This window comes from Equus caballus, chromosome 28 (assembly GCF_041296265.1).
Source record: "Equus caballus isolate H_3958 breed thoroughbred chromosome 28, TB-T2T, whole genome shotgun sequence".
Lineage (NCBI taxonomy): Eukaryota > Metazoa > Chordata > Mammalia > Perissodactyla > Equidae > Equus > Equus caballus.
The window spans coordinates 50,998,585-51,120,480 of NC_091711.1; the positions used below are offsets into that span (position 1 = coordinate 50,998,585).

Here is a 121,896-nt window from a genome sequence, read left to right on the forward strand (position 1 = left end):
TTGCACTACTGTGAAATGGTACTGTTACTTGCAAGTGGAGTTGGATTCATTGTAAATGTATATTGCAAACTGTAGGGCAACCACTAAATACATACAAACATATATATATATATAAAATACATAAAGAAGTATAACTGCTATGCTAAGAAAGGGGAGAAAGTAAAACCATATATAATGCTCAGTTAAAACCACAAGAGGCAGAAAAAGAGTGGAAGGAAAAATAGGAACAGCGAACAAGAGCAATGAATAGAAAACAGTAACATATATGGTGGATGTTAATCCAACTATGTCAATAATCACTTTAAACATCAATGATCTAAATACACCAACTAAAAGAGAGATTGTAAAGTGGATCAAACAGTAAGACCCAACTGTATATTTTCTACAACAAAGCCACTTAAAATATAAAGACACATATAGATTAAAGGTAAAGGGATGGAGAAGTTATGCCAGGCTGACACCAAGCAGAAGAAAGCAAGGTGGCTGCATTAGTTTCAGAAGGTGCAGACTCCAGAGCAAGGAAAACGATCAGGTATAGAAAGAACGTTACAACATGAAAAAGAGATCGGTTTTCCAAAAACCTAATAATCCTCTATATGTATGTGTGTAACAACAGAGCATCCAAAATACATGAAGCAAAAACTGATAGAACTGCAAGGAGAAAGAGATGAACCAAGTATTATAGTTGGAGATTTCAAAACGCCTCTGTCAGTGACTGACAGATCCAGCAGGCAGAAAATCAGTAAGAACATCACTGAACTCAACAACACAATCAACTGGATACAAGGGAAATCTACAGACTACTTCATCCACAAAAGCAGGATGCACATTCTCCTCAAGCTCGAGTGGAACATTTACCAAGATATGCCCCATTCTGGGCCAAAGAACACACTTTAACAAATTTAAAAGAGTAGAAATCATACAATACATGCTCTCAGACCACAGTGGAATTATACTACAAATCGCAAGAGAAAGATAGCTGGAAAATCCCCAAATACTTGGAGATTAAACAATACACATCTAAATAACATATGGCTCAAAGAAGAAAACTCAAGAAAAAATTTTAAATACTTTGAACTGAATGAAAATGAAAATATAACTTATCAAAATTGTGGGATTTAATGAAAGCAGTGCTTAGAGGGGAATTTATAGAATTGAATGCATATATTAGAAAAGAAGAAAGATCTAAAATCAATTATCTAAGCTTCCACTTTAGGAAATTAGAAAAAGAAGAGAAAATCAAATCCAAAGTAAGCAGCAGAAAAAAATAATAAAAATTATAGCAGAAACCCAGTGACAATGAAAACAGAAAATTAATAGAAAAAAATCAATGAAACCTGGAGCTGATTGTTTGAAAAGATCAATAAAATCAGTAACTACTCTAGCCAGGGTAACTAAGAAGAAGAGATAGAGGACACAAATTATTAATATCATAAATGAAAAAGGAGACATCACAACAGATCTCATGGACATTAAAGGGATAACAAAGGAATATTGTGAACAACTTTATGCCCACAAATTTGATAACCTAGGTGAAATGGACCAATTTCCTAAGACACAAGCTGTCAAAACTCACACAAGAAGAAACAGACAATCTGAATAGGCCCATTTCACTTACTAGTGATAGTAAATGACCTTGAATAGTTCTAGCTATTAAAGAAATTGAATCAACAATTAATAACCTCCCAAAACAGAAAGCACCAGGCTCAGATGGTGAATTCTACCAAACACTTAGGGAGAAATGATACCAATTCTCTACAATCTCTTTCAGAAGATAGGAGCAGAGGGAATACTGTCTAACTTATTCCATGAAACCAGCATTACCTTATATGAAATCCAGAAAAAGACATTACACGGGACCAAAATCTCTCATGAACATAAATGCAAAATCCTCAACAAAATATTTGCAAATTGAATGCAACAATGTATAAACTATGACCAAGTAGGATTTACCTCAGGTATACAAGGCTGGTTCAACATTCAAGAATCAATTAATGTAACAGGTCACATCAATAAGCTAAAGAACAAAAATCACATGATCATATCAATAGATGCAGAAAAAGCATTTGACAAAATTAACACCTATTCACAATAAAAAATCCCAGCAAACTAGGAATAGAGGGGACCTGCCTCAACTTGATAAAGAATATCTACCAAAAACCTACAGCTAACATTATACTTAATGGTGAGAAACTAGAAGTTTTCCCACTAAGATCAGGAGCAAGGCAAAGACGTCCCCTCTCACCACTGCTTTTCAACATCATACGGGAAGTCCCACTAATGCAATAAGACAAGACAAGAAAAGGTATACAAATTGGGAAGGAAGAAGTAAAACTGTCAAGGATGACATGATTATCTATGTAGAAAATCTGAAAGAATTGACAAAAAAACCCTCCTGGGACTAGTAAGTGATATAGTCAACGGCTTTCCTATATACAAGCAATGAATAAGTGGAATTTAAAATAAAAAATGTAATACCGTTTATATTAGCTCCCCCAAAATGAAATAAATACACAAATAAATCTAACAAATATGTACAAGATCTATATGAGGAAAACTACAAACTCTGATGAATGAAATCAAAGCAGAACTAAATAAATGGATAGATATTCCATGTTCATGACTCACTGTCAAGACGTCAGTTCTTCCCAATTTGACCTATAGATTCAATGCAATCCCAATAAAAAATCCAGCAATTTATTTTATGGACATTGGCAAGCAGATTCTAAAGTTTATACGGAGAGGTAAAAGATTCAGTATAGTTAATACAATATTGAAGGAAAAGAACGAAATTGGAGATTGACACTATCTGGCTTCAAGACTTACTATAAATCCACAATAATTAAGATAGTGTGGTATTGGTGAAAGAATAGACAAATAGATCAATGGAACAGACTAGAGAGTCCAGAAATAGACCCACATAAATATGGTCAACTGATCTTTGAAAAAGAAGGAAAGGCAATACAGTGGGAAAATGTATGTTCAGCCTCAACAAATGGGGCTGAAACAACTGAATATTCACACACAAAAACATGAATCTCAACACAGACCTTACACCCTTCACAAAGATGAACTCAAAAATTGATCATAGACCTAAGTGTGAAACACAAAACTATAACATGCCTAGAAGATAACATAGGAGAAAAACAAGATGAATTTGAGTATGGCAATGACTTTTTAGACAACACCAAAGGCACAATCCATGAAAGAAATAATGGATAAGCTGGACTCCAGTGGAATAAAGCTGGACTTCTATTCTGTAAAAGACATTGTCAAGAGAATGAGAAGACAAGCCATAGACTTGGAGAAAACATTTGCAAAAGACACATCTGAAAAAACACTGTTATCCAGATTATACAAAGAATTCTTAAAATTGAACAATAAGAAAACAATTAACCCAATTAAAAATTGAGCAGGGATCTGAACAGACACCTCATCAAAGAAGATATTCAGATGGCAAATAAGTATATTAAAACATGCTCCACATCATATGTCGTCAGGGAAATGCAAATAAAAACAACAATGAGATGCTATTACACATCTATTAGAATGGCCAAAATCTGGAACGCTGACAACACCAAATGCTGGCAAAGATGTGGAGCAACAGGAACTCTCTCATTGCTGGTGGGAATGCAAAATGGTGCAGCCACTTTGGAAGGCAGTTTGATGGTTTCTTACTGAACTAAACATTCTCTCACCGTATGATCCAGCAATCAGAGTCCTTGGTATTTACCCCAAAGAGTTGAAACTTAATTCCACACAAAAACCTGCATATGGATGTTTATAGCAGCTCTATTCACAATTGCTAAAACTTGAAGCAAGCAAGACATCATTTAGTAGGAGAATGGATAAATAAACTGTAGTTCATTTGGACAATGGAATATTATTCAGAGCTAAAAAAAATGATCTATTAAGCCATGAAAAAACATGGAGGGATCTTGAATATACATTACTAAGTGAAAGAAGCCAGTCTGAAAAGGCTATATGCTGTATGATTCCAACTATGTGACATTCTGGAAAAGGCAAAACTATGGAGACAGTAGAAGGATCCATGGTTGCCTAGGGGTGGGGGGAGGGATGAATGGGGGAGCAGAGAGGACTTTTAGGGCAGTGAAACTACTCTGTATGATATCATAAATGTGGACACGTGTCATTATACATTTGACCAAACCCACAGAATGTACAAAACCAAGAGTGACCCCTAATGTAAACTATGGTTCTGCATGATAATGACGTGTCAGTGTAGGTTTATCAGTTGTAACAAATGTCCCAAGCTAGTGGAGATGTTGATAGCAGGGGATGCAGTAGGGGGAGGGGGTATACGGGAAATTCCTGTACCTTCCACTCAATTTTGCTGTGAATCTAAAACTGCTCTATTAAAGGGAACAACAACCATGAGAAAAACTTCTGTGGTTTTGTAGGCCTAAACTACACCGTGCAGGAGCTGGTTCCCCGGCGTCCTCTTCCGTGGGATTCTTTGGAAGAGACGGGGTGGGGACAGGGTTCCATCCTAGACATGCTGCCCCCTGCCCCTCCTGTCACTGTTCTCCCAAAGCGGCGCAGCCTTGGCCCCCACACACCTTTCCTGTTGCTGGGGTCACTGTCACCGGACTCCTCCCTCCTGCTCTTGGGTTTGCTCCTGTCGCAGGTCTGGTGGCTGACTACCCACTTGAGGATGCTGGAGGCCACTGTGCGCCGGAAGTCGTCTGAAAGGACACCAAGGCCTCAGCCCCTCTGCCTGCACTGGGGACCTCGGACCTTGGCCACCGCCAGCCATTCTCAGCCCAGGCATCCCACAGGCTGCAGGGGCCTCACAGCCCTCTGAGGGGCCAGGACTCCTCCAGCTGCCCACCTCTGCCCCCAGACTCCACCTACAACCCCGCCTTTCTGCCTCCCACTCCTCTGCAGATGTGAGTCCAATTACATCCAAGACATCCACCTTGGCTGCTCACCCACCCTGGCAACAGGCCCAGAGGCAGGACTCAGACACCCTTCCCTGCCCCTCTTCTGCCCCCCAGGGCCACAGTCCATGGGCACCCATACCACCTCTCCCTGCTCCTGTGTCCTCAGCCCTGCACCACAGGGAACCTTCTAGAAGCTCCCCTGCTGACAGCACCAAGACCCTCCCCCTCACGAGAGCCTCTCTGGACCTCCCCTCTCTGCGGATGGCCGGGAGTGTGCCTGTGCCCACCCAGCACAGAGGCAGCTGTAGGTCCTGCAGACCTGGGCTTGGGGCCCGGCTGGGCTCTGACCACTCGTCGTGTGCCAGGGGAGGTGGCCAGCACCTCTGTGATGGAGCCCATGCCATGAGGCCTCTCCCCACCCCAGGTCCAGGCTGAGCATGCCCTCCTGGGGCTCTGCAGGAGCTGCCTGTACCTTCTCACCCAAACCTGCTCCTTCCTCCTCCAAGTTCGGGCCACCACACCCAACACTGGCCTACCCAGCAGTTGCTGTCACCCCGGAAACCCAGAACCTGAGCTCCCCTCACTGGCCCCTCACCCCAGCCTCTTCCCTCCATCAGAACAGATGCCCCTGAGCTAGGCCCCCAACCCCTAGTCTCTCTGCCCTGTGGACGCGCAGGCACACTGCCCTTGCCGGGCTGGCCTGTCTGCTCCCTGCCTGGTCCCCAGGGTTCCTCTCCTCTGGGTCTCTGTCTGGTGACCCCTCTGTGAGCCCTTTCGTCCTTTGCACTTCTCACACCAGCCCCCATGGACCACCTCCTCCTGCCTATACTGTGTGCTCCTGCGAGCCCCGTGGTGGGGTCAGGGCATGGGGCAGGGTCCTGGGCAGACACCACATCTTTACAGCCCCCAGATCAGGTGCTCAGGAACACGGTCACCCCCTAACAGACACCTCCCCACCTGCCCTGCCCTTCAGCCTCTCGGCAGGTGGACTCCGCAATCCCCCCTCTGTCCCTCGTTCAGAGCCTGTGGTCCAGAGTGTGGCCCAGATGGTATATGTCAGCACCATCCCCATGCCAGCCTCTCCCAGACGCCCCATCAGAACGGAGCTGCTGACACCTGGCTCCGCAGCCTCTGTAAGTTCCAGTGCCTCCCCTCCCGCAGATGCTGGCCATGGAAGTTTCTGGACTAGCCCTCAGCATGTGAAACAGAGCTGAGCCCCCAGGTCTTAGGATGGGACCAGACCCTCCACCATCACCCGCCCCCAAGTCCCCAGCCCTGTGGCTGCAGCCATCCCAGCCCCCTTCCCAAGGCTCCTGCAGCCGCCTCTGCAGAAGGTGGACCAGAGAAGGTGCTGCCCACGTTCCCAGCCCCAGGTGGGCTCTGCCAGCCTCCAGCCACTTACCCAGGAATTCTTGCTTCTCACTCTCGGTGCAGAGGCCGTAACAGCGTGGGAAGAAGGAGTCAGGGTTGGCCTGGGCGTACCACGGCAGGCTCCGCATGTTCAAGCATAGCCCGATCTCCAGAGACAGTGGCACATCAGGCCCCACAGGCCAGCTGGTCCATCTCAGACCAGCCTGAACGCCCGCAGGCCTGGCCGGGCGGCACCAGCTCCAGCGGGCTCCCCTCCTGGAGTGAGCCCCTCCCCAGCCTCCCAGACCCTCCTGCCCCTGGCCAGCTGGTCCGAGCAGCCAGACGACCCGACCTGCAGGCCAGGGCCCTGGCTCATCCTCTGGTCAGTGGCGGGTGCAGCAGGCCCAAAGGGGTGCGGGGGACTGTCTGAGGGTGCCCAGCGTGGTAGGCTTTGTGTTCACCTCCAGGTCCCAAATGGTGCTGGGCTCGGGCCCAGGAGAGGCGAGAGCAAGCAGGAGGGTCTACAGCATGGCTGTGCCCACCACTCTGGCCCCATGGACGTGATATGAGTTGTTAAAGAGGCCTGGTGGGGAGTCCTGGACCCCAGGGTCCAGCTCATCGCCCCAACTGGAACAAAAGGACCAAGAGCAGGGGAAAGAAAGCACCTGCTGGCCGCCGGGTACACGGGTGACCATTCCACACGGGGGCTTTGTGGGGAGCCTGGCCTGACTGGGCCGCCCACAGGTACCAACCACACTTGGAAGGATGCCAGTAGCCCAAGCCTGGTGAGGATGTGTGGAGGCCAGACCCCCACAGGGAGCCCTGGGGCAGCTGCAAGCCCCGGCCCTGACCCCCCGTCAGCTGTGCCTCTTGAGGGGATGGCCCCTGTTGCCAGGGAAGTAGCTCTCTCCAACCTCTCCTAAGCCAGTGCACACAGGCCCCACCATCCTGAGCTAGACACACCCCTGAACCCCAGCCCTCCGGGTAGACGGGGATGGCCGCCTCCAGGAGGGGCTGTGCGGCCAAAAGGAGGTGTGAGTGGCAAGCGCTCGGTGTGGTGGATGCTATGTCAACGGCTCTCAGCAAAGCCCCTGCAGCTGGAAGGCCCAGTGCAGCCAAGGGTGGCCTGCCCCCTGGGACCTGGAGCCCTCCCCGGCCAGAGCCTGGTCAGGTTGTGGTGGCCGCCCCACTTGGCCTGTGTGCCCAGAGAGGGTACTTCTGTCCTCAGAGCCACCTGGGGATGCAGCGAGAGGCACATGGGGCTCCAGGGGGCAGTGGGTGGTGCAGGTGCTGAGCGACTCTGGGCACTGATGCTGGGTAGTGGCCACGGCCTCTGGCTGGGCCAGGAGGAGGCTCAAGTCCTGGGGAGGAGCCCCGAGGTGACCAGTCCACGTGTGACTCTCCCAGCCACAGGGTGCTGGCTTTCAGGAGGTGAGGGGCTGCCGCACCTGCTCCCGCCAGCCTCTCCAAGCCCTCCCACTCACCTTGGTGGTAAAGGAGCCCGTCTTCCAGTAGTGATTCAGCATCTGGTCACCGTTCAAGCTGTGATAGTCAATGACGTCCCTTTTGATGGTCCAGAGGAAGTACGGCATTTCATTCTTTACCAACCTGGACTGGCAAGAAAACACCTTTATCTATACCCAGCATTCGAGGTTCGTATCCTTTGACGGTTAAGTTTTAACTAAGATTGAAGGAACCAGATTTTAAATGATACGCAGATTCTAACTGTGGACCTGCGGTCTGCACTGCGCCCAACGCATCTCCCTCGAGGGCCTATGTGTCCTGGGCGTGGGAGCAGCTGTGACCGCACAGGGTCTCTGCTCTCAGGAAGCAAGCACCGGATGTGGGGCTGCGAGTGGGGTCCGACATGCCTGCCCCGTGGGTGCCTCCGTCCAGCTCAGGAATACACCATGTGTGGACACAAAGTGGATGCGTTGCTTCATGACCTGGACCCCCGGGAGACGGGCTCCTCCTTCAGAGCAGGGGGGCAAGGCCCACCAGAACGTAGGGGCCTCGGAGCAAGGCTGAAGCTAGACTGGGGTGTCTTTGGTGATTGTGTTTACAAACAATGGAACATGTTTGGTCAAAATTCTAACCAAAGAGAAACAAGGAAAGGAAAACATTCTCCAAAATTCTACCCCCCAGAGATGACCCCTGATCCAAGACCTTGGAGACCCTACAGGTTCATTCTCTGCAGACTGGCGTGCGTGGACACACCTGTGTCCTGCCACGTGGACCCCCAGCTCATGCAGGACTGGGCTCCCCCCACGAGGGAGCTGGGCCCCAATGGCCAGGGCACCTCCTGAGGCTCGTCCTCGCGGCTCACTGTGTGCGGCCCAGCCTTCCTTTCTTCCAACTCTGAGCGTGACATCTGTAGCGTGTTGCCGCTGTCCCATGTGTCTCGCTTGTTAAAGTGTGTGATGAGCTCTCTTAGATGGGAGTACGAAGAGCAGCAGTTGGCTGCCCAGGCACCGCGGATGAGAAACAGCATCGGGACAGAGCTGCTGCCTGCCTGCCCCCAGGGATGGCTGCCTGGCCCCGGCCCCCCACACTCCCTCCCACCTCCCTGCATGCGGCGCTGCCCAGTGTCACATGCACCAACTTTTATAGAAACAAATCAACTTCAGGCGCTTAAAATAACGTGAGCATCAGCCTGTTCAGGTTTTGCCTGTTTTTCTATTTGACTGTCATTTGTTACTGATGTGTGAGTGCCTTCATAGTCTGGATATTAGATCTTTTAGATTATGAACACTGCAAATACCTCCCCTACTCTGGCTTGTCTTTCTGCCTTTTTCTTTGAAGGTTTTGTGCATGGCTGTGCATCTGCTTGTTAGTTTAGTTCTCTGCATGAGCCGCCGCCACACTATGATGACTGACGGATGGTGGTGTTGTTCCACGACCGGAGACAGTCCCCGGCCGAGGCGGTGAGAGCGCCAGGTCTCCACCACTAGACCAGCAGGGCGGGCTCTCTTTCCACTTCCTTAATGGTGTCCTTTGAGGAACAGGCACTCTTATTTTTAACGTAGTGGAATGTGTCAGATTTTCTCCACGGTGAATGCTTTTTGGTCTTGTTCTAAATTTCCTCCCTCCCGTTAAATCACAAGTGACCCGGTGCCATCTTCTGGAGGCTTCACGGTGTCACCTGCGTGTGTCACGAGGAGGGCCCACCTCTGCCCTGTGTGGACGCCTCCTGTCTCAGCACATCTCTGGCAAGTCCACCTCTGCCAGCTGATCTGCCCCTCAGCTGACGTCAAGGTCACAGGAGCTGGTCCCGTCTGGGCTCTCTTCCCCGCACAGTCGGAGCGTGCGGCCTTCACCACCGCAGCCTCACAGAGGGTGGGCTCACTCTCCCGTCTGTGCTCTCTTCCCTGCGCAGTTGGGACGTGCGGCCGTCACCACCGCAACCACGCAGAGGGTGGGCTCACTCTCCTGGCTGCTCTTCGAGGGCCTTGGGCTGTTCCGATCCCCCCACAGAACCTCCACAGAGCTACAGACACAGCTTGTCATCTTACACACGGGGTGGACACAGGGACACACACACATGCACAGTATGTCCTGCAGCCTGTTGCCAGGGCTGTCCTACTCCCCAGCCCAGCTCGGGAGGCTGGCATGCCTCTGGCTTTCTCAGCCCTCCCCCAGGACAGGGCTGCGGGCACTGAGGCAGGGAACCCTGAGAAGAAGTGCAGTGAGGTCGCGGCTCAGCCACGGGCCCCTGGGGGAGCTCACAAGTGGGGACCTACCATCACATCATGGATGTCGTCTGTTTTCTCCAAAGCCATGTTTTCATTTTCTTTGCCTTCGGCACGTTTATTTTCTGCAAACACAACACGCAGGAGGGACATCAGGCCTCCCAGCTCAAAAGCCCAGGCACAGGCACACTCACCATGATGGCCCCTGCCACTGCCAAGGCCAGCACAGCACTGGCTGGTTTCTGAGCAACCTTGTCTTCAGGTGCCTCTGTGGGTCCTGAGATGGAGCAGGGCCAAGTCAGGCTCAGGTCACATCCACCCATCTGCCAGGTGCTATGCCAGGGATGAGGGACCCTGGGTGTGGGGTGTGAAGATGGCCAGGGGGTGAGCATGTGGAGAGGCACAGGGATGCAGGACCATGGGGGTTGCTGTGGGTCTCAAGGACCATGTGGGAGCTGGCCCCGTGCATACTCCAGGGCCAAGAGGACAGACACTTGGTGCAGAGCAGGAGGCCAGGCCACGGGCAGTGGGTCTGGGAGGACAAGACAAGGGGCCAGGGTGCAGTTGCACTGCAGGAGGCTGAGGAGTGACCCGTGGGAAGCTGAGGTCAGAAAAGGGACCATCAGGGTGTGGAGAGTGGGGACACCAAGGAGTGACGAGTACCAGGGTTTGAGAGTGCTTGCCCAGGATGTGGACACCCAGGGTCAGGGAGGCTGGGAGGGTGACCTCTGGGGCAGGCAATAGGGTCTTCTGCCCCCCAAGGGAGACCCCAACACATGCTGGGGGAGGCCTAAGGCACAGGACCTGCAGGACCATCCCAGCATCCCTCCCGGGCAGTGACAACTCGCAGCTGGGTCCTCGTGACAGAAACAGGCAAGCGTCTGACAATAGAAGACAATGGCCTTAAACACCTTACCCGTTGTCCCTGCACTGTCATCTCCCACGTTCAGAGTGACCTTGGGCAGAAAGTGGAACTTCTTCTCCACCCAGCCCTTCCTCCGCAGGATGGCCCGGATCACTGGGTAGTGTCCGTAGATGGAGAAAATCTTCTTTTCCTCAAATTAAAGAGCATGTTTTGAATTAAAGAATTGAAAGACAAGCTAATTCTTTCTCTGTAAGAGGGGTTTTCAAAGCAGAATGGACTGCACCAGCAGGAGGACACCCACATCATGCTCCCAGAACACACAGAGATGGTGTGCAGGGCTGGGGCAGCCACTGGGCAGGGCCCACTCTGTGGTGTGTGTGTCTGCTTCCTTGTGCAGCCTTGCACACAGATATCCTGGGTGGGTGTGACCAAATCAGGTGAGCCCCTCAAAAGAGGGTCCAGGGCTTCCCTGAGGTTAAAGATTCAGAGCAGCAGAGACTCTCTCCCCACCGCTGGCTTTGAAGAAGCAAGGTGCTGCAAATCCTACAGCCACAATTCTACCATCAATTCTACCACCAAGCTGAGGGAGCTTGGAAGCGGACCATTCCCCAGTCGAGCCTCTGGATGAGACCCCAGCCCAGCCAACACTTCATTCCAGCCTTGAGAGACCCTGAGCAGGGGACCTGGCAGGGCTGTGCCTGGACTCCTGACCCACAGAAACTGAGATAATCAATGGGTGTGCTTAGGCAGCCAAGTTCAAGGTGATTTGTTACACAGCATTGATAGCTCACAGGTCCCAATGGGAGGGCGTGCCCACATCAAGAATCTGGAAACACGTCAAGATGCTGGTGCCTGTGGCTGGAAGCTGTGAGTCCAAGTTCCAGCACCCAGGCAAGACCTGGCAGGGAAGAGGACCTCCCTGAGCCTCCTCCTACTTGGAAAATTGGTCCAAAGCCTGCCCTTGACACCCAACAGGGCCACGCACAGGGACAAGAGGGATGTGAACGAGCCTGATTCATAGCAGGGGCAGCTCCTGCAAAGCCATCTGGCCATCCCCAAGACTCTGCTTAATTGTAGTCGAGTTGAACAACTTCAGAAAAATTGATTAATTTCAATAAGTTAGCAGAAAACAGTTCCTAAGGGAACTATAAAAAGAATAAAAAGAGTATAAGACTTCTAACATTTAAGAGAGGGGGAAAATGGAATTTAAAAAAGTAATCGGTCAACAGGAGGCAGGAGAGGAAAACAGAGCAGATAGGACAAACCGAGTGACTGAAATGAGAGGGCACACTCAGGAATGTCTGTGAACGCCAGTAGGTTAATTATAGACACAGACACAAATGCTTCAGCAAAAGGGGAAGTGTACAGATCAGAGTTTTTTCAACCTAACTCTATGCTGTTGACAAGAGAAAACCAAAAGCACATGCCTGCAGATGGGGAGGAAATAAAAGAGTCTAAATGGGGACAAAACAGCCTTTAGGAAAAATAGATATCACTGAAGTAAAAAAAATCATTGCATAATTTTTACAAAAGGTTCAATTCACCAGAAAGATACACTAAGAGGACAATAAATTATATAAAGCAAAAATTGACAGAACTACAAAGTAGACAAATCCACAGTTTTAACAGGATATTTTGACATGTTTCTCTCAGTGAAGGACAGAACACACAGACAAAAATTCAATAAGACTAGAAGATTTGAACCACTCAAAAAACAAACTCTACCTTGATGACCAGGAATAGGGCATCTACATCTACTTTTATATAAATTAACAAAATGCGACGTGGAAAGCAAGTCTGTACACATTTCAGTGGAATAACATCATACAGGTTACATTTTCAACCACAATGCAATCAGGCTAGCAATAAATAACAAAAAAACTAGACAAAAATCCACAGGTATAGAAATTAAGGACTATGCTTTTGGGGCCGGCCTGGTGGTGCAGCAGTTAAGTGCACATGTTCCGCTTCAGCAGCCTGGGGCTCACCGGTTCAGCCATGCTGTGGTAGGCGTCCCACATATAAAGTAGAGGAAGATGGGCATGGATGTTAGCTCAGCGCCAGTCTTCCTCAGCAAAAAGAAGAGGATTGGCAGCAGATGTTAGCTCAGGGCTGATCTTCCTCAAAAAGAAAAAAGAACTATGCTTTTAAGTAACACATGATCAACGAAAAATAATGACATGAATTAGAAAATACCTTGAACCACATCTCAACAAAAATATTTGAAATGAAAGCTTGTGAAATGCAGCTAAAGCAGTATTCAGAGGGACGCTAGTAGCCCTAAATGTTTACATGTTTTAAGGTTTCAGAAGAAAATCTGAAAATTAATGAGCTGGTATAGTTCTATTTACATGAAATCCCAGAAAGGACAGTGATAGGAAGCTTAAAAAGCACCGGGATTTGGGGTGGGGGAGGGGAATGACTAAGGGCCAGAAGCAACTCTGAGATGATGGAGTGTTCCTGTCATGACCGACCACATCATCTGCATGCGCTGTGCTTCTCTCTGCAGGTGCATCTGGCCGGCACAGCCGAGTTCTGCATGGGGATTGGTGGACCTTGTGTGTGTGTATTGTGCTTCAGAAGAAAGTGAAGGGAATGAGCACGTTCTCATGCACTAATATCTGTTGGACCTCTTAGTGCTCCCACACGGGCCTGGGCTTCTGAGCAGCCAAGCATGATAAAGATACGAGAATGCAGCCTCCTCCCCAGAAAAGGCTCTTCGTATTCTCAGGGCAGCAGACGTGGAGCCATCTGCTCCCATTTAACAAATACAAGCACCTTCCTTATTTCCCCCAGACCCCAGTGTTCATACCCATCCCTGAGGAGGGGTGACTGTGCCAGCTGCCCCAAGTGAGCCCCGAGGGTCATAACTTCCCAGCTCCTCTCCTGAGGTGCAAACCCCGTCTGCACACACAGGCGACATCTGTCCCCACTGTGTCACCCAAGGGGCCTGGGGCGTGAGGAACTGATACAAGGGGTTCTGTGAGTCACTGAGTCTGTCCCAGACCTCGTCTGGGATGTGCATCACCCTGGGGCCACACACCCACCTCATGGCTGGGGGAGAGATTTTCACCGTTCACGTGTCTGCACTTTTCCAATTTTGAAAGTACTACCTATTTCAAAAGTACAGCTAAAATAGAAAGTAAGTCTGGCCTGAGCCTCCACTGGGGCCAGGCCCAGGCCCAGGGCAGGAGCGAAGGTGTCCACAGCCAGGCACCTCGGCCGAGGAGTGTCAGAGGCAACAGATTCACTCTACAAATTCCAAAATAAATTTTCATTGTTAAAAAGTACCCCTCCCTACGGAGTCCGGGAGAGCATTTACCTTGATTGCTTTTTCCGTTAATTGTTTTGCTATTTTGTATCTGTCTAACTTGGGGGAAGAAGTCGAGTCAAGGGAAATTCCTCGTTTTAACTCTGCAAAAGAGAAACAAACATCAAGGCACAGGAAAGAGACCCAGGAGTGCTCTAAACAGCGACATTCGGATGGGGAGACCCCAGGCCTAATCACAAGGGTCCCATCAACTTTTCACCATCCCCCGCCACCGCCCACCTGCCCACACACCTGTCACCTGCTCTGTCCTGAGCAGACCTGGGGCTGACCCAGGCCCACAGCCGGGAGCAGCTGGTGCAGCCCTCCTCCCCGCCACCTGCCACACACCTGTCACCTGCTCTGTTCTGAGCAGACCTGGGGGCTGACCCAGGCCCACAGCTGGGAGCAGCCGGTGCAGCCAGCCCTCCTCCCCGCCCTCCTCCGGCCTCCGCTCGCCCCCAGACCCTCCTCCTGCACCTCTTCAACACCCTCCCCAGCCTGCAAGCCCCTGGCCTCACCCTTTCTGTGCCCCCCGCCCGCGCTCCGGCAGCTCTGGCCTTGGGGCACCCTCGTTCCTTGCTGGGGTCCCCACCCGCTATGCTGCCACACCATGACCCCATCTGCTTCCACCTGGGCCAGCCTCCCCGCCACCAGCCCCTGCTCAGTTCCTTTCTCTGACCCTGGCCACCAGTCTCCCATCAGCATACACCAGGCATTGTAGCATCCACCCTAAAAAATAAAAGTGAAAACCCTCCTCCCTCGACTTGGCACCCTCCACACCCCCACCTGCTGGGTCCACCACAGACGTGGCTCGTGCTAAGGCTGTATACAGGCGCAGACCACTCCTGCAGCCACTCCCCTGGCTCCTGGCCTCTGGCAGCAGTGGACGTGCAGCCAGCAGACCCTCCCCCCCCGGGCTCCTGCTCACCCCTCCTCACTGCAGCCGCTTCTCTCTCCTCACGCCCTAACCGCGGAGGAGCCCAGGCCTGGACCTCAGAGCTCCCTGCTTCGCCTTCCATGACCACTTCCTGGGCCATCTCATCCTGTCTGGTGGCTTTTAATTCCACCGCGCCGATGCCCTGGAATCTACGTATTCTGCCCAGACCACCCAACCTCCCCACACCTCCTGGACCCACGGTCTCCGGATGTCCAAGGAGCCCTGCAGGTGGGGCAGGCTGGCAGCAGACCCCCATCTACCTACCACCTGCTCCTCCTGCAGCCCCTCCACCCCGTGGGCTCCGGTTATCCCATGTCCACAGGGCCAACGGATTGAGACTAAAGCACCAAACCAATTCAAGGCGGGTGGTGCCATGACAGCTACGTGTCCACACAGGGAAAGCGAATGACAACCCCACCTGAGAAGACACACAGTTAATGTGAAGCGGACCACAGGCCTAATGCGAAAGCTAAACACACGAGGACTCTACAACCTCGGGTCAGGAAAGTCCCAAGACCGCACACGAGGACTGACCACACAGGCTAAAGTGGGTGGATCGACTCATCAAAATCAAAACGCTGCGTCTACTATGAGAAGAAGAGATGGGCCACAGACTGGAGGAAACGCTCACCGTGCAGACGTCCGACGGAGCCAGGCACAGGGAGCGCGCACTGAGTGACCCACGTCATTGAAGTTCTGGAGCCCACGAGGTTACCTCTGGAGACAGAAGCCAGAGCAGAGACTGGACGGTACAAATGGCCTAACAGCATTGCCTCAAAACAGACAAAGCAGGGCCAGCAGAGCGACCAGGAGAGCAAATCAGAGCCACAGCCACACCAAGTGACGAGACTGCTCTCAGGAACTGGCGACGCAGGTCGCTGAGGACAAAGATACAAACGTGACTGTCAGAACTGCACGCCACGAGCACACGGACCACCTCACTCCTCAGCCGCTGGGCACGGGAATCCCAGGTCCCAAGGGACATTCAGTAAAACTGACTGCCGAGACGCTCGCAGAAAATTTCAAACGGGGTTGTAATCACACCGATTTGTCCCCGATCACAGAGCCGTGAAGTCAGGAATCAGGAATCAGTAACAGAACAAACTACCAAACATACTTCTAAACAACGCTTGTGCCGGAGAAGAAACCAAGATGGAAAGTACTGCATATTTCTTAACTAAATGACAATTAAAAACCAATTATCTGGGCTGGCCTGTGGCGTAGTGGTTGGGTTTGGCACACTCCTCTTTGGTGGCCCTGGGTTCGTGGGTTCAGATCCCAGGCGTGGACCTATACCACTCATCAGCCATGCTGTAGACGCAACCCACATACAAAGTAGAGGAAGACTGGCACAGATGTTAGCTCAGGAGTAATCTTCCTCAGCAAAACAAACAAACAAACAAAAAATACCAATTATTAAATCTTGTGAGCCACAGCTAAGCATGTTTACAAAGAGGCTTTTAGCTGCATATACTAGAAAATAATAAAAGCTAAAAACAGTGAGTTAAGGGGCTGGCCCAGAGGCGTAGTGGTTAAGTTTGGATGCTCTGCTTCAGCGGCCGGCGGTTTGCAGGTTCAGATCCCGGGCGCAGACCTAGCACTGCTCATCAAGCCATGCTGTGGCAGCATCTCACATAAAATAGAGGGAGATTGGCACAGACGTTAACTCAGGGCCAGTCTTCCTCACACACACACACACACACACACACAAACAGTGAGTTAAGCATCCATCTCAAGACTGAGAAAGGACACAGTAAATTTAAACCCAAAGAAATTACATGAAAATTATTAAAGAGGAGACATTAGTGACATTATTAAAAATTCAATAAAAAGGACCAACCAAGCCAGGGTTTCAGCCTGATAAATTAATGAATGACTGGTGAGAGCGACAAGTGAAAAAGAGAAAAGGCATAAAAAGTACTAACAGGACAGGGAAACTCTTTATGTATTTAAAATCTAAGAGGATATCATGAATTTTATGGCAACAAATTAGAAATTTACGTGAAACGGAAAAATTCCTGGAGAAATACACATTACCAAAACAGATGCAAGAAGAACTAGAAGATATATATAATACAGAAACTAAATCTGAATTTTAACTCCTTCCCGTACAGGAAACTCCAAGTTAACGGCTTCATGGGTGAATGCCACCAGCATCTAATCCTGTACAACTTATTCTGGGAGCAGAAAGTGCGTGTCTGCTCCTAACACCTCACAAGAAAGTAAGATCACAACCCGATGGGACTCAACACGGATGACAAAATCAGACAGAAATAATGAGCAAAGTACACCGGCGACACACAGAAAGGGCACCACATCCCGGTGACCTCGGGTTACCACATGAAGAGAAGAAACAAAAATCATAAAACCTACCCCAATAGACACAGAAATATCTTAATAAACCTTAATTTCCATTCTGGCTGAAAACTTTTGGGGGGTGCCAGCCCTGTGGCTGAGTGGTTAAGTCCGCACACTCCGCTTCGGCAGCCAGGTGTTTCGGCGGTTCAGATCCTGGGTGTGGACATGGCACCGCTCATCAGGCCATGCTGAGGCGGCATCCCATATAGCACAACCAGAGGCACTCACAACTAGAATATACAACTATGTACTGGGAGGTTTTGGGGGGGATTAAAAAAAAGATTGGCAACAGTTGTTAGCTCAGGTGCCAATCTTTAAAAAAAAAAAATTTGGGGGGGCTAGGAAGCACATAAACAGGCTGGCAGAGATCCCCCCAGCACCCAGATTTGGTTTCTAAACCCCACTCTTGCACCCGACTGGAGGGACCAGAGCTCTCAGGACTGTGATTCCTGATCTGGGACATGGGAGCCCACGATGGTGACTGACTGGACACAGTCCAGATGTCAGAAAGATTCTCAAAAGTTAGAAAGCCTCACAGACAGAAATCTCACCCAAGGCCGTGGGAAAAGCCGGATATGCCAACACATTCCCTGGAAATGGGTAACTGATGGCAGAAACAAGCACTTAAGCAGAACTTCCGGAAGGATCTGAACTCCACTGAGGCCACAGAGCCCTGTGGGAAAGGAGGGCAGCCAGTCAGTGCCTCATGTGGGAGAGACGGCCCACACCAAAGGGCCAGGAGGCTGCCGAGCCTGGGAGGGGGTGGGGCACCACAGGAGCTGTGGTGGCCATGCCGTGGGCAGGGTTGTGATCACATCATAGTTCCCACCTCCCTTGGCCAGGCCCAGGTTCTTCATGACCCCAGCACTGACTCGGAAGTATTCTCCAAGCAACCTCCTGCATCTCATCCCATCTCAGAAGGATTCTCCAGGGAACCTCCCACAGCAGGGGACTCAGACAGGTGCCAGGGGCCAAAGCACCACCCTTCAGAGTGGCCACGGGAAATACAGGGCTGGCCAGCACTGTCCCAGTGACCAGTCATGGCACCGATGATGGGATGGACAGACACTGTGGGCAAAATTAGATGAGAGCCCCACCTCTGAAGGAGTCCTGGCAAGACTTAACCCGAAGCCATGGAGCTCTACATCCCACCTCCAGGTCACAAGGTGCATAGAGGGACAGAGGAACAGGCTAAATGCCACCATGATGCAGTGCTGAGACAAATCCCCAAGGTGGGACCCTCTACAGAACAAGAGGCTGTCTGCACCAAGGAGTCTATGTCTTAAAAACCCCAGTCAAGAGGACTGGTTATTCTAGATTAAAAGAGACAACCTAATGCAATGTGTGGCCCTTGATCAGATTCTGATTGGAACAAACCAACAGTAAAGTTATTTGGGGGAAAACTGGGGGAATATGAACATATTTTGGGCATCGGGTTTTATTAAGGAATTACTGTTCATTTTATTGAGTGTGAAAAAGAGTTTGGTTATGTAATAAACGTCATTTTTAGAGATATACAGTAAGTATCTAGACACATACTAATATTTCTTTAGAAAATATTAATAAAATTTTAATAAAATCATTATTAAAGATAAAAGAGAGATAGTCCGTAATATTAAAAAGATGAGTTTCAAGCCGGCCCCATGGTCGAGTGGTTAAGTTTGTGCGCTCCACTTCAGCAGCCCAGGGTTTCGCTGGTTTGGATCCTGAGCAGGGACAGGGCACCACTCATCAAGCCATGCTGAGGCAGCGTGCCACGTGCCACAACTAGAGGGACTCATAACTAAAAATATACAACTATGTACTGGGGGGCTTTGGGGAGAAAAAGGAAAAATAAAATCTTACAAAAAAAAGACTTTAAAAAGATGAGTTTGTCAGGAAAACAAAAAAAAATTCCAAATGTGTGCATACTGTGGAAATAAATAAAAGAAACCTTAACTAAACTGGATGGGGAAGGCCTGCAGGGGGAGCTCTCAGCCCCATCACACATCAGTTACTCCAAACACGAAAAGACAGACGCTTGCATCTTCCACCCCAAGTAACACCACTCTGGTACCAAAGGGAGATTTTTCTCCCAGCCCGGTAACAGCCCAGCCAATGAGAAGCACCACAGCCCAGCCAATGAGAAACGCCACAGCCCAGCCAATGAGAAACGCCACAGCTCAGCCAATGAGAAACGCCACAGCTCAGCCAATGAGAAACGCCACAGCCCAGCCAATGAGAAACGCCACAGCCCAGCCAATGAGAAACGCTACAGCCCAGCCAATGAGAAGCGCCACAGCTCAGCCAATGAGAAACGCCACAGCTCAGCCAATGAGAAGCGCCACAGCACAGCCAATGAGAAACGCCACAGCACAGCCAATGAGAAGCCATTGCTCCCCGAACTGTTACTTTTCCCCAATGGACTTTCTTTTAGGACAGCCCCACCCTACTCCCCTTTTTTCTCTATAAAAGCAGCTCCCTCCTTTGTTCTCTGGATTTGTCTGTGGTTTGCCATAGTATGCATACTGAATTGCAATTCTTTGAGCTATTCTGGAATAAACTCATTTTGAGGCTAAAATAACAGGTGAATTTGCTTTTTAAGTTGACTATAATAATAGAGCTTCAAGGCATAGAAATACACGAGCTGACAGAACAACAAAAACAAAGACAGAAAATTCTCAATCATATTGGGATATTTTAGTCTGCTTCTCTCAGTAAATTAAAGATAAAACAAAGAATCAGTAGAATGTAGCAGATTTGACCATTAGGATTAACGAATTGGACCTAAATGACATGCGTGGACACCATGTCCCACAACTTGAGACACACATTTTTTTCACATACACATCTTCCAACACAGATCACATGCTAGGCTACAGACAGTGTCAACAAATTTCAAAGGATTGAAATGATACAGATTAAATCTCTGACAACAGTTGAATCAAACTAGAAATTCATAACAATGAGGTAACTAGAAATTCTTCTAACTGCTAAAAAATTAAGCAGCACACTTTTAAAATAATACATGGATCAAAGGAGAAAGCAAATGGAAATTTTAAAATTATTTGAATTGAATGATAATGAAAATATGACATATCAAAGCATTACAATGCAGCTAACATAGTGACTAGAGGGAAATTTATAGATTTGAATGCATATATTAGAAAAGAAAACTAATTGAAAATTCATTATCTAAGCCACTATCCCAAGAGGCTAGAAAGAGAACAACAATCAAACAAAAAGAAGTAGAAGACAGGAAATAATAAAGACAAGAACAGAATTCAACTAAGTAAAAACACGTGTACTAAAGAAAACTAACAAAACCAAAAGTTGGATCTTTGAAACAATTTTTTAAATTTATAAACCTCTAAATAGATAAAGAGAAAACATGAATTACCAATATCAAGAATGAAAAAGACATCATCGATTTTATACATATTAAAATGATAAGATATTATGAACATCCACACGCCAATAATTTGACAGTTCATATGAAATGAACATTTTCCTTGAAAAACATAGCTTATCAAAACTGACATACAAGAAACAGAAAATCCAGATAGTCTTATTTCTGTTAAAGAAATTAATCCCACAATTAAAAGGTTCCCCACAATGAAAACTCCAGGTCTAGATGGCTTCACACATCAATCTTTCCAAACATTTAAGGGGAAGAAAATACCTATATAAACTCTTTCATTGAATAAGGAAATAGGAAACTCTTTTCAACTCTTTTTAGGAGGCCGTACATTTAATATCAAAATCTAACAAGGACATCATAGGAAAGGAACAATACAGGTCAATCTCACTCATAAAAATAGACATAAAATCTTAAAACATTTGTAAATCAAATCCGGTGACGCACAAAACAACACAACATGACCAGATTAGGTTTATTCCAGGAATACAAAATTGGCTTAATATTTGAAAATCCATCAATATAATCTACCACATTAATAGACTAAAGGAAAAAAATACATATTATCATCTCAATAGATGTGGAAGAAAGCATGTGATAAAATGTAATAACTTCATTTAAAACTCTCAGTAAACCAGGAACAAAAGGGGTTTCCCTTAAAGCTTATAGCAACATCATACTTCATGGTGAACTATTGAGCACTTTCTCCCTCAGTTTGGGAACAAATAAAGATGTCCACTGCACCACTTCTATTCAACATTACACTGAGAGTACTAGCCAATGCAATTATGCAAGAAAAGGAAATAAAAGGTATAAAGATTGAAAAGATTTGCAGGTGCTGATTGTGTATGTAACAAATCTAAATGAAGCTACGAGCCATTGGAATCAGTAAGAGTATTTAACAAGGGCACCAAATACCAAGTCGGCATAGTAGAATCAATTGTATTCCTATATACTAGAAACACAGAAAATGAAACTCAAAAATGTCATCTACAGCAGCATTAAAAACATTAAATATCTAGGAGTAAATCTAACAAAAGAAGTCTTGCATAGCAACACGCTGAAAGCTACAAACATTCCTGACAAGAATTAAAGAACTAAGTGTTCATGGGTTGGAAGACAATATTGCTAAGATGCTAATTCTCACCCAAATTGATCTATAGATTGATTATAATAAAAATTAAAATCCCAGCAGGATGGGGGGAGGGGATGAGGGGGTTAAATTAACAATTCGATTCTAACATTTATATGGCAACGCAAAAGTCCAAGAAAACCTAAACAAATCTTGAAGAAGAGTCAGAAGACTTACACTAGGAACCATTAAGACTTGTTATATGGCTACTAGAATTAAAACAGGGTAGTACAGGAGAGAATGGAGAACCCAAGAATAGACCTCTGCCTGATTTTCACATGAGCACCCTGGACGGGCCAGCCGCCGTCTCCGACCGATTCGGCCACCCCATCCGCTTGATAAACCGAGGGCATCTAGGGGGCAGCCCTGACGCTGGGTCTCCACCTGGCCCGGAGGACAATACTCACTATTTTCTTCTCTCCGGTCTCCTTCCGACGAGGCAGACGGGAGCTTCTTCCTCTCCCCCGGCTCCATTCCGGCCGCCGGCAGCTTGCCTTTCCTCCCTCTGGCCGCGGGGGCCCCTGCAGGGAGGGGTACCAGTGATGGAACAAGCGGGAGCTGCCCTGTGGGGCGGGGCAGGTCTGGGGATCCCAGGGTGGGCCAGGGCTGCGTCCGGGTTCTGAAGCCAGGTCAGGGCAGGTCTGGGGTCGGGGCAGATCTGGAATGGGGGGCAGGTCTAGGGTGGGAGGGGAGTGGGGCAGGTCTGGGGTTGGGGGAGAGCGGGTGGAAAGTCTGGGGTAGGCGGGAGGCCTGGGGTTGGGGAGTCAGGTCTGGGATTGGGGGGCAGGTCTGGGGTTCCAAAAGGGAGGAGATCTCGGGTTCCAAGGACAGAAAGGAGGTGGGCAAGCCTGGAGCCCCAAGGGGAGTGGGAGGGCGGGTCAGGGGTGGAGGGGTGGAGGAGTGGGCAGGTCTGGCGTTGGGTGAAGGTCTGGAGTTCCGAAGGGGGTGGACTAGAATCCCGCGGCGGGCGGGGCGGGGCGGGGCGGGGTCCCGTCTGGGATGCGCAGGGAGCAGAGGCCGGTTCCGAGGGGAGGTGGGACCCGTGCTCACCCGGGACCGGCCCCGAGGCGCGCGCTGCGCCTCTGCCCCTCGCCGCACCGCCCTGCGTCCCGCGGTTGCCCGGAGCAACGGGCCGGGGCCGCTGGGGGCGCAAGCGGCCGGCGCGGGGCGTGGGGCTGCGCGGGCGCGCTGGCGGCTGGGGGCGGCGGGCGCGGCTCCGGCGGCGGCGGCGTTGCGCGCGGGGCGCGGGCTGCGACGGGCCGCAGTCGGCAGCGCTCTGGCTGGGGCTGGGGCCGGGTTCGGGGCGGGGGCCGGGGCGTGGGACCGCGCGGGCCATGGTGTCCGCGGAGAGCAGTGGCCGCCCCGGCCCCGCCCGGGGAACCGCAGTCCCGCCCCGCGCCCGGCTGTCGAGGTTACACGGACCCGCCCGGTATTCGGAGCCCCCAAGTCATAAAGACCCGAGGGTCACAACCGGCCCCCAGTGACCAGCCCGGCCGCCGAGCAGGCTCCGCCCGCCACCCTCCCGGCCCGCCTCTTTACCCCCACCCCGGGCCTCCCCCCAGCGCCCCCATCCCGCGCCGGCCTCGGGTCGGAGACGGCGCGCACAGTCCGCGCGGGGGGATGCGGGGCCGAGGGCTGCGGGCGGTCCGGGCGGCCGGGGCAGCTCCCTGTCCCGTGGAGCGACTCGGGGCGGCCTCGCGTCTCCAGGGTCACTCATGGGGCCCACGCCACCGCCAGGGTGTCCCAAGCGCACCCAGGTACCCCGCCCCCCAGCTGCCCCCGACTCCTCCTGCACTCGGTTTCCTTCTTGGTCGCTGCCTCTCAACCGGCATCTTTGTGGAGGGAAGACCCACCCAGCTCATGAGTCACTTTCTGAAACCTAGATGTCATCTCTATTTTGCATTTAACTTCCCAAGATAGCCCAAAAGTGTGGTTCTGCTCCCACTTTGAAGCAGCCGTGGAGACTCTGCGGGTGGGCGGTTCTCCTGGGTGGGGATGGGTCCCTCATGCCCCCTTCCCGTGTTCACCCAAGGAAAGCCACTGGCTCTCACCAGATGCCACCTCCAGGCTGGCCTCAGGGCATACATAAATCGTAAATAAATTAAAAGGTGGCCCTCTCCTCCACCCGGCCTCCTGTGCTCTCCCTCATAGCTTCTTCAGAACCCAGGCAAGGAGACACCTGAGACACAATTAAACAGGCCTCGGCCACGTTTACATGTTAGCATTTATTGTTCAGGGAGCGTTAAACTGTGTCAAACAAAAATGTCAATTGACAGAGACAGAATTATAAGTTTTTTAAATGCCATTTGTCTGGAGTTTTCAAGCTCTCTCTAACATAAGAAAGTGCGAGCCAGTATTAAGCCCTGGGCACCTAATTCTGGCTCTAAGACTCAGGCTTTCCGGACCCCAAGAAGATGCAGTGTTGCCCGCGCTGCCCCTGGGGCTCCCATCGCAGGCCCCGGAGCAGCTGCCACCTGCTGGGAGCCACGGGAAGGGATGTGGCCCTGCTGCCGTGGGGTCTGCAGGAGAGACGCCTCCTGCGTGCACATTGCTGGGGACATGGCGAAGGCATTTGCAGCCCAGCCCCTCACGCTGTCCTTGCTTTCTGCAGCTGCCGAGGACAGCAGAGGGGCTGGTCTGGCCCCTCACAGAGCAACGTCAGAGTACCCGCCGTTCAAGTGTCTCACCTGCGCTCCTGCTGACTGAAAATGATGACCCACTTGTCACAAGTGCTGTGAGGATACCCTGGAGCCAGTCACTCCTGCTCAAAAGTGAGAAACCAGGGAGGCTCCTCGAATTCCCTCGCCAGGTCTAGACGGCCAGCCCAAGGCTGCGTGAATGTCCCTCAACTTAGTAAAGAGCAAAGTTAGCGTCTCCCAGCACGGTGCTGCTCACCTCCTGCTACAGAAGGAAAAAAACAACCCCTGCGATGTAAGTGCTGCCCGAAAGCAACTCCTACAGCCGTGGACACTGCGCTCTTACAAGGGCGCCCGACTCCTGGAGTTACTAGCCCTTCTCAGCTAACAGTTCTTCTAGAAGATTCCAGGTGAACTCAGGGACAGGAAGATGGCACACAAACTAATTCTTGGCTATAACTTTAACCAAAACAAATGTTATTCTCACACCCAAACCGTCCCTGCTGTCTGGCAGGGGGCAGGGGCAGACAGAGGGGACGCCTAGTCTGGGATAGATCTCCGGTGAGTAAGGATCAGGTACCTACTTGCTAGGAGACAGAGGGCTGGAAAAGGCCCCGGGACGCCCGTGAGGATTCCTGCACTCTAGCCAAGTACTGGGAGTGGGAGCAGAGCCACCACGGCAGGAGAGAGGGCCCAGCCTTGCCCAGGTCCCCAAGGCCATCGAGACACTGAGAAGTGGTCCAGCTGGTTTTCAAAGCCTTAGACACAGCCCCACCCAAAGAACACTGCACTGTCACAGCAGACAGGGGTCCATCTGCGTGTGGGTGTTGACAACGGGCTCAGGAGCTGGGGACCCAGGGACATGTGCAGACTGAGCAGCTGCTGAGCTGGGTCTCCACACGCCATGCAGGACACATGGACACAGACCAGTGCCACTGAGCAGATGGGGTCCTTCCCAAATAACTCGGCTTGAGTAAGAAGGGAGGGCAGGCTGGGACCATGGATTCACGTAGGCAGAGCCCTGTGCAGGGGGTGGGGCTGCTGGTCAAGGAGACAGTGCCCAGCAGGCTTGGCTCCTCCATCTGAGCACCTCTCGGAAGAGAAACGCCAAAATGGGTGCATCCACACAGGGCTGAGCACAGAATGTCTACTGGCTGGATACAATATGTGCTCACCAAAGTGGGCAGGGCAGCCGGCCACAAAATGGAAACCCAGAGATCCAAGTCTCCCTGAACAGCAGCTCCTGGATGGTCCAGCTCCACCCTGAGCCCCTTCCCACCTGGGGGCTGGGGCCACTGCCCCTGTGGTCGGGCCACGTTGGGAGCACTGAACTCACCATCCAATAAGCACAAATGGTCAACATTTGCCTATTTCAAAATTAAACTAATAACAAGTGAAAACCACCTGAAGCCCGGCCCACCCTCACAAGGGGAAGGGCGAGTTGGAAAGGAGGGGCTTGGGGACACCAGTCTGCAACTCAGGGTGCTGGGGCCAGGCCGGCCCACGCTCAGGCTCCCCTCCCGCGTCACTGGGCCATTTGCACCACGACAGCTCTCCAGGCTTTCTCCTTGTCAAACTCCTTCAGGGGGCTTCTGGACACCTGTGATCAAGACAGGCAAAGCGTTATTTCTCCACGGCCAGCCATGTGCAGGACGGTAGGGAGGAAAGCTCTATCAATTTGAGAGCTTTTCTCAGCCGTGAAAGAAGGGACCTGGGGGAGGAAAGAGAGAGGGAGATGGAGGCCTCTGCGCCTCCACTCTCTCACAGGTGCGGGTGCCTCTGCCCACGTCCACACTTTGTCTCTGCCGTCCTCCACAGGAATGGAGGCTGGGCTGGGGTGGGGGCTGCCATGGGTGGGCACTTGCCTCAGTCGAGGAGGACCTCGGTGGAATCCCCACCTGCTCCTCCTGCCGGTTCCCCGTGGGCAGGGCTGCTTCCCAGCAGTGGCAGAGCAAGTGTCTGCATCCAGCAGGTACTCAATAAGTAAATACTCACTGACTGTGGGAATGATACACTCCACAATGTGAGAATAAATGGGCAGGGGGGCAGGGGCAGGGTGAGGACCTCCAAGCTCTTCCTGGGGGCAGGGGACGGATACCCTACCGAGAAGGGGTCTGACCTGGCCCAGAAGGTGTGAAGGCAGCAGCCAAGGGCCTGACCCCTAGGGAAGGAGGACACTAAGGCAGCTGTTGGGCCCGGCCCCGAGCCCCTGGAAGTGGCAGTTCTGGAACCTGGTGGGAGGGCTCATTCACCTGACTCTGCATCTTGGTGTCCCCACACAGAACCAGGTCCATCTCACATAGGGCTGGGGACAAAGCCACCCCCACAGGAGACTGACCACAGCTGGATGAAAATGACAATGTGTGAGAAGAGCGACGAAGGAACAGTGCTGGGAAGGATGGGGAACATCCAGGTCACTGAGGAAGGGTTGGTGGCAGGAGCACACCCCTAGGAAGAGCGGGGATCAGCCCAGGCAGTGGCCCGGCGAGTACGAAGGCCCAGAGGCCAGCAGCGCCAGGTGTGTTCCAGGATGCCAGCCGGTGTTGTGCAGAACCCAGGGGAGCAGGACATGAGGCCATCAGGGGTGGGAGGAGCATCCCGTCCACCCCAGTGGCCCTGGAGGGCCCTGCAGCAGCCTCCCGGGCACAGGGCACCGTGCACCTGATGGCAACGCTGACCCCCCAGGCTTTCAGTTGTGGGGGGATGAGAGGCAGGCCCTGGGGAGAGTACCATCCAAGTGGCCTGGAGCCTGGCAGAGGGGCTGGTGCAACTCCTTCCAGAGCCTGCCGCCAGAGGTCATTAATGCCACATCTGTAGGCAGCTGGATGGGAGCCCTGTTCCCAGGAGAGCCGTGTCCCCAAGAGGGCCCAGAAAAGGACCCTCTGTGACCTGTTCAAACCTTTGCAAAGTTTTCTTCTACATTTTTAAGAGTAAAACTAAAAGCATTCAGGCCTTAATATTTTTTCAGAAATGAATTTGTGTTTCCCTAGCTAGCTTTAAAAAAGGTATTGTATGTTTTACTTCTTCAAGATTTTTCCGGAGTGTTTCAAAAAATACAAAGTGACACACGGTCTTGAAAGAAGTCAGCAATAGTAGGTTGTCATTTTGCATGGGGCCCTGGTGGCCGCCCCCCCAGGACAGGGAGGTTGCCCTCTCCAAGACCACTCACCTCTCCCGACGGGCACTCCTGCTGGCCAGGCTGCGTCGCGTCCCAGGATGCGCCCACCTTGAAGCTCACGCATTGGAGGACGGTGCCTGTGTTGAGGCTTGCCTGTAGCAGCAGCTCCAGCATCAGAAGCAGCAAGAGCACGTCGTAGGATTGCTGGCAACGAAAACAAGGTGCATCAGCGCAGCGCCCTAACCCCCCATCCTGGCTCTCCGCTGCCCCAGGCCCCACTCCAACCAAGGAAACAATGCAAAAGCTTCTCTGTGCCCGTGGCCTGTGGACATCCCGCTTCCAAAGAGTGGAATTCGAGTCCTTGAGTGAGTCTCTGTCTAACAGTTTCAGGTACATTCACTCCCGGGCCCTTCCAGCCCAGCTGTGTCCTATCATTTCACAACCGAGTAGCCATCACTCGGTCAGCGAACGAGAATGAGGACGTCAATTCTGCTATAAGTTCTCTTGTCCCGGGTTTCACAGATAGGCACAAAAACGACCCGCAGGCGGCCAAGCCCTGCGGATACTGCTGGCTGCTCACGGTCAAGTCTTCCACACCCCCAACAGCCTCGGGTCAACGAGGGAGCCAGGAAAAACACTGGTGGCCACGCCAAGGGTGTCCGTATGGGACAGAAGCGACCGGTTATGTATAAGCAGGAAACATGCTCTCGAGATTGGCAGTCTGCTCTGGTGGGCCCTGAGCCGGAGGAAGAAGACTGACCCCATGCCGGGGCCCCAGGACACAGGCGCCATCAATGGATAAGCCTCAGCTCAGGCTGGAGGTTGCTGGAGAGGAGCGGGTCTGAGGAGCGCCCTAGACCAGAGCGAGCGACGGCGGGCGGGGGGGGGGGCCCGCAGACTCCTGCAGGCCAGAGACGCGCCCGCTCCTCACTGACCACAGAGGAAGCCCCAGCAGCCACAGAGACACCGGCAAAACACCGCGCCCTCCCACGCGCACCCCACCCCGCCCCGCCCCATGCCACGCTTCATGTGCACCCCACCCCACACGCACCCCGCTCCGCCTCACTCCCCTCCCCACGCGCACCCCACCCCACCCCCTGCTTCTCCCCACGCGCACCCCACCCGGCCCCACTCCCCTCCCCACACGCACCCGCCCAGCCCCACGCACACCCCACGCGCACTCCGCCCCGCGCCACGCCGGTGGCCGTCCCAGCCTCCAAAATACAAAGCAACTGAATGGTAACACAAAAAAGAACCCAACACCCATACAGTATCACCGCTACAAAAAAGAAACAATAACAGCTCTCCTCAAGTTAATGTATAAAGTTAATGGCGAGTCCAATAATAAAAAACTGCAACGTTGGGCTTTCTGGAGCCAGGCAAGTGGATTCTCGAATTAACACCGAAAAGCAAACAAGGAACAAAGGCCAGGTGCCCACCCCTGCCGAGCAGAGCATGAGTGTGGGCACCAACCGCCGGGTGGTGAAGCCTGTCGTGGACGCGCCACAATCCGACGCATGTCGCACGTGCACGACCCGCTGATGGCGGGGAAGGCTGAGGGCAGGAGCAGGCCCACAGCCAGACAGGCTGAGCACGCGGCGAAGGCGGCGCCTCGAACGACTGAGGAAAACAGGGGCTTTCTAATAAAGGGTGTTTGAACCACTGAAGAGCCATCTGAGAAAAGATGAAGTTGGGTTCATTCTCTATGCTGAGCTCCAGGATAAACTCCAGCTGGAAACGCAAGTACTAGCCTTTCTAATTACAACTTAAACCCAGAAGCAACAAAGGAGAATACTGATAAATTTAACTACATAAAAACAAAAAAAACTTCCACATGACAAAAATCACAACAAGCAGAATGAACAACTGCCAAGCTGAGGCCATTATTTGCATTTTTGTTAAGAGGACTGGTCTCCCTAATTTAGCAGAGTTCTCAAAGCCTACCAGAAAATGGGAAAAAGACACTCACAGGATTTCCTGGAGAAGACACCCAAACACCATCATACTAGGCGCTTGTCACCACCACTCACATTCAAAGAGATGCACAGTACAGATGCACCCGTGTTACAAAACTCAGTGTGACAACCCTGTGTGGGGCCACGGAAAAACAAGGAAATGGGACCCCCGCAAGGGGGATTTGTTGAGATCTAACAAACCCTAGAAGCATCTACCCTGGGACCCAGCAACCCCTCTCCTAGCTAACTGTCCTAAAGATGCACCACACAGACTCGAAACCAAGAGTCGTCATTCCTGACAGCAGACGGCTGGGAGTAACCCTGTCTCCATCACCAGGGACTGGTCGGGCGGGCTGGGCCACATTGGAGTGTGCATTCGTGATTAAAGGACACAGCTCTGACGCCTCTGGGTCCTGGGGAAACACCAGGACAGATTAGTAAGTCTAAAAAAAGAAAGAAAAAGCAAGATGCAGAGAGGTGTTTAGAGTGTGGGGGCTGCTCTGTAAGAAGGAAGGAAAATGAAAATAAGCCGGCACCTGCAAGAGGAGCAGGGAGCCAGTGACGGGCCACACTCCTCTGAGAATGGAGGGCAACAGTTTGACTTTTGAACCATGTGAAAGTTTTATACACTCAAAAATGCTATTAAAAAGCAAAAAAGCATCAAACCCTGCAACTGAATGCAAACCAAAACCATTAAACTTGACTGTGTATCAAATCAACAGCACAGGCACACACAGAGGGGACTGTCCACATAGCGAGGGACCAGCCTCCCCAGTGGGATAGGGAGCTGCCACCTCACTCAGCAGGTGTGCCCCTGGTAGTGATACTGGTCTCGTAACTGTGAAAATTATGTGTGTCTTGTATGGTAAAGTAGTAACTATATTCAATATCATCAGGAAACAAGATTTTTGGAGTAAGAAAAAAGGATGCAGATATAAAATAATGGAAGTTAAGAAAAAAACATAAAATGTGACATTTGAATTGGAAATACCAATATAAATTCAGGTTTTTGAATATATATATATATATATATATATATATATATATATATATATTTCTCTGTTCTTCCACTGAAAGGGCTTAGAAGCCATGACACCGCAGAAGGAATGAACACATGAGCCCCCAGATCTGGATTTCCACGTGTCGTCCCTCCAAAGGGCCGGGGTGTGGCTGAGGTGGGGCACAACGCAGTGAGCCAGGGCCGTCTCCAGTGTCTGCATGGAGAGGCTGACCGGGTTGCACAGGGGGCACAGGGATGCAAAGTGCTCCCTCCGGCCACGCCCGTGTCAACGTAAGCATCAGAGGACAACGGCTTCAGCAAATCATGACTGACCTGTGAGTCCCTGTGGGGCGCTGAGGAAAAGGAGTGCTGTTGTCACATGAGCGGGCCAGCTCACACAGGAGCAGGAGTGAGCCCTGGATCACTTCATTTCACTCCTCAACGTAAAAACGACTCAGGCAAGGACTAGCCGTCAGTGCTAGGCCACAGGTGACAGGTGCTGGGACATCTGCATGGTGCCCAGGCCGACCCCACTGCGAGAGGGAACGCGAGTGCACCTTTCTGGGGCACTCTGCAGCAGCCGCAGAACCATAGGCCATAACACCACGTGCTCCTGAACTCGTGCTCCTGAGGACGCCACAGGAAACAGAGCCACAGGTGGGACCATCGCCCAGACAACTGGCCTGGACTCCAAAAAGGCAGAGTCACAGGGAAAGGTGGGGACTGTCCTGATTGGAAGAGGCCAGAGGGCAAGTGTGGCCCCAGCCGCCTCCTGCTCCGAAAACTTCAGCCCACAAGCATCTTCTTGGGATGATCCCTGGAAACTGGATGAGATACCACGGGATAATTTTAGCCATCTTAGGTGTGACAGTGGGATTACGGGTGTGTGGGAGACTCTCTTTACTCTTAGAAGTGCCAGGGTATTTGAGGGTAAAGGCTCATGTGGTCAAACACTTGCCACTCATTTTCAGATGCTTCTGAAAATGACGTGTGTGTGCACTCTGCCCACCTGTGAGTGTAAACACACACCTGTAGAAGCAACGCCCTCACCACTGGAGAACCTCAGGTTTACTGCACTATTCTTTTAACTTCTTTTATTTTTTTTAAGATTGGCACCTGAGCTAACATCTGTCGCCAATCTTTCTTTTCTTTCTTTCTTCTTCTTCTCCCCAAAGCCCCCCAACACATAGTTGTATATTCTAGTTGTGAGTGCCTCTGGCTGTGCTACGTGGGACGCCGCCTCAGCGTGGCCTGATGAGCGGTGCCAGGCCTGCGCCCGGGATCCGAACCTGCGAAACCTTGGGCCACCAAAGAAGAGCAAGCACGTGAACTTAACCACTCGGCCATGGGGCCAGCCCCATCAACTTCTCTGTTTGAAATGTCTCATGATAAATATTTAGGGGAAATACCACCTATACTGGAAAAAACGCAAGGAATCTAAGAAATAAACCAGCCACTTGTGCCTGAGTGTGTGAGAGAAGATGAAGTGTCACTGAAAGACCGTCCTGGTTAAAGGTGCATGCGCCCAGAAAGGCTCTCGATTCTCCCCAAACTGACCCATAAACCTATGGATTTTCAATGGAAATTCCGACAGGGTCTCATGAAACTTGACAAATGACAGATCCTAAAACGTGACCGAAAGAAGAGAGGGCAAGAGAACTCAGGGTCAGTGTGAAGAAGGGGTGTCTGGCTGAGCTCAGGGCCACAGTGAGATGGGGCAGGATGGCCCAAAGCTACAAAGACAGACACAGCCCAAGTGGAACAGGGCTGGGGCAGAGCTGGCCTCGCCAGCCAGCGAGATAAATGGGTGTCAGAGAGTGGGGTGCAGACACCTGGCTGTCCACAGAGAAAAGCCTCGTGCTCCACACAGAACCAGCTCCACGCAGGCAGGCTGTCTGCAAAGCCAGCCCTGGCCTCTTCTCACACGAGCGCCGCATCACACGAGCACAGCAGCCCCATGTCTGTAGAGCTTTAAAAGAAAGCAGGAGAGCACACACCTTGATGGCCGGTGGGTAGTCTCTAAAGATCTCCAGGATCCTCATCACGCTGAACGACAGGTATCCAGAGGCCGTGAACAGCAGCGGGGACGTGAGGCTGCAGATGGCAATCAGCACCTCCACCTGACGGAGAGCAGACAAGAGCGCGCTGTGGTGTCCCCACAGGTCTGGGAGCTGCCGTGGGGACAGGGACTGCTGGTCAGCTACCTGATGTGCGCCTGTGAGTGCATGTGCCTGGGTTCAGCACAGAGCTCGGTTTGCCCATTAATTCAAAGCATGCTGCTGTGTCATGTGGGTTTTCCCAATTTATGCAAAATTCTCCACTCCATGTTGAAAAAAATAACACTTAGGAATTGATGGCCTCCTCCCGCTGCCCAAAAGCCCGTTGTTTTAGCCTTCTAAGACTCTTCTCACATCATGGAGTGAGGCCCAGATTGTCTCAGAGGCCACACAGCCAGTGTCCGGGCCGCACTTCACAGGAGCATGGACGCTCACACTGCAGGGCATTCCGGCCAGGCTGAGTGGCGGCCACTGTCAAACAGCCGGCCACCTGACAAGACGCAAGACGAAGCTAGAGCCTGGGCTCCTCCTCCCCTCTTTGCTGAGTCACAGGAGTTTCTCCCAACTTCCACGCCAAGCATGCTCATTTCCGGTTGTTTCCACAGACTGTCCAGCCCTGGGAACAGTCGCGAGGCTTCCCCAGGCCTGCCCCCATCCCTGGACACTCCAACTGCCTTGCCCAGCCCGGCAGCCCTGCAGCCCGGTTCCCGTGGCTGCCACCACGGTGGGCGCCTCATCACACAGCAGCCATGGAAGGGACAAGCCAGGCCCTGGCACCACTCAGTGGGTGGGATGGGGATGGGGCTTCATTTACCAGACACTTGCTGGGACACTCCGCTGTCACATGGCTCGCAATGGCGCTTGGAAAACACTGAGAGAAAAGAAAAAAGAAATACTTCAGAGGTGACAGTTCAAGAGTCAAATTTCACACGTGTGCTCTTCTGGGTCGATGGGAGCCATGCTCCTCCCAACAGAGTGGGGCTGCCTGCAGGGCATCAGGGCCGGCCAGACAGGTGATGGAAGGCAGGGTGCCTCTCTGAGGTTTGTACACTGTGTTCCTCGACTGCAACTCATCTCAACTCTGAAAAGACGCTGCCAGAGCCAGTCGCTGGTTGTGGGCATTTTACCACATCCATTCTCGGACAGTGGGAGCCGCCCTAAACACCATGTGTGTGGAGATGAGGGCACGCTCCTCTGCCATCTCAATTCAGTCCCACGTGGGGAAAGTTAATGCAGATTCAACAGCATTATCCGACGTGGAATCTGTGTCCTCCCACTTGTGCAGTAATGTCCTGGTCATAACCAAGTCCTGTTCTCAGCTCAGGATCCCATCAGCTGTGACACTCTGTGTTTCGTTGTCGTGTTTGCTGATTTCTGGTCGGGAGGCAGCTGCTGACCCTCACGTTTCTGGAGAGCACCAGCCACTGCAGACTGGCCTCAGTGTGGCTTAGTCTGGTGTTTTCTCGTGGTCAGACTCAGCAGACACCCCCACCCACCACGCTGACTGACCACTGGGTTAGGGGGGCTCTGCAGTGACTGGCCCACCCCGCATCCTTTCCCCTCCTCCCAGCTGTGGGAGTGGCGGGTGGATTTAGGGAGGGCCAGGAGGACAGGGTAGCACCTGGTTGGTAGGGTATTGGGTGGGGAGCGAGGGAGAGCAAGAGGCCAAGGCTGGCCGGGAGGGATGGAGGGGCCTGGGAGGAGGATGGATCTGGGGAAGAAGGTTGCACAGACGTACAGGAAACACCGAGGTCACTGAGCATGTCAACAGGCTGCTGCGGGACGAGTATCTTTCGTTAAGAACCTGCAGGTAGCATTTGGTCTCCATCCTCAACAACGAGGAATGCCATTCCGGGTGCTTCCATGTTACCTCCAAGGTTGGACGTGTAGATGCGCCGCCTCCTCTCTCAGTCACGCTTGGGCAGGCACAGAGGATGGCTCTGTACATCCCAGTGTGCACTGGCAGCTGCCCTGACCAGGTGAGTGCTCCACCGCATGCCCTACCCTGCCTGGCTCTCTCCCTGGGCTGCTGTCCTCAGGAGCCCCTCGAGCCATCCGGTCAGGGGCTCAGTGAGTTCCAACATGGGCATCCAGGACGCGGCTCTGTATCCCAGGACGCAGCAGGAGTCCAGTCCCAGCGTCCACCCTGGGCTGCTCCAGCCCAGAATCAGTCCCTTGGTCTCCCCATGGCTGAATGTGCAGTTAAAAGGCAAGTGGTGAGAGCTGAGGCCATGCCCTTGAGGCAGCTTCAGGTAGAGGAGCACGCGAACAGAGCCAAGGATGCCTGTTCACTTGTACAAGGTGACAGGAGAAAAATGCAAACCTCACGCAGCTGGACACAGTGTGGATGAACCAGGCCCCTCTGTGGGGGTCACCACGTGACACAGTGATACTGCTAAGTAGCTGTATGGTGACGACGTCCAGAAGCACAAGCACAGGTAGACTGTGGTTTCTCGGTGTGTCATGTGACCTGCAAAAATTCGGGTGTGCAGGGGTCTATCTGAACTATTCCACGCACACATAAGGGGCCCCACCAGTGGAGGCTACGGACCTGAACGGGAGGCACCAGGCTGCTGTCGGGCCCGAGCGTTTCACAGGCTGCTTTTCAGTCACACGTTAAACATTAAATTATGTAAGTAATTAACCATAAATTTAGTATCACTTATAAAATGATGAAAAGACCATAAGTAAAACAGCAACTGTGTACTAAGCACTCACCTGACCTTGATTCTGTGCTAAGCATTTACTATAGTAGCTTTTAAAGGAAAATAATATAAACATACCACATTTCATAAAATATATTATATTATAAAACAATATAAATATCATATATTATAAAATTACATAAAGTAATAAAAATAAGTATTTTTTAGGAAAAAATAATACAAAAAATATAAAATAACAATAGCAGTTAATATATAGCAGTTAACCCACTGACTCGTTTAATCCTCGATTACCAATTCCTCCTCAAGGGGCCAGCAAGGATCCTGCCTGCAGGCGCTCACTCTGCCACTCTCTTCTCTCCTAGCTGCTTTCTTGCCCAAAATCCACCAAAACTGAGCTTAAAGACCAGTGACGACTGGCTTAATGAGAGTAGCCTGGGGCTGCAGCTGGTAACCACGAAGCCTGACCAGCCACAACGACAAGGGCCACCCAGGATGTACTCACGGCCACTAAGATCCAAAAGAAGGTCACTGAGAGGTGCGGGCCCGACAAAGTGTCATCCACGTTCAGGGCGATGACCCCTCCCAGGACTGCGGAGATGCCAGCAATCACCTCAATGACCTGGAGGGGCAGACCGCGGAGCCACATCACTCAGGGGAAGTGGGACAGGCTTCCCAGCATCCCCATCACGCAGGTGTCAGTGAATGCTGCAGGCAAGAGGGAGGGTGCAGGGTGCATCCCAGGGGCTCATGCTGAAACGTTGAGGATAACCTCGGACAGAATATCGACAAATGCATAATCTCTGACTCAAAATTAGCAGGTAAAGGAAGGAAGCTTCCACCAATTCAAAGGAAGGCACGAAGGGCATGAAAACACATAGAAAATAGAAACGAATGACGGCAAAAATAAACCCAAACACATCAGGAATCAGTGATCAGTCAAAAGGCCACAGACAGAATGATGGATGAGATAAAAAGTGAAATAGAATTGTAGGATGTTTATAGAAACACACCAAAATGTAAGGGCAAGAAAAGCTGAAAGTAAGAGGGAGAAAGGTACATCAGGCAAATATTGACCAAAAGATAACTAATGTACTTAAATTAAACCAATCAATATAGATTTTATGGCAAAAACTATTATTAAAGATAGAGAATTGCTATGTGATGAAAAAAAGAGAAAGAGATTCACTGGGAAACAATTCTAAACTTGTGTGTAACTAAAAACAGAGGCTCCAAAAATCTGCAAAGAGAACTCTCACACTCAGAGAGGCTTTCCACAGATCTTTCAGTAACAGAATAAGTACACTTAAAAAAAATTGGACAAGGTGTAAAAGAATTAAAAAAGAGTTAACAAGAGAACGTGCCCAAATAATTTATCCTTCAAACCAGGATACTTTTGAGAGCAAAAGGGGATGCGCTGAAGAATTCCTTGGGGACAGCAGGTGTCAGTATGGACAGAGTGTGTTACCATGTGTACACCCATACCATATATACCACATACCTCCCCCAAATAAAACAAAATAAGGAGAAAGAAAAGGAAAGATTTTCTTACTGAATAGGATTTCAGAACCCGAGCAGGAAATGTCACTTCATACAAAATGCTGGTGCTGTCAGAGATGGAACCCTAAAAAAAGAAGTCATGAGCAACACAGTGACACAGCGACTTCAAATATGCTGCTGGGGTGGGGCATGCGCACCGCCCAGCTCCCAGGCACAGGTTGGCTGTGTCCCAGCTGTTGTCAGGTGATGCTCTGAAATATGAGCATCTGGAAGTTGCTGGTGATCTTCAGGCTTAAGAGCAGAAGTTCAAACACAGACATTTTCCCTGCATATAAAAATATGTTTAATGCCGCAATCCCAGTTTACTAGGTGGTATTTTTAGGAGACTTGGTCTCTCTGTGTGATTCTGCTGGGGGCGGAGGGGTTACTTGATAAGAATCACACCTTGGAGCAGGTGGTGGTGCATCTTCATCTCAGCCTCTGTGAGACCGCAGAGCTGGGGCTGCCTGGACGGCCTGCTGCAGCCCAACCCACCCGGACGGGTGAGTGTCCTGGGCGCCTGCCCTGCTGTGGGGGGAGTGAGCCACTCAGCACTGCGACATCTGCTGTTTTGGCTGTGCTGCACAGAGCTAGACCTACCTTCTGCTTCCACTGCGCCTCGCTGGACCGTGCAGAGATGATCACTGTGGCCGCCATCAGAAGCTCCAGCAGAAGGAGCAGAATCAGATTGAAATTTATCTGCCAAAGGAGAGCACACATGTCTGTGAAACCGCATTCTCCACCTTTATCCCGTAAACGTGGAAAAGCCCAGTGACAGGCTCACACGCCTTTTCAAAGCTCTAGGCAACATCTCTGTCCTAGGCCAGATGCCAGGCGTGTGGGCCACACACCACCCTGGCTCACGTGTGTCTTTTTTCTGTTTGTTTGAACCAATCTTAGCTCGAGGGCTGCATTTGGCCTTTGGGGCTGCCATCTGCTGCCTCTGATCTAAACCTTCCTTGGTGGTTTGCCCTCCCTGGGTATCTACTCTAAAGAGATTCACACCAAAATCTGTGCACATTTCTAGGAGCTCTATGTGTAACTGCCCAAAACTGAATACACCGGAGGTGTGGGGTGATGGAACTCTTCCACATCCCGATGTGTTGGCAGTTAAGTGAGCCTGTACCTATGTCAACAGTCATAGAGCTATACACTAAAAAAGTCCATCTAACTGTTTGATACACAACCAGCCAGTCCAGAGCCCAGCCCACCCCTCCTCTGTGGGGCTTCTGCACCAGGGCCCCGTCCCAGCCCTCAGCACCTTGGGTCAGGTGCCCAACAGGTAAGGAAAGCCCTCTGCCCTGAGTCCTGAAACCATCAGAGGAGCCAATCCTAAGCCTGCTCACCCTGCCTTGCGGGTTCCTTCCTGTGGAAACGCCAGTAAAGGCTCCTGCCCTCGTGCCCCTCCCCTCTGCCCCCTGGCTGGCCTGGTGCTTCCTCGTGTGCCCCCCCCCGCTGCCTCCCACCATGGTATCCCCCTCTTGGTAACTGTGAGTCACAAACTATCTTTTCAATGGCAGTCATCTCCTGCTCTGTTGGCCTCACTAAACCTGAATAATAATATCTACATTTAAAAACAAATGTAATTAATAAGCTTGATCTACAGAACCCTATATGCAAAATAAAACAGAAAATGTTCATTCTTTTATTACGTTTGTGGAACATTAACAAAAATTGACCATCTATTAGGCTACAAAACAAACCTCGGCAAATTCCAAACAATCAGTACATTATAGATTGTGCATTCTGCCTGTAACATAATATTAGAAATCAATAATAAATGGATGACTTTTAGAAATAATCCCACATGTCTGTGTCATCAAGGTCTTGGCAAGAAGCAGATGGACATCCGAGAGGAGGGACTGGAGAAAGTGCAATGGGAGGGTGACTCACAAAAGTCTGGTAGGGGTGAAGGGACACCGACAAGGGACGCAGCGTCCACTGTGGCCAGAGTGGGGAGGGAGTAGTCACGGAGCCCACTCCGGCAGCTGCGGGAGGCCTGGGAGCAGGGCTATGGCCTCGGTGGAGGAGTAGCCCCTGTCCAACCACACCCCACAGGGCTCAGAGCCAGCGGAACCAATGCCCCAACCTCTCTCAAATGTTCAGCCCGTATCTCCCACAGAGGCCAGAGGGTGAGGCGCCCAGTTGACCAGCCCACACAGCCACCTCCAGACATAGACAGGAGGCAGTGGGTGGGAAGGGGTTGTGGAGGGGCAAGGGGAAATCTTCAAACCCAATGAAAACGTGTCAGATCTGGGACACACTAACCCAGCGCCAAGAGGGAACTATGTAGCCAGACGCCTATCAGGACATGGGCGGCTGAGGTCAAGAAACTGGGCCTCCAACTCATGAAGTCACACAGTGACCAAAAGGCAACCCCAAAGACACAAGGACGAAGAAAATAACAGACACCAATAAAATGGAGAATGACAACCCAAAAACTGAAGGAGGTTAAAGCAAAAGCTGGTCCTTTGAAAACACTGATAAGACAGACACAGTGAAGATAAAATTAAATTTTAGAATGAAGAGGAGAAATAACTATATGGCATGAATTAAAAATAGTGAGCAATATTATGAACAACTATATGATAATAATTTTGAATACCCAGATGCTATGGACAAGATTTTGATAAAAATATAAAAGCCAGGGGCCAGCCCTGTGACCAAGTGGTTGAAGTTCTGTGCACTCTGCTTCAGAAGCCCAGGTTTGCAGATTCAGATCCCAGGCACAGACCTCTTCAATCATCAGCCATGCTGTGGTGGCATCCCATATACAAAGTAGAGGAAGACTAGCACAGATGTTAGCTCGGGGCAAATCTTCCTCAGCAAAAAAAAAAAAAAAAAAAGTGTGTGTGTGTAAAAGCCAAAACTTGCAAGAAGAAACAGAAAACTTTAATACTAATAATGACTATCTCCCCTCACCACCAGCCCCAGATGGAGATGATTTTACAGGTGAGACTGACCCGTTAAAAACTTTCAAGAAACAGTGCATTCTTATCACATCAGGTTGTTCCTAAAAACAGAAAAGAGCTACCTAGTTCATTTCATGAGGCCAATATAACCTTGATTCCAAAACCAGATGAGGAAACACAGGTCCAATTCAGTCAGGAACCCTGGTGCAGAATCGTAAACACAATACCAGCTAGCAGGCCCATCAGAACATTGAAATAATACCACTGTGACCAGGTAAGGTTTATCCCAGGACAGAAAGATTCAACATCAGAAAAATCTATCAATTTAACAAGCTAAATGAGGAAAGATAATCTCAATATATGCAAAAACAAATAACTATTAAAGTTCAACACATCTTTATATTTTTAAAATGAAAAACTCATAGCAAAGCAGGTCTTGAAGAGAACATTTTAACTTGGTGAAAGTTACACAATAACGTAATGGGAGCTCTTTAGATCCAATCCATATAAATCGTGAGTAAGACAGAGCTTCTCACTAACACCACTGTTTGCCACATTTGCTGGAGATCCTGGCCAAAGCTATAAAGAAAGAAAAAGAAGTCAGAGGCAACGACTGAGAGGGGAATGCTGCAAATAATGCATTATTTGCAGACGACGTGGTCACCTACATAGAAAAACTAATATAACCCACAGAAAAACTATTAGAATAAGAGAGTTCAGCAAAGTTTCCAGACACAAAATCGACTTATAGAAATCTATTTTTAAAAATTGACACATTTGAATAAGGGCTTTCCCCGAGTTGATAGGTAGCTCCAGGGTTGATTTCCTGTTTTGACGATGACTCTGACTATGTAAGACACTGCCACCGGGGGATGAGGGTACACAGGAACTCTGCGTACTATTCGTGCAAACTCTTTTCAACTTTAAAATATTTCAAAATAAAGGAAAAATTTAAATCAATAGCCTCTCTCTGCACCAGCAATAATCAATCTGAAAATAGAATTTGAAAAATAAGACACCATTCATACTAGCAATGAAATCTGTAAATTACCTGGGGATGACTCAGCCAAGAACACACCAAACACTGGTGCTCTGAGAAAGGAATGGAGGGACAGTCTGAGTTCTCAGAGGGGACGACTTAACATAAGAAAGATGTCCATTCTCACAAATTAATCCATAAACTTAAAATAATCATAATGAAATTCCAGCTGCATTTTTTGAGGTGCTCAATAAACTCATCCTAAAATATGCTTGAAGTAAGAGAGGCCAACCTTGAAGAAGGAGGGTGAAGCAGAGCAGGTGCCCCCACAAGCCATCAAGGCTCACTACACACCACCGCCCCACCGTGCAGTGTTGCCTCGTCCCAGATAAAACAACAAGCAGCAGTGAGTCCTGCAACTCAACCAGCAAGAGACAGCCCGGTTTACATAGGACCAGGGGACCTGGACTGATGGAAGGCGGCAGGGAAGGAAGCCCAGGAAGGAGAGCGCAGAAGAGGTGCTCAGAAGTGCCAGTGATTAGAGAAGGGGAACTAAAAGAACAAGTAGCCACTGCCATGTCATCTGACCGGAAAACGGTAGGAAGTTGATGGTGCCAGATGCAGGGAAGGCTGCGGGCCGGAGAAGCTGTGAGCTGGTAGTGAGGGTGTGGACTGAGCCATGTTCTCTGTTAAACTGAATCTGAGGAGGATTCATGAAACGCGTCCCAAGGAAACATGTCTGTATTGCACTGTTTGTGGGAGTGGAACGTGGGAGCCACCTGGTCTGCCTCCATCCCTCAAGGACACTGGGGAGACGGCGGTGTCCACCGTGGGCCCCGAGCTGTGTTAGCGGTGGCAGTGGCACAGACTCAGCAGGATGGCAGATCCTCAAGCACAGAGGAAAAGGAGAAGACGGAGGAGCTCTACCACCAACACCGTCTGGGAAGTCAGAACATGGCACTGCTGACGTGGGGCGGCTGCCCGAGAGGCCTCGGAGGACTGGATCCCAGGCCTGGCGAGGAGGAGAGGTAGGGTGGAGTCCGTCTCCCACCCGCTCACACGGCCTTTCCTGAGTACGGCTCGCACATCATGTTGTGTGTGTGTCCTCAGACAAGACACTGTTCTTGACACCGGTGGTCCCAACGTAATGGGCCTGAGTTTCCTCCACAGGGTTCAGGAGTCAGGGCCGCGCACCCTCAACGCAGGAAACAGCACTTTCATGCAGCATGGCTCACTTCCACATGGCAGGAGCCACATGAGGATCTGGGTGACCACGGATTCTGGTGCAGAGGCCTGGGTGGGGTAGAGACTCAGGTACAAGCTGCAGCGGAGGCCACGCCGCTGGCCCACAGGCGACCCTTTGGTAGAAAGCTGTGCAGCACACAGTGTCACAATCTTTCACAATTTACTCATCCATTCTGTGTATGCTGGGGGCACCGTCCTACGGAATGGATGTTGGGTGATCTGCTTTGGTTTGGGGTTTTTGCTATGATAAGGAGTGCTGCGGGGACCCACACTTCCTGATCACCCATGCAAGGTTTCTCCTGAGTCTGTACCAATGCTCGGGCTAACCTGGGCCAGAGGCAGCTGCCCAGCCTACTGGGATGGCTGTATAACTCCTGGTGGTAGGGGGTGAGTCCCCCAATCTGTTCTTCAAGGGGATCCCTGCCCTGGCCCTTCCTTGGTCACTCCCTAAACCTGCTGATCCTGCCCACAGGCCCATCTACTCTGGACTCATTGGAGAGGTGCTCCCACCTCCACTGGGCAGGATTTCCTGAGCGTCATTCTCAGTGAGGCTTCATGACTTTCCATAAAACAGCCTTGCAGACCTTGCATTACATTTATTCCCAGGGACTTTATATATTTATTTCCATAAAATCATATCTCGATTTAAATTACATTTTCAAAACTTGCTCTTGCTGGCACAAACAACTGTTCTACATTAATGTTCACATCCAGCAACCCTGCTACATGTGCTTAGAAATTCTAGCGTCAAGTGAGTAGAAACCATCCCTTCTGCAGACAGTGGTGGGCTGCTGTTCCTTTCAGATCTGTGTGTGTCTGCTCACTGTTCGTGCCTTGTAAGCCTGCCTAAGACTTCCTCAGGGCCACCTCAACCTTTTCCTGATCTTAGAGAAAGTGTGTTCAACACCTTACATGAAGCAGGAGATTGTTTTGAGGTTTCTCTGTGAGTTTCTTCTCTTTTGGCATCTCGATTTAGACGACAAGCCTCTTCTGTTTTTCTTAGTGCTACATAAGGCAGGTGTGCTTACGATCAACGGCATCACAGATTTGATGAAATACATTATGTTACTGCTGACTTTTTAAGAACTGTTGTGAAAGAGATGTTAAAAATATTACCAACAAAGCTGTCCACTGGAATCAATGAAAGAGTTAAAGACAATTCTTTTCTTCAGAGGCATAAATATAATTCTCAAAATTTTCCAAACTCCAGAGCCATAATACACATTTACTGTAACGACTGCACATTCCAACCCAACAGACGGTGCTCGCTGATGCAGACCACATGTCCACACAGCGGGCAGAGCCTCAGCAGACCAGCGCCTGGCACCTGCGTCAGCAGGAAAACACATCCAGGAGACAACAAGGTAGCATGTGGGACCCGCCTCGCGTTGCACTGACTCACGTCTATTGCTGATGGGTTCAGGACAAGTTTGCATCCAAACCAGATTAAACACGTCGTGGTGACAGCAAACGTGGAAACAAATAATATCTGAAAGTTGGGAATCTGGAAGATAAGACAGGAGGGGTTTTATTCTCCTTCACATAACTAAAAAAATAAAGCTAACATTAAACCAAATTCCAGGTCACTAATTAAAAAATCCTAGAGATTGTGACATATAAGAATTAGCTAGGGGGTGCCCTACCAGCTCAGGCCTCTCCCGCCCCTCATGGGGACAGAGGGAGGGAGGGCACAGGAGGCTCCACAGTGGGGAGCACAGAGCTGCTGCGGATGGTGGAAGCGCCTCCCATCCATGCACGTGTGTGTGTGTGCACATGTAAACACGCACACATGCACACATGTGCCCGTCAGCCCCGCAGGGGGCCTGAGCCTGCCTCCCCGCCCACCCACCGGCCCTCTGCATCCTTCCATCAGGGTTTCTTCCACAGCCTGTGAGCCATGCTGCTGCCCCCACGTCTACAGAGATGGGACAGAAAGCTGGACTCACCACGTTGATGGTTTTCCTCGAAACAGCAAAGCTCACAATTGCAGACGGAATGCACTGAAAAGAAACCAGAGCTCAGTGAGCCAATGGTCCATCACCTGAGTGTCCCCACTGGTCACAACTGTACCCTGAAAATAACACACTGTAATGCTTAATCTTCCAGAAGGACCAAGACAAGTCAGCAAAACAGGTGCTGCCTGTCCAGTGAATGCAGGGGTTTTGCTGGACGTTGAAAGGTCTCCAGGTCTTTCAAAACAATCTACTTTGGAAAAAGTTTTAATTTTTGATGAGATGAAAAAGACATTCAATAATGAAAACTATTCTAGCTGATGCATTTGGAAGCCAGAATGTCACTTCCTATCCCATGAGACCAGGGTTTGTCTTAGCTTGAGAATGACCCAAAAAGGGAAAAGCATCTATGTGTGAAGAAAGTGGAAATGTTCAGGGGTCAAGAGCCCCTGGGGGTTCTTGTCAGAGGCCCCCCATTGCAACCCCCAGGAGCAGGGATGAGGCAGAGAGCCAGCATGGGGGTCAGGGTTGGGGGGAGGTGGACGGAGCGGGGCTGGCTCAGGCCTCAACGGGCATGCCCACATTGCTCCTGCAGGCAATGGGACCCCTGCAGACCCTGCTTGCAGCGGGAGCAGCATGAGCTGGGGGGCAGAGCCTGCAGGATGCAGGGCAGTGGTTGGAGGGAGTCCCAGGGTCTTTGCCACGAGGGCCGATGGGAAGCTGGTAGGACACGTGTCTTATCTCCCCAGCCCGTCACCTGAGGGTGAAGAGCTCTGCCAAGGATTTTGCTGGGATATCCAGCCTAGGTCGGTGTTTCCCTGGAGCCAGCTGGGTCAGAGGCCACTGTGATCCCCCAATGAGGGCTGCTCCAGTGGTGAGGACAAAGGGCCACCTAGAAGTTTCCGGAAAGAAGGGCAGGGAGTGGGTCAAGTTCTGTGAAGGAATTTTGTTCTAAGGGAGCACAGGCCAGCAATGTCGGGGTGGGGGCACCAGGCAGGGAGGCTGGAGCCAGAGAGCAGGTGGGCAAGAGGCCCCACGAGACCCCAGGGGCACCCTGCACTCAGCCTGGCTGGTCACTGGTGGTCTCTCCCGGGAAGACCGAGGCCTTGGCACTCTATGAGTCCAGAAGGTGAGGAGTGCAGTCCCCAAACCACAGGGGCGGGTTCCCTCCCAGCTCACAGAATGGCCTGCGGCTGGCGGTAGGGATCAAAGTGCTGTTTCTGGCCCAGGAGTCTGTGGGGTAAGACTCAGACTTGCTTCATCGATTGTTGTCAAAAGTAATGAATCCTCTTTGAAGCTAAAGTGATACAAAGAGATTCTGAATGAGGAGCAAGCGGCAGCAATGGGAAAAGCAAAAAGTTCAAATGCTCGACAGTGAACTCGGTCCTGAAGGAGGGGCAGTGCTTACCGAGCCTGCAGCACAACGTAAGTAATCCATCTCAGAGGGAAACACATTTCCCAGGTAGAGGGAAAACCCCGAGGTCACAAGCAGGCAACTCTGTGGAACAGCAGCACAAGTCAGGTGACAACGCAGCCGTGTCTGTGTGTCAGAGGGTGGAACAACCAGCCCTCTGACCACAACAAGCTCTGTTTGGACAACACCGACATCCTCACCTGGATCCCATCAGACCTGAATCCTCCCTGAAGGATGGCCATGGCCCACCCTTGCCCCAGTGTCAGACTATGGACCTCAACAATTATTTAGGGGAGAGCAAGGGGTTCTGTCAAAATTTAAAGCAAGAAATGGCACCCCTCCCCAGACAAACCCTCACCCCAACATGTGCAATTTCAGGAGCCCCAGGATCCTCATCCCCAGGTCCAGGCACAGAGCTCAGCAAACAGCCCCTGCTACTCCCTCTGTAAAAGCTAAGGCAAGCGGACAGCTGGAAAATGACTGCTTGAGTCAGGGGCTGCAGCACAAGGGCTTCCTGGCAGTGAGAGGCGCCCAGGCCTCAGGCAGGTCCCAAAGATGGAAACTTATGGCAGAGGGTGAGGCTTGGGGAGGGGCTGGGTCAATGTTCAAAAGTCACTTGGACCCTGGGTCCAGGCAGGGTGCTGTGCACGGGCTGCTGTGATGGGAGCACTGAGGGCCTGGGGGTAGAAGAGACCACAGTACACACCTAAGGGAGGATTGGGCGCTGCAGCTGCAGGCTACTAGGGGCAGGGCACAGACTCCAGCGCCCAGGGATGGAGAGGGGGCTGACCGCCCACCCCAGGAACAGGAGGGAGGGCAGAGGTTCCAGCCTCCATGGCATAGGGCCACAGCTGGGGAGGAAGGCAGACAGGACCAATGGGGGTGCTGCGGGGGTGGCCTCGGAGGCCAGGCCTCCAGAAAGGGTGAGGTCTCAGCCTGGATCCTGGTTCTCAGCCCAGACCACATGGAGCCCTGGGGTCCCACATGCAGAGAGGGACGTCCAAAGGCCCATCCCCAGGCAACCACGCACATTCAGGACCCCAGGAAAGTCCCCTCATGTTTGGTCCCCCCATGCCTGTGCCCCAGCTCCCTGCTGGCCCCGTCCCTCCAGCCTCTCGGCCTGCTCTTCTCCCTAGACCCCGCCTCCCACCTCAGGAGCCTGTCCCACTGTTTCCTCTGCCAGACATCTGCCCTGAGAGCGCAGCCCTCCTCCCCTCTCTGCAGGCCGACTCCAGACACCCCGAGGAGTCGAGGGTCCTGGAAGCCGCCCTGGAGTGATGCATGACCCAGCAGACGGTCAGCGCAGGCCCTGGGTTGTCCCAACCCTGCTGGGACACAGGGCAGCCACAGCCTGGAGGCCATGGCACTAGTGCAATAGATGCCCGTGAATTCAGGAAAATAATTCAGAGAACACAAGCAAAATAAGCACATGGGCGCCCACAAGGCTCTCCAGAAGCAGGAGTAACCGGGAGCTGCTCTTTCCCATGCCACCTAGGAAGGACACCCAGGTCCGGGGACACCTCATAGAGGATGGGGTGGGGGAGGGGGGCGAAGCCTCCACGGTCCTGGCGTGGAGCCACTCACCCCCATCAACGCAGAGAAGACCCATGTTCTGTGGCTGAAGCAAGAGGGCAGCCTTGATGACAGCGGCAGGGCACCGGGCTTGGTGTCTGGGGTGCGGCTTCCCACGTCTGGCCTTCCCCGATCCAGGGTGGGCAGCCGGTCGTAGCTGAGCTCCTCCCTGCACTGTTCCTCCCGCGTCATGGTGCTAGGGACAGACACTGATAGTGCCCACCCGACAGCTGTGCTTGGAGCCCGCAGTCTCCTCTGCTTTCCTCTGTTGTCTGTAATAAAATCATCATTTATTTTTGATCATTCTGAAAAAACTCTAATTAAAATGAGTTGTTTTCAATAAACACTTGTTTTTAACTTGTTTTCAATAAAAGAAATATTGTTCATACAGAAGTGCTGTAAATTGGAAGAAGAAAATAAGCACTTAATTCTACAAGTGCGTACAATCACTCTCTCAGTGACCTGAGGAGTCTGGATTCAGGGCGGGATCTGAGGCTTTAAGTGTCTCGTTGATCCAGGTCCTCCAGTACATTCCAGCTCTCCCTTCCATTAGCAGCTCCATTTATGAGTCCCGGGACGTGCTGGTTACTCAGAGCGTGTTAAATTGCTCAAGGTGGAAACTAAACAAGAGATGGTAAAATACGCACCCACTTAATGGTTTAACGTCTGTGTGCTTACCTTCTGGTTGTTTCTGCGATGGGAGCACCGTCTCTGGGTGAGGGGCTCCCCGCTACTGAGTCATCCTGCCGTGGGCTTCCAGCAAGAACTATTCACAGACGAACAAAAGCCCAGCAAAACTGCATTTACGCCAGGGGAGGAGAACCACTGCCTGAATTTCAATGAGGAGATGAAGCTGGGGGCCCTGGAAAGTTCTGTGGTGGTTGTGTAACTGCTGGCTCAGAGCATTGCTCAGTCTTAACTCCACTAGGGACGAAGGGGCCTCCTCAGTTCCACTCCTGGCAGTGAGGTCATGGGCACTAGGGCGGGCATCACGGAAGAAAGAAGTGTACCTAAGAGAATTCTACCAAGCACAGAATCCCAGTGGGCCAGAGCACCACGTGCTCTGTTTAGGAGACAAATAACTGCACTCAAAGGCCTCATTATACATCCTTTCAAGCAGCCTGTCTCCATCCCCCGCGATCATACGAGGAAGACCTCCTTCACGAGGTCACATACACACTTGCGCCCCAACTTGGCTGGCATGGCCCTCGAACGGCTTGGCATTCTGACCCAGCGATTCCTGCAGGCCCCTGTGTCCCACTGCACCCTTTATTTCTGCTCACTGAGCAAAGAAAAAGGACGGGAATGTTCTTCACCCAGAGACACTGGCGCCACAACGGTTACAGTGACAGATTCTTTGTGCAAACGAGAACTGTAAAATGGCTCAAAACAAAACATTCTGAAAAACCAGCTCCTGAGACCATGAACCCACATAAAACTTGAGAAGAGCACTGGTTTTGAATCATGGGATGCTCTGTCGTCTTAGTGTTTCAACCAAGCAAGAAGGATCAGAATTAATTTTCACAAACTATACCCTGTGAAGTGAAAAGGGGATTTTGAACAGATTGAAAAACCTCCCAAACTTCTTTATTGACTATCTTTTAAAGTGACAAACAGAAATAGTAGGAACTGGTCCAACAGGATTGGACACTTCGTGTTTCTTTTTGTTTGAAGAAAAATGTTAAGTAGACTTCATGATTCTGTGCCTTTCAGAAGTTGTTCTTTTCTAAGGAATACAAACAAGCTGCCTTGAGTCAGACTGTGCACAAACTCCTCGAGTCCCCAGAGTCCTACATAGTCGCTGAGATGTGCTTCCTGGTTTCTGTTGGCAACACTAGTTTCCAGAACAAGTCCTGTTCTTTCAGACCACCTTCAAACAAACCCTTGTTCCCAAAATGCCTTACTCCCTTTCCCGCCTGCCAAGGCCCCACCCACGCTTCAACATAACTCGCCATTGAGCAGACGTTTACAGAGTGAACTGCGCCAGCCACGGTCCTTCCCACATGGAGTTTACATTCTAATGGGGGCACAGGAGCCCATACGATAAATACACTAGTGTGCTCTATGATGACGCACTTGACTTTCTCTACGATGGAAAATAGGGAGGGAAATGGGGCTGCTGCTGGGGGGTCATGGCAGGCCTCACTGAGAAGGAAGCGTCTGGGTAAATACGTGCACAAGGTGAGGAGGGGGGTCTCACAGAGAGCTGGATCAGAGGTGCTGCAGGTGCAAAGAGCTCGAGATGGCCAGGCTGGAGGGTGAGGGGCATGGGGTTAAGGAGCAGGTGAGGCATCCAGATATGGGGCACCTGTGGGTGTTAAGACAACCTCAGCTTTGACTCTGAGATGGACCCGCTGGAGGCTTCTGGGCAGAGAAGCAACTGGCCGCTGGGTGGACAGGCTGAGGGGCAGCAGGTGAGAGCAGGTGCTGGCTGGGAATGAGGTGGGACCGTGAAGCCAGTGAGAAGTGGCTGGATTCTGGATAGATTTGGAAGAACCACCATGATCTGCAGTCAGAGTGAGGTGAGAGGGCCAGCACTTCAGGTGACAAGAAGGGTGGACCACCTCTCAGAGATGGAGAGGACTGGGGTGACGCGGTGCAGAGGGAGCGCCGGGAGGCCCACCTCAATGATGGTGTGAAGATGCCTTCAGGATGTCCAAGTAGATCTGTGAAAAGCTGAGTTGAAGAGTCCAGAAGCCAGGGGAGAGGTTCAGGCTGACGGATATAGGGATGGTCCTATGAGTGGAAACTCCCGCGGCAAATCCCTCCCGCCCCAGGCGCCTTTCCTCTGCGCCCCTGACAGGACGCCTGGCCGAGGCTCCCAGCCGCTGCGTCACATGCTCTTGTTTCTGAGGACCTCTCTTCCCACCTACCCAACAAATCCCTGGGACCGTTCCCATTCCCAACAATGAGCGCCAGATGAGGAAGTGATGAATATTTAGGGAATGAGTGTCTCCCCTAACTCTCAAGAAGGAATGATAGATATCCTGTGCATCTAGGGACAGGTGAGGTACAGGCTGTCAATTAGACTGACAGACCCAACCCATCGAAACAAAAGCACACTGGTCAAAATCGCATTCGGCCCCAGCCAACAACAGTAGGATACCCATTGTTTCCAGCCACATGGGGACCATCCATGAAAAGAGACCATATGTAGGGAGGAAAATCTAAATAAATTTTAACAGACTGAACTCATCCAGATTTTATTCTCTGACCACAACAAAATTAAATTGGAATTCATTAACAGAAAAATATCCAGATAATCCCCAAATATGTGGAAATTAAACAGTAGACCTCTTTAAAAAAAATGGCGTGAGTCAAAGAAGAAATCACAAAAGGAATCAGAAATCAAATGAAATGAAAATACAAGTCAAATTTTATAGGATGTAGCTAAATCAGAGCTTTGAGAAATCTATAGCTTTAAATATTTATATTAAACATAATGAAAGTTCTAAAATTCATCATCCAACTTCCTGTCTTAGAAAGTTAGAAAAGCACAAATCAAACCCAAAAAAGGGTACAAGAAAATAATGAATAGAGAAAACTCAATGAAACCAAGAGGTGGTTTTTTGAAAACATCAATAAAATTGATAAATCTTTAGCTAGACTGATGAAGAAAAACAAAAGGGAAGGCATAAATTATCAATATCAGGAGTGAAAGACGATTCATCGCTATGGATCACACAGACATTAAAAGGATAGTAAGGAAATACTATGAACAATTTTATGCCAACAATATGACACCTGGGGTGAAATGGACAAATCCCTTAAAAGACAGAAATTACCGAAGTTTACTCAGTGCTACATTGGTAACTTGCAAAGCCCCAAACCTGATGCAGAAGTGGACCTTGTAATTTAAAATCTTGCCACAAAGAAAACTCCAGGCCCAAGTGAGTTCACTGGTGAATTTGACCAAACATATAAAGAACAAGTCACGTCGATCCTACAGTCTTTCTGACAGAGGAGGAAGGAACGTTCTCATTTCAGGAGGCCAGGTTTAGACTGATACCTAAACCAGACAATCCAAAAAAGGAGAGAAAATTACAAGGACCAAATATCCCTCAGGAGCAACGATCCCGACCCTTGTCCAAACGTCACCAAGTTGGATCAAGCGAGACACAAAAAGGATAACAAATCTAGACCAAGTGAGTTTCCCAGGAAAGCAAGGGTGGTTTGCCATAAAAAGCGATCAACACAATGCACCCCTATTATCAGGCTTAAAGAGAAAAACCACGCGATCGTTTCAATAGATGCAGAAAAGCCTTCGAGAAAATTCCACACCCATGCCTGATAACTGCGAAAAACAGGACAAGCGGGAACTTCCTCAACTTGATCAAGAACATCCACCAAAGCCACCTGACAGCCCCGAGTCCTCGCCCTACGACGGGGACTACGAGAGGCTGTCCGTCCCCACCGAGCTCCGCCCACCACCACGAGGCCACGCGCGCCAGGCATGACTTTGCCTCGCTTGCTGGTGCGCTAACGGTCGCCAACTGCCAACCACTGACTGCTAACGGTCCCTGGCGACTTCCACCGGGCGCGGACGCGACGACCGCGACGACCCATTGGCTGAGCTGACGGGGAGCAAGCACGGGCGCAGGCGCGGGCGCGGCGACCTCATTGGCCGAGATCGACGGGGCGCAGCAACCCCATTGGCCGGGCTCGACGGCGCGCGGGCGCAGGCGGGGGCGCGACGACCCATTGGCCGAGGGCGGCGGGAGCGGCGCGGCGGTGCTTAGTACGCGGCGGCCGCCATGCTGCGCCTCGCGGCCAACTTGGTGGCCTTCTTTTGGAGGAAGGCGGACGGCCCGAGGGAGGAGGCGGGGCCGCCGGGGCCCGACCTCGCGGAAGGTGCCTCGTGGGGCGGGCGGGTCCCCGCGCGCTGCTGCGGGACTTGCGGGGAGCTGGGGCCGTGCTGCCGGGAGGCCGGGGGGCGGGACGGCCGGGCCGTCCGTGGAGGCGGGGCAGGCGCCGGCGCCGTCGTGGGCTTGGTCTCCGGCCCCAGACGGGAGCCGCGGCCCTGCGACCCCCGCGGCCGCTGGGCCTCCCTGTCCGCGCGGGCTGGCTGCGGGTGGGGGCGTCTGCGCGCGGCGCTCTCGTCTGCCTCGGCCGCGGACGCAGTGGGGACTTGGGCGACGGGAGAAGCGCAGCCCTCCGGCTCCGACGGCCCCTCGAGCCAGGTGGAGCGCGCCCTCCGTCCCGGCACGTCTGCGGCCGCGCTCCGCGGTCCGTGCTTTCCGGCCACGCGGTCGCCTTCCCCGATTCCCCTGTCGCGCGAGCGTGGGCCGCAGCCCTGACCGTCGCCTCAGAAGAGGGGAGCTCCGCGCGGGAAGCCGGGGCGTGGGCAGCGGGGCTCCCCGTGGAGGGCCGTCCGTGTGCGCAGGCGGCGATGCCCGCGTAGCCCACTTTGTAGGGAGCGCGTCCCTTCCCCTGTCCCGTGTAAAGCACGGCCCGAGCTCCAGCCGCGCGGAGTGCGCTCCGGGCTGCGCCGGGACCTGGCAGCCCCGTTTCCCGCAGCGGACGAGGTGCGGAGAGCGCCCAGAGAATCTGGCTGGAGCAGGGGTCCCGGCCGGGAGCGCGGAGCGTCGCGGAGGGCTGAGGACGCGCCCTGTGCCCCGCCCGGAATCTGCTCCAGTGCCTCGTCTGGGGAGATGACGCGGAACTTGCTGACAGCGCTGCCGTGCGTCGAAGATGAGAGAGGACAGTGTGGAACGCCGCGCCGGTCTGCGAGGGCGCGTGTTCCGTCCCGGAGCCCTGGGACAGCTCCCTCCTCGGGCTGTAACGTCCCCGTTTCACAGACGAGAACAGGCGCAGGGGTTGGGACCTGGCTCAGGGTTACACCCGCGGCAGTCCAGGAGCTGGAATTCACACCAGGCAGTCTGGCTTTGGAGTCAGAGGGCCCCCCACCGAGCCCACCACCGCTGCGCCTTACGGGAGCCTGGGCGGTCTGCCTCACAAGCCCTGCCTCCTGAGTGCTCCACTCCCCTGCGGGTTCTCCAGCCCGCAGGGCTCCTAGCCGCGTGGCTGCTCCTGTGGTCGACTTCTCTCTGGTGGGGCTTAGTTGTGGCGTGGGCTTGCTTTAGTGCTCAGTATCGCCTTTGTTTACCCACCAGGTGACAGCAAGTTGAAAACCGTCCAGGGCGTTGTCACAAGGTACTGCAGCGATTATGGGATGATCGATGATCTGATCTACTTCTCCAGTGAGGCTGTGACTAGCAACGTGCTTCTGAATGTTGGACAGGAAGTTATTGCAGTTGTGGAAGAAAATCACGTGTCGAATGGACTGAAAGCCATCAGGGTAAGGCCCGAACTCGTTTGGGAAGTCTCTTCACCTCGGGCATCCCACTGCTGTGGTCCTATTTAGTTAATCTCTCAAGGATAACCTGGGGAGAGAGAGTGGAATGTTCCTCCACAGGGGTACTTTTGTTCTTTTAAAGGTTCCTGGTTTAAAACATCTGTGGTGGTCCTTGTAAACCATTCAAACAACATAGAAATTTATAATTCATGAAGTAAAGCTTGCCTGTAATTTTATGCCATGGAAAAGAACACGGTTGTCATTTCTGTATCTGTTCTTCTAATCTTTAAAAAAATAGTTAAAAATGATTATTATTGGACCCTTTTTGATCCAATTAACAATTACTGGACTCTCTTATTTATAAATTCTTGAAAGTAGAATTATTAGTCAAAGTGTATGCACATTAACATTTTAATGGTTATCATCAAATTATTCTCCAGCAGTATTGTACTGGTTCATACTCCTAGGAGCAGGATGAGACTGCCTGTTACCCAGTGTTGGCAAGGACATGGCTATTATCAATCTTTGAAATCTTTTCAGTCTAATAAGTGAAAAGTGATGTCATAATTTTAATTTGCACGTAAGCCTTAAAGTAGATTAATTTTTCACATTTCTTCTATGAATTATTTTTGTTTCCTTCATTTTTTGTTGTTTTGGTTCAATTTTTAAAATTAAGCTTTCTCTGTTGGAGAAATTACAGCTTTTTAAGGAACGTTATTATTTGGAAGTGTTACAGATATTTCCCCAAGATTATCTTTTGACTTTTTTTTATGAAGTTTTATTTTATGTGGTTAAATGTGTCTGTCTTTTCCATGTGGCTTTTGGGTTCCATAAGAATCCTTGGAGAGGTTTTATTCTACTTGTTATTACAAATATGCACTCAGGTTTTCCTCTGAAAATTGCTTATTGAGATTTAAGTCGTTAATCTGCCTGGAATTTATTTGGTATACAGACTCAAAGAAGGAAGCAGACATTTCTTTCCAGGAGCTAGCCAGTCGTCCTGCTGAAAAATCCTCTTTCTTTCTACTGATGGGAAGGTCCGGAACCCCACGGGCATGGGACCCGTCTGGACCCCGTGGGTCCTGATACCTGTATGTGGGCCTTGGTGGCACAGTTGTGTCGGTGGTGGTAGGCACGTTTTCCTCCCACTCTTCTTGTTGATGGAATTCTCCAGGCTCTCTGCTCCTTCTGGATGGAACTTAGAGTCATTCTGTTGTTTCTCTCCCCAGCTCAGACTCGCTTTGGATGGCACTGAGTCTGTAGATGCATTTAGGCTAAGTGACGTGTGGATCATAGCAAGTTTCCTCCAACCACAAATTCTGTCTGTCCGTTATTTAAGCCTTCGTTTGTGTTCTTTCCACAGTGCAATAGTTTTCATTTCTATTCTGCAAATTTCTTGCTAAATTTATTTCCAAGAATTTTAATGTTTTTGTTCCGTTATCAACATAAATTTACTTTGTATTTTCAAATGAATATTTTTCTTTTTATATAAGAAAACTGTTGATTTTTGTTATGTAATTTGGTAGCTTGCAAACTTATTGAGCTCAACTACTTTTTAAATGGTCGAGATGTACTTTATTACTATGACAGTTAGTAATATCGTCTTAATGCATAATATCATCTTTGTCAAATTTTAAAAATGATACAAATAAAAACCAAATTCTAGAATTGCATTGTTCAGTATTGTAGCTACCAGCATGTGTGGCTATTTAAATTTATTTAAAGTAAATAAGGCTTAAAATTAATTCCTCAGTTTCACTAACCACATGTCAAATACTAAATGTAGCTAGTGGCTACCAAACTTGGCAGCACAAAGATAAAATATTTATGTTGTCGCGGAAAGTCCTATTAGATTGCTGTGGCCTGGAATGCTGCAGAATGAAAGGTAGGCTCTCTCCACACTCCCCCCTGCACCTGCATTCCTCAGGCCTCATGCATTCCTTGGTTTCTGCTTTTAGCTCTTCTGGTAGATGCTTGAATCTCTTGAGCAGTATGCCCACTCGCTGCTTGAGGTGCGTAGATTAGATGGCATTTACTGACTTCCATCATGAGAGAGATACACTTGGCTCGCTTACACTGCCCTCTGGATTTCTTTGCTTATTTTTTATTTATTTATTTTTATTGTGGTAAAATATGCATAACATGAAATTTAGCATTTAAACCATTTTTGTGTGTACAATTCACTGGCATTAACTACATTCACATTATTGTGCACCCATCACCACTATCTATTTTCAAAACTTTTTCATCATCCTAAGTACAAGCTCTATGCATGTTAAACAGTAACTCACTGTCCTACTTTCTGTCCCTGTGGATTGGACTACTCTAGGTGCCTCATATAAATGGAATTACACAGTATTTGTCCTTTCATGTCTTGCTTATTGGACTTAGCATAATATTTTCAAGGTTCATCCAAGTAACATGAATCAGAACTTCATTCCTTTTTATGGCTGAATAATATTCTGTTATATGTATTTACCACATTTTGTTTCTCCACTTATTTGTGGATGGACACTTAAGTTGTTTCTACCTTTTGGCTGTTGTGAATAATGCTGTCCTAAACAAGTATCTTTTTGAGTCCCTGTTTCCAGTTCTTTTGGGTATATACTTTGGAGTGGAATTGGAGGGTCGTGTGGTAATTCTGTGTTGAGCTTTTTGAGGAGCTGCGAGATTTTTCCATGGTGGCTACACCATTTTACATTCTCACCAGCAATGCACAAGGATTCCAATTTCTCTGTATCCCCACAACATGAGTTGTTTTCCATTTTATTGACAGTAGCCATCCTAGTGGATGTGAAGTGATGTCTTATTGTGGTTTTGATTTGCATTTCCCTAATAATTAACGAAGTTGAGCATCTTTTCATGTGTTTATTGGTCGTTCATATATATTCTCTGGAGAAATGTCTGTTCAAGTCCTTTGCTCATTTTTTAATTGGGTGATTTATTTTTCTGTTGAGCTGTAGGAGTTCTTTATATATTCTGGATAGTAATCCCTTTTCAGATATATGATTTACAGATATTTTCCTTGCATTCTGTGGATTGCCTTTTTTTTTTTCTTGGTACTATCCTTTGATGCACAGAAGTTTTAAATTTTGATAAAGTCCAGTCTATCCTTTTTTTTTTATTACCTGTGCTTTTAATGTTATACTTAAAAAATCATTGACTAAGATCATGAAGATTTTCACCTGTGGTTTTTTCTAAGAGTTTTATAGTTTTAGTTCTTAAATTTAATTCTTTGATCCATTTTGAGTTAATTTTTTGAATATGGTGTTGGTAAGTGTTTGACTTCATTCTTTTTCATGTTGACATCCAGTTTTCCCACCACCATTTTTTGAGAAGGTTGCACAATGGGGAAAACCCTGTCCCCATTGAATGATCATGGCACCTTTGTTGAAAATCAATTGACCATATGTATGAGGGTTTGTTTCTGGGCTCTCTATTCTGTCCCATTGGTCTTGTGTCTGTCTCTATGCCAGTCCCACACTATTGATTACTGGAGCTTTGTAGTAAGTTTTGAAATCAAGAAGTATAATTTTTCCAAAACATCACTGGAGTTTTGATAGAGATTGCGTTGAATCTTTAAATCACTTTGGGCAGTATTGATATCTTAACAGTATTAAGTATTCCAGGTCGTGAACAGAGATGTCTTTCCATTTATTTGGGTCTTCTTTAACTTCTTTCAGCCACATTTTGTAGGTTTCAGTGTACAAGCCTTCTACTTCGTTGGTTAAATTTATTCCTAAGTAGTTCATTCTTTTTGATGCTATGGTAAGTGGAATTGTTTTCAGAATTTCCTTTTTGGGTTGTTCATTGCAAATGTATAAAAATACAACTGATATTTGCATGTTGATTTGTATGTTGCAACTTGAACTCCTTTATTAGCTGTAGCAGTTTTTTGTGGACTATTTAGTGGTTTGTACATATAAGATCGTGCCATCTGCAGACAGAGGTCATTCTACTTCCTTTCCAGTTTGGTTGCCTTTTATTTCCTTTTCTTGCCTAATTGCTCTGGCTGGGATTTCCAGTACTATTTTGAAAGAAGTGGTGAAAGCAGGCATCTTTACCTTGTTACTGGTCTTAGGGGAGAAGCTTTGTCTTTCACACTGTGATGTCAGCTGTGGGTCTTTCATACATGGCCTTTGTCATGGTGAGGAGGTTCCCTTCTAGTCCTAGTTTATTGAGCACTGCTGTCATGAAAGGGTGTTGAGTTTTGTCAGACGCAATTTCTGTGTCAATTGAGATGGTCATGTGTTTTTTCCTTCCTTCTACCAGTGTGGTGTGTTATAGTGATTGATTTTCGTATGTTGAACCACCTTTGCATTCTGAGATAAACCCCTCTTGGTCATGGTGTATAATCCTTTTAATATGCTGCTGAACTCAGTTTGCTAGAATTTTGTTGAGGATTTTTACATCTCTATTCATAAGGGATACTGACGTGTAGTTTGCTTTTCTTGTCCTCTTCTGGTTCAAACAGCGGTCTTTCTGTCTTGCAGGTGGAAGCTGTCTCTGATAAATGGGAAGATGACAGCAGAAACCTCAGCCAAGGGCCGGCAGGCTCCAGTCCCCGAGTGCTGATTGGCTGCGTGACTTCCTTGATGGAAGGGGCTGGCTACATCAGTCAGACCACATACTTCTCTCTGGAGAACGTTTGTGAAGGTAAGCTAGACAGGTTTCTATTTCACATTTAGTTTAGGTTCTGTGTGTTTTTCATTTTGTATGAGTAGGTCTGAGATGGTCGCATGCACCATTCAAGGTCAGATTTGGGCATGCTTATTGAGAAGGCATTGGGGCCAGAACGTCTTCTCCAGGTGCTGGCTCCAAAGTAGAGGCTCTGTAGTGTTGGGCGAATGTGCAGGTATACAGAGGTATTGTTCTTAAAGTACTTCAAATGCTTTAAAATAGGACTTGGGGTTAACCTTGTATCTTTCCAAAAGTATACAGCCATTTAATTAAATTTGTTTCCAGTTGATGTAAGATTTTGTTTTTATGGCTAAAGAAGTTGTCAGTGCCATTTATTGGTTTTTGGTCCATACCTGTTTATTGTGTGCTTGCAGTCTACAGTGATGGGTAGGGAGCGAGGCAGTGAGAGACCAGGATGTGAGACCTTGCTCTTCCTCCCCAGAGAAACAGACCTGTACATGCTTTGTAGTCAGGAAGGAATTGGAAAAGCTGCCTAGGGAGTTGCTTTCTGAGCTGAATTCTAGCCGCACAGCCTGCTGGGCCACATGTTGAGAGAGGACTAGAAGCAGGAACTGTCTGCCACCTTGGCGACCAAGCAGCCCAGGTACAGGAAGGCAATTAGCCCAGTCCACCAAGCACCTTGCTGTTCTGCTTTTCTTGGTGGTGAAAACTGGGGCTTTGACCTTGATTGCCAACCTTGGGAATCTCCAAAATAACATTGATAGGTGGCTCTCTGTGATTTTAAAATCTCTCTTCTGTCAGAGAAACTTTCAACTCTGAAAAACTTGATCCTGCAATTGCTCAGCTCCAAAAGCAACCCCTGGGTCCCTGTAACCATGCCAACAGGCAGTCACTCCCACACTGGGACACAGTTCTGCTGTGGATATTGCTGGGAGGGAGAGAAGAGAAAGTTCCCCTGAGGACTGGTGCCTGAAGTGCAGGTGGAGGGATTTCCTAGCACAGTCAGGTCCTCTCAGCTGAGAGTCATGCACAGCAATGTCAGAACAGCTGCTGTTAGTACTATCACAGAACATGACCATGAGAGCAGAAAGAGCATTCTTGAGAGAGAAAATACAGTGTGAAAAGAGTTAAAATGGAAATCTAAAACCAAGATCAGCAGACCTCTTCTGAAAAGGGCCAGATAGCAAAGCTTGTGGGCCACGTGGTGTCTGGGACAGGGTAGAGTGAGGCAGCCATAGAGGGTGCCTGAGCGAAAGGGCATGGCTGAGTCCCCATTAGACTACATATCTACAAACACAGGCTGCAGGCTGCCTGCTAACCTCTGATGGGAGGGTTAGAAAGGAAGAATTAAGCTAAATTTTTAATTTACTTGAGGGAGAGTCAGAATATACTGTTTCCTTCTCTATACTCATTCAACAGATGTTAGAGTGCCTCACTTCGGGCCAGGCACTGTTCTGTAGAACTCGCTGTCTTGGGAGGAAGGGGAGGCACACACAAGTGTCCTCTGCTCTGCAGAAACCTCACAAGGTGTGGTGGGATGGGGGAGTGGACAGACATTCCTTTAGGATGGGGCGCAGCTCAGCTTCTCTAAGTGCAGAGCAGGCTGAGGGCTCTAGGGGGAGGATCCGGGTGAAGCACAGGTTCTGCCCTAAACCCAACCTCCCAGGTCACCTTGGTGAGGTTCTGATTTGATTAGGTGCCAGAGGTGAACAATGTACTTGCAGCACAGGAGGTGAGCGAGAGCTGTTTGAAGAAGCGGTGTCGCTGGGGAGAAGCATGTGCCTGTGAATACTGAAGAGTGTGAAGGTGGGAGGTGGGATCTCGGGATCACCAGGTCCCCTTGGTCTTGGACATCGGAGGCGGTGGTGGCCATCAGCCCAGTTTTGTGAACGAGATATTTGAGATCTAGGCCCACAAGTAACACTCGTGGGACTTCTTAACATCAGAAGCTGGACTCAAGCTGTTTTACACATGAATGTACAATGAACCCTTAACCATCTTGGCCAAGGCAGCTAAATGGAATTGGATGTTCAACCTTAGGTGGGTGTTCCTGTGCTCAGCACTGTGACATTTGAGGCTGGGTCGCTGTCTGTTGTAGGGGCTGCCCTGTGAATTGTAGGATGTTTAGCACCATCTCTGGCCTCTACCCACTAGGTGCGAGCAGCCACCCCCCGGTTGTGACAACCTAGAAAGTCTACGGACACTGTCACATGGCCCCTTATGGGACAGAGTGGCCCTGGTTAGGAACACTGGTCTAACGAGTGGGGTCTAAAGTCTGAGTGTGCAGTAGTCCTGCTTCTTTCCTCTTTATTTGCAAGGTAAGCACTGAACAGCTCTTAGCACCCGTATGTCCTGCGTATCCAGTGTGGCCTACACTCCCAGCCTGAGTCACAGTCGCGTTATTTCTTTATTTTCAAATTAAACTGGTCTATGCACCCACTTCTGAGATGAAGAGGAAGTCCCATGGATTCTTCCTGAGACCTCCAACTTGGGCCAGAACCCAGCGCCACAGTCTGTCCAGGGGCCTGCCCTGTGCCGGGATGCCTCTTTAGTGACCAGTGCACCCCCTCCAGGGGCCTGTTCCTTTTGTTCCTTTACATATCTGTAAATGCTCCAGACTCTGCCAGCATCCCCGAGGTCCTCAGATTGTTACTCTGAAAGCCTCTGCCCAACACCTGCTTTGTCCTCCCTGGGTTGTGTCATAGGCCTCCAACACCCGTCCTGCGGTCAGAGCCCTGTATCCTGGAGAACTGGATAGTCTCCGCTGCCTTTCCAGATCAGGGTCCACCCCACTCTGCCCCCAGACCTGCCCTGTATGGACTGGCCATGCCCTCTGGCTTCTGTCTGGGATTATCGCACGGAAGGCACCAGCAGATTGGTGAGAGGGCGGGGAGCAAGGCTGGGCTCAGTGTCCCAGCCGTGTGCCTTGACGGTGGCGGTGGCGGTGTTCCTCTCCCACAGCCAGAGCCAAGGTGACCAGATAACTTAGTGTCCAAACTGGTGCACAGTTGAGAAGTGAAGAGGGGTGTTAACATTATTAAAATTGTCATTTTTGAAATACATACAGACCAACAGATTGATTTTCTCATGTTGGTGGACATTTGAAGTAGTAGTATTCAGAAGCTATTTGCAAAACTAAAATTCTTTCTAGAAAAAAAAATAATATCTGGGTACATTAAATGATATTAAAACAATTTAATGGTGATTATTTGGTCATTATATTCTCAGTGCATATTGACATACTTTAATTTTAGCATCCCTAATACCACATTCCTGGTATTATTCTGAAGAAGATATATTTTTCAAAATGATCTTCATTTCGTTTTTCCAAACAATGGGCAGGAATCTTCTTCAAAGCTGCATCTTATGGTTGATGAATTTTAAATTGTAGACACCTTTGGTTGGCTCTCTCTGTAGGCTATACTATTTTTAATTGAGAAAATGTTAATAAGCTCAGAGCAAATTCTGCTAAATGTAAGCTATTCACAAGTCTAGGTTTTTTCTATTGAAGTGTATAACCATTTCAGCCTAAATGTTTTCATAGGTGCTGTTTTTTTTGCCGATATGAGTACAGAAGTATTCGAATATGTTTATAAACTGAAACTTGTCAAGTAAATTGTCTGTGATTTTTTTTTTAAATTTACAACAAATTTGGATGCTGTAAATTTGTAGGCCTTGTCAGTTTTATTCATTCCATTACAAAATAACAGTTTATCCAATTAAAGATAAGGGCTTCACTGAAAGACTTCACACAAGTCAGACTAGTATCAAATCCAGTCACAGCATTTCAGCATTAAACTATGTACGCCACGTGGGCTCCCGGGGTCTCATGCTTCATTTCTTGCATTGCTTTTGTGGAGGTCAGCGTCACTGTCTTTCTGTTTACAAGCTGTACTTTTAATAACTGTAATTCACAAAGGCTTGGAAGCTAGAGATTTGGGGTTCCAGATTGACTACTTTGATTAAAGATTTCCAACTGATTTTGAACAAAGTGTAACCAAAATTTAGGGATCTGACTTGAGAAAAATGGAAAGGGGCTCCATCGTAGGGTTGTTTTACAAAGTGCTTCTTCAAAGGTTCAAACGTTTGTAAATTCAGAGGTGGGGGCTGCAGAGAGAACGAGGGCTGCCAGGCCCCACAGGTTTTGTTTGTTTTCTACTTTGGTTCCTTTACGTATCTGTAAATGCTCCAGACTCTGCTGCAGCTTGTGTTCCAGCTGGTCAGATGTCAGCGGCTGGAGGCAATAGGATGTGTGCACTGCCACCCCTCCAAGGACGCTCCTGCCCCGCAGGCCTCTCAGTGTGTTGGGATCTTGTTTTTATTATGGTGCTTTATTCCATCAGAACTTGTATTCATGTTATCATTGTAAAGATAATTTTTATCTCTAGTGTGAGTTTTTAAACTGAATTTACGGAATCTTTCACAATAATGTCAGGTATTTCTCCTTCAACAGAATAATCTTCTAAAATCTTTACTTTGATTCCATGATTCTGATAGGAAAAAACTCAAACTCTTCTTTGAATTTGCTTTACTGTTTTTCTCTTTAACTGTTTATACAACTAACATATTAATAGCTGTTAATATATTTATACAACTAACATATTAATAGCTACTTCACTTTTCATCTGAGTCTAGGAAAATTTGGAATAAAAAATTAGGAAAATTACGCTAAACAATTTGATAAGTGAAGTCCTAGTTTACAAAACTACATATAAATGTCTTTCTATGGCTTGTTAAATCGTGTTTCTGGGCACTGTCCTCTTAAAATGCCAGCTCACCTGAAGCTGATGCTTGAGCAGGTTTGTCTCTTCTGGTTTCATACTGCCAGTGGTGTCACTACGGCCCCTGTGTTGGATAGTAGACGTCAGCAGATGTTTGGGCTATGTGTCCATCATCAGTTTTCTTGAGAACCAAACTCAGTATGCAATTATGCACTTTTATTTTTTGAGCTTATTGTTGCCAAAAGTGTTGATTGCAAAATAACAAAAAGGTTATAAGTAGGTGTAGCTTTATACCATGCACCATAGCAAACCCGTTCAGGTTACTCTCTCCCCGTCTTGTGTCAGGACAGCTCAGCTGCTTCATGTTACTGAACCAACAATTTCCTGACCAGTGGAGGCCTGGCAGCACGTTGCATCCTACAGCAGCACAGGCGACAGCACAGCTACCTGGCACGCCAAGGGGCTGGCAGGGGCACTGAGTGCTCCCCCACCTAAGCTGCCCAGCCCTCAGGTGTGAGAGCACTTCCCTGTGTCACCGAGCACCCTGCGTGTTCTTGACAGGGAGAGGAACTCACACTGTGTCTGGAAAGAGTTGGCAGAGAGAGAAGTGCTCACATGTTAGTGACACTGTCTACGTGCACCCACACCTCCTGGAAGCTGGAGGTGTAAGAGAGGGTTCTGCCATTCAGCTTATTTTGTCAGAGTAATATGGTTAATAATGCTTCGTTTGTTTATTTTAATGAAAAATATGGGGAACATTTGAAACCAGATGGGATCCTGAAACTTGGCAAACCAGCTACATGACCACCGTGGCTGCAGGTTCCCTGCCCTTGCCCCATAAGGCTGAAGAAGGAAGGTTGGTCTGTAACACGTACTGCTCCATTCAACTAGGGTACCTTAGAAGAGGATTAAGGTTGATAAACTGTTTTCTAACAGGAACAGAGAGCAGCTTTTCTTAACTGTTCACATGTGTCTCAGATAGAACAGGAACGCTTTGAGTGTATCCTAACTTCAGAGTAAATTGTACACTTTGATGTTACAACATTACCAAATAACACACGTGGTTTCCCTCGCCTTGGAGGTTTCCAGCCCTGCAAGGGAGACTGGGTGGAGGCTGAGTATTGGATACGGCCAGGCACGTGGAGCAGCGAGGCCATCTCAGTGAAGCCACTGAGGTACAAGCGTGTGGACAGGGTAGGTGATGACCATCATACGTTCCTGGGTTCCTGTATTCTCTTGGTGCATTAGGTTCAGTCTCGGCCAAAGAGGAGCCTATCCTCTTACTGAGAATGCTGTCTTTCCATAAGGAGATCACTAGAGACCAGCCTGGTGTCCTCACATAATGAAGTTGTAAATGTTGTATTGTTGGGAATGAGTGGAGTGAGATGTAAGGTTTGAGCTTGCTTGTAAAAGCTGGCACGGTTCAGGAAGTGGAACTGAGTTTGCGTGGGGTGGAGTTAGGGGCATGCACTGTACTGAGTTGAAGAAGTAGGGAAGTGACCACCCGCCACCCCACACCCTCTCACTCTGCCCATTGTCGCTGTCTCAGCCTTGTTTCAGACCCTACACGTAGCATAATCTTCAGGGCATTGCTTCTCCTCTGACAGCAGGGTCCCCACTCCCCCTAGATTCAGCTTTAACTGTCTGTGGTGGGGCCGAGTGAGGTTTTGCCAAACAGCTCAGCAGGCACTTGTGGTGGCCCTCCAGGTCCAGCTGACTTGCAGAGGTAGGCGGGCCCCTCGTGCAGTGCATGTTGCCGCAGTTCCCCTTGCTCTGCTTGCAGGTCTGCATTTCCAGCCTCTGTGGAAGGAATGGTGTGATAGACGACAGTATCTTTTTCACCTTGGACTCTCTGAACCTTCCAGAAGGATATATCCCTCGAAGATACGACGTGGTCAGTGCTGTGGTGGTGGAGAGCAGCCAGTCGTGCTATGTCTGGAGAGCCCTCTGCATGACTCCAGTGAAAAGGCGGTAATGAGGACACAGCTTTCTTGTCTGGCAAGGGAAAGGCGTGATTTAAGTGTATTTTGAGAGTTACTTTAATAAGCCAAAATAATACTGTCCAAATCCTGAGCTGGGTGGTTAAAAAGAGAGCATCTTTTGGAGGGTTTTGAGGGGTCTTTCTGATTGATTGAAAGTCAGCTTAAAGGTTCCTTCCTAATCCTTAATTTTATATTGGTGATTTTTAATATTTTGGTGGATTTTTGTCTTTTGTTCTTCTTTCACATACTGGCGTTTTTTAGAATACTTTGGACATGGTAGGTTCTTAAAATTCTTGAGTTTTCTGTATCTGTTCTTCCTTCTGAGCCTCAGTGATCCCTTTCCCCCCCACCTCCCCACGCATGTTTATGTAGCATGATAGGCCTTCCCTGAGCTCTCAGTGGAAACCGCAACCCTGCCTGCTTTTCCTCCTTAGAGCTGGTCTCCTCCGAGCTCTCCATACGGTCCCTTAATGACTCTGTTGACGCCTCCTCTCCTCACTGGAATGGAGCTCTGTGTGGGAGCGGTTGGTGTCTGTTTGCTGCTGCCTAGTGAGCACCTGGCTCTGGCTCGGTGTCTGTGAACCGTGGGTGGGGTGTGTGCAGTTCTGTCAGTAGCAGACAGCAGGGAGTACCCCTGCTTTACGCCAAGCAGCCAAGGTTCAAGGAGACAGGCTGCCCAGCTCCAGGCTGGGCAAGTGTGTAGGGGGTGGAGCTTGGGGGAAAGGATGAGGAGAGCTCTGCCTCTTGGGCTCTGCTTCCCTTTGGGGAATGACTCAGGCCTATCTGTGGGACAGTGAAGTTAGACATGCTGCCCACGTCTTCCCCCGACCCGAGAAGGCCCAGGAGGCACTGAAGTTCTGGTTTCAGCCCCATTGCATGGGCCCAGCATCTATACCTGCCTGTGTCTGAGTAGGGCTCTCGGGTTCCTGTCAGGCCTGTGGTCTTACTGGGGGCCAGCAACCTGAAGCCCTGGGGCCAAAGCCGGAGTCCCTGTCCCACATTAGGGTTGGAGTCACTTTGGCCCACTTTCAGGAAACACTCCCTGACTTTTCCTTCAGGCCAGAAGGCCTTGAAAAAGACCCTGCAGTTAGCTGGGCTCCTGATTGCAGGCATGGAGGGTTTTGGGACGGTGGCCATACTGGCCCCTAACTGACATCACAAAGAAAGTAGTTGCCATCTTAGGTTTCAGGGCCAGTGTGGTCATTGAATGACAGAATTTGCCCCAATTCTGGGTCCTTGTTGCCCAGTCTGTTCTGTTTTTTCCAGCACTTACCTTTCAACATACTCTATGACTTACTAGTTTATGATGTTTTCCAGTGGAGTGGTGGCTCACTGTGGTGTGGACCAGTGTCTTGTTGAATGGAGTGGGTGGGGGCATAGCCAGTAGGCTCCCTGGCTGTGAGTGGTCTGTTGGTGGGGAGCCTCCTCAGGTGGCCCCTGGGCTGCAGTGGACTCAGACCCCTGTGCACATGTGAGTCGGGGCAGCCAGTCCAGTGGGGAAATGCTGCTTATCCTGGGGGAGGGATGCCCCTGAGCCAGGCACCCTCCCTGAGCCTTGTCCTTTGTCTGCCTCACGTAGCAAGGGAAGTCTTCACACCTTTGTTGTTGGACACTGACGGTGAGCCAGCCCCAACTCCTGTGACCACCGAATTCTCTCATAATCTGCTAGTCAGAGTGAGGGTTTAGGGGTGAGTAGATGAAGGGAATTTCCAGGGGAGCTTGCAGCCAGTGAGCAGTCAGTTCCTGTTTCCTCAGTTTGTAATGGAGATGAATGTTCCATCCCATCCGTCCTTCCAGCAGATGCCCAGTGAGTGCCATTTGTGTGCCATGCGCTGTTATAGCCACAGGAGTATAGCCTTGGACAAAGAAGACCCACGTTTCTGCCCTCCGTTTGTGTGCTTCGTCCCCACCTAGGCATCCTGACCCTCGAGTGAGGCTTCTGGAGTCAGCACAGGGGAGTCACCTCTATCTGTGTCAGTTTCCTCGGCAGCTGGGCCAGACTCCACGGCTTTAGCCCCCTGTGTGGGGGACACTGCCCTCCACTCAGACCCTCTCTCTGGCTGCCTGTTCAAGTGCCTGAAAGACGGTTCCAGTGATATGCGCGGAGCAGAGCTGCTCTCCCAGACCCAGGCCTCCAGCGTCTTCCCCATTCTCTTCTCCATTCTCGGGACCGGTTGACTCCCCGTTTTTTCAGATTCCTCAACCCATCCCTTAGCAGCTGTTGTTGGCTGTCTGCAGGAACTGAAACTCTGCTTCCAGTGCTGCTCTCACAGCCCCCCCGGCTCTGGGGTGAGGGCAAAGGCAGGATTGAGAGGGCTCTGAGAGGCATCAGGGCGTGGTGGCAGTCGGATGGGCCCATGTGGAGGAGGAGAGAAAGGAAGAGAATGGGAGGTGGGAGGGGAGGCGAGTGTGGAAGGAGCAGGAGCTGGCCTCCAGCCTGGTTGAGAATGTCACTGAGTTTGTAGACAGGGACCAGAAACGTGAAGGGGCTGCAGGCTGCCTCAGGGGAGGGAGTGACACCAGATATACCTCTGGAAAGAGCACCGTGGGTGAGCGTGAGGAGAATGAGGCCTGTCCTTCACAGCCATGTCAGTAGAATAAAGGGACGTAAATGGGTCCCTTCTGAGGAGAGGGTAAAATCTCATTTTCTAAAGAGTTGAACTCATTTAATTGTTTTCACATACTTAGAAGCAACAAAACTTTTTCCGAATGAAAGCTTACCTCCCCTCCCAGCAGCCTGGGAGGTGCCTTGAAAGGAGACTGAACACTCCCCTCCCCTGGTGACCAAGGAGGGGAGGTCCCTCCCCCATCATCTCTGGACCACCCTGCTGGTGGAGTTGGGTCCATGTTGTGTTCTCAGAATCAGGGACTCCTTTTGAGATGTCACCTCTCTGTTGCTTCCTCTTCTCCAGGTTGTACTGGATTTGTCATTCTCTTCTTCCAGATGATTTGCTGTCCTTCTCTGAAACCCTCGGTGTTATAGAAGCTCTGTGTAGTTTCGTGGTCACCTCTCTGGGGTTGACTTTTTACCCCTTGCGTAGCAGCTTGTCCTGTGGTTGATGGCATCTGGAAGCAGAGTGGCAGCTGAGAGGCGGTACTTTAGGATGCAGGCCTGCCGCAGTGACGCGTTCTATGGGTGTTTTCTCCAGAGACTCCCCTGCTGGCGAAGAGGCTGCCGCTGAGTCCTGTGGAGCCCTTTTATTGAAAAACAAAGGTGATATTGAAGTCACAAGGATGACAAATTTTGGAACTCTAAAAGAAGGAGGAAGCAAAAATATGGTGATCTGGATAGAGTAAGTTCACCACTTAAATAAAATTACGTTAATGTGGTTTCAACTGTGATTTAAGAATTTCTGTAGAACCAACGTTACTTTGCTCATTTATTTTTTCCTTTATAAAAATCTTTTCAAAATTTTTTACCCTGAAGTATCCTTTTGTACTTATATTCATACAGGTATTTGCAATTGCCAATTCACTAGTTAGATTTAATTCTATGTTTTCTGGTAACTGAATATTTTAGCTTTAGAAATCCTGTCTGTGTTCATGGCTAATTCTCTTTTTCCAGGAATAAAGGAGATGTTCCTCAAAACTTAGTCAGCTGCAAACTGGCTGGCTGGGATAAAGCAAAACAATTCAGATTTCAAATGCTGGATAAAGACCAAACTTGCCCCGTGGCGTCTATTGTTTCTGTTCCTGAGAAGGAGAAGAATTTTTCGGATGAAAATGTTAACTCATTAGATAGCTACAGAAAAAACAAAACCTATCAGACGGAGAACAGTCTGGTGAACAGCAGAGAAGTCTCCCCAGGTAGGTGTCAGCCGCTACCGGCTTTGACCTGATGGCCGGGGCCTCGTGGCCTGTGAGCCCAGTTGGGTCTGGGTGATGGCACAGCTGCTGCTTGAGGGGTCCTGGGCAGGGGCGGAGTGGCCGGAATACTCCAGCCTCTTTGGCAGTTTTCACCATGAGCTCTTTGGCTCTAGACCCTTCTCTGATGTTTCGGGGCTGGGGACAGGGACAAAAATAGCTTCACAGATACCCAGAAGTGCTTTAGATGTGCCGTTTTGGTGAGTATTTCTAAATCTGGAAAGGCTACAAAGGGGTGTCCCAGGTGCGGTCGAGGCGTCATGACTCTTCTCCCAGTGACTCAGACCCTTGGTTCTCACCCTTTCCTGTTCTCACTGCTTCGTGCACTGCCTCATGCTTTGGCCATTGTCTTGGTGTGCTTACTTGTGTGTGTCTGAGTATTGTTTTGCGCTTGCATACCACCACTATCAAAAACATTTTGCCATCTGGTCTAATTTTGGATCTAAATTTCATCTATCAGATAACTGTGCCTGTAAAGGAGAGAATGGAGAAGAAGAAAAGAGTATATCAAGGAAGCAGGTGACAGAAGCTGGTGGACTCATCCCTCCAGGTGGCAGAACCCTGGTTGTGATTGTATGTGACGCAAAGTAGGTGACTGGAAGGTTTGGAGTGAGTGTCCTTTGGGGGCATTTGTACGTCTGTCTTTTTAGGCCTCATGTATGGTACTGCTGAGTTGGGTGTTAAAAAAGCATTCGTAACTGCTTTGCTGGGACAAAATCAAGAAAAAGGATTGGTGGAGAAAAGGCTTGAGTGATTTACCCACCTGAGCTGACGGCCACGCTAATCCTAACAGTCTGCCCTTGCCCCGCCTTGGAGCTGTCCTGCCCTAAGCCTCTCGGCTGCTCCTCCATATACCCCCACAGTGCTCCCTCCACCTCCACCAGGGGAGCTGGCCCAGATACGGGCCCTGCATGCCTGCCGGGTGTTAAAGCCTCCATCTCACAGCTTCCTGCCTCCAGCTAGCCACGTGAACCCTCATAGGTCCTTCTCTTCCCACCTCCTTCCCTGTGTCCAGAACTCCCCAGCCTTGCCCGCTGGTCAGCTGTCAGCTGGGCATTTTGGCTTCCTTCCCTTTGTCATCAGTCATCTTACACTTGCTAATTCTAAATCTTCTTTTCAAAATGACTGATTAAATCACCACCTCACTCTAAGCCCACCAGCATCAAACCATAGGTGACATTTAAGCAAACCGCAGCCCTGCAGTGAGCGGCCTGTGGTGTAGCACTGTAGTGAAATAAGTGAAGAGGCGTGGTGAACACAGGGTGACCTCGATGACGGCAGCAGCAGGGGATAGGGCAGGGAGCAGAGCCAGACGCTGTGTTTCTGGTCATGTTATACAATTATCATTGAAACCTGAGAACATTGAAAATATTTTTCTTATTCCTAAGTTTGAGAATTACAGAAAAGAGTATTTCAGGGGCTTGATTTTGTCTCAGGGAAAACATTACATTGCTTGTTTTAGAAAGTCTCTTTTGTTCTGTAAAAAGAATTATTAAAAACTAGGGATGACTGTGATGGATAACTCTGACTTTCCTTATGTGTTCAAGGGGAAATTATGTTGAATCTCCCTGTCTTATTTATGACTAAAACTAAGTCGTGTTTTGTTTTTTCAAGGAATTCTGGCCGCTGCAAGGAGCTCCTTCTGCTTTGCTTCTCTAATTTCATAATCGGGCGAGTCCTTGAAGTGAATGTTGTAAGTGGAGAGGAGTCACTGATAGCTGTCCGAGAACCATTTTCATGGAAAAAGTCTAAAAGTTCCCAAGCATTAGCTTCCGCCAAAACTACAGTGGTGGTAACCACACAGAAAAGGTACTATGAGCAGAAAAGACAGGAACGTGACCTGGAGTGCATGCTGGCCGTGTGAGAGACGAGTATAGCTACCTTCTTGTTACAGAGAGGTGGACAGCCCAGGATAAAGGGGGTGCAGCTGGCTTGCAAGCCTCCTGCCATCACTGTACTTGAGGCAAGGGGTATGTTTTCACGCAACTCTTACATTCCTCTGAGGAGGGCCCGGGGATGGCGGTCAGCACTGTGAGGACAGGGCCTTGTGATGCCCCCAGGCCCCCGCTCCACCCTGGCTCCTCTAGGGTGACTTTCTCAGAGCAGGTACAGTTTGACCCATGCCAGCTCCTGCCACCTCTCCTGTTCCCCACAGCCCAGCTGTCTCCAGAGACATCTCATGTCTCACATGGGCACCCAGAGGCACTGGTCAGCATAGGGTCAGTGAGATGTGACTGACCATGGTCTTGTTGCTTGGCTACTTGAAGCCCATTTGAAGATATGACACCTTTGAAGAATGAAATTAAGAAAAAAAACATGTAATCTGCTAGTGACATGTGAGTGAGGGACTTGGGGACCACTCAGACTTTAGTTGGATGTAGTTTCAAGAAAGTGCTGAAAGTCCACGTTTTCTCATCTATAGTTATGAAACCAAAAAGCTGTGAAAAGCAGATTTTGTTTTCTAAGTTTGGTGCCAAAAAAATCAGACCTATAGGAATGTGAGGGTATTTCATGACCTTATCCTGTGTGATGTGAATGCTCGCCCCTCCACTGCAGTCACTGATGGGTTTAGCTCAGGTGCTGCCCAGACCCCACTGGGGTGATAGGTACTGCTTTTCCAATATTGGAAAATCCTGAATTTCAAATCACATCTTGCCAGTAACAGTTTAAGATAAAGTATTATAGACTTCTGTGAATTTTCAGGCTGAAGGAAAAAGATCTGTTAGCAGAGAGGAGTGTCGTGTGGCTGTTGACCTCTGGAGTCAGACCTTTGTTTGACTCCCAGCACTGCCACCAGGAAGCTATGTGACCTTGGTCCAACTTCTTAACCTTTCTGAGCCTTAGTCTCATTTATAAAGTGATAGTCCCTCCCTCGTGGGGTTATGAGGATTAAACAAGGTAAGGGATGTAAAATGTGCAGTTTCTGGCACAGAGCAATCAATAGTGGTAGGTAGCAACAGTTGTTGGTCATGTAAAGGGGTGTGCTCTGGGGATGGAACCTAAAACACAGGAGCTAGAAGTTACTGTGGCCTACAGGGAGTGGAGAGTCCCAGATGGCTGGGTTTTAATTACAAGAGCTTTTAATAACCTCCAGTTGTCTTTTAATGGTATACTGAGTAACTTTCTAGATATAATTTGGCTTAACTTGAGGAGCAACATAGACCAAAAACCACAAGTACTTTAATCTCCTGGTCAGCTATTTCCCTTTGAATATTAATACATTGTCACTGTACAGGGGTGTCTCTAAAACAAGAGACATTTGCTTCCTGTCATCAAGTTAGTGACCCTAAGTGCCTGTCCTGCTTGGCTCGGGTACCCTTGGAACCCAGGGTCTACACCTGCCTGCCCCCCACGTGTCCAGCGGGGCTTCCATACATCCTACACATCCTGCTCTGTCTTTGCTCCTCTCCCAGAACAGTGTGTTCATGTGTTCACTTAGCCAACCTGCTGAGGACCCTCTTTGTGCCAGGACCTTCTCAGCTGAGTTTCCAGCCCTCCTAAGCTGTGAGCAGACACCTGCTGACTCGCCCTGCCTTTTGAGGCCACATGGGACTAAGATGGACTGTTAGGCCCGCTACCTGAACACATGTGTAGTGTTCCTATTAGTAATTAGTACTTTGCTGTCACTTATGGCATGCCCCTGCTTCCCACACACGCCCCACACCTATGCTCTCATCCAGCCCCTGCTTCCCACACACGCCCCACCCCTATGCTCTCATCCAGCCCCTGCTTCCCACACACGCCCCACCCCTATGCTCTCATCCAGCCCCTGCTTCCCACACATGCCCCACACCTATGCTCTCATCCAGCCCCTGCTTCCCATGCACGCCCCACACCTGTGCTCTCATCCAGCCCCTGCTTCCCACACATGCCCCACACCTATGCTCTCATCCAGCCCCTGCTTCCCATGCACGCCCCACACCTGTGCTCTCATCCAGCCCCTGCTTCCCACACATGCCCCACACCTATGCTCTCATCCAGCCCCTGTTTCCCATGCACCCCCCACACCTATGCTCTCATCCAGCCCCTGCTTCCCACACATGCCCCACACCTGTGCTCTCATCCAGCCCTTGCTGCAGGCCTGCAGGGAGAAGATAGCCCTGTTTCTCAGTGGGGAGGATGGGCTTACCTGGTGCTTCTGGTGGTGGCCCTGGGATTTCCTGGGGCATTTCTGTCACAGAGCTCCTCTCTAATCAGCCCTCCTATTCTAAGCTGAGCTAAAAAAGCCCCCACGTCAGGTGACCTGGTGGAGCAAGGAGACTGGGGAAGACTTCCCTCTCCACTCAAATGCAGGCTGAGAGCAAGAGTGAGGAGGGAGGGAGTGAGAGTAGCAGTACCAGGCGCCTCTCTCCTCTGCAGTGAGGGGACAGACTCAAGCTGAAGAGTACAAACGACCTCACTCTCTGACACTTTAACACCTCTGCCCTTTCCTAGATTCTCTTCTTCCAACTTTTTCCTTTCCTGTCAATTTTGTTGCTGTTTTGGACCTTCCCACAGCAAGTCCAAATTCTGGTAGCAGAATTTTCATCATTCCTACTAACAGCCCTTTCTAGGGAAAGGCAGGAGCTCGAGGGTGGAACTGAATTTCCTCAGAGGAATTACAGGCTGAAAAACAGGCAGGCGGGGCCCAGACAGAGCAGCCTTTACCAGGCATGCTCTTCTGCAGTAATAGGGTATAGTTTCTAATATTCGTGTCCTTATTAAAAATATAGTAGTAAGTAAGAGTTTCACTATTTGGAAGCTTAAAAACAGTTGTTTTCAAACTCATTGGTTCCAAGAGGTTCCTGGGCAATGGGGACCCATTCTCCTCTTGTAGGCAAAGCAGCTCTGCTCTCCCCCTCAGTGGAGATGAGAGGACCCAGTGGGAGCTTGTTTGGAGAAAGGATCTGAAAGCTAAAATAAAAACTTGCAAACTACTGACTTGGGCCAAGAGTTCATATATCAGTTATTTTCGGTGATTGAATGAACTGTCTTCTAAACCAGGACAGGATGTCTAAGTATGAAATGCCAGGGTGATTAAGAATTGTTTTTAACTTGTGAAATTCTTTTTTAAGGAACTCAAGACGACAACTTCCAAGTTTCCTTCCACACTATCCAATACCAGATAGACTTAAAAAATGTGTAGAACAAAAAATCGACATACTGACCTTTCAGCCGTTGCTCGCAGAGGTAGGCAAGGTGTCTGGTGTGAAACGCTGACTCTTCACCACCCTTGAGTTGTTTTCTGACATAATCAGTGTGAACTCTTCTCAGGCTCAGACCTCATACTGGTTTATCTTTACCACAGGTAGCTGGGAATTTCAGGACAACAGAGAAAGGGACCATTGCTGTATTCCTTTGTAAATTAAGGGTGAATAATGCCCCAGGAGGTGACATCCTCACAGCCTTACTGAGTCATACACTGGGCTCTTGGGGGCTGGGGGGCAAAATGGGGTGGGATACCCTCTGCCACCAGCCCAGCCTCTCTCCGCTAGACCTGGCAGCCAAGCTTCTTAATGGCTTTCCACTCATGTTAAAACACTCAGCAACTAAAAATAGATAGAAACTTTCTCTGAGAGGAGGAACTGAGAAGAGACAGGACATCTGTGGAAAAGACCTCTAGCTGCACAGACTAGTAGTTGGGAGCAAGGCAAGGTTGCCAGGCCTCACTCGGGTGCCGCCTTTGTGAGGCACATCCATTCGAGTGACTCCTTGGAGGAATCCTTGTCTGAGTCTGCCCGCTCTTCCAGGTGGCGGCTGAAGCCAGGAGAGGGGTGGGACCACTGGCAGGGAGGAGGCACAAGGGATAAGGACAGGGTGGCGCTGAGAGAGGCTGAGGGAGGACAGCACACACTTGTGTGCCCATCTGAGCGAAGTCTAGGGAGGAGAAAAGGCTGTTGCATTTGGCAGTTAGAGGGGAGAGCGCTGCCCCGTCTCCAGGAGGGCGTTTTCCGAAGGGTTTCAGAGTCCTTTGGCTGAGGAGCAGATGAGCAAAGTGGGGGCCTGAGCCTCTGCAGTGTCCAGTGAGGAGGAGGGAAGAGAGGGGACAGTGGCTGGAGGGAGATGTGGGTTCACCAGAGCTTTTGTTGAGGATGAACAGTCTCACGCCTGTTTATGGACTGAGGGCATGAGCCTGTAGAGAGGAGAGAGTGGAGTTTCAACGAGAGGAGAGAAGGTTTGGGAAGAAGCTGGTGGGGGAGGGTCTTGCACTGTGGAGTGGTTATCCTTGAGCCGGAGAAGCACACCCAGCTGTGGGAATGATGGAGCCCTTCCTGTCTCCCGAACTCTGGGCCCCTTGGTAGGGTGGGTGGTAGAAGCCTCCTCGATGCTGCATTGTGCGGTAGGCACAGGCAGGAGATAGCCCCTCCCCAAGGGGACTTACTGATGTTCTTGAGGAGGGGGAAGACACTGCTTACTGTGGAGTGACATGCCAAGGCACAGAGGCAGGTCTGGGCAGCTCTGCATGACCTAGTTGTTGGAAGGACTAGGGTGTGGAGGATGGATGGGGCCGGGGGCTGCAAAATGAAAGCAGGGAAACCTGTTAGGAAGTCAGTGCAACAGTTGTAATGATTTTAGGACCTGAACTAAGCCCATGGCAGCAAACCAGCCTTAAAAATAAGTTAGGGAAGAACTCTAAGGCCAAGTAATTGCTGCTAGTGCAGATACTGCTTCTGTGAACATCATGTAAGTCTGTGCATCCACAGCTTTCCTTTGACACAGGCCTGCATGCTCAGAAAAGACCTTCTTCATGAGGGTGGAAGTTACCAGAAGAAAGCATGTTCCTATTCAGCAATAATGTTGATGGCAGTAATCATAAAAAGTGTATGTGGTTTAAGGTTCCAAAGTACTTCCACCTTTCTGATTTATTTAATCCTGGGAGCTGGCCATGAAGCGTGCTCGACACATGGTGCAGAGCTTTCCTCAGCTGGAGTGAGGTGTAGTTGGCGTACAGTGAACTGCCTAAGTTTAAGGTGCACACTTTGATCACAGTTTTGACACCTGCATACGTCACCACAATGAAGATAATGACTTTGTTGCTGCGTAGTCATTCTGTGAATATATCTCAGTTTGTTTCTCAGCTCATCTGTTGATGCTGAATGAGAGTAGATGGATGCACAGTCACCTATTGTGGGATTCCATTCACTTGAAATGTACAGAGTCGATCTGTCCATAGAGACTGAGTGCAGGTGGTGGTTGCCAGGGTCTGCAGGAAGGAGGGAGGGGAAAGCGCTTGCTGGGCCAGGGGTTGCGCAGCACTGGGAGTGTGCTCAGTGCACTGACGTGGCTGCTTCAGATGGCTGATCTTCAGTGAGTTTCAAATGCTTTCTGCGTCTAGTGAGAAGATCGTGTGGTTTTTTTTTTCCCTTAGTCTGTTAATGTGGCGAATGCCATTGATTGATTTTCAGATGTTAAACCAACCTTCCATTCCTATGATAAAGTAAGTGGTCATGCTACTGTCACTCATACATATGTGTGTTTTGTAGACATGTATATACAAACATGCACACACACACGGAGTTGGATTTGATTTGCCAAGATTTTGTTTGGATTTTTGCATCTGTGTTTATGAGGGACATTGGTCTGTAGTTTTCTTTGTCGAGGGTGGTATCAGCACAGTGCTGACCTCATAGAATGGTTTGGGAAGTGTTCCCAAGAGTTTGTCAAATTGGTGGCATTTCTTCCTTAAGAAATTTTTTTTTAAAAGATTTTATTTTGTTCCTTTTTCTCCCCAAAGCCCCCTGGCACATGGTTGTATATTCTTAGTTGTGGGTCCTTCTAGTTGTGGCATGTGGGATGCCGCCTCAGCGTGGTTTGATGAGCAGTGCCATGTCCATGCCCAGGATTCAAACCGACGAAACACTGGGCTGCCTGCAGCGGAGCGCGCCAACTTAACCACTCGGCCACGGGGCCAGCCCCAAGAAATTTTTTGATGGTTTTTGATGGTCTTGACCAGTGAGGTTTTCTGGGTCTGGAGTTTTCCTCAGGGGAGGATGTTTACTTAGAAATTGTTTAGCTACATCCCACAAATTTCACTTGGTTGTGTTATTTTCATTTAGTTCAAAATATCTTCTATTTTCCTTTTGATTTATTATTTTATTTTTTCTTTAATTTTTCTTAAGGAGATTAGCCCTGAGCTAACATCCGTGCCCATCTTCCTCTATTTTATGTGGGACGCCTGCCACAGCATGGCTCAACAAGCAGTGTGTAGGTCCACACCCGGGATCCGAACCAGTGAACCTGGGCTGCCGAAGCAGAACATGTGAACTTAACCACTATGCCGCCAAGCCAGCCCCCCTTTTGATTTCTTTATTGACCCATAGATTATTTAAAAATGTGTTATTTAGTTTTCAAATATTGGAATTTTTTTCCAGAAATCTTTCTGTTGATTTCTAATTTTAATTCCATTGTGATCAGAGAACATAGTTTGTATGACTGAACCCTTTTGCGTTTATTTACCGTTTGTTTCACTGTCCAAGCTATGGTCTAGTTTGGTAAGTATTCCTTGTGCACTTGGAAAGAATGTACATTCTGCTGCTGTTTGATTTGGCAGGTTATTCTATAATTGTCCGGGCAAGTTAGTCTGTAGTGTTGTTGAAGTCTTCTGTGCCCTTATTGATTCCTGTGTGCTTGTTCTTTAAATCATTGAGAAGGGAGTTGAATTCTCTGACTATCAGTATGTATTTGTTTCTCTTTGCAGCCCCATCAGTCTTTGCTTCTTCCATTGAAGCTCTGTAATGAGTGCATGAACATGTATGGTTATTGTGTCGTCTTGATTGATTCACCCTTTGTCAGCATGGCATGTCCCGCTTTGTCCTGGCGATGTGCTTGGCGTGAGAACCTGCTTTGTGTGACGTTCCTGTAGCTCCTGCGGCTTGCTGTGACCTCTGCTGCACAGGGCATCCTGCCCACTCTTTGGCTTGTAATCTCCTTGTATCTTTGTCTTTAAAGTGGGCTTCTTAAGGGAACCAGCTATTTGAGTCTGGCTTTTTTATCCATCTGACAATGCTTTTTACTTGTGGTGTTTGGACAAGTTACGTTCTGTATGATGGTTAATGTGATTGGATTTACATCTGCCATCTGGCTGTTTGCTCTTTAGTTGTTCATGGTTTTCCTTTTCTTTTTCTCTAGAGATTGGCACGTGAGCTGACAACTGTTGCCAGTCTTCTTCTTCTTCTTCTCCCCAAAGCCCCCCAGTACGTAGTTGTATATTCTAGTTGAGAGTGCCTCTGGTTGTGGCATGTGGGATGCTGCCTCAGCATGGCCTGAGGAGCAGTGCCATGTCTGCGCCCAGGATCCAAACTGGCGAAACCCTGGGCCACCAAAGTGGAGTGCACGGGCACAACCACTCGGCCACGGGGCTGGCCCCTGTTCATTGTTTTCTTTATCCTCTTTTTCGTGATTCCATTTATCTTCTTTCTTGGCTGATAACACTCCTATTGTAGCGTGTGTAGTATTGTGTGTCTAGGGTTTCTAACAGCGCTGTACAGTAGAACTTTCTGCCATGATAGAAATGTCCTGCATCTGTGCTCTCGGGTGTGGGAGCCACTGGCCACAAGTAGCTACTGAGTGTTTGCAGTGTGGCTAGTGCCACTGAGGAACTGAATCTTTAATTTGAGTTAATTTCTGTTAATAGCCCCATGTGGAGAGTGGCTGTCTTGGACAGCGCAGGACAGCGCCGTCAGCTCATCACAGGCTGCAGATGACACCCTGCCACTTCCTGCACAGTGTGGGAGCTTTGGGTGCTACCTCCTCGTTCTCTCTTCTTGGCCTTCTTGCTAATGTGAATTTGACTTCTGTGTGTGTGTGTTTTGAACTGAATAATGGATTTTACCCTTTTTACTTTACATCATCAGTTATCTTTTAGAGGCATTTAAAAGATGAGTCTTTTATGCTCACCACATTGTCACTGTTCCTGGAGCTCTCTGTGGAGCCAGCCTGCCATGGGTCCCTCTCCCGCTGAAGGGCTCGCACACTGCCTGTGGCACTTGTCTGCTGTGGCCACTGTTGGTTCTTGCAGCCTTTGTATGTCTGCAAAAGGCTTTGTCTCGCCTTCATTTTTGAAGGCAACTTTTGCTGGTTTGAATTGTAGGCCTCAACTTTAGGGGTGCTGCTCGGCTGTCCTCCAGTCTGCCCACCGCATTTCTCACAAGACCGCTGCTTTCCTTCACACCTTTGTTCTTTCATACATAATGTGTATTTCTTTCTAGCTGCTTTTAAGATTTTCTCTTTATAATTAGTTTTAAGAAATTTAATTTACAATGTGCCTTCGTATATAGTTTTCTTCACATTTTTTGGCTTGGGGTTCTTTGAGCTTCTTAGATATGGGGCTTATATTTTTCCTTAAATTTGGAGATTTTTTGGCCATTCTGTCTTCAAATACTCTTTCTGCCCCCTTTGCCACATCCTTACTACGTGAACGTTAGACACTGGGAGTTGTCCCGCAGCTCACTGATGCTCTGTTCATTGTTCTTCAGTCTTCTTCCCTTAGCATTGCATTTTGGACAGTTTCTATTGCTGTGTCTTCAAGTTCACTGATTTGTTCTTTTGCAATGTGCAGTCCCATCCAGTGTATTTTTTATGTCAGACATTGTAGTTACTATCTCTACAAGTTCAATTTGGGTCTTTTTTTATATCTTGTGTCTGTGCTTAATGTGCTCAGTCTTTCCTCAACTTTTTGAACATATATGATAAAGTTAGAACAGCTGCTTTAATGTCCTTGTGTACTAATTCTGTCACAAGTGTCACTTCTGGTTCTATTGATAGGTTTTTCTCCTCATTATGGGTTATAGTTTCTGCTTCTTCCCATGCCTGGTAATCTTTGGATGCCCAACATTCTGGATTTTACCTTGTTGGGTGTTGGATATTTGTCTATTCCTAAAAATATTTTTGAGCTTTGTTCTGGGAAGCAGTTGAGTTACTTGGAAACATTAGTTGGATACTTTTAAACATGGTTTAAAGCTTTACTGGGTGGGACCAGAATAGCATTTAGTTTAAGGCTAATACCATTCTGAGTACTCTGTGCAGTGCCCCTTTGTTATAGGCCTTTCCTTCTAGGCTGTGGGGACCCACACTGTTCTCAGGCCTGTGTGGGAGTCCTTCTCTTTGGTCCAGTGGTTCTCAACGGGTGACAGTTTGCCCCCCAAGAGACATTTTTGGTTGTCATGACTGGGGGGTACTAGTAGCATCTAGTGGGTAGAGGCCACCCTCCAATGCACAGGATCACCCCCCTACCCCCCAGAGAGCAGTACAGCCCAGTGTCAGTAGTGCTGAGGCTGAGGAGCCCTGCTGTGATCCCATCAGACAGGTCTCCTGGCCCGACGTGGTTTCTCGCACTCATACACTGGCCACTACTCAGCTGACGGCTCAGAGGGGACCCTCTGAAGCTCTCCATACCTCTCTCTGTGCTGCTGTGTCTTTCTGGCACTCGGCCTCCTCAGTCCCCCAACTTCATCTCAATGCAGAGATCACACAGCTCGCCTGGGTTCCGTTCCTGTTCTGGGGCTGGGAACCCTGTCTATGCAGTAGCTGGGACAGTTGTGGGGCTCACCTAGACAGTTTCCCTAGTTTCAGGATCACTGCCCTGCACTGCCTGGTAGTGTGTTTGAAAGCTGTTATTCCGAGGCCAGCCCTGTGGCCTAGTGGTTAAGTTCGCACGCTCCACTTCGGCAGCCCAGGGTTTCCCCGGTTCAGATCCTCGGCACGGACATGGCACCGCTCATCAGGCCACGTTGAGGCGGCGTCCCACATGCCACAACTAGAAGGACCCACAACCAAAACATACAACTATGTAATGGGGGGGCTTTGGGGAGAAGGAAAAATTAAATAATAATAATAATAATAATAAAGAGAAAGATATTATTCCATCTGCCTGTTGCATTTCAGCAGCCTGGACTTACCAGCCCCAGAGCCACTTATTTCCTGGACATAGGTGTACTTGATGTGTTAACTCTGCTCTCATTAATTTGCTGGGGTTGTTTTTCAGCTTTTGAAGATGTCAAACTACAAGGAGAAATTTTCAACTTTGCTTTGGCTTGAGGAAATTCATGCAGAAATGGAACTGAAAGAGTATAATATGAGTGGAGTCACCTTGAAAAGAAATGGGGATTTTCTGGTTCTGGAGGTTCCAGGATTAGCTGAAAGTAGGCCTTCTCTGTATGCAGGTGAGTGTGTTACATGTCATGTTTTACTAGCTGGATCAGCAGACAGTGAAGCACAGTTGGGGAAGAACATTGTAATTGCAATGCTGCAATCACGTTACCTGGTTTTCTTTGCTTTGGGTTAGAAATTATCTAAAACTTGGTCAGCAACTTGAGTATATACAACATCTCTCTTTTGTCACACTGATGTTACTTTTAAGCAGTTGATCACAATGTTTTGTTCTAATCCACTTTGTGCTTTTGTAGTTTTACATGTGGTAATATATTTTTAACTAGGTGATAAACTGATTTTAAAAACTCAAGAGTACAATGGACATGTCATTGAATACATCGGCTACGTGATTGAGGTGAGCAGCCACTCGTAGTCAGTTAATGTTGGACTAGTTCTCAGACCAGCTGAAGAGGTAAACTTCCTGCCACAGCCCCAGGAGGAAGTGGTACTCCCTTAGGTACTGACAGTATTTTGGAAAATTGGAGGATAAAGTGAATATTTAAGTCAATTTGATGCATAAAGAGGATTTAGTATCTAAAGAAATCCTGTGATTTTCCACCATGTAAAACATATTTACCTTTTAAGCATATCACATGTATATCATGATGTTTGCGTTTAGTTACATTTGGGCATTCTGAATATGTTCCAGAAGAAATAGCCTCAGAAGGAAAAATACACTTTAAAGTTGACAGCTCTAAAAGTTGGTGAAGATTTTATGGCTTAACTAACTCCTGGTGCCAGGTGGTTCTGTGTGTGTGGTCTCTGCTGCTTCAGCTGGTCATCACTGCTGTGCCGAGCGTAGCACTGGGGGTGATGCCCGGGTCTGTGTGAAGGGAAGGACGAAGCCCCCATGCATAGAAGAGTGAAAGAGAGAGTGCCAAGCCCTGATTCTTGGAGGGAGGAAGGGTTGCAAGAGCTAGAGGAATCCGGAGAAGATTCAAAGAAGAGGTGACATCTGGCCTTTGCTACTGTGTCTGCTGCATTCTGCACCTAAATACCGGGCCTGCAGGGGGCTCAGCTCACAGAACGTGACCTTTTCCTGGAAGGTGGAAGCTAGGCAGGGTTTCAAAGATGTAACAGCTAGTCCAGCGTTCGTGGATTACACAGACGTAAGGCTGTGCTTTGCCCTGGCTGAGGAAGGTGAGCAGAGATGGCAGTCAGGTAGTTCGTCTAAAGACGAAGGGAAGAGTAACATAAATAATTACTGTGTGCAAGAGAGATTTGTTAATCTGCTTCAGAAGAGGAGGAAGTGGCATCTGCAATACTGTTAAGAAAAAAATTTTGATAGCCAAAAAGGTCACAACAGGTCATTTCAGAAGGCGGGAAGGCTGTAAGTGGACCACAGAGGCCGGTGTTCATGGTCGAGGAGTTCAGACTTCATAAAAGCAGCTGCTTCTGAGTGATGGAATTCAGGGTAGAGTTAGTAAGTTCTACAGCTCTCAGCCCAATGCTTTACTTGATTTTCTCTGATTTAATTTGTTGGCCAGTGCACTGGTGTGGCATATCATGATGGTACAGAAGGCCCTCAGGAGAGCCCCACAGCTAGTGTGGCTATCTGAATGTGTTGGGCAGAGGAGATACCCCTAGAATGAGCAGTTGTGCCATTGACATCAGATTGTTGTCTTCCATGACCAGAGGCCCAGTGTACTCACCCTGGCACCAGGTAGTGGGGACATTCCAGAGTGGTGCCATTTTGCTGCTGGAAAGTTGTGCACTCACCAGGGATGGTAGTTCTGGGAGCCGTGGGGACAGAAGGCTCCTGAGGCAGAGCCCAGTGCTGACCTCTGCCACCCTGGCCACCTCCACAGAGGGGCCTCCCTGTCTGCTGGGAGCACATGCCTGGGAACAAGCATGGTCATTTCCTGCCTTCCTTCTTCCTGTTTCTCATTAGGCATAGTTTTCATTTGTAAATGCTCTGATTCGTTAAAGCTGCCCTGTCATTTTTTGTCTCATGCTTGCTTATCTTTGTCTTTCTGGTTTTTCTTTTGATTTCGTACGTAGTTTTTCAAGTTTCTGTAAATGACAGTGCCAGTATGTTTTGTCCTTGGGGCCTGGATCTGATTGATGATGACTCTCTGTGCTGACCCTCCCTTTTGATGATTTGTTTCTCTTGTGTGCTTGGTGACCTTTGATTATGGATTCATTTTCATTTATCTTAATCTCTGGGAAACACGAGGACCTGTGCTGGCTTGCTCTCCTTTTAAGAGGATTGTGTTAGCTTCTGCCGAGAACAAGGGAGCACTGCTGACGGGTACAGTGCCACCATCCAAGTCCTTGTTATCGGCATGGTGCAGGCCAGTATCCACACTAGAGTCAACTCAAGTCGCAGCTTTCATCCAGCCTTTGGAAAGCCACACAGCCTGGTGCTCCCTTATTTGGTTTGAGCTCCTTTTCACCTCTCAGGTTTTCCTTCCTGTTTTGCTTCCTATGTTGCTTCAGAAATTTCCTTTCCCTCCCGCTTGTCTGGGAATTCTTTTATGCAGAATCTAGCTTTGGCTGGAGGGTCCCAGAACATCTAGTTCCCTCTATTAATGGAAGGGAAAGTCTTGGAACACCCTTTTATGGAGGCACTGTTGTGGCAGGTACACCTTGCTGCGCTTGTAATCATTTGTTTGCCTTTGGAGGCAGTGGCCTCTATTGCACACCTAGTATTCACAGAGCCCAGGTGGAGAGCGTGGCCAGTGAGAAGTTCAGTACGTGTGCTCGTGGGGGTGGGTACACAGATGAAGTCCTCCTGTTTGCATAATATAACAGCACAAAGATTTAACCCTTTTTGATTGTTTTTGAATGGATTTAAGATACTAAATTTTAGCTCAAATCTGTAGAATGAATGTTTCATGATGTGTTACTAGATACACATAGAAGATTGTCCCAAGAAATCAAGTATAAAGTATAGAAATTAAATTGTTTGTTTCTTTTTTAGATTCATGAAGAAGATGTAACTCTTAAACTTAATACAGAATTTGAACAAGCGTATAACTTTGAACCTATGGATGTGGAATTTACATATAGTAGGTAATGCTTTTCATGATTCTTCCTGCAAGTGTGTCTTCCTTCTTATCCGTGGCAGTCTCTTCTCTTCTGTCGGTCCCTTGGCATCTAAGCAGTGCAGGAGATGTGCTGTCACAGTGTTTATACTTCGTGGTTGTGAGTGGGCTCCATGCACCATTTTGCGTGCATCCTGATTGCTGCTATATTACCAGATGTTTTGTTTTTTTTTCTTAAAGATTGGCACCTGAGCTAACAACTGTTGCCAATCTTTTTTTTTTGTTTTTTTGCTTTTTATCCCCAAATCCCCCAAGTACATAGTTGTACATTTTATTTATGGGTCCTTCTAGTTGTCGTATGTGGGCACCGCCTGACGAGTGGTGCCGTGTCGGCTCCCAGGATCCGAACCAGTGAAACCCCGGGCTGCCGAAGCAGAGCACGCGAACTTAACCACTCGGCCGTGGGGCCAGCCCCACCCGACGTTTTTAAGATACAAAGTTGCAGACATTGGGTGTTCGTTCTTTTTTGGACCTTAAGTACTCTGAGTCCTGGGTTCATGACACACTGTCACCATCAATCCACTTCCTCCTTTATCTCATTCATTTATCATGTCGTGAGCACGGTGACCTGCTGTCCCCGTTCCATCTTTTGCTGAGCCCTCCACCATTGACTGGGGTTTGGGTTTTATCTCACCCTTGCTTTTTCATAAAATAGTTTGTGTGTCTGTGTACACATACAGAAAAACTGTTCTTTAGTTTTAATTGTGTTGAACTTGCGGTCTGCAAGTTTTTCGCTGACGTCATGTTACTGAGATTCCTCCGTGTTGTAAGTGTTCGCTCATCTTCAACACTGTTTGTACACTGCTGTATGAGGGCTTCAGCTGGGTCTGTTCTCCTGCCGATGGGCATTTGCACCGTCTCCTGTTTTGTTTGCTTGTTGCTGCTCTGAAGGTGCTGCCATGAACACTCACCTCCTCATGCACAAGTGCTGTGTTTTCATGGCTCTACATTAAGGATTAGGATTTGGGTTGGAATATGTTAATGTTTCAGCTCTATATGTGGTGGCATCAGTGACTACCAGTACCAACGTCTGTAATAACCTGTTGATCCACACCCTCCTGAAACCTGGTTTTGTTAAATGTCTAAATTTGGGCCATCTGGTAGGCATGTGATCCATCTCGTTCTGGTCTGGACGTCCATTTCTCTGACTGCTTGTGAGGCTGAGAAGCACCATGTTTATTGGCCATAAAATTTCTTCATCTGTGAAGTGCTTGCTCATGTCTTTTATTGAATAATGTGATTTTTATTATTTGTAGGAGTCTTTCAGTATACTAGACTATTCTTAGATATACATTGCAGATAACATCTTTAGGTTTGTTACTTGTCTTTTCACTTTTTAAAAAGTATCTTTGAGTAATAGAAGGTATTAATTTTAAGATAGTGAAATTTATCAGGGTTTTCTATGTTAGTGCTTTTCGTGTCTTGTTTAAGAAATCTTTCAGCATTTGGGCTGTGGCCAGATTGAGATGTGATGAGGGTGAAAGGACTGTGGAGAAATGGAGAAATATAGTTGGTTCCTTTTTAAGGTTGTTTGGACATGAAAGCAGAGAAGGCAGGAGGGAGAAAGATGGACAACTGAAGGGATTCATGAGGTCCAGGGAGGAGGCTTGTTCTGTTTGCTGGTTAAAATGAGAAACTAGCACATGTGAAGCCGATGAGATGGGGTCAGGGCCTGGGGAGAGAAAGGGGTAACAGACTGAGTGTGTGCGTGAAGAGGTGGGCTCCAGAGCACAGTAGTGCGGCAGCAGACTTTGGTAGAAGGTACCCATCCTCCCTTATGGGGGCCAGATAAATGAGATTTGAGCTGATTTGTGAATGGAAATTTCTAATGATTTGTTATTCTAGAACATGAGGCAAGACATTCAAAGAGAAGGAAGAGAATATGGATCCGAGTTCAGGGGAGGGGAGAAGAGAGGAAACATCTAATGCAGATTGTGTAAGAGTGGACCAACTGAAGGACATAGATGGATGTGCAGGATGAGCAATGGGGTTTGAGCCAAGGAGAGAAAGTGAACAGGAAGAAACCAACAGATCAATGGGCTTGGATGCCATGTAGTTGAGGAACACTGGAGGGTTTCTTGACCCAGAGTGTTGGAAAGACAGGAAGCCAAGGTAGACGGCAGGATGTTCAAGTCAGTGATTTTTGAGTTGGGTGTGGTATGCAATGGGTCTTGGTTTTGAGCAAGAAAGCAGATAACAAGGGAGAATGTTCAAGGAAATGAGAGGCCGCGGGGCACATTTGCAGACTGGTGGGGTGGGGCAGGCCACCATCAGAGAGAGGACCACTGGCCACATTTGCCACACAGAGGTTTTGCTTGCCCCACATAAATTTTTAAATTGTTTGCATTAAGTTACTCAAAATTGGGAGATTTCACATTTTTAAAAATCTGTATTCCTCACTTGTTTTAAAAAATTGAAAGATCAAGTAGTACCATAGTGCAGCCGGTGAAACAGAGTTGAGGGGCAGGGCCCTCTGGATAGGGCAGACAGGCCTATCCAGATGCTACTCACTTAGTTCCTGTAGGTATTTTTCCTTTTCTAAAAAACAGATTTACTTAGATATAATGGACATACAATATACTATGCCTATTTAAAGTAGACAGTTTGATGATTTTGCCATATGTATACCCCCATAAAACCAACTCCACAGTCAAGAGAATGAGGATATTTGTCACTCCAAATGTTTCCTGGTGGCCATTTGTTATTCCTTCTCCCAGACTCCCAGTCCCAAGTCAGTGCTTTCTGTCACTATAGATTAGTTTCCATTTTGTGGAATTTTACCTAATTGGACACATAGAGGACCTACTCCTTTTTGCCTGACATCTTTCACTCAGCATAATTATTTCGAGATTCAGCCTTGCTGTTGCATGAATTCAGTCCTTTTAATGGCCGAGTAGTATCCTATTATAAGAATATACCACAATTTGTTTATCCTGTCACCTGTTGATGGATACTGGGTTGTTTCCAGATTTTGGCCATTACAGATGAAACTGCTGTGAACATTTGTGTACAAGTCTTTGTATGAGCATATGTTTTCATTTTTCTTGGGTAAACGCCTAGCAGTGCTATGGCTGGGTCCTATGGTAGGTGCACACTTAACTTTTTAAGAAACTTCCAAACTCTTTTTCCAAAGTAGCTGTACCATTTTGTATTCCCACCAGCATGTGTGAGGCTTCAGTTCTACATGTTCCCAGCTGTGGGGATGGTCAGTCTTTGTAATTTTAATCATTCTAATAGGTGTGTAGTGGTACCTTATGGTGATTTTGGTTTGCATTTCTCTAATGACTAATGATGTTGTGTGTTTTTCATATGCATATTTGCCACTCACACACAGTCTTTGTTGAACTGCCTGTTCTAGTCTTTGGTTCACTTTTTTATTGTTTTATAGTCGTGCTCCACAACAGCGTGTTAGTCAACAATGGACCACGTGTATATACAACACTGATCCCATGAGATTAGTACCGTGCAGCCTAGGTGTGTAACAGGCTGTACCATCTAGGTTTGTGTAAGTGCACTCTGTGATGTTTGCATGATGACGCAATCTGTGATGTTTGCACGATGACGCAATCACCTGACAATGTGGTTCTCAGAGCCTGTCCCTGTCATTAAGGGACGCATGACTGTATTATTTTTGACTTTGCAGAGTTGTTTATGTATGCTCAGTACAAATCCTTTATCAGGTATCTTTTTTTGCAGATATCTTCTGAGACTGTGGCTTGTATTTTCATTGTTTTTAATAGTGCCTTTGACGAGCAGAACTTAATTTTGGTGAAAGTTCAATTTACTGATTTTTTTCTTTCGTGGATTGTGCTTTGGGTGATACATTTAAGAAATCTACCTAGGGGCTGGCCCTGTGGTGCAGTGGTTAAGTTCACATGTTCTGCTTCTCGGCGGCCTGGGGTTCTCCAGTTTGGATCCTGGGTGCAGACCTGGCACCACTTGGCACGCCATGCTGTGGTAGGCGTCCCACATGTAAAGTAGAGGAAGATGGGCACAGATGTTAGCTCAGGGCCAGGCTTCCTCAGCAAAAAAGAGGAGGACTGGCAGTAGGTAGCTCAGGGCTAATCTTCCTCAAAAAAAGAAAAAAGAAATCTACCTAACTCAAGATCACAGAGATTTTCTCCCATGTTTTCTTGTAGAAATTTTGTGGCTTTAAGTTTTACGTTTAGGCTATGATCTATTCCAAGTTAGTTTTCATAAATGATGCGAGATATGGATAGAATTAATTTGGGGGTGGGGGTGGATATCCAGGTGTCCCAGCAGCGTTGGTTGAGAATACTATCCTTTCTCCAATGAGTTACCTATGTTCTTTGTTGAAAACCAGTTCGCCTTATATGTGTGGATCTTTTTCTGAAATCTCCATTCTGTTCTGTTAGTCCATTTGTCTGTCTTGAAACCAACACCACCCAGTCTTTGTTACTGTCCCCTTATGATGAGTCTTGAAACCAGGTAGTGTAAGGCCTCCACTTTGTCCCTCTTTTGCAAAGTTGTTGTGGCTCTTCTAGATTTTTGGTATTTCCATGTGGATTTTAGAATCAGCCTTTTGATATCTACAAAAATCCTGCTGAGATTTCGATTGGGATTACACTGAATATTTTTGCCTGACACCTAGGGTCATTTAAGGGAGAATTGACATCTTAATATTGAGTCTTCCAACCGTTGGAAATGGTATATCTCTCCATCTAGTTAGGTCTTTTTTTCATTTCTTTTAGCAATATTTTGTACTTTTCACCATACAGGTTTGACATATCTTTTGTCAGATTTATCCTTGACTCTTTAAAAATTTTAATGCTAATGTAAACAGTAATTTTAGCTTAAATTTCCAGTTCCTGTAGCTAGTATTTATAAATGCAATTGGTTTTTGTGTATTAATCTTGTATCCTTCGAGCTTGCTAAACTCGCTTCATGGTTCTAGTAGCTTTTTACCAATTGCGTAGGATTTTCTACCTATAACAATTGTGTATTCAACTAAGACAGTTTTACTGCCTCCTTTCTTATCTGGACACGTTTTGTTTGCTTCTGCTTCCTTAGTGACTGGCTGGAGCCTCCAGCACAGCCCTATCGGAAGTGGCAGCAAGCAGCATCCTGCTGTGCTTCCTGATCTTGGGCGTCCCCTTCAGTCTTGAATCCTTTAGGACAGTGTGGCTCCGTCAGGTTGAGGAGGTAGAGTCCTAGTTTGCTGAGAGCTTTTAATCAAAACTGGACATGGGATTTTGTCAGTGCTTTTTCTGTATCTATTGAGATGATCACGTGAGGTTTTTTTTTGATCTATTAAGATAGTTACGTTGGTTGGTTTTCTAAATGTGAAAGCAACTTTCCATTCTTGGAATAAACCCCACCTGGCCGTGATGTAATTTCCTTTTATATATTGTTAGACCTGATTTGCTAAAATTTTATTAATTTTTGCATCTTTGTTCACGAGGTATATTGGTTTGTAGTTTCTTGAAATACCAGGGTAATGCTGACCTCACAATATGTTGAGAAGCATCCGCTCCTCCTCTGTTTTCTGGGATAGCTTGTATAGAACGGTGTTAGGTCCTTCTTACATGTTTGGTAGGATTCTCCAGTAGAGCCTTCTGGGTCTGGAGTTTTCTTTGTGGGAAGCTTTCTGGCTACAAATTCAGTCTCTTTAATAGGTAAAGAACCATTTAGGTTATCAGTTTCTTGTTGAGTGAGCTTTGACAGTACGTGTGTTTTAGGGAATTTGTGCATTTCCTCCAAGTTGTTTAATCTATTTTCGTGAAATTGTTTATAATATTTCCTTGTTATTCTTTGACTATTTGTAGAATCTGTATTGATGCCACCTCTCTTGTTCCTGATATTGGTAATGTGTATCTTCTCTTTCTCCCTCTCATCAGTCTGGCTGAAGGCTGTCAATTTTATTGACTTTTTTTTTTTTTTTAAGATTGGCACCTGAGCTAACAACTGTTGCCAATCTTTTTTTTTTTTTCTGCTTTATCTTCCCAAACCCCCCACCCCGTACATAGTTGTATATCTTAGTTGCAGGTCCTTCTAGTTGTGGGATATGGGATGCCGCCTCAACGTGGCCGCACGAGCGGTGCCATGTCCGTGCCCAGGATCCGAACCCCAGGCCGCCGCAGCGGAGCGCGAGAACTTAACCACTGAGCCACAGAGCCAGCCCCAATTTTATTGACCTTATCAAGGATCAACTTTGGGCTTCATTGATATTCTTGTTTTTCTGTTTCATTGATTGTTTGCTCTGATCTTGATTTTTTCCTTTCTTCTATTTACTTTAGGTTCCGTTTGCTCTTTCTCTAGTTTCTAATGGTGGAATTCCATTGAGGTCATTGACTGGAAGCTTTTCTTCTTTGTAATTTGGGTGTTTGGTGCTGGGTGAGTGTTATCCTACCGAAGGACGCGCCGTAAGTTAGCCAATCTCCTGTTGCTGGTCATGGTTTAGGTTCAGTTTTTTGCTGTTACAAACGGTGAAGCAATGAATATTCTTACGTCTTTGTACAACGATGTTAAAATATAAGGAGAATTGGCATCTTTGCAATGTGAAGCCTCCTCTTGAATGATAGTTTGTGCTTAGGAAAATTTTCTTTAATTATTCTTTTCTTTCTGTTATTTGTCCTCCTGTGGAATTCTTGTATATTATTTTAGTTCCCACCCCAGCTGTTTTATTTTTTTCTCATCATTCTTCATCTCATTGTGTCTGTCTTGTTTTGTATTTTAATGCAAATACCTCTAGTATTTTTCCATTTAGTATTTTGCTATCCTTTGGATTAATCATGTTAAGGAATTATTTGTCAGTTTCTCTTTTAAGTTGTCATACTCATTACCTTTTTGGCATTTCTTGAGACAATTGTTTTTTTCTTCAGCCTGTTCATAAGATGAAGTATTTCAACTGAATAACTTTATAGCAAACCTTTCTTGTATACCTAATATGGAAAACGTGATTTTTTTATTTTGGTGACTTCTTCCTTTAATGTGCTCCTGGGGTTTGTTGTTACATCTTATTGGTATTTCTCATGCTGTTCAGAGGTCTGGTGGTGATCCACAGGTTGATATGGTTCTGTCTTTTGCTTGGCACCTCCTTTGTCCTATATTAGAGTCTTTGTTATGGTAACTTTGAAAAAATATTGAAGGCTTTCCTCCTTTCTCTTGGAAAAAGGTTAGATGGCATCAGATTATCCACGCAGAGAGGTGTGAAGACCTCTCACTGGAAGAGGATGAATTTAAGTCCTTTCTCAGTTTCTTCCTCCTTAATTGATCTGCTTTAAGGTTTTCTTTCTTTCTTAGAGTCAGTTTTGCTAAGTCCAAGATGGTTCTTTTCTGGTTGTTACTCATCTTGGGTGGAGTTTATTATATCCCTTACAGCTCCTTGTTGAAGATTATGTTGGAGGGACAAAGTGGGGCTGCCAGGGGCCTCTGTGCCAGGGACCCCTCAGGTGAGGTTCTGTGGGGGTTGGGCTTGTGCACTTGATTGCTTCCGGCTTCACACCCCACCCCCCCCAGGATTCCACACTGTGGAAATGGGTCCTGAAGGTGACCTCGGAGTATCTGCCCTGCACCTGGTGATCCAGGTGAGAAACAGTCACTTGGTCATTCAGGTGCCCAAGTCTGAATTTTCCAGAAACCTGCATGTGGCTTGAGTTCTGAGAGGGTGTGAGTCAGCTCTTATGCCTTTGTGTGGCTAAGGCCAGATGTCTTTATTGAATAGTCATTATTCTTCATTTATTCTTTGGAGCGTTGGTCAGCTTATCTCGTTGAAGATGGAGTTTTATTTTCCATTTTTTATTCTTTTTTGTTGTGTTAAAAAACAAGAGGGCAGGCCCAGAATGGAGTCGCTTATGCTAAGCCCCATGTCACCAAACCAAGACTTGACTTAATTAATTTTGGCTCTCCCAGAAATGGAGTCTTTAACTCGTCAGTCAGGAGTCTCCTGGTCAGCACTAGTCAGGTAACCTGCCTGATAGACCCAGCCGTCCCCTAAGGAAGTAACCTTGCAATCGCCAGCCCACTATTTTGTCTGGTGTAACTTCCTTGTTGCTGCTCCCTTCTGCCTGTAAAAGTCTTTCATTTTGTACAGTTCGCTGAGCTCCTTTCACTGAGCTTCTTTCTGTCTGCTAGATGGCATGCTGCCAATTCAAATTGATTTTTGATCAAATACTGTAAACGCTTACAATTTTTAATATGCCTCAGTTTATCTTCTAACAGTTGTTTTCAGTGAATTTCAAGGGAGCGAATCTTTACAATCAAAATTACTTTCCTCCTGATGCAGTGGTGTTAATATTTCCCTAACACTTCATAGGCTTTGTTTTCTTTTTGTTTCCTACTTGTCCACTTTATGCATTAAAACAGAAACAATCTCAGGAAGGAAGGAGTCCCTGCTGTCCTGATATGTGGGATATTTCTATTGAACAGTTTTCTGTATCAGGCCGACGCTGTGGCCCGATGGCTAAGTTCAGCGCACTCCACTTTGGTGACCCAGGTTTGGTTCCCAGGCGTGGACCTGCACCCCCCATGAGCAGCCACACTGTGGTGGAGACCCACACAAAGCAGAGGAAGCCTGGCACAGATGTCAGCTCAGGGCAGACCTTCCTCAGCAAAAAATAAATACATAAATAAAATTTTTCTCATGTGTTGCGTAGGCACAGACAGTGGAGTGACCCGCAGTCCTTTAGCCCTCCTGGTGCTGCCTGTGAGAGCTGTGAAGCTCTGACTCCAGTACGGTCTCCTCATAGGTGTTCTGTGAGGCTTACCTTAGCTTGTTGACTCAGAGATAACATGACCACGTTTCTGTGACCTTGTACCAGCCTTTGTATTTCTAAACTTGAAGGGAGTCATTTCACGTTGTTTTCTTTCTGGTAGGACCACAAGCAGACGGTGTCACTTTGCACTTGAACAAGTCATCCGCTTAGGTGTGAAAGGTATGATTTTTGTGGAATTATAGCATTACATCTTCACAGGGTATTTTTATAGATTTTATGTAAAATTTTACGTAAAATGCATTTTCTTCAGTCATATGCCAGAAGTAAAACTATGTAAGATCCAATATATTTCTTTCTATTGGGGAGTTTTAGTGTTTTCTTACTCTTTCAACTGTGTAAAAATAGCATGCTTAATTATTGAAAATAAAGTCATTGCACTCTGCCTTTTTTAATGTAATTCATTTTTGTATTTACAAATAGACAAATGTCTTTGCTGCAAAGAGTGTGCAGTACTGGCATTGTGTTGTACCTGAGGAGCAGTATACGGTCCAGAGGGAAAGGAATGTGTAGACATGAATTTCTTGAGGATTGCTACACACAGTTAGGTTTCCTCTATTCCTCTTTTTTTAAAGTTTTTAGTAATGTCTACATGCTTACCTTTTCTTGTTTTAAAAGTGTTGTTTCCAGAAGAAATCATTTTACAGTCTCCCCAAGTGACTGGGAATTGGAACCTCACACAAGACACCAAAACTGATGGACAGTCTACCACCAAGGTATTTCTTTGATGACTTTGATATGTTTAAGTAGATAACGTATTAGCTCTCAATTGACTAGAGGGTTAGAGGAGTGTCTTATCACAAGCAACTCAAAATCACAGTTAAAATAAAAATAAAATATTCATAAAATGGACTGAGTGTAAAGTTTATATACAATTATTTGTAGGGCTAAGATGCTATAGTATATAAAGTGGGAAAAGTAAGATACGGATCTGTTTGTGTGATCTTATAGTTTGGTTTAAAAATTATGGTTTTGGGGCTGGCCCCATGGCCGAGTAGTTAACTTCGCGCACTCCGCTGCAGGCGGCCCAGTGTTTCGTTGGTTCGAATCCTGGGCGCGGACATGGCACTGCTCATCAAACCACGCTGAGGCAGCGTCCCACATGCCACAACTAGAAGGACCCACAACGAAGAATATACAACTATGTACTGGGGGGCTTTGGGGAGAAAAAGGAAAAAAATAAAAAAAATAAATAAATAAATTGTTTTTTTGGGCCTGGCCCGGTGGCGCAGCAGTAAAGTTTGATTGTTCCGCTTCAGACACACAGGCACATTTATATGATAATATAAGCATAGAAAATGTCCGGAAGGATATACACCCAGCAAATTGTTAACATTTGTCATTTTTCCAAATGTTGCAGAGGTATTTTATTTTTTGCTTATACAATCCAGTCACTCCATAAATAGTAACATAGTGCCTATTATATGCCACATATTGTCGTAGGCTCTCGATATGTTTTCATAAGTAAAATAGAAATGGTTTTACTTATCATTGTGTTTCCAGTAACAAGAAAAATCCTCCATGCCATGCTGGAGCTTGTAACCTATAATTCTGTGCTGTTGGAATTTGTTTTTTGAGCAAGTTTTAAATTTACAATAATTCAAATTTTTTAATTATATCTAATATTTAGAAGCTCTTTTACCATTTTATAGCCCCTCTTCAGAAATGCAAAAATGACAGTTTTAGAATGCCTTCACAATCACAGAAAATTCTGTAAAGGAAACAGCAGAAAATTTCCATTAAAATCATCTATGTATTTCATATCTGAGCTCTGTTTTGTTCTCGAAGTAGAAAGAGATCTTCACTGGACACAGATGCAGTGTCATCTGCAGAACTTTGTGTGTCACCCAATTTACTGGTCCATCCCACTGCCTAAGTCTCAGGGAGGGTCTGTGATACTGATGGTGCCCGGTGAGGGAGATGTGGCTGTTGAGGGGGGTCACATTCCTGATGGAGTGAATCTTATTACTTTTAAATGCAGAACATTATCTTTTTATGGATTAGCTAGGTTTCAAATAACGGCGTTTCACACATCAACCAACATAGAATTACAGGAACCAGATTTACCTTCCCCCTTTAAGTAACTAAAACCAGACAAGGCACGTGAGACAGCAGCTCCCGACATTGAGCATCAGATGTCATAGGACAGAGATTCCTGAGAGGGAGGAGACAGATAAGGTGCCCTGTGATTGCCCCAGCTTATAGCCCTCAGAGAGTTTCCAGACCAGGGAGCAGAAGAGGGGAGCCCAGTGGTCTCCTGAGTGGGGGAGACGGCACCTGGCAGTACAAGGGCAAGATATATGGAGTGCACAGGGTGCGGTACTGGTGAGGAGGGCAGGGCAGAGTGTGAGTTTGCAGGGTTTGCACAGGTCCCCCCTTGAGTTTTCAGCTGAGGATTCATGGGTGCTCGCTTTTAAGGAAAAGACTCGAGTCTGGGGGAAAAAATGCTGGAGCGAGTAGAGGGAAGAATCCCGAGTTCCCACAGCCAGAGAAGGAAGACCGTAATTCACAGGTCCTGGGGTGGAGTCCTCAGAGGGTGTTGCCTGAGGAGTGAGGCAAGTGTAGCCCTAGACTGCAGGCTGCTCCCACCAGACGGACAAGGCGAGAGAGCAAGCCTCGAAAGTATCCAGCTCTCTGCAGCAGTTAGCCACAGCAAAGTCAAAGGCAGTTCCAGGAACACAAGTGGGCCCAGCACCCGTCAGTGTGTGAATTCACAACATCTGATATCTAATCACGAAGTGAACTGAAAAATGTAGCCCATGATAAAAATTTGAATCAATGGAAGCTGATCCGACAATAACACAGTGGTAGAATTAGCATACACAGATGTTAAAGCAGTTATAACTAGATTCCAGGTGCTAAAAATGAGCAAATCTGAAAAGCAGGGGAAGTATCATTATATACAGAGGTTCAGACATCAGAACTAGAGCAGACTTCTCATTGAAAACGGCGCAAGGCGGAAGACAGCACAAGGGCATCTTTAAAGTGCTGAAAGGAAAAGCTCACCTAGAATTCTGTGCCCAGTAAACACTTTCAAAATGAAGAGGAAATAAAAACAACTTCAGACACACCAAAGCTTAAAGATAGAAGAATTAGTCACCAGCAGACCTGCACTGCTAGACCTCATGGTCCTGTAAGCATAAGGAAATGATGCCAGACGGAAATGAGGGTCCACCCAAAGTCGCCAAAAGGACCAGAAATGATAAAAATGAGGATAAAGAGTTTCTTCTTATTTTTAAAAAAAATCTCTTTAAAAGATAGTTGACTTTTAAAACATGGATGAACCTGGAAGACATTACACTGAGTAATAAACCATCACAGGAAACAGGTGCTGCATGCCTCCTCTCAGAGGAGAGGCCTAGAACCGTCAGACTCGTAGCATCAGCGTGGACAGCTGGTTGCAGGGGCTGGGGGGATGGAGAGCTGCTGATCAGTGGGCGTCGCGTCCCAGTCATGCAGGGTGAGTAAATTCTAGAGATCAGCTGTACCACATTGTTTCTGTAGTGAACACTGAATATGCAGAGACTTAGGAGGGCACATCTCATGTGTTCTTACCACAATAAAGTGTTTTTGTTGTTGAGGTCATGTTGGCTTACAATATTGTATAAATTTCAAATGTACATTACTATATTTCAGGATGGACTACACTGTATTCACCAATAGTCTAGTTTTTATCTGTCACCATACATATGTTCCCCTTTCCCTTTTTTGCCTTCCCCCTACCCCTTTCTCCTCTGATAACCACTAGTCTGTTCTCCTTATGTGTGTTTATCTTCCACATATGAGTGAAATCATATGGTATTTGACTTTCTCCCTCTGACTTGTTTCACTTAGGATAATACCCTCAAGGTCCATCCATGTTTTCACAGATGGCACGATTTTGTCTTTTTTATGGCTGAGTAGTATTCCATTGTGTATTTATACCACATCTTTATCCATTCATTTGCTGATGGGCACTTGGGTTGCTTCCACATCTTGGCTATTGGGAAAAATGCTGCAGTGAACATAGAGGTTCATAAATCTCTTTTGATTGTTGATTTCATGATCTTTGGATAAATACCCAGTAGTGGGGTAGCTGGGTTGTATGGTATTTCTATTTTTAGTTTTTGAGAAATCTCTATACTGTTTTCCATAGTGGCTGCACCAGTTTGCATTCCCACCAGCCGTGTATGAGTGTTCCCTTGTCTCCACATCCTCTCCAACACTTGTTATTTCTCTTGTTAATTTATAGCCATTCTGACAGGTGTAAGGTGATATCTCATTGTAGTTTTGATTTGCATTTCTGTAATAATTAGTGATGTTGGACATCTTTTCATGTGCCTATTGATCATCTGTATATCTTCTTTGGAAAAATGTCTGTTCATATCCTCTGCCCATTTTTTGATTGAGTTGTTCATTTTTTTGCTATTGAGTTGTATGAGTTCTTTATATATTTTGGAAATTGACCCCTTGTTGGATATGTGATTTGCAAATATTTTTTCCCAGTTTGTGGGTTGTCTTCTCATTTTGTTGATGGTTTCCTTTGCTGTGCAGAAGTTTTTTAATCTGATGTCATCCCATTTGTTTATTTTTTCTTTTGTTTCCCTTGCCTGAGTAGTCATGGGATTGGAAAAGATACTGCTGAGACTGATGTCAAAGAGCATGCTGCCTGTGTTTTCCTCTAAGAGTTTTATAGTTTCAGGTCTTACCTGCAAGTCTTTGATCCATTTTGAATTAATTTTTGTGTGTGGTGTAAGATAATGGTCTACTTTCATTCTTTTGCATGTGGCTGTCACAATAAAATTTTTTAAATTTTTCACAAAGATAATTGACTTTTTAAAGCTGAAATAATAGTGTACTGTGAAGTTTGTAACATGTAGATCCAAAATATACAATAATAGCACAAGGGAGACAAGAATATTATTGTAAATTTACTATATTGGAAGTGGCGTAGGTCACTTGAAGTAGACTATGGTCAGTTAAAGATATGTACTATAAACCCTGGAGTAACCACTAAAATAACAATATAAGGAGTTATAACCAATAGACCAAGAAAGGAGATAAAAGAGAATCAAAATGATAATTAACTGAAAGTAGGCAGAAAAAGAGGGACACACGTTCAAGTCTGCAATCACCTTCCTGATCCTTGGCCCACTTGTACAGGCACTTACTGAGAGAGTGCTGTTGAGGTCTCTGTCACTGTGGACTTAGAACAGCTGAAATACGTAGAAAACAAATAGCAAGGTGATAGATTTATTTCCAGCCATGTCAGTAATCCCATTAAATGTACGTGCTCTAAACACTGCAATTAAGAGAGAGAGTCTCAGATTTGATAAAAAAGAAAGACCCAACTATATGCTGCCTATAAGAAATACATTTTAAATATAAAGACACAAGTTAAAAGTAAAGGGTGGAAAAAGATAAAATCAGAAGAAAGATGGAGTGGCTATATTAATGTCAGACAAAGTAGATTGCAGAGAAAAGCTAACCAGGATAAAGAAGGTCATGTCATAATAATAAAGATACATCGGGGGCTGGCCCCGCGGCCGAGTGGTTAACTTCGCGCACTCCGCTGCAGGCAGCCCAGTGTTTCGTTGGTTCGAATCTTGGGCACGGACATGGCACTGCTCATCAAACCACGCTGAGGCAGCGTCCCACGTGCCACGACTAGAAGGACCCACAACGAAGAATATACAACTATGTACCAGGGGGACTTTAGGGAGAAAAAGGAAAAAAATAAAATCTTAATAAATAAATAAATAAAAATAAAGATACATCATCAAGAATGCATAGCAACCCTGGAGGCTTATGTACCTAATAACAGCTTCAAAATACACGAGACGGAAACTGATATAACTGCAAAGAGAAACAGGCAAGATTCCCCAGGATGGTCAGAGATGTGGGTGCTCCTTTCGCAGTTAATGATGGGAAAAGAAAGCAGAAAACATGTGCAGGTGTGGTGGACCCCAGCACCCAAATCAGCCAGCATGACCCAGAGGATCTTCATAGGATTTCACCCAACAGGAGCTGAGTGCCTCCACCCTGTTTAGAAGTGGACATGGAGCATTCACCAAGGTAGACCTTATCTGGGGCCATAAAACAAGTGTCAAGTTTAAAAGGGTTAAAGTCATACAAAATATGTTCTCTAACCACAGTGGAATCAAATTAGAAATCAGTAGCATAAAGATCTCTGGAAGATCCCTAAGTATTTACAGACTGACAACACATTTATAAATAACCCACAAATCAGAGAAGAAATCAATAGGGAAATTAGGAAGTATTTTTACGAGAATGAAAATGAAAATGCAGTATATCAAAAATTATAAGATGCTGCTAAAACACTCTTTAAGGAAACATTTATAGCACTAAATGCCTGAATTTAAAAAGAATAAAAGTTTCAAACCAATGACCTCAGCTTCCTCAGAAAAGCAGAAAAAGGGGAATAAATGGAACCCAAAATAAAGAAAGAAAATAAACATTGGAGTAGAAATCAGTGAACCCACGAGCTGGTTCTTTGAGAAGATCAATAAAATTGCTAGACCTCAAACCAAGACTGATCAGGGAAAAAGAAGGAAGACACAAATTACCAATATCAGGAAGGAGAGAGGTGACATCACCACAGAGTCTACAGATATTAAAAGATATAGGAATGGGGCTGGCCTGGTGGCGTAGTAGTTAAGTTCACACGCTCCACTTTGGCGACCCGGGGTTTGCAGGTTCAGATCCCAGGTGCAGACCTAGCACCACTCATCAAGCCACACTGTGGCGGCATCCCACATAAAATGGAGGGAGATTGGCGCAGATGTTAGCTCAGCGACAGTCTTCCTCAAGCAAAAAGAAGACAATTGGCAACATGTTAGCTCAGGGCCAATCTTCCTCATAAAAAAGAAGGAATACAGGAATGTGATTGTGGTGGTCACTTCTACACGTCAACCTGACTGGGTCATGAGGTGCCCAGATATTTGATTAAATGTTATTTCTGGGTGTGCCTGTGAGGGTGATTCTGGATGAGACTAGCTTTTGAATTGGTGGACCGGGTAAAGCAGATGGCCCTCCCAATGTGGGTGGGCCTCGTCCAGTCCACTGGAGGCCTGAACAGCAAACACAGGCTGAGGAAGAGGGAACTCCTTCTGCCCAGCTCCCTTGAGCTAGGACACTGGTCTTCTCCTGCCTCTGGACTTGAGACGTCAGCTGTCCTGGGTCTCCAGCACCCACCACAGGTCTTGGGCTTTTCAGCCTCCGTGGTCACATGAGCCACTTTCTTATAATAAATGTCTTTATATATATTTACACATAGCTATTGGCTCTGCTTCTCTGGAGAGCTCACATGTGTGTATATTTGTATATATGAGAGAGACTGGGAAGCGTTCATCCCAGGAATGAGAAGCTAGTGTGGCATGCCATAATCAATTGCTGGAACTCTCATGTTTGTCACCATCTCCTTGGACACAGAAAAGACATCTGACAAAATCCAGCATCTATTCCTGATCAAAACTCAGCAAACTAGAAATAGCAGGAACTTGCTTCACATACACAAAACCTACTTGGTGAGTGACTGGGGCTCTGTCCCCAAGATCAGGATCGGGGCAAGTCTGCTCCTGCCACTTGTGTTTACACTGTACAGGGCATTGTAGCGGGTGCCTCAGCAAGAAGAATGAAAGGCGTCTGCATCAGATAGGAAATTGGATGGCTCTTACGTGCAGCTGAGAGCTGATAAGTGGTTACCACACTTGCAGGATGTGAGGTCTCTATTACTATTAGAAAAGTAAGTTGTTTGTGTGTATACTAGCAGTAGACACTTGGAATTGAATTTTTTTTTTTGAGGAAGATTAGCCCTGAGCTAACATCTGCCGCTAATCCTCCTCTTTTTGCTGAGGAAGGCTGGCCCTGAGCTAACATCTGTGCCCATCTTCCTCTACTTTATATGTAGGACGCCTACCACAGCATGGCTTGCCAAGCAGTGCCATGTCCGCACCTGGGATCCGAACTTGGCGAACCCCAGGCCACCGAAGTGAAACGTGCACACATAACTGCTGCGCCATTGGGCCGGCACCAGAATTAAATTTTTTAATGCCATTTAAAATAGTATCCGAATACTTGAGTATTAGGGATAAATATGACAAAAGATGTGCAAGATTGTACACTGAAAACTACAAAACATTGATGAAACAAATTAACAGAAGACCTAAAAAGTGGAGAGAGACATGGTATTCATGGGTCAGAAGACTCAGCATTGTTAAGATGCCTGTTCTTCCCAAATTGATGTATAAATTCAGTGCTATTTGGGTCAAAATCTCAGCAGACTTTTCGTAGAAATTGACAAGGTGTTTCTAAAATTCAAGTGGAAATGAAAAGGACCTAGAATTTTCAAAACAATTGAGAAAGAACAATAAACTCAAAGAATTCACAGTACCTGATGTTGAGATGTGTTACAAAGTTGCAGTAATGTAGACAGTCTGCTGCTGTCATCAAGACAAACAAAAGTGTCAGTGAAGCAAAAGAGAAAGCCTAGACAGACCCACGCGGATTTGGACAACTGATTTTCTGCGAAGGTACAATGGCAGGTGGAGTGCAGAAAGGATGTCTTTTTAACAGATGTGCTGGGACAGTTGAATATCATATGCAAAAATGTGCACCTGGGTCCACACCTCACAGCATTTACAAAAGTTAGCTCAAAATGATTCATAGCCCTAAATATAAAGCCTAAAACTATGAAACTTCTGGAAAACAATGTAGGAGAAATCTTCATACCTTAGGTTAGGCACAGGCATCTTAGGTGTGACACTAAGTGTGATCTGTAAAGAAAAAATCCATAAATTTGGACTCCAGTGAAATTAAATATTTTGCTCTTCAAAAGACACTGTTAAGGGGCTGGCCCCATGGCCAAGTGGTTAAGTTCACACACTCTCCTTTGGCTGCCCAGGGTTTTGCCGGTTCGGATCCTGGATACGGACATGGTACTGCTGCTCCGGCCACGTTGGGGCAGTGTCCCACATGCCACAACTAGAAGGACCCACAACTATGTACTGGGGGGATTTGGGGAGAAAAATCAGGAAAAAAACAAGAAGATTGGCAACAGTTGTTAGCTCAGGTGCCAATCTTTGAAAAAAAAGACACTTAATATAACGAAAAGACAATGACAGACTGAAAATATTTGCAAATCACATATCTGACGAAGAACTTGTATCAAGCATATATATTAAATAACTCTGCAAAAAAAAACCTCTCAATTTTAAAAATGAATCAAAGACTTGAACAAATACTTCATCAAAGAATGTATAGAGATGGTAAATATACCCATGAAAAGATGCTCAACATCACTTATGTGGTGACAGTCAAGAAATAATGTACAACTGAAATCTCACATTGATGTAAGCTATTATGAACTCAACAACAACAAAAAAGATGCTCAACAACATTAGTTTTTAGGGAAACACAAATTAAAACTACAGTGAGATACTACTGCACACTAATTAGAATGGCCAAATTAAGAAGACTGACCACACCAAGGGCTGTGAGCATGTGGAGCAACTGGAGCCTCCTGCAGGCTGGTGGGAGTGCAAGATGGTACAGCTGCTTTGGAAAAGAGTTCCAACACACACCTACCATCTGACCCAGCCATTTCACTCCGAGGTATTCACCCTTGAGAAATGAAAACATGTCCATGCAAAGACTCGTGCATGAATGTTCATAGCAGCTTTATTTGTAAAAGTCAAAAACTGGAAACAACCCGGTGTCCATCTGCAGGTGAACGGATAAACACATTGTAGTATGTTCTTACAATGGAATACTACTCAGCAATGAAAAGGGGTAAACTTGATACATGCAACAACGTAGATGGGCCTCAGAACAGTTCATTACACTTGTGAAAGGTGTCAGACCAAAAAAGAGCATACTATAGGACTCCATTTATGTAACATTCTAGAAAATGTAAGCCAATCTGCGGGACAGCAGGAGGGAGCGACTGCAAAGGGGCACGTGGAACTTCTGGGCTTGATAGACAGATGTGTTTTCCTCTTTGATTGTGGTAATGGTTTCATGTGTATATACATATGCCAAAACTTGTCAAATTATACACTTTAAATGTGCACACCACATTGTATGTCAGCTATACCCTGCAAAACTCATACAGTATGGGGAGGGAAAATTGCTATGACCTTTGGAGTAAAATTTGTCAGTATGTATAAAATTTTTAATGTGAAACTTTTAGTGTAACAATTTTACTTCTAGAATTTATGCTATGAAAGTAATCACCTGATTGCACAAGGATATATGTGCAAAGCTGTTTGTAACAGGAGAAATTTGGAAAAACAGTTCTCTTGGTCCAGGACAAATTCACTTTAAACACACATAAAAGAGAAATTCTTGTGAAGGATCCACATAGAAGAGCAATTCTTGTGCAGTGACAGAATCCCAGCATTCTGCATTACTGGGAGGCATGCGAGATTCTTCTTAGAGCAGAGTTCTCACCGAGCTCGCACAGGGAGGGCTTCTTCACACAGCTGAGCTTGGTTCCCCCGGGAGCGAGGCTCCTGGACTTGCCTTCAGCCCCTGCAGGTTCCCCCTCGCAGGTGAGCAGGGTCAGCAGGAAGAGAATACACGCTTTAGTCAAGCGACATGTAATCTTTTGTTTTGGTGTCATCATCAGAAAATTTAGCTTATTTTTTAAAGGGAATTCAAAAAAGAAATATAAACCTTTTTAGCAGATTTTTATCAGATATTCTGTATTTTCATTATGTTTTAAAGGATATGATCTATGACCTTTGTAAAGAGCTGTTAAATAGATAAAACAAGTAGAACGTTGGTAGATGTGTATGTTTACTCTTTAAGCCCGTGTAAATGCAAAGCTTTTTCTTTAAGCCATTTTTCCATGATTGTTTCTAGAATAGGAAAGCCATGAAGGACCAAACTAAGCATACAACAAAGGAGAGGAGGACTGGTGCCCAGGGCACGCCGGGGCCGGCAGCCTTGGCTGCAGAGACAAGTAGTCTGGGTGCGTATTGTGAGGGGCTGGGGGTACAGCACAGTGACTCGAGCCTGGAAGATAGGCCGCTTGAGAAGCTCGCTCTCCTGTGGTGGAGAAGCCGGTCAGGAGGGGTGTGGTCTCTGACAGTTGTGTAACCAGAGAGACGAACACTCTTGTCTCCACTGAAGACCAAGCAGAGACTTGATGTTTTGGGTTCGATCCTTTAAGACTTTCCTGATTATGGACTATTCCTGTCGACCTTTTTGAGCTGGTCTCTCTCACGTCTTAGATGATAGTGCGTATGTAAAGTGGAAGAATGAATTGAGTGACCTATGTTTCTGCTCCCAGAAAGCTAACTTAATTTTCCTGACTGCCTAATGAAGCTCAGACAGGTTATTAGAGGGACTGTCTCGCTGTGGTGACGTGGAAGAGCTGACTCTGGTTGTATGGTAGCCCCCGTGGTGGCCTGGGCTGGTGTGTTCTCCAGCTGTCAGAGTGGTTTGAGCTCTCCCTAACACTGTTACTTCACTTTGAATGCAGTAAATGAAGTTCATATCCCTAAAGTGGGAGAGAAGGAATTTTTCAATCCAGTGCTCAATGAAAATCAGAAGTTAGCAGTTAGAAGAATTCTAAGTGGCGACTGCCGCCCACTGCCATATATTCTTTTCGGACCTCCTGGAACTGGGAAGACAGTGACGATAATAGAGGCCGTTTTACAGGTAAAGACAGGCCGCGGCACAGTGGGCAGGGAGCATACCTGTGTGCGGTGTCCATGTCGTCAGGAAGCCTAGCTTACGTTGTCGAATCAGAAGATTGGATAGAGCTTGAAAAGTTACAGTTATTTCATATTTAGCTATGTTTGTTTTGTTATTGTTTGTGAATATGTAGGATTTTAAAAGGTTATTTCATAAAAGTTTAGAAAAGAATCTCTTCATTTTTGGAATAGTAAACCAGTCACATCATGAGATTTTGCTGCAGAAAAGAAGTTTCCTTTCCATTCTAAGAAGTTTCTGGTGTCTCTGTTTATCTTTACAGTTGAGTTTGTGGAGATAGTACGTGTTTAGTATTTTTGCGTCATTCAGGATTCAGGTTCCCAAATGTGTGCTGAGTGCCCAGCCAGCACTCGGCTACAGCTGGCATGTGGGGATTAATCTGACACGGTCTCTGCCTTGGGAGGTTGGTTTAGGGTCTTGGAGAGCTCAGAGAACCCTCACCTACCCTTGAGTCTTGTTGGGACGTTGGGCCGTGGGCAGAACCATCACTGTGTGTCATTGGGCTATGTCTCAGGCGTGTGAGGGGTTGATGTGAGCACAGGCATGTCAGACTCACCACTCCACGTCTGCACTTGATGGGTTGACATTTATCATCCTTTGTTTCTTTTGTGTCCTGGATGAAGATGTACTACACTTTGCCAGACAGTCGGATTTTGGTCTGTGCGCCCTCCAACAGCGCTGCTGACCTTGTGTGTTTGCGGCTACACGAGAGCCAGGTGCTGCGGCCAGGCGCCATGGTCCGTGTGAACGCCACCTGCAGGTTCGAGGAGGTGAGTGTGGGAGAGCCAGGATGGAGAAATGACTCTCACTTGTGCCATAGCTGGTGCCTAAATGAGAGTTTTATTCCTGAATATTTAATTATATTCTCATGCTTCCTCTATGAATTGGGCATGCTCGGCTTTATTAAACATTAATGCTACTCTTTTATTTGATCCCCAAGTGTATTGTTTCTTTTTGGCTCTGTTTTATTGGTTTGGCTATAAGTGTCCCTTTAGGAAAATTAAAAGTTCCTGGTTTGCTTGTAGGGTGAAGTATTGATAAACAAAAGAAATCGAACCTAGAAAATATATAAAGAATGATCTGCAGGATTATGTGTTAGATTCATGGCTCCAGAGTCCGTAAAACACTGACTAAATTGATAGGAAGGTATAAAAGATTCTGATGTAAGAAAACACGTTAAACCATTCCTGAGTCATAACTGAGAAGTGGCAACAGGACAGGGTTATCTTTTGGAATTCTTTCAGCTTTGCAATTGTGTTCAACTTAAAGAAATGCTTAATAATTTGGAAAACAAACTGGCTCCACTCCCTCCCTTCAGACCATCATCGATGCCATCAAACCGTATTGCAAAGACGGAGAAGACATCTGGAAAGCCTCGCGCTTCAGGATCATCATCACAACATGCAGCAGCTCCGGGCTCTTCTACCAGATAGGGGTGAGGTGAGCACTGGGCGTGGTTTGGGGCTGGGGCCCACACGGGTGAAAGTCTGTGCCCTCTCAGAGCCAGTGCCTGAAGGGAGGCCATCAGCACGGGGGAGTGTGTGCTGTGCAGGGTGCCAGAAACTGGGCTGTAGCTGGGGGCTTGAACGGGGCAGGGAAGGCCTTTCCAGGGAAGTGATGTTTGCACTGAGACCCCAAAGATGAGAGGGACCCAGAGCTTTCCCAAGAGGGCAGAGGATGAGGAAGGACCTAGCGTGCCCAGCTGGGGAGAAGCCCAGGACCAGCCCAAGGCAGGAAGGAGCTTGGTTTGGTGGAGGGACAGAAGGTACCAAGGGGACAGGGACAAGAAGAGGTCAGCGAGCGGAGGTGGCAGAACCAGCACGCAAGTGGGTGGGGGTGCTGGTGCCAGGGCTTCAGGAAGCTTGGAAGGTGTGAAGAAGGAACAATATAGTCTGCTAGAAGTAACTGAATAACTATGATTAATACAGAATTGAAAACCTAAGTGCTTATATTCTAAAAAAAATACATAATGTTAAATTTTTTCAGCAGAAGTTGGGACATGAGGTAGGAAAATGAAAGTGTGCTGATTTCCTCATCTTCCGTAGAGAGGGGTCAGTGGGTGTCTTTTTGGAGCTGAGAGCTTGGGATTTACAAATTCAAGACCATGTTTAAAGGTGTAAACTGACTGACTATGGAAGAGAAAGGTGAGGGGCCCGCACTGCTTCTCTGAGCAGAGCAGGAGCAGGGCTTCCAGCAGGTGTCTGACAGCAATCCCATGGGGAGACCCGAGGCTCAGGCTTGGCCCAACACTTGTCCTGTAGGCAGTAGCTCTGCAGCTTTAGGCACGGTATCCCACAGGCATTACTGTAGGGCAGTGGCTGCTCCTCAGCCAGCCAAGGGGAAGGCTGCCCAGGCCCAGAGCACAGGCTCAGTGCTGTCCTCTGGGTTCCTGCTGGCGTGGAGGGTCAGGGTGCTGCCCTGGCTGAGGGATGTGCTCATGAGGGTAAATCATGAGGCAGAAGGAGGTGGAGGGCAGCAGTCACCGTGTAGGAGCATAGCCCCAGCACCCCACCTTGACCAAATCACCCCGACCTCACGTCAGCCACATCAGGGAAACTGAGGCACAGAGAAGTGATACAACCTGCTCAAGGCATGAAGCTAATAAGTGGTGAAGCCTGGACTCCACCCCAGGCATTCTGACCCTGGGGTGTGTTGTCAGTCCCCAGCTACAAACACAGGCGTAAGGAGCATGGGCTCCAATGCGGACTGCATGTGGCCGACTTACCCGTGGCAGGTGCTCGTTAGTTTGTTCCCTCCCATCCCTCACTTGTCTTCCCTCTGAGTCTTTTTTAGACACACACATATATTGTGCACAGAGTCCCAGTGCTGGGGGAGTTCCTTTAGGGCCCCTAAAGGCTCCCATGGTGCAGACTCGGCTGTGTGCTGTGTGTGAGGCGTTGGCTGCTAAGACATCCTGACAGGAATGACCATTTACAACATCTTTGGCTCTAGAGTCGGACACTTCACACACGTGTTTGTGGATGAAGCAGGTCAAGCAAGTGAGCCAGAATGCCTGATTCCTCTGGGGCTGATTTCAGACATCAGTGGCCAGGTGAGGCCCGTTTGCTCTGTGTGCATGTTGTTCTCCCTGTCTTCCTGCAGTGGTGGACGCTCTGTCTGTGCAGGACAGTCTCAGGGTAATGGGCTTGGGGGAGACCCGAGGACACGGGACCCATGAAGCCGCGATTATGTTGTCATACACTTCATTCCTTTTGGACTTGGGGGAGGTGGCTGCTTTGCGTCACATTCATTCACTTGTAAAACATGCTAAGAACTGTGGGTGCAGAGCACAGGGTGAGGGCAGCACCTCCGGCTCCTGCTCTCTGCAAGCTGCAGTTAGGCGAGGAGATCTGGGCATTGCCCTGACTTGCCATCCCAGATCTGACTGTTCTGCTCCCTCCTGCCAGCTGCCTTAAGGGAGGAGCCATGCCTGCTACACAGAATGTTTATGTCCACTTTATTTTTTATTTTTTGAGGAAGATTAGCCCTGAGCTAATTGCTGCCAGTCCTCTTCTTTATTCTGAGGAAGACTGGCCTTGAGCTAACAGCCTCTACTTTATATGTGGGACGCCTACCACAGCATGGCTTGCCAAGCAGTGCCATGTCCACACCCGGGATCCAAACCGGCTAACCGTGGGCCGCCGAAAGCGAAATGTGCCAACTTAACCACTGCACCACCAGGCCAGCCCGTGTCCACTGTATAGATGAGGAAACAGGCTTATCTGGATGAAGTGACTGGCTCAGTTACTCAGTGGTGAAACTTGGGGTGCAGTCCCGTCAGGCTCACTGCAGAGCAGAGGTCCCCATGCAGTTCTGCCCCATGAGTGACCTTACGCCTCACAGAGGAGGAAAAGCAAAGCTCAGGGAACTACATCGACGTACAAGAGACACTTGTCTCATCCATGGCAGAGCTTGGGTGATGGTGTGCATCTAGTTGTCCTAGGCTTAGTCCTGGCCGTTTTCCTATTTGCACTTGCTGCTTCCTCTGCTATTCACCTGTGATGGTGACCTGGGGTCATTTTGAACTCCCCCATCCCTCCCCCCTCTATCCTGCACACTCCCTCAAAGAGTGACCTTTCAAGCCCCAGGTGCCCCCTCCTCCAGTCTTGATCAGAGACAATGGGGAAGCAGGCTTAGTCCAGCTAGGACGTGGCCCCCAGCAGGCTGCCTCTGCAGGCAGCTGCATCCAGGTCTAGGAAGCCACTGGGGCAGGAGAGACAAGGGGCAGCATCAGGGAGAAAGATGGCACAGCAAAGACTTCCAGAAGACAGGGACGAGGCTGCCGGGTCAGTCTGTGGAAGGACTGCCCCACGAGGGAACTTATGTCTCCAGCCTGTTTGGTTTGTCCATTGCCACTGTCCTTATCCAAGCCCTTGTCCTTTTGTGCACCAGCAGGGGCGGGGATGGGGGTAATTCCAGCCATGGAGCTGCATTTGCAGAGCCTTGGCCAGCCAGTCAGAGGGCCAGAGGCCCGCCTGTGGCTTTCACTGTCCTGCTCACCATCCGCACACTTGCCCATTTGGGGCTGAGAGTCTGTGTGTGACTGTCGTCAACTCTCCCCCTGCACTGGTATGGGTGCCAGTGGGTGCCTGTTGTGTGCTACAGATTATCCTTGCTGGAGACCCCATGCAGCTCGGACCGGTCATCAAGTCCAGACTTGCCATGGCCTATGGGCTGAACGTTTCTATGTTGGAAAGACTGATGTCCCGACCAGCGTATATGAGAGATGAAAACGCTTTTGGTGCCTGTGGTGCCTACAACCCCTTGCTGGTAAGCTCAGACTCCACGTGGTGTTAGGGTTCCCCACTAAGGTGACAGCAGAGTCCTAGTTGAGCAGAAGATGCCTCACGGGGGAGTGACTAAGGGCCCCCCAGAGTCCCTGCAGCCTCTGTACTGCTCTTGGCTCACCTCCCTGTGTCCCCAAGCCACACCTGGGGGAGGCCCAAACAGCTCGCACGCACCTCTCCCACACCCCAGAGTGGACTTCAGGCACTTTCACGAGCTCCTCTGTCCCAGGAACTCAGAAATGTACTTTGCAGGATCCCCTGAGGGGTCAGAGATTCCAGGCAGTGTAAGGCTGATGGCCAAGGTTCTGTGGGGCCAGACAGAGTAAGAGAGCATAAATCCGTGTCAGTGTGGGTGAACGGAGGGGAACTTTCTACCTTCACCTGGAGGAAAGGCAGCATCTGCTGTGGTCTCCTGAGGTGCTGAGTAAGGTGCAGGTTCTGGCTTCTCAGCCGACCTCAGCCCACTTTGGAGGGATGGGCCTTGGAATCAGTGTGTTAGGAGCTCCCAGCACACTGGAGCTTGGGAACCTTGGGTCTCTGGGGCCCCTCATTAAGGTCAGCCAAGTAGCATATTCTCTGAGCGGCTACAGTATAGAAACAAGGGGAGATTCCCATCTGAACATAACATTGAACAGAAAATGAGATGTGGGTTGTGGGCAGGTTTTCAGGGAAATAGCCTGAAACCTATGCCAGGTCGTCAGCCCCTGGGCCCTTTGCGCCCCTGGAGCATAGAGAGGGCAAGGGCGTGGAGCAGAGAGGTCATGTGGGAGGAGGGCAGGGCCAAGAGATCGTTGTCTTCAGGCTGAGGACGGCCTCACGAGGGGCCACCCGTAGGAGAGGTGCCTGTGGTCAGAGGAGCTGCACGAGGGGTCATCAGGAGGCTCTGAGGAGCCTATGAAACTGCCCCAAGACGAGCCAGAGCCAGCGCCAGCTGTGGACTTGTGCTTGGCCCAGACAGCGCCACAAAGGGCTCTCCTGCCCATAGGAGATGCACATCTGCCCACCAGGTGTCCATGTCCCTTGGGCTTGCTAGTGGCTTTTGGTGAGGAGGGTCCTGAGACGAGGGTGGAGTGATGTGGCCCCTGTGCCACAGACAGTGCTACCGCCTGGCCTCCTGCAGGCAGGTGCCTCAGCCTGTGGCCAGGCGCTTGGCAGAGGGTGGCAGAACATGTCGACCTGACTGCCCTGCACCTCCTTCCCTCTCCCCAGGCGTGGAGCCACTCCGAGTCCCTAGGGCAGAGCACGCCTCTCCCCCAGTTAGCTGACAGCTGTCCAGGCTAACGTAGGGCCTGGCTTTGCTGTGATGCTACATGGAGTTTGGGGTTTTGATTAGCGTCTTGGAGGCTGGACACATTGTAATTATGAACTGAAGCTTGTTAGCATGAGTCAGCAGGAAAGTCCTGAGGCCTATGGGCATTGTCACTCCTGGTACAAGGGAAAACTGCTTCCGTGGAATGAACTTCCCAGGCCAGTGGCAGGCAGAGAGTAAAGTTGTTCTTGCTCCACATACTGGTGACTTTGTCACCAGCAGCTTTCAACAAGGTCCCAGCTAGGCCTTCTGGGGCTGCCTGCGGGCTGGGGGGATATGCATTTGAGTGCACCCTCTGTGCCCTTAGCCACCCTGGCCTTGGGACCCAGGAGCCTGTCCCTGCCTGCAGCTGAGCTGAGACAAGGCTGCCTGGGCTTTGTTCAAAGGCCAGGGTCGCAGGACGGTGAATCCAGAGCACAGCTCGCAGACAGACACACGACCGGCCCACAGGGGAGACTCTCCTCAGCTGTCCAGACCCAGGAGACAGTCCTAGAGGCTTTCTCCTCTTTTCTTTTGCTGATAGTCACCTTTTGTAGTAAAAAAGTTGTCTGAGGTGCCAGAGCACTTCCTGCTCAGGAGGCAGGTGACAGGCCAGGAGAAGGGACAGGCAGAGGTGGGGAGGGCTGCCTGGCGGTGTGGTTTGAGCTGAGTCTCAGCAGTTTCCCTCTGACAGAAATGTCTTGTGCTGACATTGGCCGTGGACTTGCTGCCTGCTCTCTGCTCGCAGGTTACGAAGCTCGTGAAGAACTACAGATCCCACTCGGCTCTGCTTGCACTGCCGTCCAGACTGTTCTACCACAGGGAGCTCGAAGTCTGTGCCGACCCCAAGGTGGTGACCTCCTTGCTGGGCTGGGAGAAGTTACCAAAGAAAGGCTTCCCCCTCATCTTTCACGGCGTGAGGGTGAGTTGTGGACCTGCCACTGACCTCGATGTGGCACAGGAGGAAGTGGCTCAGCCTTGCAGTGACTGAATGACCCCTAGTGCTGATCCCGGGGTTCAGTGCGTGTGTTTTCATCAGTTCAGCCATTGACAAAGTGTTTGCCTAGTGCCTGTCATGGAGCAGACGCGTGCTGGTCCCTAAAGAGCAGAACCAGTAGGAGGGGCCTCTGCCCCACAGCCCTCAGGTGATCACACACACACAGGGCCCAGGAGAATGCCAGCCCAGAGTGGGATGGAAGGGGAGCACCCTAAAGGAGTTTGTGGGAAGCATATTGACGAGCTCACGGGATTGATGGGAAGGCTGGGGAGACAAGCAGGCAGAATGGCGGGAAGCTCCTGCCACCCCCACGAAGACTCACCACCCTTCTGAGAACCAGTGTCAAGCGAGAAAACCGACCTGGGGACACAGCCTTCCCTCTCCCTGTGGCCTCACTGGCTGGGGCGTGGCCCAGCAGGGGGAGTTAGATGCTCAGTAGCCAAAAAAATGACAAGTGTTCACTAAAATCAGTGTGTTTGTGCTAGAAATGTGGTTGTTAGAACCAGAAGTCAGGTTTTGCATTAACTCCCCCAAGTTCTCATCCAGTGTCAGAGCTATGCAGACTCCAGGATGGGGCAAGCTGGTGCCAGGGTGCCCGTCCCTCTCCTCTCTGAAGGCCGTCTTCCTTCCCGTGATAGCACCCCCTCTAGACAGCCTCTAGATTTGCCTGCTCCATCAGAAGTGGATGGAAGACAGTGGAGCTGTGTGTACAGGTGTGGCTCTGGGGTGCCACTGTGGATGGGGAGAGTTCAGGGATGGGGGAAACCAACACCTCACAACATGGTCCACTCAACATGAGTGCCTCATTGGCTGGTGCTTTCTCCCAGTGTCATGTGCTGTTCCCCTCCTGGGAACACTCTTCTCCAGCTCTGCCCATTGTCAGAAGCTTCCCTGTATGTCAGAAAAAACACATTTCTAATTTAGAAGCTGTATCTCGAGGTCAGAGGTCCCTCTGACGCACGCAGAGGTCAGCCTAAGGAGAACGAAGCGTAATCGCTGCCGAAAGAGCCAGAGAGCTTAGCCTGCGTGAGTGAGCTCGGACAGGCTTGACGTCTGCGAACAGAGGCCATGCATAGAGGGGTCAGTTCTGCCCAGATTCATCCATACGTCTCATGTGGTCTACGTAGAAGTCACAGTGGGCTCCTCCATGAGAAGCCAAGTGTAGAATGGGGTTGTGATTGTGCAGAAAGATTTTATAGGAGAAAAATGAGAACAAAGCCCACTGGATGACGTACTACGGAGCTCTAGTAAACACAAGTGCACAGTGTGGAAAGAACAGTCCAGAAGCATTGATGAGTCTCGTGAGTGCTTTGGAGGGCCTGGCTGCGTGCTCCATTCCAAGCCCTGGGGGTTAAATGGAGGCACGGCCTCTCAGGCTAGGTTGCAGAGAACATGGTCCATTCCCAACATTTAAGAAAAAAGGGTTTTATCACCACTTGTTAACTGGCCGCAGGATTGCTGGCCGGGCCTGGCCATTGCTTGCCCTTGGCCCCCACAGGTCCCCTCCAGTCCCCAGGATGCAGTTTCAGACGCCCTCCCCAGCGCGGACCCTGTCCACACAGCTTCACCTTGACCCTCGCCTCCTGGTGGCCCTTCCCCCGAGGAAACTCCAGAAGGACCTCTGTCTGACTGCTCTGTCCCCATGCCCAGTGCCTCCCAGCAGAGGGAGCTCAGCAGAACATGCTGCACGAACACCAACTCCATCGGGGTGGCATGAGCCCCAGGATCGCCCACAGAGGGGCCACCCAGGTGGCTGTAGTCTCGTCCTCCTAAAGAAGCAGAGTTGGAGCCTCTGTCACGGTGGGCAGGTGGCTTGTCTCTGGCTTCTTTCCACAGGCTAGGACGATGGCAGAGTTAAAGCGTAAGATAGCGACTGTCTGGCCCTTTATATGCGAGATGTGTGCCAACCTCTGGTCTAATTGAAAAGCTAGCTTTGGACTTCTCCTGTTAGCTTTCTGCTTCACTAGTTTCAGCTTTATCTTCACTTCTTCCCTCTGACTCACTCATTTGTCTTCATTCTGTTTGGTTCTCACAAAGTGAACACTTGGTTCCTGGGCTCTTCGTCTCTCGGCAGGGAGCACTATGGCAGCAGCACCCTCAGCTGTCACTCTGCCTCTCCGAGTCTGTCTCCCAAGGGGCCCTTTCTCTGTGGCTTTCTAGATACTTGTGATTTTCTCTTTAGTTTTTTTTTGGTCAAAGCACTATAGAGAAGTATTTTTCTTAATTTCCAAGTGGCTAAGAATGTTTTGGTCACCTCTTTTTTATTTCTAATTTGATTAAGTTCTGATCAAGAACTATGGCCTGTAAATTCTGTGCTTTTAAAAATTTATGGCCTTGGGGCCGGCCCCATGGCCGAGTGGTTAAGTTCGCGTGCTCCACTTCAGTGGCCCAGGGTTTCCCTGGTTCAGATCCTGGGCGTGGACATGGTACCACTCATCAAGCCATGCTGAGGTGGTGTCCCACATGCCACAGCTAGAAGGACCCACAACTAAAAATACACAACTATGTACCAGGGGGGCTTTGAGGAGGAGAAGGAAAAATAAAAAAAAAAATTAAAATAAAAATTTATGGCTAAATAGGTATCAGTTTTGGTAAATGTTCTAAGGACATACCAAAAAACATATATTCTCTTTTTGATGGATGTAAGTTCCATATGCATTTTTAAAATGTTTACGGAATCTGTTATTTAACTCTTCTGTGACTTGACTTAGATTTTGTCTACTAGATAGTCCCACTAGTGGGAGAACAGTGGTGAAGTCTCACATCGTATTTTTTTTTATCGAATTCTCTTTGGATTTCTAATAGTTCTTGCCTTATGTATTTAACTGCTGTGCTGTGTTGTGTGAGTTTATGAGTGTTTTATCTTCCTCATTATGTCGTGTGTTTTTAGCTTTAAATTCCATCTTACAATAATATTAATCTTACCCCTCCTTTTTTCTTACTATCTGGTATCTGTGTTCATTCTTTCTTTATCATTTTACTTTAGGTGTATTTCTTAGAAGCAGCCAGTTTGAGGTAAATCAGTCCAGCCTATGGTTATTTAACTGTCTTCCTTCATCTGACCCTCAGGACTTGTTGTTTCCCCCTTTTCCTTGTTGTTTGTCATTATTTGGTTGATAGTCACTGCGTGTTTTTCTCTGCGGTTTAGTTCATCTATAAGCCTCCATCCCATTAACCTTTTTTCAGTTATCTCAATCGTTTATTATAAACCTAAGGGATAAATTGCATATGGCTTAAAGACAGAAAGAAATACATTCTGAAAATTAATAGATTCTTATTGCCTTATCTGGTGTTCCTTTTTTTTAAATCGTGGTAAAATACACGTAACATAAAATTTGCCGCGGTAGCCATTTTAAGTACACAGTTCAGTAACGTTAAATATGCTCACATTGTTCTGCAAGCAATCTCTAGAACTTTTTCATCTTCCCAAACTGGAACTCTGTCTCATTAAACACTGGCTCCCCTCCCCCTCCCCCTCCCCCTGGTGCCCACTGCTCCGCTCTCTCTGTCTATGGATTTGACAGCTCTAAGGGGCCTCATATGAGTGGAGTCGTCAGTATTTGTCCTTTTGTGACTGGGGCTTATTTCCCTCAGCATAATGTTTTCACAATTCATCTGTGTTGTGGCATGTGTCAGAGTTTTCTTCCTTTTTAAGGCTGAATAGTATTCCACTGTGTGGATAGACCACATTTTGTTTATCCATTCATTTCTTGATGGACACTTGGGTTGTTTCCACCTTTTGGTTATTGCAAATAATGCTGCTATGAACATGAGTGTGTGAATATTTATCTGGGTCCCTGCATTCACTTCTTTTGGCTATAGACTCAGAAGTAGAATCGCTGGTGGTAATTTTATTTTTAATATTTTGAGGAACCAACGTACTGTTTTCCACAGCAGCTCCACCATTTTACATTCCCACCAGCAGTGCACAAGGGTGCAGTTTCTCCATATCCTCGCCAACACTTGTTGCTTTCTGTTTTTTTGATGGTAGCCATCCTAATGGGTGTGAGGTAGGATCTCATGTTTTGATTTTTATTTCCCTCATGACTGGTGCTGTTGAGCACCTTTTCATGTGCCTCTTGGTCATCTGCATGTCTTCTTTGTTGACTGGCTAAGAGAGCAAGCGAGCCCATGCCTGCATGGAGGGAGGGAGTGGAGTCTGAGTGAGTGGTCGGACACGTGGCCTCTGGCAGGGCCCTGCTGCAGCCTCCTGGACTGACCACAGCTAGCCATGGAGTCTGCTCTCACTGTGGCTCCCTGTGCGTTGGCTACATTGGCCTTCTTTTCCTTTCTCTAGCATACTCTGATGCTTCTGCAGGGGGTGCCCCACATGCCCTCACTCACGGTGGGGCTGCTCTTTGCCCAGTAATTCCTGCATACATGTCAGTCGGCACGAGCCTTGCTGACCTGCCACTCCTATGTTGACAGTCCCCCAAATCGCAGACTTGTCTAGCCAGTCCTTTTTCTTTGTGCTCTTGCTGTAGCTGGGATCAATTTCACGATTACTTATCATTATTCTGCCCTGCTGGAATGTGAATTCTGCATGAGAGCAGGGATTGTCTCTGCCTTGTCCATGGTGTGTTCCCAGCATCTCCTTCTGCTCCTTGTTCATAGACCCTGAACCAGCGTTCATTGAGTACTTGATGTTTTGTGATGGACGTGCCTTCTCTGTCTCCTAACTCACTCAGGGCAACGAAGCTCGTGAAGGGAGAAGCCCATCGTGGTTCAACCCGGCTGAAGCTGTCCAGGTCATGCGCTACTGCTGCCTCCTAGCCAGGAGCGCCTCGAGCCAGGTGTCTGCCAGTGACATCGGTGTGATCACACCCTACCGGAAGCAGGTGTGGACCTGCTCCAGCAAACTTGTTTTGTGCTTCCTTGTTCGAGGAGGCCGCAGAGGAAGGTGGAAACAGGCTGGTGAAGTGGCCCCAAGTCCCTCTTGAGTTGTCTCCACAGCTCACTGCTCCTGCGCTGCTGTACCGCAGCCTGGGGCGAGCCCTTTATCTCTCCGGCGAGTGACCCCGCGGCCTGGGCGTGTTGAGTGAGCCCACCTCTGTTTGCTCACCTGTCACTGGGCATGAGGATGTCCCCTCCCCTGGGTTGTGAGGGCATCTAGTCAGCCAGGGCTGTGTGTGCTTGCTGCAAGCTCCCCAGCCTCCCTGTTGTCGCCTGGTGTCCCTCTGCTGCCTGTGCTGGGCTAGCAGGCCGTCTCCCACATCTTATTTCCATCAATGCCTCCTGGTGCTCATGGGCAGGCGCAGCCAGGCACACTCAGCCCACCCTACAACCGGAGTCCTGTCAAACGGGGAGTGGGCTGCTTGTGGGATTACCCTTGAGTTGTCAGGGGCTTGAGAATCTTCCTGTTTATTGGCCATTTCTTCATGTCTTCCTTAAGCTGCGTGTTCACGTATAGAGCCCACTGTAAATTGACTTCGGGCATGCTTTATTCTCAGCGGTTTGTAGTTTTCAGCATATTCTGGATCCCAGGTCCTGGGTAGCTGTGTGTGTTGTGGACAGCATCTCTGATGGGCATTTGTCTTTGCTGATGATTTCCTGTATGTGTATTATGATTTGTGCTCTTTGTATCTGAGAAGCCCTTCCTTATCCTGATGTTGTGAAGTGTGTCCCACTTTTCTTCTGAGACTGTAAGTATATGCTTCTCACCTGTGCATCTCTCATCCACCTGGATCTGTTTCCGGGTGTAGCCTGAGGTAGGGGTCTGAGTTTACTTTTCCATTGTGTGTCATCCCTTTAGTGAACGTCCAGCCTGTTTCTCAGTGTTGTTGCCTTCTGTGGCACACCAGCTTCTCCTGCGTATCTTCCTGAGGCTGCCTCTGTCCAGGGCTGCTGCCACGCATGCCAGCAAGTTGGCGTCTGGGAGTGACGACTCCTATCTTCACACTCACCATCCTGAGTCTTAACTTTGTGCTCTTTCTTGTGAATTTTAGGAATTCCACCTTTTTTCAAAAAGCATTTTTCTCTTTGGCAGCAATTTATCAATGTGTCTTAACTGTTTTGAATTTTGGTTTTGCTTACCTTTGCTTCTGACATCCCACTTAGTTTTTCTGGGTTTGTGTTTCTTCTGAGGTTTGTCTTTTTATAGTTATTTCAGCAAAGGCCTGTGAGTAGCAAACAAAATATGTGTATTTAACCACCTCACTCTTGAATTTTAGTTCAGCCGTTTGCCTCAGTTCTTTGAAGACGTTATCCCTGTTGTCTTGGAACATGTACTGTGCTGAAAAAAATCTACTCTGCCTGACTTTGTTTTTAAATAATGTTCTTTTTTTCCATAGTTTTAATATTTTCCCTTTATTCTTTTTTTTTTTTAAAGGAAGATTAGCCCTGAGCTAACTACTGCCAGTCCTCTTCTTTTTGCTGAGGAAGACTGGCCCTGAGCTAACATTCATACCCATCTTCCTCTACTTTGTATGTGGGACGCCTACCACAGCATGACTTTTGCCAAGCAGTGCCATGTCCACACCCGGGATCCGAACCGGCGAACCCCAGGCCGCTGAGAAGCGGAACGTGCGAACTTAACCGCTGCACCACTGGGCCGGCCCCTCCCTTTATTCTTGTTGTTGTATGGTTTCACCACAAAATAATCTGGGTGTGATTTCTCTCCCTGCTGGGGCCTCATGACTGGTTTGGACGGATGTGTCACATGTGTGTGTGTGCATCCCCCGCTGCTCTGGAACTCCTGGGGGCATGTGTCCTGCCTCCCCGTCTGCCGTGGGTCCGAGCCTCTGTCTGTCTGACTCATCTAGGAACCTTCCCCCAGTGCGCCCCCGCTCCCTGGCCACCAAGCTTTCTTTTTCCCAAGATTTCAATCTGGTTCTTTTTGCTGCTGTGGCCTGCGCTTTTCTGTCTCCAGAGGCCTTGAGCACACCTGAGCCCTGTGTGGAAGACGCTCATTCCCATCCTCTCAGAGCTGGCCCGCCTCCTGTTGGCTCCTCTTCACTTTTCACAAAGTTCCTCTTCCCCCGGCTTCCCGTTACGGTCGCCACCTGCTGCGTGCAGCCCTTTCCAGGCTGCTTTTGTCACATGGGCTCGGGCCCTGCAGTGTGGCATCCCCAGAGGGGCTCTTTGTTCCCTCCTCCCATACCCCACCGAGCGTCCCAGCGCTGTCCCCACGGAGACGTCCATCTCACTCTAAGCAGTAGGTGTGTTTCCTCACCTCTTGACACACCATGGCTCCGTTCTTGCTCTGCACGGGTGGGGAGAGGGGAGATCTCCACACGAGACAGCACTCCTGAGGGCTGACCCCTCCCCCCCGTGGACTCCATCTAAAGTCTGTATCTGGGCTCTAATCAACTGAGATTTGATGGAATATGATTTGGAATTGAAAAACAGTATTGGACATTACTTAATATTCACTTATGCTGTAACATGTAAAGAAATGCTCAGATTTGTAGAATGTATTTAATCTTTCTTTTTTATCTGCTTCAAAGGTGGAGAAAATCAAAATTCTTTTGAGAAATGTTGATCTGATGGATATAAAGGTTGGCTCAGTAGAGGAGTTTCAAGGGCAAGAATGTTTGGTTATCATCATCTCAACTGTAGGTATCCCTGTTTCTAGTGGGGTAACTGCGTCGGAGGTCGCTTGATATTCATTGGTTTCTTGGCACATCCAAACAGGAAGAGGCAGAGGCTGAGACGCCGGTAATGTAACGGGGAGATGCGGGTGTGGGATGGAGGCTCCATGCCCCAGGCATCATCTCAAGCAGTACTTGTAGGGAGTTCTTTTTAAAAACCTGAAGATCAGCAGACAAAAAGTAAAGAAAAGGAATCCAGGAAGAAATGGTCCATGTGTCAGAGAAGAAGGACAAGATGCGAAAGAGGGAAGGAAACGGGGGAGTAGAGTGGGAGGGCATCTGAAAGGAGGGTACCCAACCTCCCAAATACATATACATGCACACAGTGGCTTCCGTGCTGCGGCCCAAGGAAAACTAAGTTCCTCTCAAAACTCTGTTTCCTATTTTTAAATTATCTTTATTGAACAGAGTATTAATTACAGAAAAGTTAGAAAATCCAGGTAGGAAAAAAATAAGAATCACCTAAAACCCTACACCCAGAAGTGAGGGATTAGTGTTTGGAGGGTCCCCTGTGTGTAGACAGAGAGGCCTTGAGGCCTGCTCTCCGCCAACCCTGCCCCACTTCCTGGCCGCTTCTTTCTTTTTTAACCAAAAATGGGGTCGTACTGATGTTTAATGTTTCTAAATGCTTTTATACGTCAAGTTTCTTTCCATGTCAAAAAATCTTAAGATGCTGGTTTTATTTCTCTTTGCGTTTTTTAGGTACGGTCAAATGAAGATAGTTTTGAAGATGATCGATATTTTTTGGGTTTCTTGTCCAACTCAAAAAGATTTAATGTTGCAATCACCAGACCCAAAGCCTTGCTGATTGTGCTGGGAAATCCTTACGTTCTCGTCAGAGTGAGCTGCGACTGTGTGGGCTGAGTCACCTCGGGAGAGGGCTTGGGTGACAGGGCCCCACTGGACACGCTGGGGTGGGAGGTGGCCCAGCCCTCCCCTGTGTCAAGGCCGGCTCCTTTGTGTTTCAACAGGATCCCTGCTTTGGTGCTTTGCTGGAATACAGCATCACAAACGGGGTTTACACGGGTTGCAACCTACCTCCTGAGCTGCAGTCCCTGCAAGAGTAAGCTCTTCTTTGGTCTCCCTGAAGGATGGGCCCCAGCCCTGCCCCTCCCAGCAGGCCCCACCTCACCCACTGCCCCTGCCGGCCTCAGCCTCATTGGGAGGAGCAGGCCCTGCCTCATAGGCTGCAGTGCCCAGTCCTGGGGGGTCATTTAGGGTCGGCATCCCCCTTCCCCAGCACAACTTTAAATAGGGAAATATAAATGCCCCTTTTAAAGACCACACTGGGGAGAGAGCCTGAGCCACAGTGGGGGGGCCCGACTCAGTGGCCCCTCGCCTTTACCCATCTGCAGCTGTGGCTAGGTACAGCCTGCCCTTCCCTACCCACCAGAGCCAGGACCCGCAGAACAGGAGATGACTGCATCCGGAGCCCCCTGTTGACGAGGGATGGCCAGTGACGCCATGCACCACACCCTGAGGAGCTGCTGTCCCTGTGCCGTGGCCTGCCTTGTCTCACGGTCTAGGCCACAAGTGTGGGGGCCACTGGGTCTGATGGAGCCTGCTCACGCTGCCATCAGCTCTGCATGTCAGCCTGTTCCTGCCACTGGGTAGTTACTGCAACCCATCACCAAAATAAATGCTCTAGTGGGACACCCACATGGCTTTCCACCTTGACATGCACCTGTTGGGGGACAGTTATGCTTTCACATGACCTCTGACCCCTGCTGTGCTGGCTTCCCTCTCCAGGTCCTTGAGCTTGTGTTCACTTTTCGTGCTGGCTGGACAAAGCCTAGGGGCTCTGCCTGGGGACTGGCCATCCAGGGAGAGCTGGGGTCAGCCTCTGTGCCAGCCCTGACCTGTCTGCCCACTCTGACCAAGAGCCAGCCTATTGATGCAGATCTTTTGGGAGCTGTTTCTAGGGAAGTCTGGAAGTGTTCCTTTGTGAACAGCACCGGGCTTGGGACCCACCCCCAAGTACTCAATAAGGCTGCCTTAGACATACATTTCTGAGTCTCTGGCCGTGGGTCTCAATGAGGCAGGGATTTGCTACAGAGGGATGAGAGGTCAGGCAGGGCCGGGAGGGCGGCGGCTGCAGACACTCTTCGGTGAGTCCTGCGCTTCCACCACACGGAAGGCGGAGCCTGGGGGAGGCGGCAGCAGTCTGTGCGGGAGGCAGAGCCAAGCCTTTGGCCGGGATACCACCAGATGTTCAGGCTTGCTGTCCATGTGACCAGGAACAGACTGTGGAACACTGAGGCTCGGGACCCCCAGCCCAATATACCCGCAGACAGGTAGGGGGTGCCGAGCAGGTAGACAGAATTGTGGGAAGCACTTTGAGAATGAAGTTTCAAGTCCCACAGGCTGCATGACTCCTTGCTGAGGCCTGTGCTGGCACTTGTGTTTGGAGCACTTCCTGCTTCCTCCAGGAAGGCAGTGGGATGGGGGGCTGCAGGGGGTGTGTGTGGAGGCCCAAGCAGAGCCCCCAGGCACTTCAAGAGGAAGCACATGGCAGGGGGCTGGCCGCGGCCGTAAGACCCTGCTTAGCCCTCCTGCACCAGTAGCCGGTCCTGGACACGTGCAGCCAGAGGCTGGTGGCAGGCTCCGGGGCCGAGCTTTCTCACCTGTCCAAGCCTGGGACCCTCATGACACTTCTCTCCACTCAAGGAGACGAGGGGAAATTGCTTCTGAGGTGGCAGCGCTTGCAGAGTTGCCCCTCCTCACTGCTCAGGCAGGCGCACGCACCATTGCAGAGCCGGCCCTTTGCGGGCAGGTGAGACCTGCGCTTGCCTGCGATGGGTCCTGCAGCTCCCCTCCCTTTGGAGGCCCAGGTCCCAAGTGCGCCCCCTATGTGTGCATGCACAAAGAGGGGTGCTCTTGGGGCAGCTCACATACCTGCAGGTCCCGGAAGACCCTGTGTTCCCTCCCAGAGTCCATGGAGACAGGCCCTGGTGGACACTCCAGGAGGTTCGAGTCTTTTTCCCTGCTTTGGCTTCAGCACACGGGAGGTGTCCTGTGAGCTGCCGCCCCACAGTGATTCTGGAATCCTTGGTGCTCGTGAATAAGCTAGGCAAACAGCCACCCAGGGTGCTCAAGTGTGCAGAAGACATTGGCAAGCTGGG

At 48.4% G+C, this 121,896-nt stretch overlaps 3 protein-coding genes and 1 non-coding gene across 23 annotated transcripts in view; 1 reads left to right on the plus strand and 3 right to left on the minus strand.

Annotated features, from left to right (window-relative positions):
* Positions 1-23,150, minus strand: part of TTLL8 (tubulin tyrosine ligase like 8) — a 76,664-nt gene extending 53,514 nt beyond the window's left edge. For 3 of the 7 annotated variants that reach the window (XM_070254308.1, XM_070254306.1, XM_070254305.1), the window contains exons 1-7: positions 15,687-15,927; positions 14,131-14,222; positions 10,860-10,998; positions 9,995-10,068; positions 7,739-7,867; positions 6,307-6,421; positions 4,581-4,706 (exon numbers count right to left, since the gene is read on the minus strand). In XM_070254308.1, the coding sequence (XP_070110409.1) occupies positions 4,581-4,706; positions 6,307-6,421; positions 7,739-7,867; positions 9,995-10,068; positions 10,860-10,998; positions 14,131-14,222; positions 15,687-15,825 (814 nt within the window). In that variant the 5' untranslated portion in view covers positions 15,826-15,927. Of the gene's footprint in view, positions 1-4,580; positions 4,707-6,306; positions 6,422-7,738; positions 7,868-9,994; positions 10,069-10,859; positions 10,999-14,130; positions 14,223-15,686; positions 15,928-22,349; positions 22,464-22,992 lie in introns of those variants that run through there. The other 4 variants (XM_070254311.1, XM_070254310.1, XM_070254309.1 and 1 more) reach the window with 3 other exon arrangements.
* A 998-nt stretch (positions 23,151-24,148) lies between these two features.
* On the minus strand, positions 24,149-51,424 carry MLC1 (modulator of VRAC current 1). 3 transcript variants are annotated; one of them, XM_070254327.1, is made up of 14 exons: positions 51,272-51,424; positions 49,608-49,699; positions 47,663-47,750; positions 46,997-47,256; positions 45,407-45,496; positions 43,993-44,046; positions 43,449-43,550; positions 37,511-37,609; positions 36,924-36,995; positions 35,877-35,993; positions 33,523-33,579; positions 32,649-32,771; positions 27,748-27,900; positions 24,149-26,178 (listed from the first exon to the last, which is right to left on the minus strand). In XM_070254327.1, exons 4-14 carry the CDS (start codon positions 47,174-47,176, stop codon positions 26,104-26,106), a joined length of 1,122 nt encoding a protein of 373 aa, XP_070110428.1. In that variant the 5' UTR covers positions 47,177-47,256; positions 47,663-47,750; positions 49,608-49,699; positions 51,272-51,424; the 3' UTR covers positions 24,149-26,103. The 3 variants fall into 3 exon arrangements, with proteins under 3 accessions (XP_070110428.1, XP_070110426.1, XP_070110425.1); XM_070254325.1 differs by having other exon boundaries at positions 51,266-51,424; XM_070254324.1 differs by having other exon boundaries at positions 47,663-48,519; positions 49,608-51,396.
* MIR9022 (microRNA mir-9022) lies at positions 25,032-25,152 on the minus strand. The gene is given in 1 exon segment (NR_128036.1): positions 25,032-25,152. It is a non-coding gene; the product is annotated as a microRNA mir-9022 (primary transcript).
* A 17-nt stretch (positions 51,425-51,441) lies between the features above and the next one.
* On the plus strand, positions 51,442-120,433 carry MOV10L1 (Mov10 like RNA helicase 1). 12 transcript variants are annotated; one of them, XM_070254312.1, is made up of 27 exons: positions 51,442-51,835; positions 53,098-53,282; positions 57,773-57,935; positions 63,723-63,835; positions 64,425-64,612; positions 67,773-67,916; positions 68,189-68,430; positions 68,948-69,074; positions 70,102-70,296; positions 73,542-73,656; positions 80,450-80,627; positions 80,901-80,971; positions 83,540-83,631; positions 92,499-92,557; positions 93,014-93,111; positions 103,259-103,367; positions 103,881-104,059; positions 104,737-104,883; positions 105,432-105,553; positions 107,066-107,165; positions 108,719-108,883; positions 110,937-111,110; positions 115,874-116,023; positions 118,631-118,738; positions 119,477-119,614; positions 119,746-119,837; positions 120,130-120,433. In XM_070254312.1, exons 1-27 carry the CDS (start codon positions 51,739-51,741, stop codon positions 120,137-120,139), a joined length of 3,561 nt encoding a protein of 1,186 aa, XP_070110413.1. In that variant the 5' UTR covers positions 51,442-51,738; the 3' UTR covers positions 120,140-120,433. The 12 variants fall into 12 exon arrangements, with proteins under 12 accessions (XP_070110413.1, XP_023487461.1, XP_070110415.1 ...); XM_023631693.2 differs by having other exon boundaries at positions 120,168-120,433; XM_070254317.1 differs by lacking the exon at positions 51,442-51,835 and adding an exon at positions 51,896-52,164 and having other exon boundaries at positions 120,168-120,433.
* The last annotated feature ends 1,463 nt before the right edge of the window (positions 120,434-121,896 follow it).

Bases quoted from the DNA above. Each gene is read 5' to 3' on its own strand.
- MOV10L1 (XM_023631693.2), top strand. From the start codon at position 51,739: ATGCTGCGCCTCGCGGCCAACTTGGTGGCCTTCTTTTGGAGGAAGGCG. The intron at 64,613-67,772 runs GTAATGAGGACA...TGTTTTCTCCAG, and splicing joins ATGACTCCAGTGAAAAGGCG to AGACTCCCCTGCTGGCGAAG. The intron at 103,368-103,880 runs GTGCGTATTGTG...CTTTGAATGCAG, and splicing joins TGCAGAGACAAGTAGTCTGG to TAAATGAAGTTCATATCCCT.
- MLC1 (XM_070254327.1), bottom strand. From the start codon at position 47,176: ATGACGCGGGAGGAACAGTGCAGGGAGGAGCTCAGCTACGACCGGCTG. The intron at 37,610-43,448 runs GTGAGTCAGTGC...CTCCTTTGGCAG, and splicing joins TGAACCCATCAGCAATAGAC to ATAAATTTCAATCTGATTCT. The intron at 33,580-35,876 runs GTGAGTACATCC...CTTTTCTCTCAG, and splicing joins TCTTTTGGATCTTAGTGGCC to TGTTTTCCAAGCGCCATTGC.